This window comes from Ahaetulla prasina, chromosome 2, assembly GCF_028640845.1.
Source record: "Ahaetulla prasina isolate Xishuangbanna chromosome 2, ASM2864084v1, whole genome shotgun sequence".
In the NCBI taxonomy this organism is placed as follows: domain Eukaryota; kingdom Metazoa; phylum Chordata; class Lepidosauria; order Squamata; family Colubridae; genus Ahaetulla; species Ahaetulla prasina.
In genome coordinates this window covers 183033685-183135436 of record NC_080540.1, presented here as the reverse complement: position 1 = coordinate 183135436, position 101752 = coordinate 183033685, and the positions used below count along the sequence as shown (strand labels likewise).

The 101752-nt window shown below is 41.6% G+C and overlaps 3 protein-coding genes across 3 annotated transcripts; 2 read left to right on the top strand and 1 right to left on the bottom strand.

Annotated features, from left to right (window-relative positions):
* Positions 1-2131: 2131 nt before the first annotated feature.
* Positions 2132-23601, bottom strand: TMEM205 (transmembrane protein 205). Its single transcript, XM_058171580.1, has 4 exons — positions 23537-23601; positions 19860-19961; positions 19366-19529; positions 2132-3168 (listed from the first exon to the last, which is right to left on the bottom strand). The coding sequence occupies exons 2-4, from the start codon at positions 19957-19959 to the stop codon at positions 2866-2868; spliced, it is 567 nt and encodes a 188-aa protein (XP_058027563.1). The 5' UTR covers positions 19960-19961; positions 23537-23601; the 3' UTR covers positions 2132-2865.
* A 93-nt stretch (positions 23602-23694) lies between these two features.
* Positions 23695-41005, top strand: CCDC159 (coiled-coil domain containing 159). The gene is made up of 12 exons (XM_058172878.1): positions 23695-23772; positions 31648-31740; positions 32925-32949; positions 34184-34260; positions 34347-34428; positions 34917-35088; positions 35419-35486; positions 36884-36960; positions 38835-38923; positions 39474-39553; positions 40318-40437; positions 40874-41005. The coding sequence occupies exons 1-11, from the start codon at positions 23746-23748 to the stop codon at positions 40419-40421; spliced, it is 894 nt and encodes a 297-aa protein (XP_058028861.1). The 5' UTR covers positions 23695-23745; the 3' UTR covers positions 40422-40437; positions 40874-41005.
* A 577-nt stretch (positions 41006-41582) lies between these two features.
* On the top strand, positions 41583-94884 carry PLPPR2 (phospholipid phosphatase related 2). Its single transcript, XM_058172877.1, has 12 exons — positions 41583-41717; positions 52190-52365; positions 64451-64615; positions 67148-67208; positions 67848-67934; positions 70055-70243; positions 72297-72417; positions 72506-72762; positions 83696-83872; positions 86643-86780; positions 89529-89647; positions 92648-94884. The coding sequence occupies exons 5-12, from the start codon at positions 67869-67871 to the stop codon at positions 92751-92753; spliced, it is 1173 nt and encodes a 390-aa protein (XP_058028860.1). The 5' UTR covers positions 41583-41717; positions 52190-52365; positions 64451-64615; positions 67148-67208; positions 67848-67868; the 3' UTR covers positions 92754-94884.
* Positions 94885-101752: the final 6868 nt, after the last annotated feature.

Here is a 101752-nt window from a genome sequence, read left to right as displayed (position 1 = left end):
CGTATCTTTTCTTTTATGTACACTGAGAGCATATGCACCAAGACAAATTCCTTGTGTGTCCAATCACACTTGGCCAATAAAAATTCTATTCTATTCTATTCTATTCTATTCTATTCTATTCAAATGTGTTGAATGAGTAGAAGAATAACATGTACAAATAACGCAGCAGCTGAAATGCTGTAGTAAGAGGCATTTCTATGGAGCCTCTATTGTCTCCCATCTCTAATTCTGTAAGCCAGGAGGAGGATTTAACAGTGGCTTACACATCCCTGTCAGCTTTGTATAACACACAAAGCCATAACTGAGGAAGTAGATCTTCTAAACATGAGTATCAATTGTGATTAAGGTATGTTTCTCGACCCCAATGTAATCCATGACCTACAAGTCACACTGGCCTTAATTAAGCAATGGCTTAGCATACTGTGCAGACCGGCTTGGGCTAACTCAAGCTATACATGTACATATGGACATGGGCAGTTTTCCAGAAAGATAAAAAGGTTTTCCTCCCCTCTATACTAAAGGGGATTTACAGGTATTTTTTAAAAGAGATTTTAAAAAAGACCACAGAAGGCTTATTAAATGGAACATAGAAATCTATTAACCTGTACAATGATCAAAGGGTATCACTCTTTAGTACACAGCAATCTCATTTGATGAGACTAAGAACAACTTGTAGTAGTGTTAAAAGGAAGTAGCTGGGTAAAACCTGTGAAGTAAATATCACCAAGTCATAGCTTTGAATTAGTCTGTTAAGGTGAGTTTGCTATTTGATCATTGATTGAATGCACACACATTAAAAGGGAATGTGGCTTGTTTGGGTCATGCTTTAGCATGTTATGTCAACTTCACTAAATTACTGTTTTTAGCAAACCATGGTTTAGAGTTATACATGGAGCCAGCTGTGGCTTAAATTATGACCTTATTATGATGCTTAGATCAGAGCTTGTGGTTGAAATGGCCAATAAGGTGCCTTTAGGGATTCTGGATTATCACTCCAACCAGAACATCTAGGAATTAGGTAAATATATCTTCCTGTTCATATATCCAATATTGGTGTCAGGCTCCAAATAATGCATCCATTACAAATTGAACTCCAAGGCATTAATGTTGCATCTCTTTCTGGCAGAAGTGGTCAAATTTTGTATGTACTTGAGGATAGCAATGAAGACCTTCTCTAACAGCAAAAAATGCACTCACTTTCTCATGAAGCTTTCTTTATGTTGCCTAGATGGTGGAGTAGCACAGCGAGCTGAAACAGGATTGTATTCTCAGGTTCAGAAGTGCCCAAGATTTGGTATTCAGAGCAGAATTTTAAATATTCCCTAGGTTCACCTTACATTTAAATGGGCTATTCAGCAGGCTCATTACCCATTTGTCCTGGTTCACCTAATACTAGGTTTTTTTTAAAAAAATGTCTTGTTGCATTCAAAACAATAGCTCACAAAAGCTCTAGGTCCTAATTTATTGCTGATGGTGGGGGAAGCACAACACAAAGAGATGGCCCAAGTTATACATGACTGCCACCCATAGACCTTGTCGTCTTAATATTATAAAATAGCTTACATATAAAATCATGAAAGAAAACAAACCTTGGTTCTTGCAGCATACTAAATCAATATCATACAAACTATTTTAGTTTAATGTGTGAACTCAACAGCGGTGGTTCATGAATCATGGGTTATGTTTTAGCATGTTACAGCAATAGAATTTAGACCTATATACTGCTCCAGAGTGCTTTACAGCACACTCTGAGCAGTTTACAGCGTCAGCATATTGCCCCTAACAACCTGGGTCCTCATTTTATTGACCTCTGAAGGATGGAAGGCCAAGCCGGTTAGGATCAAACTCCTGGCAGTGGACAGAGTCAGCCTGCAATACCGCATTCTAACCATGGTATTATATGAAACCAGCCAACTGTTTTAGGAATAAACAATAGTGTAGCATGAACTAGAGTCACCCAGGTAACAGAAGAAATAGGGTAGTTACTGAAATGAGTGCAGCTCAATAGATTAAAACAGTTTATGAATCCAAAAATAGGAGTTGTGTCATTAATTTACTTGTCAACCTGAAAATCCCCGCTGGAAACTGGGAGAGACAAAGCGTCTAAATAAGCAACAGAAGCAGAGGGATATTAATCTACCAGAGTAGGTACATTTTTAATAGTAAACATTCTTTATTCCAAAAGCAAAGAATTTGTATATAAGAAGGCATTCTATATTTAAATTTTCTTTCATGATAGCAGAATCCTGTACCTTACCGCTAAAAGTGAATCCTATTAAGGTCTTATTCCTTGGGTATACAATTGATATTAAATGGTATTAGACTCTTGTTAACAATAGGCAGCCTACTGACAATGACAAATCATAAAACATTGTTACAAAAATCTAACTTAGCAAAACCCAAGTAATATTGCATCAAGATTTTAAAACAGAAATGACATTAATTTATGCAGATAATTTGCTCTAATTTAAATATCCCTACACAGTTATCGGACAATCCAATTTATACTTTGAGAGGGCAGTCTATATCTGGTTGTTTCTAGAGGAATGGAAACAGAACAAGGAGAGATTCAACCTGGAAATAAGGAGAAATTTTCTGACAGAACAATCAACCAATGGAACAGCTTGCCTTTGGAAGTTGTGGGAGCTTCATCACTTGAGACTTTCAAGAAGAGATTGGACTGCCATTTGTCAGAAATGGTGTAGGGTCTCCTACTTGGATGGGGTTGGACTAGATGACCTACAAGATCCTTTCCAACTCTGTTAATCTCCAAAGGATTGATTTCTGGTCATTTCCAAGCTCCCCCTCAGAGCAAAATCAACATTTTAGGAGAAACCATGGGAACCAGTTAGAGCAGTGGAGAGTTTACAGGCTCTCCAATTGTAAGGCAATGAACGCCAAGTTCACTCCGGTGCAGATAACACAAGCCAGATTGCAGAGAGAAGACAAGCCATGAAACTTAAAGAACTTCTGGCGCAGGTGCCGATATTTGCTGTCTTTCTCCTTCAGAAGTTGGTAAGCCTCTCGCTGACCTGAATTTCCCACTTCCTGTCCGAGCCCATGCTCCTTTTCAATCTCTTGCAACTTAAGCATGGTCTTGGTGGTGACTTGCGAGAACCAGGAGGCATTAGTGGCAACCAAAATGAGGCAAATAAAGAAGAGTGTGATCTGTAAGAAAGACACAAAATATCATGACCACTTCTGGATTCCAATTTACTATGTGGAATTTTCTTTTTATTTAAGTTCTGGAATTACATTCTTATTTCTAGGAAAAATGAAAGGGCAGTTGATGAACCTGATTTTCCTTATTTTTAAGAGTCAATTAGTTACATAGTCCAAAAAGAATTAATAAAAATGATGTGTATATTTTTAAATTAACTTCCCATCAATTTTCCTCCACAATTCTGTGAGGTAGGTTGCTGAAAGAATGTGATTGGCCTAAAGTTAGAATCAGCTTTCCACATTCATCATCATCATTTAACTTATGGGTTCCATAATCCCTTGCGGGGTGGATTCTGGGCAACTAAATGGAGCAAACAGAGTGTTTACTGGATGCCCTTCCTGTCGTCAATGTGGAGTTTTTTTCATCAAATAAATTCTCATTGTGCCCAGAGAGAAATTTCTGCCTCTACCTAGGATGGAACTCACAGCCTCCTGATTGTGAGGTGAGAGCTCCACCTCTAGGCCATTACACCATTCCAGTCAGCTTTCCACATTACACCCTATTTATTCTATATATATTAAAGGAACTAGTGCAATATGAATGCTAACTTTTCTATGCCTAGGATCAGGTCTAACTAAACAGTGCTTCAGAAATATTGCAAAATCTGCTGACGAGCAGAATTATACAGTTGTCAATCACTTGTGTTCTTGACATTTTGCTCAGTACACAGATTATTTCTCATGATCCAAAGAGATTGTGGTGAAAAATTAAGGGGAGGAACCGTAGGTTTTCAGCAGTGTTTCAACTAATTCTTTAAGAATATTATCAGATAACTATGTGATTCACACATTCTGCACATAACAGCTGTATGCTTTCTCCAAGATTTTTATTTTATTGCCTCAAAACAAGAAACTTTTGGAGAGCTAAATACAATGATTTTCTAGATAAAGTCTGCAAGGAGCAGAAGAAAATGATAGTATTGCGTACTATCTTTTCCAACCACTATGATCTTATCTTTTCGGTTTGTTTTGTTGATCTTGAGTACGATTAGCTGCCAATTAGGTGATTACATGACCACTCAAAACAGGTTTTTTCAGTGCTGAACAATATTCAGATGCTTCCCTGATATACTCATGTTTAACAAACAGGGAAGTAGAAATATACTGATCCTATTTTTACTGTGAGTGGTGAAAAAAAAAGAGAAATTCCCTGAGGATGGGCTCCAGCATGAGTCCAAAAGCTCAGAAGAGTAAACCTCTGGTCCAGTGGTGAAATCTGAAATGGTTTACTACAGGTTCGCTGGCTGTGTATGTGCGCTGCACGCACATGCACAGTGCACACCATGCACCAAATGCGAGGTATCCACGTGCAGTGCACACCAAAAGGTGGCATGTGGTAAGGAGAACAGTGCAAACTGGGGGTGGGGGTGATCAGCTGTGGCACGCAATCTTTTTTTTTCACTTTTAAAAGCATTTTTTTTTGGCTGAAGAGGTTGTAGAAAAAATGCTTTTAAAAGTAAAACAAAGGAGGCTTCCGGTGGCTTCGCTTCGCTCTGTGTGATTCTGTAGAGCTGTTTGGACAGCGTTAATCTGCTGTCAACAGCTTGCAAATCTCTACCCTTGGACAAAGAGGGGGAGGTGAGCATTCGGGCTGAAGTAGAGCCCCCAAGGAAAGCCCCAGGAAGATTTCTGGTGGTTTGTTGGGAACGCTCCTTCTATAGCTCGAAAAAAAGCTCCAGAATCCAGAATGCTTCTGCAAATGGCAGAACAAAACGCAGCGTCCATCTCCGTGACTGATGGATTACTGAAGGATTGCTAACACAGACAGAGCCGAAAACAGGGGTGCTGGCATTTGATTGTAAGATGATTTTAACTCCCTGACAGAGAAGGTATTCGTATTCAAGAGTGGAGATGATGAAAGATGGCGTTTTGTGTATTGAAAGTGAAAGCTAAGCTAAGCGAAAGCTAAGGAAATGTTTATTAAAATTGCTGGCGTGGAACCTTTAAGAAGAATATAACAAGATATTTTTTTTAAAAAATGGAATTTTTTTTTAAATCTCTTTTTTTTATTATCTTTTTCTTACAGTGTTTAAGAAGAAAAGCTTATTGAATTTTTTTTTCTTTTTTTCTTTTTTTCTCCTTCTTGGTATTACTTAGTTTTAAAATGGCCTTTAAGCAAAGAGATTTAACCACTTCTAAAATATTGGAAATTTCTTCACTTCAGATACAGAAATTGAAAGAAGATATTAAAGACAGTCTAAGGAATTTTTTACGGAGCTTATGGAGGCTCATCTTTCAGAAATAGATCAAAAATTTAATGAAATGGAGAAAAATTAAAGATATGGTGGAAGAACAGAGGAGGGAGATGAAAAAATTAAAGGAATCAATTACCCCATTATTGTTATCTAGTATTCAGACAGAAGAAAGACTGGATGAACTTAACCAAATTAATTTAGATTTGCAAAGGAAAATAGATGAAGTTCAAATTAATTTGAATTTAGAAAATAAAATAGATGATATTCAGGTTAAGGTAGATAAGGCAGATGAAGAAAAGGTTATATTACAATATAAATTAATGGAATATGCTATAAGGGTAAAGGGTTTAAGAGAATATAAAGAGGAAAATTTGAAAGAGATTTTTATTCAGGCCTTTGCTCAGATAGAGGGAGTGGAACCAGAAGATTTTGAAGTTAATATTGAAAAAATTTATCGTGTTAATTCTTGGTTGGCAAGGCAGAAGTGTTTACCGAGAGATGTGGTTATTTATTTTACAAATAAGAAGATTAGGTATGGAATTTTGCAAGCATTTTATAAAAATAAATTTCAAATATTAGGACAAGATATAATAATGATGAAGGAAATTCCTCCTAAAATGTTAAGAAAGAGAAAAGAATTTGCCTTTTTAGTGGATGAGCTTAAGAAACATCAGATATATTTTAGATGGGAGGTTCCAGCTGGTTTAACAGTGAATTATAAAGGAAGAAAGTATTTTCTCAATACAGTTTGTAAAGCACGAGATTTCTACACTAATGTATTAAAGATTGGGAACTCTTTATTAATAGATGTTAAGTTGAATGGTGAATAGATGGTAGAAAATGTAAGACAGAAGAAGGGAGGAGAATGTTTAATTCTATTATATATGATTATGATTAATTTTTGTAAATGATTTATTTTGGATATAAATGTGTAATTTTAGGGGTACTATTTGATATATTTCAGGTATAAAGGAATAGGAAGATGGAATATTGTTTAACTTTGGAGGATAGATAGTAAAATTTAGGAATTTGGATTAAATATTATATTTAAGAGATGGATGTAATGTTGTTATATGGCTAATTAGAATTTAATTGTTATAATAGATATATTTTGGATAAGTTATAGGTGTAATTTTAATAATGTTATTTGATATAAGCAAGGTAAAGTGAAGATTTTAATTATTATAATTGATATATTGGATATTTGTAATATTATTTGATGTATATAAATGTCAAAGATGTGAAAAGATGGACTATTGTTTACCCTTGAAGGTTGGACAGAAAAATTTAAGAAATTAAGTTGGAAATATGAACTATTTTGAGAGACTGCTTAAGGAAGAAAGACATTTTAGAAGAACCCTTGGTGAATATTGGAAGATGGAACGTTGTTTTGATATTGATTGATGAAGGTTGGATATTAAAACTATGTACTTTATTCAAGAACAAACACTAACTCAATCGGAAATTTCTGAGAACTCTAGGAGTGGAATGGTCTGATATATAATGGATTGGAAGAAATGTATTTTCTTTGTTTCTGGAAGGAGTTGAGGTTTTAAGGAGTGACTATGGATTATGATTTGTGTTATATTTTAATTTTTGTTGTTAGTTTTATACCCTGTATTCGGTTCTGGGAAGTCCTGGGGTGGGGAGGAAGGGAAGGAGAATGTTTAATTCTATTATATATGATTATGATTAATTTTGTAAATGATTTATTTTGGATATAAATGTGTAATTTTAGGGGTACTATTTGATATATTTCAGGTATAAAGGAATAGGAAGATGGAATATTGTTTAACTTTGGAGGATAGATAGTAAAATTTAGGAATTTGGATTAAATATTATATTTAAGAGATGGATGTAATGTTGTTATATGGCTAATTAGAATTTAATTGTTATAATAGATATATTTTGGATAAGTTATAGGTGTAATTTTAATAATGTTATTTGATATAAGCAAGGTAAAGTGAAGATTTTAATTATTACAATTGATATATTGGATATTTGTAATATTATTTGATGTATATAAATGTCAAAGATGTGAAAAGATGGACTATTGTTTACCCTTGAAGGTTGGACAGAAAAATTCAAGAAATTAAGTTGGAAATATGAACTATTTTGAGAGACTGCTTAAGGAAGAAAGACATTTTAGAAGAACCCTTGGTGAATATTGGAAGATGGAACGTTGTTTTGATATTGATTGATGAAGGTTGGATATTAAAACTATGTACTTTATTCAAGAACAAACACTAACTCAATCGGAAATTTCTGAGAACTCTAGGAGTGGAATGGTCTGATATATAATGGATTGGAAGAAATGTATTTTCTTTGTTTCTGGAAGGAGTTGAGGTTTTAAGGAGTGACTATGGATTATGATTTGTGTTATATTTTAATTTTGTTGTTAGTTTTATACCCTGTATTCGGTTCTGGGAAGTCCTGGGGTGGGGGAGGAAGGGAAGGGAGGGGAGGGGATGAGGGTAGAAAATGGATTGATGGTTAATGTACAAAGATGATTGAAGATGTATAATTAATGTAAGATCGGAGCTGCCTGGCTACCACTTCAGAATGACGGGAAAGAAGGAAGTAGAAGAGAGAAGGAGGTAGGAAAGAGAAGAGGAGGAAGAGGAAAGGAAGGAAGAGGGATAGAAGAGGGAGAAGAAAGGAGTAGGGAGGAAGGAGGAGAGGATGTAGATAAGAGAGGGGGAGGATGGTTGTGGAAAGTAGAAGAAGGTAGAGAAGGGAAGAGAGTTAAAGGAAGGGGGTGGTGACCGGGCAGGTCCGATTAATTGTATATGATGGTACATTAAATATGTTATTGGATATGAATGTTAAAATAAAACTTTTTTTAAAAAAAAAAAGTAAAACAAAGAGCCTCTGATGATCGTGTGGCTCAGCTGGGCATGGGTGGTGGTGGGGGGCAGGGATTTTTGCTACCGGTTCTCCAAACCACCTGCCACCACTGCTACGGGATCGGCCAATCCGGTCTGAATCGGGAGCATTTCACCCCTGCTATGGTCCCAATGACCAACCCAGATTGGATCATGAAAAAAATTGATTTAACATCCCATCACTCACTAAATACTTTTAAAGCCCCAGGCAATTATTCTGCTTCACGTCCCAGTCCCATGTATTTTCTTCTAAATCAAAAGTTCTACTTAGAGGAAAAGATATAAATAAAACTCGTATCTTTTGAGGCAGCAGTACAGTTGTACTTTGAAAGCCCCTGCCTTATCTGCCCTTAACAATTTCTCTCCAGGATTCAGATGTTGTGCTAGACAAGAATCTGGTTTGTTTGGTTTTAGATTAGCATGTTGCATGAACACAGCCACTGAAGCTGTAAATTTAGAGTTATGACTTAGTATGTATTATATGAATCCAGTTAATTGTGATTAATTCAGTAAATTGCTCAAATAGCATCACAGTCCCTTCAGTGTTCTCACTCTTGTTGCTCTTAGCATGACAGAGAAGGCTATTTTATAAGAAATGAAATCATTTATTTATTTATTGCATTCTATATTTTAAAAATGTGCCCAGAATGACTTAGGAAGATCTTGTAATGTGGTATATATTATCATGGGATCTCCTCTGCGTAGCAAAATTACACTAAACAAGAAATTACAGTAAGGCTGAAGCATTCACACTCAATTTTCCCAGAGGTGGGAATGGTGATGAAAAGAAAAAGCATTTCATGCTAAATATTATATCTTTCTGTAGTAAAATATTACAAAATGTATGTTAATTCAGTAGAGTTCTTAGTTAATTGATAAATTATAAAAAAGGGCCTTATGGCTTCTTAAAGACAAACAAATTTATTATAGCATATGCTCATTAAAGGCATATTTAAAGTACCACAAAATATTCTGCTGCAAAGGTTATACATAACTATCCACCTAACAAGAATTATTCATTAATTTATTATAAAACATTTTATACAAACTTTTGCTTTTCTTCTGAAATACAGCTGTGAAGGCTGGAAGCAAAGATGCAGGGAAGGAACAAATATGATAAGTTTTCTAAATACACCCTCTCTGTGTTGGAATATTCTAGAAGATTTATAAATGTTATACACTGGGGACAGGGAGAGTTACAGAAAGCAGAATTGCAATCCTAATCCAGTTTATTCAGAAGTCCGCTAAATACAAATATGGACCTATTCAGTTTGAGGTATTGTATTATCTCTGTTTATCCTTAATGAATGTCATTATCATTCTGCTTACCAAATTCTTAAACCAGGAAGGCTGCTAACAGTTCACCTCATAAGAATCTGGCCATGGACATTTGTAGATGTAAAGCATTCTGAAACTAAAATTGCTGCCCAGAGAAGCAAACATCAATGCCTTTCCCCCATCAACAGCTCTCATTTGTGTAGCTACAGAATTGAATGATAAGTAATTATGACTTTTCTGTATGTCTACTGGTATATGCCATTATGACTATATCTGAAGCAGTTGGTGCTGCAAAGGTCTTAGGAAGAACATGGAAGAATATACATGAAAAAGTATCAGAGCATTAAAATTATATAGAAAAAGTGGGATTAGTAGGCACTATTAAATAGAAGATAATGGAAGTCTGGAGCACTTCCTGGTTGGCTCCGTTGGCAATGGAGGTGATCTTTCTGGTCACCAACCTCTGGATCGTGTTGGACTGCTAAGACAGCGACAATCAGCTGTACAGCAGTTCGGAAATCCCTCTCTTCGGGAGAAGAAGCGGAGGTGAGCAAAAAGAAGCAGAGGTAGAGCTTCCCTAGAGCTCCTGGAAGATACCAGGGGGCTCGAAGGGTTAAGCCCCCTCAGAACTTCAAAGTGCTCCAGATCTGAGGCTTTTTTCCTGCTCCGGCAGACCTAATTGCCGCGACCAACTGCCGGGACCAATTTTAAACTTAAAGAAGATAATACCGGACTGAACAGAAACAGGAGAGCTCTAATTATAAAAGCAAGTAATCAATCAATTCCCTGTTATTTTTTTTTTAAGTTTTGGATTTGACTTTAAAGTGAAAATGGCGACTGTTCTTTAATGAGTTACGCAGTTGAAAACGAAAGTGTTACAATTCTCACTGTCTGCTGTTTATTGCTGAAGGCCAGTTGGAATTTTTTTTTTTTAAACATTGTAATGAGAAGGGAGAAGAGATACTGAGACTGATTCTTTAAAAAAAAAAGACTTAAAAGGTTTATACGTAATATTAGCTGGGACCAATTTTAACTTAAAGAAGATAATACCGGACTGAACAGAAACAGGAGAGCTCTAATTATAAAAGCAAGTAATCAATCAATTCCCTGTTATTTTTTTTTTTTTAAGTTTTGGATTTGACTTCAAAGTGAAAATGGCGATTGTTCTTTAATGAGCTACGCAGTTGAAAACGAAAGTGTTACAATTCTCACTGTCTGCTGTTTATTGCTGAAGGCCAGCTGGAAATTTTTTTTAAACATTGTAATGAGAAGGGAGAAGAGATACTGAGACTGATTTAAAAAAAAAAAAAAGACTTAAAAGGTTTATACGTAATATTAAGTTAAAGAGAAATTTTAAGAGATGGCAGCAAAACAATTATTTATTTTATTTATTTATTATTTATTTTATTTGATTTTTATACCGCCCTTCTCCCGAAGGACTCAGGGCGGTGTACAGGCATAATAAAACCGACAATACAATATATAAGTTTAAAATACGATTTAAAAAACTTATTTTAAATTAGCCCAATGATTAAAATTTCCCATACTAAAAACCCCGTTTAAAATAAATAAATTTAAACATTAAAATCCCAATTTAAGCCAGCCCCGCGCGGATAAAAAGATGAGTCTTGAGTTCGCGACGAAATGTCCGAAGGTCGGGTATTTGGCGTAAACCCGGGGGAAGCTCGTTCCAGAGTGTGGGAGCCCCCACAGAGAAGGCCCTTCCCCTGGGGGCCGCCAGCCGACATTGTTTGGCGGACGGCACCCTGAGAAGTCCCTCTCTATGGGAGCGTACGGGTCGGTGGGAGGCGTGTGGTAACAGCAGGCGGTCCCGTAAGTACCCAGGTCCTAAGCCATGGAGCGATTTAAAGGTCATAACCAACACCTTAAAGTGCACCCGGAAGGCCACAGGCAGCCAGTGCAGTCTGCGCAGGAGCGGTGTTACACTCTATAACCCGCGCAGCTGCATTCTGGACTAACTGAAGCCTCCGAGCGCACTTCAAGGGGAGCCCCATGTAGAGAGCATTACAGTAATCCAAGCGAGAGGTAACGAGTGCATGAGTGACTGTGCATAAGGCATCCCGATCAAGGAAGGGGCGCAACTGCCGAACCAGGCGAACCTGGTGGAAGGCCCTCCTGGAGACGGCCGTCAAATGGTCTTCAAACGACAGCCGATCATCCAGGAGGACACCCAAGTTGCGCACCCTATCCTTTGGGGCCAGTAACTCGCCTCCAACAGCCAGCCGCGGCTGCAGCTGACTGAATCGGGGTGCCGGCATCCACAGCCACTCCGTCTTGGAGGGATTAAGCTTGAGCCTGTTTCTCCCCATCCAGACCCGTATAGCTTCCAAACACCGGGACAGCACCGACAACTTCATTGGGGTGGTCCGGGTGGAAAAGTACAGCTGTGTCGCCAGCGCACTGCTGGTATCTCACCCCGAAACCACTGATGATCTCACCCAACGGCTTCATGTAGATGTTGAACAGCAGGGGCGAGAGAATCGACCCCTGTGGGACCCCACAAGTGAGGCCCCTCGCGGTCGACCTCTGCCCCCCTGTCAACACCGTCTGCAACCGGTCAGAGAGATAGGAGGAGAACCACCGATATACGGTGCCTCCCACTCCCAATCCCTCCAACCGGCGCAGCAGGATACCATGATCGATGGTATCGAACGCCGCTGAGAGGTCTAATAGAACCAGGGCAGAGGAATATCCCCTGTCCCTGGCCCTCCAGAGATCATCCACCAATGCGACCAAAGCTGTCTCCGTGCTGTATCCGGGTCGGAAGCCGGACTGGAACGGGTCTAGATAGACATCTTCATCCAGGTGTTGGGGCAGCTGTCGCTGCAGGCACTCTCTACAACCTTCGCAACAAAGCGAAGGTTGGAGACTGGACGATAATTACCCAAAATAGCTGGGTCCAAAGAGGGCTTCTTAAGGAGGGGTCTCACCACCGCCTCTTTCAAGGCGGCAGGGAAGACCCCGTCCAACAAAGAAGCGTTGATAATCCTCTGGAGCCAGCCTCGTGTCACCGCCTGAGTGGCCAGTACCAGCCAGGAAGGACACGGGTCCAGTAAACATGTCGTGCCGTGAAGCCTCCCCAACAACCTGTCCACGTCCTCGGGAGCCACAGGGTCAAACTCATCCCAAATGTGCTCAACAAGACGTGCCTCCTCTCCCTCGCTTGGATCATCCCAAATTCGGTCCAGACCGTCCCTCAGCTGAGCGATTTTATCGTATAGATAACCACTAAACTCCTCGGCTCGTCCCTGCAAAGGGTCATCCCGCACCTCCTGATGTAGGAGAGAGCGGGTCACCCGAAACAGGGCGGCCGGGCGGTTATCTGCCGACGCAATGAGGGTGGAGGCGAGGAGCCTCGCTTCCCTCATTGCCACTAGGTAGGTCCTAGAATAGGTCCCAACTAGTGTCCGATCAGCGAGCGACTGGACCTCCAGGTGCTCTCTAGGCGTCTTCTCCGGCGTTTCATCTCCCTCAGCCCTCGGAGAACCAAGGCCGGACGAGATCTATGCCGGGTCAGAGGCCGCAAAGGCGCGACACGGTCCAGGGCCCCGGCGCGGCCACTCCCAGGCCACGACCAGTTCCTCAGTCGTGCCGTGGGCCAGATCCTCAGGGAATGGCCCAAGCTCCGTCTGGAACCTCTCAGGGTCCATCAGGCGCCTGGGACGGAACCACCGTATAGGTTCCGTCTCCCTGCGGTGGTGAATGGCGGTTCGGAAGTCTAGGCGAAGGAGAAAATGATCCGACCATGACATTGGTTCTGTTACTAAATCGTCTAATACCAGATCATTTAACCACTGTCCAGAGATATAAATCAGATCCAGCATGCCTCCCCCCATGTGCGTAGGGCCATCATTTACTCGAATCAGGTCCAAGGCCGTCATGGAAGCCTGGAACTCCCGAGCTGCCGTCGATGACAAGCCAACTGATGGCAAGTTGAAATCCCCCATGACTATAAGTCTGGGGGTCTCAACCGCCACAGCAGCCAGTACCTCCAACAGTCAACTGTTACAAAAACCCCAGGAACATTAACACTGGGAGTCTCTCCAGCACATACAGCAGATACAAAATCACTAAATTTGGAAGCACTTCAGGATAATCTGAAAGAATTTATGAAAGAATCTCTTAACGATGCTATGAACTAGCAAACTTCCCAGATAGAGGATAAGTTTAAATTAATTACAGAAGAAATGTCAGAGATGAAAAAACAGATGTTAGAAATTCAAACTGGAAATAAAGAAGTTAAAGAAGGTTTGGTGTCAGCAGTACAGGGTCTGGCATCAAATGTGATTTTACTGGAGCAGGAAGTAGAAGAAATAAAGAAAGTTAATTTAAAATTGGAAAATAAGATTGAGGCAGTTCAATGTAAAATGGATAAAGTTGATGATGAAATTGTTTTGGTACAATATAGAGCTATGGAACTTGCTATACGAATCCGTGGACTGAAAGAATGTAAAAATGAGAATTTGAAGCAAATTTTTTCGGAGGCCTTTGCAGAGATTTTGGCAGTTCGGCCAGTAGATGTGGCTTTTTATATTGATAAAATTTATCGTGTGAATTCCTGGATAGCAAGACAAAGAAATCTTCCGAGAGACATTGTTATTTATTTTACTACTAGAACAGTGAGAAATGAGATTTTACAAGCTTCCTTTAAAGGAGACAAGATTCAAGCGGCTGGCCAAGATATTTTAATACTAAAGGAAATTCCCCCCAAAATGTTGAGAGGTAGGAAGGAGTTTGCTTTTTTGGTGAACGAGCTTAAAAAACGTCAGATTGAGTATAGATGGGACATCCCAACTGGTATAATAGTTTACTATGAAGGGAAAGCACATCGTCTTAATACAGTCAGTAAAGCACGAGAGTTTTATGCTTATGTGCTTAAAGCTGAAAGTCCACCATCTCCGGATGGTAGGAGAAAGGAAGGCGAAATTAAAGAAAAAGAAGTGATAGTAATGGAAGAAGATCTTTTACAAGTGTTGGATGTGTCTAAGATGGGATCAGAGATTTCAAAAGAGCCAAGGATGACAAGAGCGGCTGTCAAACATAAGGAACAAGAAGAAAAGGCTCAACAGGCTCAATCTGCTATTACCAAGACGGAAACAGTGGGAGGAGCAAGGCCCAAAGAAAGATATGATTTGCGGCTGGTGCTTCAAAAGTTTCCGATTGCTGATAATGGCAATTAGACTTTTATCTTGGAATGTTAATGGATTAAACTCACCACAAAAGAGAAGAAAGATATTTCATTATTTGAAGCAATTTAAAAATGACATTGTATGTTTACAAGAAACACATATTAGAACATTAGACCAGAAATATTTGATAAATTCAAAATTGGGAATACATTTTGTTGCATCTACTACAGAAAAGAAGAGTGGACTAGTTGTTTATATAAAGAGTAATTTATCTGCAACATTAATTGAGGCGGATAATCAAGGAAGATATATTGCTATTGAACTTTTACTGGAGGGGAGAAAAATACTTTTAATAGGAGTTTATGCACCAAATCAACAACAAGAAAAATTTTATAAGTTTTTACATAAAAGAATAATATCTTGGGATTATAAAACTTATATATTAATGGGTGATTGGAATGGAGTGATGGATACCCAGAAAGATAAAAGAAGTCTTAGAAATATTTCCAATCGTGTAAAACTGCCAAAGGCATTCTTTGATTTGATGGAAGATTTAGAATTGAGAGATGTATGGCGAGCATAATGAAAAGAGAGAGATTTTACATTTTTTTCTGACAGACATCAATCTTTTTCTAGAATCGATTTCATTTTAATTACTAATGATTTGTTTTTCAGAGTGAAGAAGACAAAAATTTGTTCTAGAACTTTGTCTGATCATAGCCCGGTATGGATTGAGTTAGATCGGGAAAAAGAGGCCAGGAGGTCATGGAGGATGAATGAGAACTTGTTTAAATATGAACAAAATGTAAATGAATGTAAAACTCTAATGAAGGAATTTTTTTCTTTGAACATGGATAAAGGGACACCTATAGAGATAGTTTGGGACACCAGCAAAGCTTATATGAGGGGAATTTTATTAGAGATGAATAATAAATATAGAAATAGACTGCACAAAAGGCGAAAAGAACTAGAAGAGGAAATTAAAAGGAAGGAGCAGTTATTGATATGTAATCCAGGAGATAGTAAAATAAAAGAGTCAATAAATATATTAAGAGGTCAATTTAATATGTTAATGGCAGATCAGGTGGCAACTAATTTACAATATGCAAAACATAATTTGTTTAATAATTCTAATAAACCTGGAAGGTGGTTAGCATATTTATTAAGAAAGAAACAGAAACGACGTATAATTGATAAAATAGAATATAGAGGTAAGGAAGTATATCAGCAAAATTTGATTAAAAAAGCTTTTTTAGATTATTATACTAAGTTATATTCTAGAGATGTGATTAATGATAAAGATATAGATAGATATTTACAGGACCACGGTATCTTAGAAATTACAGTAGATCAAAGGGAAGAGTTGAATCAATTAATTTCTTCAGAGGAAATAGTGTTTGCAATTAAGCAGCTTAAAGCGAATAAAGCACCAGGTACAGATGGCTTGACAACTACTTATTATAAAATTTACAAAATGAGATGATTGTACCACTTAAGGAGTTATTTAACAGAATACAAAGGGGAGGAGAAGCTCCTCCTTCATGGAGGACAGCTTTTATCTCATTAATACCTAAAGAAGATCGAGATGGTGTTAAACCAGAGAATTATAGGCCAATATCGCTTTTAAATACTGATTATAAGATATTTGCTAAGATACTAGCGAATAGATTGATGCCACTGATGAATCAATTAATTCATAATGACCAATCAGGATTTATTAAGGGGAGACAGATGAGATATAATATGAGACAAATTGTAAATTTACTTGAATATTTGGAAAGAAACAGCCAGGTTTCAGCAGCATTCCTCTTTTTGGATGCGAAAAAGCTTTTGATAGATTGGATTGGCAGTTTTTGTTTAAAGTAATAGAAAAAATGCAATTTGGGGATTATTTTATTCAAGCAATTAAGGCTATATATCAAAAGCAAACAGCTCAAATAATAGTAAATGGTGGATTAACAGAATCTTTCAAGATTGAGAAAGGGACTAGACAAGGATGTCCCTTGTCACCATTATTATTCATTCTAACTTTGGAAATATTATTGAGTAAGATACGTGGTTTAGATCGAATAAAAGGAATTAGAATTAAAAATCAAGATTATAAATTAAGAGCGTTTGCAGATGATTTGGTTGTTTCTTTATCTCAACCAATACATTCAGCTGTATATTTGATGGAGACAATTGATCAGTATAGTAAGGTATCTGGGTTTAAAGTGAATCAACAGAAGACAAAAATGATAATTAAAAATATGAATACACATCAGAGGGAAGAATTAGAAAGAATAACTGGATATGAAGTAGTTAAAAAGGTTAAATACTTAGGAGTATACATTACAGCATCGAATGTAAAATTATATAAAAATAATTATGAGGTATTGTGGGGAAAAGTAATTAAAGAAATGGAGAAATGGAAGAAGTTACAATTATCATTGTTGGGAAGAGTGGCAGCTATAAAAATGAATGTTTTGCCTAGATTTTTTTGTTTCAAATGATTCCAATATTGAAGAAAGATGCAAATTTACAAGAATGGCAAAAAGGGATTAATAATTTTGTATGGAAGGGTAAAAAACCGAGGATAAAGTTAAAAATAATGCAAGACGTTAGGGAAAGAGGGGGTTTAAAAATGCCTAACTTGAAATTGTACTATGATGCAGTTGTTTTAACTTTAATTTCTGATTGGATTAATTTAACAGAGGAAAGGATTTTGAATATAGAAGGTTATGGTTTGTTATATGGATGGCACGCATATGTAATATATGACAAGAAAATTGATAAGACATTTAAGAATAATATGGTCAGAAGTGCGCTGTTGAGGATTTGGAAAAATATCAATATAAGTTAGATGGAAAGATACCAATATGGACCATCCCCAGACATATGATAGAGAATATAAATATATTACAAAAAATGGAAGTTATCACTTACAAAGAGCTTTTGACTATGGAAAAAGGGGAATTACAGTTAAAATCTAGGGAGAAATTGAGGATGAAGGAAGAAATTATACATGGTTCCAGTATGGACAATTGCAATCTAGATGGAAAATAGATCAGAAAATTGGTATAAGGCAAAGTGATGATAATTTGGTAAAACAAATAAAAGATCAAGGTCAACAGCATATAAAGAGATTATATAATGTATTGGTTGAAATTGATTCAGAAATGGAGTTGGTTAAAGATTGTATGGTAAAATGGGCACAAAATTTTCAACAACCTATAATGTTAGAAACATGGGAAAAATTTGGGTGAGGAATGTTAAATTCACAAGCACAAAATTTAAGAGAAAATTTTATAAAATGTTTTATAGATGGCATTTAGATCCTAAAAACCTGTCATGTATGTATCCAAATGTGAAAGCAAAATGTTGGAGATGTGATTGTGAGGATGCTACCTATTATCATATAAGGTGGACTTGCAAAAAAGTTAAAGCCTTTTGGATTAAAAAATGGTGGATTATGCAGAACATTTTGAAAAAGAAGATCAAGTCTGTTCCACAGTTCTCTTTATTAGGAATAATTTCAGATTGCACTGTTATAGAGACAAAACTGATTCTGAATTTAATAACTGCTGCAAGACTATTGATTGCACAATATTGGAAGAAAGAAGACTTACCTACAATTGGAGAATGGATTAGTAAAGTATCAAATTTAGCAGAAATGGCAAAAATTTCTGCCTACTTGAAAGACTGTACACAAGAAAAATATATTTTGGAATGGAGGAAGTGGATTGATTATATTCAAAATAAGTATCAGATTAAAAAATATCAATTAGTTTTTGAGTGAAGTTAGGAATTGCTATGTATTAGTTTAAGAAAGAAGGGAATTGATAGTGTGATGGTGTGAAATGGAATATGTTTTATGTTATATTTTAGATTATGTTTGTTAGTTACAATACCCTGTATTCTGTTCTGGGAAGTCTCGGGGAATGAGGGGGAAGGGAAGACTATAAATTGATTGGTTGCCATTGTACAGGAATAATGGTAGAATTAAACAAGTTGGAATGGTGTAATGTCGGGACTGCTCGGCAAACACTCCCGAAGGAAAGGGTAAGGAAAGAGGAGTAAAGAAGGAAGAAAGTAGGTAGGCAGGTGGGTAGGGAGGAAAGAAGGAGGAGAAGAAAAGGATAGGAGGAGGAGAAGAAGGAGAAGATAGAGGGTTAGAAAGGATGGTAGTGAGAAGTGGGAAAGAGGAGGGGAAGTAGGAAAGCGAGGAGAAGGTGGTGGGGAAAGTTTAAGAAGGATGAGAAGGGAAGAAAGGATTAAAGGGGGGAGTGGCAGTCGAGCAGCCCTGATTGAGTATAATTTGAGTATAGGACTGATTGTTGGATAAGTGATTGTATTGTACACTGGTCAAATTGTGGGAATTATTATGGAAAATAAAAAAAATTTGCTCTAAAAAAAAGAAGAAGAAGATAATGGAAGTCTTTTAAGAGATCTAATTTGAACAGTGAAATTGCTAGGTCAATGCAGCCAAGAAAGTATTTTAAAAATAAGACAACCTCTTAATCTCAGATGCAATAGGAAATTTGAATGCTGATATGACAAGCTGAAGGCATTTTCAGAATGTGCCTATATACTTTCTGCCTGCACGCCTGCCCGAATGTAAAACTGCAAGGGTTTAGATAATTAATTGCTACTTACCTGAACAGTTTCTCTGGTGCTGAGAAGTTCCCGTGGATGGTATGCAGCAAATATGGCAAGATTAAGGAACGTGCAGCCAAGTAAGGTGTAGAAATAGAAGGGAAACAATTTGCTCTGTACAAGATCAAAGGTGTGCCGGCTCACAGTTCGGAAAAGAACAAAACCTAGAGAGGAAGGGATGGGTTACATGGGAAAACGCATCCTTTTCTTCAAGTAGTGGAAGAGAAGTTCAGATTTCTACATAAAAATTGGGCATTGGACTTTCATACGGCTAACTAAGAAAACAATAGAGCGATGTTGGCAGCAGTGACAGGAGCTGGAAGTCTAAAAGTGTTCAAGGGTATTGGATTCAGAAAAACCATATTAGAGGAAGGTATTGGCAAATTTGGAAAAGGATGTTTCTCTCCTTCCAACACATACTTCCTCTAACCCAGCCTCTGTCATACAGAAGAATAATATTCTAAATTAGCTCCCCTCCTGCCCTATAGACATACCTGCGATGAAGGTTACCCATATCTGCATTCCCCAGGCTGCAGAGAGGAGAAAAAGCTGGGTGATTCTGATAAGACCACTTGGCTCACCTTCCATCGGCATCTCTGAAGCAAGATACATAGGGAAGAAAAGGAGTGAGAAAAGGGAAGAACAAGGAGACATAGCCAAGGGTGGGTGATCTAAGCTCTGGTCTTAGCCATAATACTAAGTCTCTGAAAATTGCCCAAAATGTGTGATATGGTACCAACTATCCTGTGATGGAAAACATACCATAAATATGTTTACTTTTGTATAAACTCTGAATTGTATATGAATATATAAAGGACTTTTTAATAAAAGTACAGTAATTGTTTTACTATCTATTTTGATTAATTACTGCAAATTGTTTCAGTATGTTAAATCCTCAAACATGTACCAATGGTACTTCTGACAATGTTATCAAGATGTATCTTGTTTTGCTAATGGGCATATAAATCATGGGAATCAGCCATATTTTTGCTATATTGAATGTCTAAACATTAATCTCCCTTCCAAAGAACCTCCACTGCTAGATAGTTCAAAAGAGCAGCAGGCAGGCAGCGATAAGAGTTGGAAAGGCAAGCAAGCAGGCATGAGGTAGAAGTCACTTGCTAAACACTGCCTGTCACTCTGCTTAAAGCAGCAGCACCCTTAATTACCAAGAGACTAGATTAAATTTAATCTCCCCACACACCCTCTGATTGTAGACAAGGCTATCTTATTTCACACACTGAATTGGAGGCAGGAAAGGGCCATTATTTATTTATATCTATCTATCTATCTATCTATCTATCTATCTATCTATCTATCTATCTATCTATCTATCTATCTATCTATCTACCTACCTACCTACCTACCTACCTACCTACCTACCTACCTATCTATCCTGCCTGCCTGCCTGCCTGCCTGCCTGCCTGCCTGCCTGCCTATTTGTATGGACATCCATTTTACAAGAGAGTGACTCGGGTTGGTATTACACCACTTAAACAGAAAACCATTATATGTGTTTTCATAAATATAAGTGAAAATCATTATTAAAAACTATAAAAAACACACAAAATGAGATATCAGCCACAGTATGGGAGCCATTGTAAGATCTTCCTGGTCCCCTAGAATACCAAAGCCTGAAAGCATAGTTATAAGAGGGATGGTGCTAATCTCACTTGGGCGGGGGGGGGGGAGAAGATTCTGTAAGGCGGGTGCTGCAATGTGGTGAGCTTGCTCCAGCTCCTGTCCACCTAGCAGTCTGAAAGCATGCAAATGCAAGTAGATTAATAGATACCATTTTGATGGGAAGATTATAGCATTCTCAGTGCCTTTAGTGTATAGCCATGCTGGCCACATTATCATGAAAATTATCTTCAGACATCGCTGACTTCCTCAGTCAAGAAATGGAGATGAGCAGTGTCTTAGAGCTGGATACAACTGACCGGGAAATCTTTAACTTTTTACAAGAGAGAAGGCCTGCCTCCTGGGACCTACCAAATGTAAATTTCCTGACAGATGGGACTTGCAGCATGTCTTCCCCGTTAGGTCTGATGGGGTGGGCAGATGTAATTAGGGATGGGCAGTCCCTCAGATAATCTGGCCCCATGCCATATAGGGCTTTAAAGGTCAATATCAGCATCTTGAATTGTGGGCAACCAGAAGCAGACTGGCAACCAATATGTACATTTCTAGGCATACACATAACTGTCTGCAATTATGCTTTCTGCACAGATGAAACTTCCAGATACGTTTCAAGGACACATGACAGAAGTCCAAATAGGAGGTGACTAGGTCATAAGCGACTGTGAGCAGAGTCCCCCCTCGATCCAGGAATAAGTACAACTTGTGCTTTGCACACACAGATGTGCAAAGGCCTTCCTAGCCACAACTGCCATCTGCTCTTTGACTAAGAATTGTGAGTTAGGAGGGACCACAGTTTGCACACTGTTTCTGAAGCAGTGCCACCCCATCCCACACCAAAGATGGCATCGTCCTAAAATTGGAAGGCTCCAAAACTTTAAGTCACTCGGTCTTGTTAGGGTTCGGCTGAAGTCTGTTGTTCCCCATCAAGACTATCACAGCCTCCAGGTATCAGGATAAGACACCCACAGTATTGCTTAATTCTCCAGCAGCACAGATGTATAATTAGATATCATCTGTACTGATACCTCATCCACAGATGTATAATTTGGTGTCATCTGTACTGATGATACCTCATCCTCTGGCAACAGATGAGCTCACCCAGTGGTCTCATATAGATGTTGAATAGCAGAAAGAGCATAGAACCCCTGTGGCATCCCACATGGTTGGGGGCTGTTGGTCTCTTCCCCTACCATCAACTGGAATCAATCCTAGAGAAAGGAAGTAGAACAGCACAACACCGTGTCCTCCTATTGCTGAGCCAATCCAGAAGTTGAGGTATCAAAAGCTGCAGAGAGGTCATGTAGGGCAAGGATGGTTGCACAATTGCCACCCTGTTTTCAAAATGGAAATCATCCATTTTGAATTTTTAAAAATGAGGGGGGGGGGAGACTGTCTGTGCTTCAAGGTGAAATGCTCTTCTTCAACCGCTAGCTTTATTTCCCTAAGGTTTTAGGTATGTATGGCTACAGAGATTAGATTTCAACAACACACTAAACTGTGGCTAGGTTTATAAGCCATTTAATTTATTTTAGCCCAATATTTCCTGGCCTGAGCCTATATTGTTCATTTATGGTTCAGTATGTTTTGTGGATCCAGAAAACGTTAAGTATTTTGCCTTCCTGTTATCTGATTAATACTTTCTTGGTGGCATTCATGATTCTTTCTCAAAATCCCAAATGTTCCATCAGCCCCTAAGATAGAGGATGGCTGAGTTTTTAACATCCGTGGAATTAAACTAATTTTCAACCATACCTTGAATGGTAACATGAACACTGACTGCATATCTAAACTATGATTGCCTGTCGTGTTTACTATCCAAAGGAATTACTATGGACACATAGCAGAACTCTTCAAACAAGCATTGGTGAATGCCGCAGATTTTGAGGCGATTCACTTCCCAAAAACATTGCTCAGTACACGCTGCCTTGACATCTCTGCCCCCCAAAGGAGCCCGCCGTTTCGGGAGCAGTGCAGATTGGTCTCTTTGACAACACCACCCGGGGATTCCGGGGTCGCGTTTGCTGCACCATGCTAATGCCCGCTAATTTGCGACTCGGTCCTCCAGGCTCGAGGGAGGGGGAGAGGAATCAGGACAAGTCAATGGGAAGGGGACTAAACGTAAAGCAGCAGGAACGAAGCCAGCATCCCCGTTTTCCCACCAATTTCTCCTCCTTCCCGTTTCCGTCACCCTCCCGCAGACATATTTTGGCACAGACAAGCCGACAGGGCTCTTCTGGTCCAGGGCACTCGGGAAGGAAGGGGCAAAGTTCAAGGCAAACTCGGGAAGGGAAAAATCACTGAAATCGCAAAGCCGGAAAGGGAGAAAGGAGCTTTCGCAATGAACAAGAACCCAAAGGGACAACTCCATACACGAATCTTGCCCTGAACACAGCAGAAGACTGCAGGACTCAAATGCACTCTCCCACCCCCAGAAAAAGCAGCGTGAATGCTGCTCTCTTTCCCTGCGCTGCCCCGGAAAGAGCACCCAGGCCACGCTGCCCCAACCGCGATTTCCCCAGCAATCACCCACCTCTTCCGACTCTTCAGTGCAGCGCCTCCGTTAGTGGCTTTGCCCCCGTGCTTTAGCAAGTAGGCCCCGCCCTCTGCATTCAGAAGAGGAAGCGTCATGAAGGGAGGCGTGGCCATCGCTGACCACGCCCCTTTGTTTGCACATTGAATCGGCGCTAAACCCTCTTCCCCACTTTCTGGTTTGGGTCAGGAGACCATCAACAGAGCTGGATGATGGACGGGAAGATGGTCACAACGGTAAAGGCGTTGCGGGGTGGTGTAGGGGCAGATCCCAAGGGCAGGAATTCAAGAAGCTTCTTTAGCTCTACTAGAAAGATGGTGGGGAATGGAAGGATTTATACTCCTTGTGGACAGTAGGTGATTTGCATTCTTTTAGAGAGTTCTTGAGGCCACCTGGAAGTTTATCTGTGACCTCAGGGTCATCTGAGTAGTGCAAATGGATGTGGAGCCTTCTTGGAACTGCTTAAAGGACTCTGTTGTAGACTAGAGATAGATGATGCCATATCCCTCCCCCTCTGTTGAGAGAGGGTTGTCCAATTTTGACATAGATGACCTCTTTAACCCCTCTTTCAAACCAGAGATACTCTGTCTTCAAAAGAGTGACCTTTGTCTTTTAAATGCAGATGGACTGCTGAATCCAGTCCTGATGTGTTTGTTCTCCTATGTTGTGCCATGCGTTTATGAAGTGGTGGTTTCATTTCCCAATGTACAGATCTGCACATGGCTCACTGCATTGTATTGCACATTGCTCAGTTTCTCTCTTGGTGTTTTATCCTTCGGGTGGTCAAGTTTCTGCCTTAGTGTATTTTTGGGTTTGGTTTGTGCATATATGGCTGAAGATTCTCCTGAGCTTTTCCGATATGCCTGCAACGTATGGACAACGTTGCTTCGTTTATTGTTCTCGTCATTGTCTGTTATGGAGGAGCTCCTGTAGGGTCTTTTTTGAGATTTGATGAAATCCCACTTGGGATAGCCACACATTCTGAGGACTTCCTTGGTGTGTTTACATTCTTTTTCTTTCCCATCTTTGCTGGTAGTCAGGCCTTCAGCTGGTAGGCAGATCTGTACATTGGGGAAATGAAACAACCACTTCATAAACACATGGCACAACATAGGAGAACAATCACATCAGGACTAGATTCAGCAGTCCATCTGCATTTAAAAGACAAAGGCCACTCTTTTGAAGACAACAAAGTCCATATTTTGGCCAGAGAGCATCTCTGGTTTGAAAGAGGGGTTAAAGAGGCCATGTATGTCAAAATTGGACAGCCCTCTCTCAACTGAAGGGGAGGAATATGACATCATCTATCTCCAATCTACAACACAGTCCTTTCAACAGTTCCAGGAAGGCTCCACATCCATTTGCACTACTCAGAAGACCCTGATGACACAAATAAATCTCCAGGTGGCCTCAACTACTTTCTAAAAGAATTCAAATGTCTGCAAGAAGTATAAATCCTTCCATTCTTCACCATCCAGTCAGAGCTGAAGAAGCTTCTTGGATGAGAAGCGAAACCATCTTCAAAGAAAAAGACAAAGTTCAGTTGCCTCTTGAAAAAAGCACCTTTGGGTGTCCCCTTCTTAATTTGGAGAGATAAGGAAAAGCACTGGCATTTCAAATTCACAGGACTCGCTACTGGAGGATGGCTCCCAAGCTAATGCACAGGCTATACTCATACAAGACAATTCCTAAGATTTTGAATACCCTCAGTTGGGCCTCTCCCAATAGCACTATGATATTCCCATGCTGTGTTGTTAAATTTCACTTTTGGAATGATGAGTAGTGAACTTGGTAATACCTATATCATACCCTTGGATGGATACTAGCATTCTAGAAAGTATAATCTCAAGAGAGTGGATTTTATTAAATGGATAAAATTGATTTATACTTCCCAAAGACAATTGTAAATTGAGATAATTGTAGAATAGAATAGAATTTTTTATTGGCCAACTGTGATTGGACACACAAGGAATTTGTCTTGGTGCATATGCTCTCAGTACATAAAAGAAAAGATACCTTCATCAAGATACAACCCTTACAACACTTAATGATAGGCATAGGATACAAAATTAACACTATGTACAAATTTAATGATACAACACTTAATGATAGTCATAGACTAGAATTAAGCAATCAGGAAACAATATCAGTATAAATTGTAAGGATACAAGCATCAAAGTTACAATCATACAGTCATAAGTGGAAGGACATGGGTGATAGGAACGATGAGAAGATTAACAGTAGTGCAGATTTAGTAAATAGTTTGACAGTGTTGAGGGAATTATTTGTTTAGCAGAGTGATGGCATTTGGCAAAACTATTCTTGTGTCTAGTTGTTCTGGTATGCAGTGCTCTAGCAGTGGTTCTCAACCTTTATAGTGCTGCGACCCCTTTAATACAATTCCCCATGATGTGGTGACCCCTTTAATACAATTCCCCATGATGGGGCAACCCCCAACCGTAAAATTATTTTTGTTTTGAATTTATCGCGCTGAAGCCATATTGGCTAGCGATCTGAACTGCTTGCGATTGCCTTGAGGTCGGAGGCATTAAAGCGGAGACTCCTCCCCTATTAAGTTTATCGCGCCTGAAGCCAGATTAGGCTAGCGATTGGGAGTGATTGCAGCTGGCTTGAGAGGGAGACATCAGAGCAAAGATTTCTCTCCTTTTTAATTGATCATGCCTGAAGCCGAATTTGGCTAGCGATTTGAAGAGCCTGCAGCTGGCTTGTGAAGTCAACCACTGGAGCGCGATTCTTCAACTCGCAAGTATACTTCCCATATTTCCAATGGTCTTAGGCAACCTCTGGCAAATCGTCATTCGACCCCCAACAGGGTCCTGACCCACAGGTTGAGAACCGCTGCTCTATAGCGTCGTTTTGAGGGTAGGAGTTGAAACAGTTTAAGTACAGTATTGAATAGACACATAAGATGATGAAATAATTGCTGGAATGAGGATTAAAAGTGGAATATATAAATTAAGCATGTTTGCTGATATTTGATGACAATTTTGAAAAATTCTTTGGAAGAAATGGAATTACAGAAAAAATAAAGATTTTGGTGAATTGATTAGCTGGATTTAAAATTAATGAGAAAATGAAGATATTAATTAATATGAGGGTGGAAGAGCAAAACTACTGTTTTAATATTTAGAAAAAAGTAAAATACTTAATATTAATATGATTAACATGAATTGCATATTATTTCAGGCCTATAATCAAATTAAGAAGGATATATTAAGATGGCAAAAATTACAATTGTCATTGTTGGAAGGAATTTCTGTGATAAAAATGAATGCTACCTGGTTTGACTGTTTAAGCAAAACCAAAAAGTATCTAGGTTTGTATGGCAAGGGAATAAGACAAGTTAAATATAAAATGAGCTAAGATACAAAGAAACAATGAGAATTAGAACTGCCTGATTAGAAAGTGTATTTTGCAGTTTGCTGCTCAGTTTGAATGAAAGAGTGGGTGCTGCTGAGAAATAAGAAATTTTAGAGCTAGAGGAGCATGATCTGAGGTTGGATGGCACAATTTTCTATGGTAGAATAAAGTTAAGGTTAATGTAGATTCAAAAATCACTATATTATAGAAGTGCCATATTGAGAACATGGAATAAACCCAGATTGTGCCAAAAATGCCTTTATGGATTGCAGCATAAGAAGCATTTTATGTAAAAGGAATAGCCAGCAAAGAAGGATAGTTAGCATATAGGGAGCTATTAGAAAAAGAACATGGAGAATATAAGATGAAATCAACAGATCAGTTGACTGGATTTAACTTTTAATGGTTTTCATACGCACAGTTAAGAGAAATATTTAAGGTAGATAAGAGGACATTTGGAATTGAATAGCACAAGAGCAAATTTGAAATTGAATTATGTATAAATAATGAATATGTAATTGCTGAAATGTATAAACTTGTTGAAATTTGAAGAACAGGTGAAAGTACATGATAAGGATCAAAGATAAAGGGTCATTTTATCATGCCTGGTACACTTGTAAAATAGTTAGAAAATTCTGAGTTCATATACATATAATGATACAAAGAATTTTAAATATTAATATTCATAACTTTGTTGGGACTAATAGATAAACAGAAAAGAATTATGGAAGACTATTTTTATAAACACCATGATAAATGCTGTGAGACTATAATGGTATATGCACTCTGAACAATATTCAGAAAGACTCTGAAATACCCACAATGAAGGAATTTATTTATTTATTTATTTATTTATTGAATTTTTATACCGCCCTTCTCCCGAAGGACTCAGGGCGGTTCACAGCCAAGATAAAACAGCAATAATATACAAATAAAACAATATCTAAAAAACTTATTAGATGTAAGGCCAGATTAAAACATTTAAAACCATAAAACCCCATAAAATTTGTATCAAATATTAAAAGCTATTTAAAATTCCTATGCCAGTCCTGCGCGAATAAACAGATAAGTCTTCAGCTCGCGGCGGAAGGTCCGAAGGTCAGGCAGTTGACGAAGTCCAGGAGGAAGTTCATTCCAGAGGGTGGGAGCCCCCACAGAGAAGGCCCTTCCCCTGGGGGCCGCCAGCTGACATTGCTTGGCAGACAGCACCCTGAGAAGTCCCTCTCTGTGCGAGTGTACGGGTCGGTGGGAGGCATTCGGTAGCAGCAGGCGGTCCCGTAAGTACCCTGGCCCTAAGCCATGGAGTGCTTTAAAGGGAGTAACCAAAACCTTGAAGTACACCTGAAAGACCACAGGTAGCCAGTGCAGCCTGCACAGGAGTGGTGTTACATGGGAGCCACGTGCGGCTCCCTCTATCACCCGCACAGCTGCATTCTGAACCAACTGGAGCCTCCGGGTGCTCTTCAAGGGGAGCCCCATGTAGAGAGCATTGCAGTAATCCAAGGTAACAAGAGCATGAGTGACCGTGCATAGGGCATCCCGGTCAAGGAAGGGGCGCAACTGGCGAATCAGGCGAACCTGATAAAAAGCTCTCCTGGAGACGGTCGTCAAGTGATCTACATACGACAACTGCCCATCCAGGAGAACGCTCAAGTTGCGCACCCTCTCCACCGGGGCCAATGATTCGCCCCCAACAGTCAGCCGCGGCTGCAGCTGACTGTACCGGGGTGCTGACATCCACAGCCACTCCGTCTTGGAGGGATTGAGCTTGAGCCTGTTTCTCCCCATCCAGACCCGTACGGCTTCCAGGCACCGGGACAGTACTTCGATAGCTTCGTTGGGGTGGCCTGGGGTGGAGAAGTACAACTACGTATTGTCAGTGTACAGTTGGTACCTCACCCCAAAGCCACTGATGATCTCACCCAGTGGCTTCATATAGATGTTGAACAGGAGAGGCGAGAGAGTCGACCCCTGCGGCACCCCACACGTGAGGCGCCTTGCAGTCGATCTCTGCCCCCCTGCCAACACCGTTTGCAACCGGTCAGAGAGATAGGAGGAGAACCACCAATAAACGGTGCCTCCCACTCCCAAACTCCCCAGCTGGTGCAGCAGGATACCATGGTCGATGGTATCAAAAGCCGCTGAGAGGTCTAATAGGACCAGGGCAGAGGAACAACCCCTGTCCCTGGCCCTCCAGAGATCATCAACCAACACGACCAAAGTCGTCTCCATACTGTATCCGGGCCGAAAGCCGGACTGGAACGGGTCTAGCTAGACAGTTTCATCTAGGTATTGGGGTAATTGACGTGCCACCACACTCTCTACAACCTTCGCCACAAAGCAAAGGTTGGAGACCGGACGATAATTTCCCAAAACAGCTGGGTCCAGGGAAGGCTTCTTGAGGAGAGGTCTCACCACCGCCTCTTTCAAGGCAGCAGGGAAAACCCCTTCCAACAGAGAAGCATTGATAATCCCCCGGAGCCAGCCTCGTGTCACCTCCTGCATGGCCAGCACCAACCAGGAGGGGCACGGGTCCAGTAAACATGTGGTGGCATTCAACCTCCCCAACAACCTGTCCATGTCCTCGGGAGTCACAGGGTCAAATTCATCCCAAACAATCTCAACAAGACGAGTCTCCGACCTCTCACCTGGATCAACCCAATTTTGATCCAGTCCATCCTGAAGCTGAACAATTTTATCGTATAGATAACCACTAAACTCCTCGGCACGGCCCTGTAAGGGGTCTTCCCGCACCTCCTGTTGAAGGAGAGAGCGGGTCACCCGAAACAGGGCGGCCGGGCGGTTAACTGCCGACGCAATGAGGGAGGAAACGTAAAAACGCTTTGCTTCCCTCAATGCCACTAGGTAGGTCCTACTATAAGACCTAACTAGTGTCCGGTCAGCTTTGGAACGGCTGGATCTCCAGGCACTCTCTAGGCATCTTCTCCGACGTTTCATCTCCCTCAGCTCCTCAGGGAACCAATGATTGATGAAGATGAAAATTGAATGAAAATGAACAGAGATGGCAACATTTACTTGATTGATTAGAGAAAAGGCAATAACCACATTTATTAGTGACTGGAAGCATCTTATGGACTTTTTGCTGAAAAGAACTAGTGAGACTTTGTGGGTTTGATGACTAGAAAGGGTAGACTATGGAAAGAAGGAAATTATTTTGTAACCTTAGTGTGAGGATTGCTTCTCCTTCCAACTTAAGAAAGTAACTCTTGAAAAGTAGTATTTCCAAAGGAACCTCTTATTAAGCAGAAGTGACAGCAATGCACTCAAAGCAAGTCATTCAAAGTCTGAATACCCTTAGGCAAGACAAGTAGGATTAAAACAATAGAGACCCTTCCCTTCAGCCAGAATGCAGATTTTAGCCAATACACAAGTGTACAAGTTTTCTTTACCAGCTGCCCTGAGAACCGGATAAGCATGTATTCCCATCATTATCCTTTAAAATAAAACAACCCACATGGCTGTCATAAACATTCCTCAACATTAAAGAGGTCTCAGGGCACTTTGGCGCCAGGATATAGGTTGTAAAATATCTGTTGACACAGGCAATGCTAGTAAATTGAATTTAAGTCTCCCCCTTCTCCCAATTGAATTGCAGTATCACTTTTAGGGATCTGACTCAGAGAGAGGGGGGAAATATAAATGTAAGATCAGAAACTATTTCCTTATAAACTTTCCTTTTCTTGCCTTATTTTCCACTTTTTGCACCTTTTTCACATTCTTTTTTACTATTTATTTCAAAATGTGTATTGTTTTTATTCTCTTAAATTTTCTCCAATAAAAAATTATATATATGATCTCAGAGAGTCCATCCAATTGTGTATATCTTTCCAAGAGTAGTTAAACACAGAGAAAATTAAAAGGAAAATGCAATATGTAATTTAATAATGCATGTTTAAGTTCAACTAGGTTTAAAATAATTTTTTAAAGTGAAAACAAATTATTGTGCCCTACGTAATTATTCCTCTAAAATACTAAGTGAAATTCTTAACGGCAGAATGTACGTGACATATAGCCAGCTAATAAACAGAAGCTATGGGTTAAATATATTTTCATGTCATGTCAATAATTGAAGATCCTAATTTATTCAGACCAAGTCTACAGGGGCTATTGGGAAGGGATGGGCATTTACAGTATCGCCCCGTGATGGCGAACCTATGGCACGTGTGCCCAAAGTGGCACGCAAAGCCATGCTGCCCGGCACGCATGGCCTTGTCTGTTTGTCTTCCAGGTTTCTGGCATGCATGCGCGTGTGACGATCAGCTGTCCTTCGTGCATGCAGCAGTGCCAAAAACCAGTATGCGCATGCACACCAGCTAGCTGATTGTTGGGTGCGTGCTAGAACCCAGAAGTTTGGCTTTTCCAGAGCGCAGCTCCGACGAGTTGCACGTGCATGTGTGAAGTTTCTGTGCAACCTTTTCGGCACTCAGTGCCGAAAATAATCAGAAATAGGCTTGTAAAGGAAGTTGAAAGAAATAATTGAAACAAGCAAAGGAATAGAACCTCAACTCAAGATTCCTAGCCAAGTTTCCATTCTGATCTGAGGCATGATTATATTGTCCCTTTAAAGGAACAAGCACCTTGTGCTGATCTTCCAAAATAAAGGATTTGGAAGAAGGCTGGACTCCATTTTCAAGCCCCAGTTTCCTGTACTATTGCTCTCATATATTTGCTTCTGCTTCTAAATTAAAGTCTCTGTTTCTCTGTCTTAGAGGTCAACTATAATGACACTTGCCAAGAATGAACAGAATCACATCAACTCTCCTAACTGGTGCTTAGCTCAGGCAAGCAGCCCTGCATCAGCAGTAGGTATCTTGTTGGATTACAAGGATGTAGCAAGGAAATTGTGTTTGCATTTTGCTCAACATTCATTAGGGGTAAACACTTACTCCTTCAAGATAAAGCCTTCCAAATAGACAAGTAACCCATACATAGCTATGGCCAGGCCTCTGAGCGTACAGCCTCACTTATGTTATTGAAAACAAAATGATTTGAATTGTTTATCTTGTGGATTGCAATGGGGTGAGTTGGCAGCTTAAATATCCTGGAACCTAATTTGAAACCATTTAAAACTCAGATTACTCTTATTACAGCCCAAAATAAGTGTATTATTTTATAGCATGCATGCTTAAGAAGTATGCTAATGGTAGAGTCAAAATGAGGCCTCTGGTGGCTCAGCAGACTAAGTCTGTCTGTTATTAACACAGCTGCTTGCAATTACTGCAAGTTCAAATCCCACCAGGCCCAAGGTTGACTCAGCCTTCCATCCTTTATAAGGTAGGTAAAATGAGGACCCAGATTGTTGGGGGCAATAAAGTTGATTTTGTATATAATATACAAATGGATGAAGACTATTGCTTAACACATTGTAAGCCGCCCTGAGTCTTCGGAGAAGGGCGGGATATAAATTCAAATTTTAAAAAATGCAAAGGCAACTTTTCTTCTATGTAGAATCCAAATCGGCATTGCTAGCAAATGATGGCATATAGCATATTAGAAGAAGAGCATATGAAAGCAACTCTAATGTTATAGATGTACTTGTAGGGGACTATGATGGCTGGGGAATTCTGGGAATTGAAATCCACTTATCTTAAAATTCTTAAGGTTGAGAAATACTGGTAGCACTCTTTGCAGGTAAGAATTCAGCTGCAGCTCATGAAAGTTTATACCTTTTAATGGAATTTGTTAGTCAAAAAAGGTGTTAGCAGACTCCTGATTGTTTACCCTCTGACTTCTGAAATTGTGACAGAGGATGATCCAATTCTTTTGCAGGCAGAGCAATAAAGGAAACACTGATCTTAGTAAAAAAAGAAAAGAAAAGAAAGGTAATATTCTCAAACAGGCATGAATGAAAGAAGTATGGGTAAAGGAATACAAACTGACATTTTATGAGAAGGGGTTTTGTCGAAAGTAAGCAGTTTATGCCATAAGAGTTTTGGAGCGCTTGTTGTTTTATTTGGAACTGATTGATGGGAGTTTACTTTTCCAGGTGGAGTTGGCTGGGTTGCCACAAGGTAGGTGACATGGTCCTTTTTGAGCTTTTGCTAAATCTACCAATTTATTTATTTAAAATATTTATATTATAATTGAAATTAAGATGTCAGGGTCAAATGTCTCCTCTGAATGGTCATGAAGTAAACAGGGGGAAAACCCCCAGATATTGGACTTTTTCCTTAAAGTGAGTTTTTCTCCCCCTCTTTTCCTATCTCTCTCATTCTTTCTTCTCCTTCTCTTATTTTTCTGGTCCCTTTAACCAGAATGCAAAAGCACTGTACAGACATTTCTCTATTCTCTGGGTATCCCTGAACTTGTTCAGTCCTTGTTCAAGGTTTCTGTGACTATTCTCTCACTCCTGTCTAAGGTGATGCCTTCTTCTTGAATCCCCTCCCGTTTATTTTGAGCCAGTGTCCTTCAGGGGTGTTGGGTTAGAAGTCCAATTATTGTTGATGCTAGCAATGAGGATGGGAATAGCAATACAACCCATATGGAGAGCATCAGTTGGGGAAGTCTACTTTTGGTATTTCTTCTCTTGACTTTACAAACCATCCTTTTAGTTTCCATTATCATTTCTAAAACGAAGACATTCACATAAGTAGCCTTTTGGATCCTTTCCATTCTGTTCTCTTTTCTTATTCTTACACTCTGAGAATTCATCTTTCCAAACATGCCCCTTTTTGTTCTCTTTTGGTACTGGGCCCAGCCATTAATTCAGATACCCAATTTCTTCACTGCCCTCCTTGGATCTACTATCACCTGAATTCTTAATGTCTTCTCTTCTGTTACCAATCCACACTCACTAGAAAGGGATCCTTATTGCCCCTTAGAGATGAAGTAGATCCCAGTCTCTTCTTTTGCAGGTCAGGATTCTTCCTCAAAATACTTGAGCAATAATAACTGCTAAAGCAAAAAATTTCCAAGTAGTGTCTGGGATTAATTCTCCAAGTAGACATGAAGATGAAGCTCAGCATTTTTAGTTTTAAGAATTAAGGTTTGCTATTAATAACAGGCTTGCTTAAAAAAGAACTAGAGTGGCACTTAAGTTTTGTGACGTCTTTTCAATTTTCAGTATTTTTGCATAAATATGACCTAAAACGTGATCTATTCTTCACATAGGTCTTAAAACTAAAGAACCCAATTAAATAAATGAGTCAGAAACATTGAACTTGTTCATTTATTTATCGAAGAAAAAGATCTAAAGCTACATATTTGTGTGTAGCAAAAGAATGTGAATAATTGTCTCTCTTGTAGCTTCAATTCCAGAGTCCCAACTGGTACTGAAAAATGATGTGGAGCTTATCAGAGCTCAGCTCTATGCCCAAACAGAGGTATGTAGTTGGCATAAACCCAGAGATCTTGTCATCTTGGTATCACAATTGATGTTAACCCCATTTGTGCCAAATTTTCTTTCCAGGCTTTTCAAGCACTGAGCCATTCAATTACTTTGTTAGAGCAAGAGAGCAACTATCAGCAGGGTAGGATCAATGCACTGGAAGGTGAGAAATACGAATACCACTCTGTTTTGTGGATTTTCATGTCCCATTATATCAGGTTACATCCTGCTTTAAATCATTTAAGGGATTCCCTCTCCCTGCATTTAAATTTTTGCAGGGAAAGAGGATCTCTGGAGCATTAATCTATTAGGAATTTCTGTATGCAAAATTCCACAGAGACCTTGGTTTCTTATGAATTTTTGACTCTTCTGGTTATGAAAACATAGCAGATTCAAGACTGATAGGTTATAAGGCAGCTTGCAGAAGCAGAATTGGAGGGAGTTTAAAACATTTCCTAACATCTTCATTGTAGCTCACTCTAGAATAATTTTAAAGGTGTTATATCTTAGAATCCCTGGTCTGTTTTGAATGCCATTTCAAGAATTGTACAGGAGCATCTTCATAGAATTAGGACCGGTTAATCAAGACTGCAGAACACCATCCCTGTCTCTCCATTACTGAAGGACATATCATATCTTCCATCCTTCCAGAGGAAGTAAAATTTGCTGCCCACTTATCCCGTGGAGAGAAGTTTGATGATCTAATACAGAAAAAAATCCAAGAGCTTTGGAGAACCATGACCAAAGAAGTAGAAGGGCTTCAGAGTTCCATGGTCCAGAAACAAAGTTCAATGGAGAAACTATCTCAAGATGTCCTTGAGAGGTAGGAGAAAACTGAGTGGGCAGAAAAAGAAATGAACTCAGTGTTGTGGATTTTGGATAGGTAGAAAAATGGCTAAGATAGACTGGGTCTCCACAATCTTTATTATAATTTTCTTTCCACTGCTCTTGTGACTGAAGAAGTCTTGAGTAATAAACTGGTGCAGATGCTTATATTGCCAAAGGCTAGAGGACAGTAGTAGTGAGTTTTTATGTTTTTGTTTAATAATAATTAATAATTTTCTTAATAATAATTAATAATAATCCATTTTAGGATTTGAATTTCCAGGGCTACATTGTAAAGCTTCCTGTCCTGTTTCTTCTTCCTCGGCAGCAAAAAATTCCTTTGGGAAGAGTTGGAATCAGTTCAGGGTGAACTGCGGCGCATCCATCAAAAACTGAGTAAGTAGCTACTAGTGTTATTTTCTTGCAATATTTTGTTCATATTCACTTCCAATATGCAGTAGTTTCTTTTCTATCAGTATTTGCCCATTTTTCATACATTCAGTATTGCCATGGTTCTCCAAATCTTCTGAATCTTTCTCTGCAGAGGCTCTTAACCATCATCCAGTCAATTTGGAGGCAAATTCAGCTTCCTTTGTAAAAAGACAATGTCTCCTTCAAATTGAAGAACTCCTGAAGATGTCAGGATTCCAGATGCCCAATCTAGCCTAGAGCTCCAAACTTACCCAGAAAACTTCCACTTAAATACTACAGTGTTTCTCTGAAAATAAGACCCTGTCTTATATTTTTTTGAACCCTGAAATAAGCGTTATGCTTATTACCTTATTGCCATGCGCTCAAAAGCCCAATTGGGTTTATTATCAAGGGATGTCTTATTTTGGGAGAAACAGGGTAAGCAAGTTCAAACTTGATCAGTTTTTGAGTCAGGTCAATATTAGCCTCCTGAGTTTCTATCTCGATCATTTGATTTAACCCTCATTGAAGCACAGAGAAACGGGGGTGTCTCCCCGCTCGATTAGGGCTGGACAAATTCTATATGCATCCATGCTATTGTCAGCATTTAGCAACTCTTCTTCCTCCTGCTGAAAAGATTGGTCACCAACACATATCCTGGGAATTTTCTATCTTTGAGAAAAAAGGTTCTATAACCTTCCAAAACAGTAGCTCTATGGCTGAATAGCTTTATTAATTAGGAAGATTTTCCTTATTAATTCAGTATTTTAATGCTATTTAATCTCATGCTGCAGTACTTTTAATTTAATAGATATCTTACCCTTAATTGCTTATATGAGATCTGAAAAAAAACTATTTGGCCATTTCCCTACAACTGATTAGCAGCAACTTGTGGAGTCATTCAATAACTCAACTGATGTTCTGCCAAAATAAAAGTAATTGCAATATACTTTCTATCATCTTACCAATGTCTGAATAGCTAACCTCACCAGTGCATTAGTGATCAGTGTATCAGTACACTGATGATGTTATCTAGTTGGGTAATGAAACATCTGCAAGCAAACAACTATGCTCAGAAAACACCAAGGACTCCACATGTTAAGTGTCAAATATAGTCCCCTCTGTTCCCTTTTTTGGTGGTAAATAAGCCCTTTGTTATTGTTTTTGCTCCTTTATCTGCTAGGGAAGATATAAATAATGATGTGAGTATTGTCTACTGAAGGCAAGGTCTTAAAGGAAATGTTTGCAGCAGAGCCAGAGGCTAAGAGGAAGCCTTGTGTGCCTGGTGCTTCACAGAAGTTAGAAGAGAGAGTTTAAAAGATGATGATGGGAGTAATCCTAATTGGGATCCTGACTGGGAGTGTTCTTGGCTCTTATCTTAGAGGACCAGGAGGTCGATATCACTAGAAACCTTGTCAGCATTAAGAAAATGCAAGAGAATCAAATGAAGTGCACCAAGGTAAGTTCCTCCACACGGTTTCACTCTTGAGTTGGAATCCCCATGAGAAGAGCACTGTATCAGAAATTTTTTTCTAGGAGACATTATTAAATTGTACATACTCTTATCAGTTAAAACACTCAGCTCATTGCACTCTAAAATAAATCTCTCTTACCCACTTGCCCATAAGGTGGTGGTCTGACAGAATATATATTTTACAAAATTTCTACCGTGACTTTTGCCGTACAATAAGGTGGGATTCATCAGAAACAGGAGGCAGAAGGAGAGAAGAGCTTGGCAGTCCAGAGGGTTGTTTTCCTTCTGCCAATCCCACCTCCTGAATTCTAATCAGTTGTTGTGGAGGCAAGCAGCCAGGGGAGAAGTGGGTACAAGTGAGGTAATGATATATCAGAAAAATAAGACGAGGAAGAAAAAAGAACCTGTCTAAGAGAGGAGGAATAGCATTCACATGTACATAAAATAATCAAGTACCCAGGATTTCTAACGTGGGGAAGGTATTGGGGAGAATTAGAGAGTCAGTTTGGGGTAGTGAGGGACACAGTCTCCCATTTTCTGGCACGAGGCTAGAAAGTGGGAAAATTTGAGTTCTAGTTTTGCCTTGAACACAAAACCAGCCAGGTGACTATGGCCCCATTACCTTCTCTCAGCCCCAGAAAGTAGGCAATGGCAAAATGTTTTTGAAATCTTGCCAAGAGAATTGCAGGGATAGTCCAAGCAGCTGTCAGGAGTCAAGAGCAGACCTCAAAGCACAATAAATACTTTTTTTAAAAAATGTTTATTTAAAGCATTTCTATAGTTACCCATATCAAATTCCAGGCAGCTCCCAACCAACAATTATTTCAGGCTTACCCCAGCCCAGGTCCCTAGGAAAGAAAGACCCTCAACTCCATTTGGCTGAAGCTATTGGTTCTTTTACTAAGGTTAGGTGTTTACATTGAAAGAAAGCCTAGATCAGAGGTTCCTGTGCAAAACATTATATTTTTCTCTTCTCCCTGGCCCTCCCCACCCCACCAGTCCATCTTTATCCAACATAGTGCTGTTTAGGTGTTTTGAGAACAGCTTGGATGTTTGATGACTCTAGGTGGTGTTTTACATTTTTTTCCCCAGACTAGGTGTCCTAGAAGACTGGAATGTGCTAGTTTCTGTCAAGCTTGTCACCCCCCCTTCCCTCTCATCTCTATCCTCTACATTCCATTGTCCCCTCTTCCCCCCTAACAATTTGTAAGAGGATGCCAGCAAAGCATAGAAGCTGAAGGTCAGATCTCACTGCAGGACAACTCACTACAGGACGATTCAACAATTTAATTATTTAAAATAATTAGAAAATATTTTAATTTTTGTATTCACATTTTATTTTGTTCCTCCTTTGGCATCCTTTCTTTAATAATTCTATTCTACTATTTTTGATATTAGTGTAACTCTTGTCCCACGGTGAGTTGTCCTGTGGTGAGGTGGCCATGGCGAGTTGTCCCACAGAAAATTGGCTGTGGCGAGTTGGCTGTGGCAAGTTGTCCCATCCATTTAGCTACAGTAGCAAAAAAATTTGGAAAGTAAAACAATGGCAACACTTTAATTGGAGGTTGGATTTGGGCAAAGAGACCTGCTTCATGGAAAATGAGTAGAAGAGCAGTAAAGCATTTTTAGTGATCCTAAAGTTATGTTAGCCTACAGCATTGGAGGTCTGATTACACAACTCCCTGTCTCCTGTTGCATGGTCTTGTATAATCTATATACCCAAGCCTTGGATTTTGACTGATCTAGGTACTGTTTCAACAATTCATCCAGAGGTTTGTAGAAGAGAGCTCCCTCCTGGATATCCACCATAGGCTGTTTTGCATCCCGATCTATTTATTTGACATTTGATCTTTCTCAAGTTCCTGACCCAACTGAGGAGCAAAGTCCCGGATGGTGCCCTAGAAGAGAAAGATCATAAACCAGGGACTGAAGAGCTGAATGAAATCTGGTAAGAACAGCTCTTTGGGAGTTCTTGTTGGCTTTCTTCCTGTCTCAGATAGTGGAAGGATTTGTTTTTAAATTTGACATTTTTCCCTTCAGTGGACTTGGGTATCAGGCACCTTCTTTCATTTTATGGGATGTTGGAATAGGAATCTTTGGGGCTTGAATTTTCTGCACCAGGAAGGTAAAGCTTATAAAGCTGTACCACATCTTTCCTATAAGTAGATATAATAGACTAAAATTTGAGTCTAAGGAAATGCTTGTATTCCACACCAATCTATTATCTCTGGAATTAAAAGCATGTTTGAATCCATTATAAATAAAGGAAAAATAAATCTATATAATTGCTCCTATGTTATAAAGTATTTGTTTTGGATCTCCAAGTAAAATGTAAAATGTAAAATGAGATCACCAGGTGAGGGCTTCAGAGCTACATTTTCATCCTGCATAATTAATTTTTAATATTATCAAAAGATGTAAGGAAATATTGTTCCTGTCTCTTTCTTTCGGTAGCTGGTGAGCCACAAAGGGAATCATAAGATTTTCTTCTGATACAGGTCAGCTGTCAACACTTTACGTAACTCCATTATGAACAATAGCACATGGAGTGAGAAGAGGAATTCTTCAAGAATGAAAGGTGAGTAGGCCTAGTTACTCCACCTCTGAATAGAAGCATACAGGAATGGACCATAGGCATGCATGGAAAACCCAGACTAGGCCTGCTTCAAGGAGGCACTATCCTTCAAGGTTCAGGATAATCAGTGTGTTTTCTCAAACTTTTCGTCCCAGGTAATTAAGTACAAGCATTAAGGTCCCAAATAACTGGAAATTATAGGCAGCCCAATTTTATCACTTCTGAAGTTAATTTGGAGTGCAGGGTTGGGCTGTTTGAGGGTATCTACCAGGGAAAAACTAATATACATTATTTCTCTTAAATATTCTACTGGGGTGAATCTGTCAGCCCTTCAAGATAGTCCAGGCAGTAAACAAAACTATGAGTACTAATACTACTTTTTTGTAAGGTTACAGCAACAGAATTTTGTAAGTCTGAAGGTTCTCCCCTTTCCCCTGCCTTTACTTTCCAGAATAAAAGGGGGGTCCCTTCTGAGACATTTCCTCCATTCCAATCACTGCTTTGGACTCAGAATTCATTTATCAGAACATGATCTAGGTTGTGGCTCTTCCAAGATTATTCTGACATCCCATGGCAAAATCCCATATCAGTGGCAAGACTTCCTTGGTCTCAGCAGAGCACAGTGGGATAAAATGGAAAACTGTTATTCCTAATTTGTGTACCTCCTCATGGGACCTTTCTGAAAGCAAGAGACAATTTAGGATAAATAAATGAAGGTTAAGATGGCTCAACTCCTTCAGAAATCTCTCTCTGGGACCTTTTTACAGATCGAGGGAGCCGACAACAGCGAAAAACTAATTTGGTTGATTCCAATTTCTCTGACTCTGTCCTCCATCAGCACCGCCGCAGCAGCTCAGAGCACAGTTCCTAGAAGGGCAAGGTGCAAGGTGAGCCCCCTTTTTTTCCCTTGCTCCTCACATTCGAGAGCATGGCTACCCTGAAATTCCCAGCACAGATTACATAGAAGACCAAACAGAATTTTCTTTTAGAGTAGACTCACCCTTTTTCACCCTTTCTGTGTCAAAAGACACAGAAAAGACGTGACACTGTTAGCAGAAAGAGCAAGACATTTTTGGGTTTGGGAAGGGTGGGGTCAAAGTAAATAGTAATATTCATGCTAGCAGTCAAAAGAAATGATATCATGGCCAAAGGTCTTCATTTTGCTCCTGAATTTTGTGTTGCTATTCCTGGAGACAACAATAGTGGAGCAAGGCATTGTTCATTTGGTTTGTAAACTGCCCATCTCCAGTAGAGAAGCAAACAGACCCCCTCCCATTCATACATCTACCTGTATATAAGGCAAACTAATGGTTTCTTTCTTAGGTATGGAAGGAGAATCAAGATCCTAGAAAGGAGCTGGGTCATCTTTGGAGCTGAATTTTTGACAAAGCAGATAAAATTAAACCAAACTGCTTGGAAGAGACTTGGTTTGGTCATCACTGTGATAGAAAGCTGCCTTAGATTAAGTTGGCCCATTGATCTATCTAGATTAGTATTACCTACTTGAAATAACAGGCAGTGGATCTTCAGGTTTTCAGTCCAGAAACTTTCCTGGTTTCAGCAGGAGATACCAAAGGGATGGAAATAGAAAGCAAGCCAATAACAATGACTAGCCAATAACCTATAATTACAGTTTCTCATCTGCGGCTTACCTCTGCTCTGCACTTTATCTATTAAATACAGTTGTCACTGTTCTAATTAATTCACTCATAGAAATTAGAACTCAGAGGCAGGAAGATTCCTCAAAGAACAGTTTTATTGGGTAGATCATATTGGCACAACTGGTGAAAGCCAACTCTAAAAGTTCCCGTGGCTTTCACCTAATTAAAAGAAAATGTTTCCCCTTTACCCCCCAGATCACTGGTTAGGCTGTCCAATCCAGGAGCTGGACCGTTGGATGATTACTTCATCCCCTCCTCCGGCCAGCCATCTGTGGGAATATCCTTGGGTTCCCACAGGAAAGTTTTATTGTTTTGGCTGCAACCCAGTAGTGAAAATGCAGCCGGTTCTATCTGGCTTGGGTAAATTGGTAGCGCTGGCGGCGGGAGACTCTGCCCACCTGCCCGGATGTCATCATGTCCATTTTTTACCCTCTGCTCATGCGCAGCAGGCTCTGTGCATGTGTGGAAGAGGCGCTTGTGCTCACATCTGCGAATCGGTAGCAAAGGTAAGTGGATTTCACATCTGCTACAACCCCTATCTAAGTATTTCCCCCCTCCCTCTGTTGTGTGGCAACCCTGAAGCCTCCAGGATGGCCTCAGCCATGATCACTTCAGGATTGATAGTTGCTTCCTCTATGCGGGCAAGTTGTGAATTTTAGGCCTGAATGATTAAGCAGCTCGCTAAAGTCCCAGAAAAAGAAACAAAACTACTAATAATCAAGTAACCCTTTCTTCTAAGATATGTCTGCATAATATAGATTTAGCAATCCACTCTCTCATTTCTAAATTTTACATTCTAAGACTAGAAATTTGAAATAAAATAATTCTTTGCCAGTATCATGAGGTATCCTGCATCAGATTACATTGGCCTTGGAAGTCTTGTAAGTGATCCTTCCACGTTGGAAGATGCCCACTCCCTCATCCACTCATTCCACTGCTGCCATCTCCAAATTCATGGTCTTTGATGCCCACATTTAGGACACAAGGCCAAGGATTGCCTTCTTCCTTCCCTTGATTAGAGAGACATTACTTTTCTACTACTTTCCTAGTCCGTAGTGTTGGAAAATTACTGGGAATCAATTCCTGTGGAGAAATTGAAAATTAGGAAGGAATCTTTTAAAATGAAAAATCTTTTAAGAAGTGTTTTTATTTAAATTAATAAATTAAAATTCATAGCTTCCATAATTTACAAGATTCATAATTATTACTGCTATTATTCTTATTAATTAATGTATATATAAGTTTTACGGATAATCTTTCTGTGAAGGATTTTAATTTTATCCACATTTTTCAAGAAGATCATACTTTAGTACACAATTTTTTAACTGTTAAATTAATTAGGAAGTTCCTATTTCCAGTAGCTTTTAATTGCTAAAAGTAAAAATATAATAAGCTATACTATTGTAAATAATTTCACATTAACTCTTTTGAAAGTATATAAGAATCTCAATTCTGGAATGCAGTCTACTGATACAGGGGAATATTTATAGCTCAGGTTTGAAACGAGGGGTCTTTGGTGCTCTCTGAGCTTGCTTATTTTCTTTTAGACGTTTCATTACCCAAACTAGGTAACATTATCAGTACCAGTGCTTTCTTCCACACATTTATATTATCTGTTTTTTATAAAAGCCTTGGAAAGTAAAAACATTTGGCATATAGATCTAACTATAGATCTATAGTAAATTTTCTTTTTATATCCACAAATTTAGATATTGAACCTTCCCATATAAATGGAAGTTTCGATTGTGATATTTGATAATGTAATTTTTAAAACAGAATCTACCATGCTGCTTGATTTTTTAAAGAATCTTAATGTTTTAATATTAAAACAATTTTTCATTTTCCTTTGCCATAGCTTTAATGTTGTCTGCCATTTCAGTTTGAAGCACTTGTTTAGAAACCTTAATATTAGCACTTCATCTTAATTCACAAATTAAAGGAATAAAAAGATAAACTCTACAGGTAGTCCTCGACTTACGACTACAATTCAGCCCAAAATTTCTGTTGTTAAGTGAGGCATTTGTTAAGTTTTGCCCCATTTTAGGACCTTTTTTGCCTTAGTTTTTAAGTGAATCACTGCAGTAGATAAGTTAGTAACATGGTTGTTAAGTGAATCTGGCTTCCCCATTGACTTTGCTTGTCAGAAGGTCACAAAAGAGGATCACATGAGCTTGGGACACAGCAACAGTCATAAATATGAACCAGTTGCCAAGTGTCTGAATTTTGATCACATGATCATGGGATGCTGCAAAGGTCATAACTGAAAAATGGTCATAGGTTACTTTTTCCAATGCCGTTGTAACTGAATGGTCACTAAACAAACTGTTGTAAGTCGAGGGCTACCTGTATTTACTTTATTTGCAGAAGATATACTATTATATTTAATATAATATATAGTTAGTCCAGAATGCAGCTGCGCGGGTGATAGAGGGAGCTACGCGTAGCTCCCATGTAACACCGCTCCTGCGCAGACTGCACTGGCTACCTGTGGCCTTTCGAGTGCACTTTAAGGTGTTGGTTACGACCTTTAAAGCGCTCCATGGCTTAGGGCCTGGGTACTTACGGGACCGCCTGCTGTTACCACATGCCTCCCACCGACCCGTACGCTCTCACAGAGAGGGACTTCTCAGGGTGCCGTCCGCCAAACAATGTCGGCTGGCAGCCCCCAGGAAGGGCCTTCTCTGTGGGGCTCCACACTCTGGAACGAGCTTCCCCAGGTTTCGCCAAATACCTGACCTTGGACTTTCCATGAACTGAAGACACACCTTTTTATCCGCGCGGGGCTGGCTTAAATTGAATTTTAAATGTTAAATTTTATTAATTTTAAATGGGGTTTTTTAGTGTATGGTAAATTTTTAAATTTTCAGGCTAATTTAAATAAGTTTTTTAAATTCCGTTTTAATTGTATTTTGTATTGTTCGTTTTATTCTGCCTGTACACCGCCCTGAGTCCTTCGGGAGAAGGGCGGTATAAAAATCAAATAAATAAATAAATAAATAAATTAATTAATTAACTTTTTCACAAGTTCTAGTTATTTAGCAAAATACATTAGGATGGAATTGGAAGAATAAACTGAAATATCAGGCCTAACTGAGTTTTCAAAAGTTTTCCTAACTTCTCCAAATGATATCTAATATATTTAATATAACAACTTTATTCCAGTTTTTTAAAAAAAATGAAAAAATGGAATGATAAATTTTAAAATATTTGAACATTGAACTGCATTGTTCAACAGTTAACATTGAACAGTTAAAATGATAAGTCTTTCAAAATATTTTTTTTAAATTTAAAATGTAAAGTACTTCAAAATTGTGACCTGTGTTTGAAAATAGAATTTGTTTCACTGGAATATTCATTGTTAACAAGAAGTATGACTTCAATTCTAACTGGGAATTTTTGAAAGGCACCAGATTAAGGAAAGACCCATTAGTAAAGAGGAAATAATTAGTTTTACAGGATACTCTTCAAGAATACAATGCAAGTGGTGTATGTAGCTAGTGATTTACTGATTTGTGGTGATGATGTGGCTTTTTGGAGGAGCAGGCTTCCTAACCTTGATTATGTCCAAGGAATGTTACTGAATTATACTTTTATGCATAGACCCTATTCTCATTTGGAATAGCATTACTGTATGAAATTTATAGCATACTCATTTTTGCTATGTATTTTGGAGATCAGTAGCATCAGTAGCAATGAAAGCTGTTTCCCTGAGCACCAGTGATGGATTTCTATCGGTTCATGCGAACAGATAGGGATAATTTGGCCTGGGTTGCCGAACCTTTAGCGACAGCTGGCTGGCCACACTCCTGAACCTGTCGCCCGGTCGCTGCTCACTCGCACCCCCCCCCCGTCCCTCCTCACTTCTCGGGTGGCTTGCCTGCCTAAGCTGCCTTCCCACATGGTGCCTGCCCTGCGCCCCAACTGAGCTGCCTCCTCCTGCCTACAGGTAAGTTGTGCTTGCCCCACCCCTCCCCAGAATTTGCTGCGCCCCCCCCAGTCCCCACCAAGTTCGTGTGGCTGGCTAAGCCACCACAGCCCAGCATGGCTCCATTCCAGGCCATGCTGCCTGCAGCCTAGTTTGCTGTGGGCCACCCACTGTCCCCACCAGGCTCGTGGCCTTACCTTCCTCCCATGGCTGATGGCAGAGGGGAAGGCATGCCAGGGCCCATGAGGAACATTGCTATTAAGGAGGTGTTGTGTCTTGCCCGCCTTCAGAGCAGCCGGGGCCTTCTTACCTGCTCCCCAACACTGAGGAATGTATGCCTTCCGGGCCAAGTCCTGGCTCCATGCCCCACAAACTGCAGAAGGAGCATCTCCTGCCCCAGCCCTGACTCCATGCCCAGGCAAGCGGGCAGCTAGACCCCTCCCCTCCTCCACAGCAGGTGAGCCTGAGGAGGTTTACTCCCAAGAACAGCTGATTGGTGTGACCCTCGCATCAGAAGATTGGAGGCGGAGGCAACAGAGGAAGGAGGGCAGGCCTTAATGAGTGCTGAGTCATGGAGCCACACCCCATGGCCTATATAAAGGAGCTACTTTCTGGCAGTCTCTGAGTCAGGCAAAAGTCAAACTTATCTTGCTGAAGTCACTTACTGGTCTCCTGCCTGCTCTGAGGACTTTGCTAGGACTTTGGGCAGAGCTGCAGAGGCAAGCCTGATTCGGATTTCCCGGACCCAGCCGTCAGCGGAGGAGTGGGACACGACATCTTGCCTGACTCCTGACACATCTACAAGATGGATCTGCAACAGCTGGCGCTGATTGTGCAGCAGCTACAAACAGACAACCAGCAATTGCAACAGCAAGTCGCCCAGCTGACTGCTCAACTGGCTGCTGGGAATGCCCCAGCAGTACAACCTCCTCCTCCTCCTCCTCCTCAGCGCCACAGCCCGGTACGGTGCGGAGAAGTTCTCAGGGCGGATGGAGATGTTCCCGGCCTTCATGGCCCAGTGCCAGACCTACATGGCAATGCGGCGGGGACTTTCCAGATGACCGGGCCAGGGTGGCCGTGATGAACCTGTTGTCTGGCCAGGCTGCGCGGTGGGCCACGCCCTTGGTGCTCAGGGACAGCCCCTTGCTGGCGGACTACCAGGGGTTCTGGGGCAACTTCGCCTGATGTATGAAGACCCTGTGCGGGCCCAGGCGGCTGCCTGGCGCCTCGGAGAGATCCAACAAGGGCCCGCCCCTCCGGGAGTACATCGCGAATTCCGGTTGCTGTGCCATGATTCGGACTGGAGCGACACGGCACTAGCGGACGCGTTCAAGAGGGCCTTCGGAAGAGCTGCAGGGCGAGCTGGCTCGGGTGGGCGCCGCGGACCCTCGTTGACCTGGTGCCCCTCTGCCTGCGCCTCGACACCCGTCTCCAGCAACGCCCGTCCTGTCGCCGCCCGCAACCGTCAAAGACCGTCGCCCTCCCTCGACCCGTGCCGACCCGTCCGGGCCACCCGCGCCGTGGCTGCCGCCGAGAGCCCATGGAGTTAAGGCGGCCAGGCCTCGCCTGGCGGCCCAGGAGGCGGGCGGGCGCCAAGGGGCTGTGCTTGTACTGTGGGAGCCCGGCCATTTCGCGCCGCATGCCCCAGGAAGCGGCGGAACACGTCGCCCGTCCCGAATCCCGGCCTGGCCAGTCGGGAAGCAGGGCAGGCCCGGCAGAAACCCTAGGCGGGCACGGATAACCCGCCAGACATGGCGGCGTGGACCCTGGGCCCCTCGGCACCTGATTTTGGACACCGGGTGTGGGTGGGTGACCGGCGGAAGGATCGGCACACGCGCTGGTGGATTCAGGGGCCACCACGAACTTTATGGACGGGCCTTCGTGGACCATTTTGGTGTCCCCTTGGTTCCGGTAGACCCTCCGATGGCGTCGAGACCATCGGCGGGAGGAGCTGGTGGCGGACCCATTAACCGCCACGCAGCCCTTGCGCCTCGCCATCGGGGACCACGAGGAGGCGATTCGCTTCTACGTGACAGCGGACCTCCACTTCCCAGTGATCCTCGGACTGGCCTGGCTGCGGACGCACGACCCTCAGGTGGCCTGGTCGCGGGCGCCATCTCGTTCCCAGCCTGCAGTGTGTCGACCACATCCGCCACACCTGCGCCCGGCCAGGGCGTCTTCACCCGGCCGTCGCCGTGCCCCGGAGCTGCAGGACTTCGCTGGCGTCTTCAGCGAAAAGGCGGACCGCTTACCCCGCACCGGCCCTCGACTGCCCGTGGACCTGCAACCCGGCGCCCGCTGCCCACGGGCGCCTGTATTCCATGTCCGAGCCGAGTTGGCGCCCTCAGGGACTTTCTGGACAAAAATCTGGCCCGAGGTTCATCCGGCCTTCAAGTCCCTCTGTCGGCCCGGTCCTCTTCGTAAAAAGAAGGCGATTTGCGCCTGTGTTGCGACTACCGCCGGCTGAACGCCATCACGGTGCGGAATCGCTACCCCTGCCGCTCATCCGGGCTGATGGACCGGCTGCGGAGGCCTCCATCTTTACCAAGCTCGACCTCCGGGGCCTACAACCTGGTGCGGATGCGTGAAGGGGCGAGTGGAAGGCGGCGTTCGGCACCGATGCGGACACTACAGTACACGGTCATGCCGTTCGGGCTGACCAACGCCCCGCCGTCTTCCAACATTTTATGAGCGATGTGTTCCGGGACATGTTGGATCGGTTCGTGGTGATCTACCTGGACATCCTGGTCTACTCGGTCCAGGAAAGTCACCTCCAGCACCTCCGCCTGGTCCTGCAGCGCCTGCGGAGCACCAGCTCTCGCCAAGCTGGAGAAGTGTTTTCCTCCGGTCGTCCATTGAGTTCCTCGGGCACATCCTCTCACCCGAGGATCGCCATGGACCAGCGCAAGGTGGAGGCCCTGAGCAGCTGGGAAGCCCCGCGTCGGGTGAAGGATGTCCAGCGGCTGCTGGGCCGCCAGTACTATCGGACCTTCATCCCGGGCTTCGCCACGCTGGCGGCTCCGCTCACCCAGCTCCTTCAGAAGAAGGTCCCGTTCGGTGGGGTCCCCGCGGGAGGAAGCCTTCACGGCTCTCAGGAAGGCTTTCGTCACCGGGCCCATCCCAGGACATCCCGACCCGCACCGGCCTTTCGTGGTGGAGGCGGGCGCCTCCAACGTCGCCCTCGCGGCGGGGCTGCTCCAGGCCCGGCGGATGGCGGCACTCTTTTCCCTGCGCGTACTACTGGGAATCAATTCCTGTGGAGAAATTGAAAATTAGGAAGGAATCTTTTAAAATGAAAAATCTTTTAAGAAGTGTTTTTATTTAAATTAATAAATTAAAATTCATAGCTTCCATAATAATCTCTCCTTTCTCTGGATTATATTGCAAATGTGGTTGTCATGAGAGTCTCTTAATTTACAGCATCCAGTTTGAAGAATTTACCTAGTATTTTCATTATAAAATTACTGCAAAACACTGAGGAAATATTTGTGATTGTCTGTCTCAGTTGTGGTTTAAGACTTTTCTACTTGATCTGTTAATTATAGGATGGTTTATTTTATATAAGAAAAGATGGGGAACCAGGTTTTTTTTTAAAGTAAATTCTGCCAAACACATATGGCTTTTTCCTAGCAATCAAAATCTCTAGTACTACCATTACTCTTGTGACAGCTATAGAACAAGGTTGATTTTAAATTTGTTACAAATACATATACATAATTTGCCAGAATCAGCAAATGGCAAATTAACATTTGTTAATCCTCTGGAGCGGTTACATTAGCTGCCTTTGAAAATCTCAAAGCTTTGAACATATCAGACAAAAGTATTTTTAGAGGCAGTCAACTATCACGGATCCGCTGTTAGACCCCTTGCAATTTGCATACCGAGCAAATAGATCAACAGATGATGCTGTTCATATGGCTCTGCACTACATCCTACAACATCTTGAATCTCCAAAGACCTATGCAAGGGTCCTCTTTGTAGACTTTAGTTCAGCATTCAACACCATCATTCCAGACACTCTTCTAACTAAGCTAAACCAGCTACAGATACCTGAACAGACTTGTAAGTGGATCACAAGCTTCCTAACAAACAGGAAGCAGCAGGTGAAGCTAAGCAGAATCACATCAGATACCTGTACAATTAGCACAGGGTCCCCACAAGGCTGTGTGTTGTCCTCACTTCTCTCTGTATACCTATGACTGCATCTCTAACGATCCACCTGTTAAACTACTGAAGTTTGCAGATAACACAATAGTGATCGGTCTCATTCGAGACAATGATGAATCAGCATACAGATGGGAGGTTGAAGATCTAGCCTTGTGGTGCGACCGAAACAATCTGGAACTGAACACACTCAAAACTGTAGAAATGGTGGTGGACATGCTCACCAAGATGGCACACTTCATCCCGTGCAGCGGGCTGCCCACCGCCACCAAGACAGCCCGTCTCTTCTTGCAGCACGTCTTCCGCCTCCACGCTATTATTCTTATTAATTAATGTATATATAAGTTTTACGGATAATCTTTCTGTGAAGGATTTTAATTTTATCCACATTTTTCAAGAAGATCATACTTTAGTACACAATTTTTTAACTGTTAAATTAATTAGGAAGTTCCTATTTCCAGTAGCTTTTAATTGCTAAAAGTAAAAATATAATAAGCTATACTATTGTAAATAATTTCACATTAACTCTTTTGAAAGTATATAAGAATCTCAATTCTGGAATGCAGTCTACTGATACAGGGGAATATTTATAGCTCAGGTTTGAAACGAGGGGTCTTTGGTGCTCTCTGAGCTTGCTTATTTTCTTTTAGACGTTTCATTACCCAAACTAGGTAACATTATCAGTACCAGTGCTTTCTTCCACACATTTATATTATCTGTTTTTTATAAAAGCCTTGGAAAGTAAAAACATTTGGCATATAGATCTAACTATAGATCTATAGTAAATTTTCTTTTTATATCCACAAATTTAGATATTGAACCTTCCCATATAAATGGAAGTTTCGATTGTGATATTTGATAATGTAATTTTTAAAACAGAATCTACCATGCTGCTTGATTTTTTAAAGAATCTTAATGTTTTAATATTAAAACAATTTTTCATTTTCCTTTGCCATAGCTTTAATGTTGTCTGCCATTTCAGTTTGAAGCACTTGTTTAGAAACCTTAATATTAGCACTTCATCTTAATTCACAAATTAAAGGAATAAAAAGATAAACTCTACAGGTAGTCCTCGACTTACTACAATTCAGCCCAAAATTTCTGTTGTTAAGTGAGGCATTTGTTAAGTTTTGCCCCATTTTAGGACCTTTTTTGCCTTAGTTTTTAAGTGAATCACTGCAGTAGATAAGTTAGTAACATGGTTGTTAAGTGAATCTGGCTTCCCCATTGACTTTGCTTGTCAGAAGGTCACAAAAGAGGATCACATGAGCTTGGGACACAGCAACAGTCATAAATATGAACCAGTTGCCAAGTGTCTGAATTTTGATCACATGATCATGGGATGCTGCAAAGGTCATAACTGAAAAATGGTCATAGGTTACTTTTTCCAATGCCGTTGTAACTGAATGGTCACTAAACAAACTGTTGTAAGTCGAGGGCTACCTGTATTTACTTTATTTGCAGAAGATATACTATTATATTTAATATAATATATAGTTAGTCCAGAATGCAGCTGCGCGGGTGATAGAGGGAGCTACGCGTAGCTCCCATGTAACACCGCTCCTGCGCAGACTGCACTGGCTACCTGTGGCCTTTCGAGTGCACTTTAAGGTGTTGGTTACGACCTTTAAAGCGCTCCATGGCTTAGGGCCTGGGTACTACGGGACCGCCTGCTGTTACCACATGCCTCCCACCGACCCGTGCGCTCTCACAGAGAGGACTTCTCAGGTGCCGTCCGCCAAACAATGTCGGCTGGCGGCCCCCAGGGGAAGGGCCTTCTCTGTGGGGGCTCCCCCACTCTGGGACGAGCTTCCCCCCGGTTTACGCCAAATACCTGACCTTCGGACTTTCCATGAACTGAAGACACACCTTTTTATCCGCGTGGGGCTGGCTTAAATTGAATTTTAAATGTTAAATTTTATTAATTTTAAATGGGGTTTTTTAGTGTATGGTAAATTTTTTAAATTTTCAGGCTAATTTAAATAAGTTTTTTAAATTCCGCTTTAATTGTATTTTGTATTGTTCGTTTTATTCTGCCTGTACACCGCCCTGAGTCCTTCGGGAGAAGGGCGGTATAAAAATCAAATAAATAAATAAATAAATAAATAAATAAATAAATAAATTAACTTTTTCACAAGTTCTAGTTATTTAGCAAAATACATTAGGATGGAATTGGAAGAATAAACTGAAATATCAGGCCTAACTGAGTTTTCAAAAGTTTTCCTAACTTCTCCAAATGATATCTAATATATTTAATATAACAACTTTATTCCAGTTTTTTTAAAAAAAATGAAAAAATGGAATGATAAATTTTAAAATATTTGAACATTGAACTGCATTGTTCAACAGTTAACATTGAACAGTTAAAATGATAAGTCTTTCAAAATATTTTTTTAAAATTTAAAATGTAAAGTACTTCAAAATTGTGACCTGTGTTTGAAAATAGAATTTGTTTCACTGGAATATTCATTGTTAACAAGAAGTATGACTTCAATTCTAACTGGGAATTTTTGAAAGGCACCAGATTAAGGAAAGACCCATTAGTAAAGAGGAAATAGTTAGTTTTACAGGATACTCTTCAAGAATACAATGCAAGTGGTGTATGTAGCTAGTGATTTACTGATTTGTGGTGATGATGTGGCTTTTTGGAGGAGCAGGCTTCCTAACCTTGATTATGTCCAAGGAATGTTACTGAATTATACTTTTATGCATAGACCCTATTCTCATTTGGAATAGCATTACTGTATGAAATTTATAGCATACTCATTTTTGCTATGTATTTTGGAGATCAGTAGCATCCTCCTTAAAATCCTACTCCTGGCTTCTTCAGAAGGAAATGTTGTCCTCAGACTTCAAGCTAACCAAATCTTTTCTCATATGTATCTCTAGCCATGGTTTGCTGCGATCTTTTGAACTACCCTGTAATCTTCCAACACACACTCACTTGATTCATTCCAGCACCATAGGATAACTTCTAAGCACCATAGGATAACTTCTAAGAACTGCAAAATGAAAGCTGTTTCCCTGAGCACCAGTGATGGATTTCTATCGGTTCATGCGAACAGGTAGGGATAATTTGGCCTGGGTTGCCGAACCTTTAGCGACAGCTGGCTGGCCACACTCCTGAACCTGTCGCCCGGTCGCTGCTCACTCGCAACCCCACCCCCCCCCCGTCCCTCCTCACTTCTCCGGTGGCTTGCCTGCCTAAGCTGCCTTCCCACATGGTGCCTGCCCTGCGCCCCAACTGAGCTGCCTCCTCCTGCCTACAGGTAAGTTGTGCTTGCCCCACCCCTCCCCAGAATTTGCTGCGCCCCCCCCCCCAGTCCCCACCAAGTTCGTGTGGCTGGCTAAGCCACCACAGCCCAGCATGGCTCCATTCCAGGCCATGCTGCCTGCAGCCTAGTTTGCTGTGGGCCACCCACTGTCCCCACCAGGCTCGTGGCCTTACCTTCCTCCCATGGCTGATGGCAGAGGGGAAGGCATGCCAGGGCCCATGAGGAACATTGCTATTAAGGAGGACTGCTCTTTGGCCCCAGCCATGCATTTTCAAGCTCGAGCTATTGCAATAGCTTTTCACTCTAAACAGCCCGGGCTTGAAAACATATGGCTGGGCCGAGGAGCGGTCGTCCTTAACAATTTCCAAAACTGCTTCAAGCCCGGTTCCTTCAACCTGGCTGATTCTCTGTGCCTGGTTTCCAGATGGGTCCCCAAAGCGGGTAGAGAAAAGAAGCAGCTGCTGGTCAGATGGAGCGTTGTTCTCCAGCAACCTATTTTCTCTCTCCCCCCACCTGCTCTCTTGCTGGGGGAGCATCTTTCCAGCACAGCGCTTTGGGTCCTGTAAGTGTAAGTCCCATTTGGAAAGCCAGGCAGAGAGAAACAGGTTGAATCCTTTTTCTCTCTGGCGCAGCACTTTCTGGACTTACCACGACCAGCACAGTGCTGCGAAAAACTGTCTCCCAGCCAGAGAGTGGAGGAGGGAAAACAGGTTGCGGAGAACACATGGAGGCTCCATCATGTGTTCTCAGGTCAGCAGCTGCTGCTTCTGTCTCCTGCTACTCTTGCCTGAGAGAGAGTCTTTCTACTTTTGGGAGTCGGACTCCTGCAAGTCCCATCTGAAAAGCCTGTGCTTTCCCAGGGCCCCAAGGCTGCCTCCCACCTGGAGCTCCTCTTTTGGCCACTGCTGTTCCCCTCCCCACCTGCTGTGAGTGCTGCCACCTGGAGCTTCCATTTTGGCCATCCTCCAGTTTTGACCTTCTCCTCCCCATTCCCCTTGCTTTTCCATTTCTGTGCCCCGGATTCTGCTTCTTATACCTCCTCCTCCCCATTCTGTCCCCTCGCTTTTCCATTTCTGCACCCCAGATTCTCACTCTTACACCTTCACCTTTGTGCCCAACCCTCCCCTCGCTTCTCCACTTTTGCCTCTGTGCCCGGCACTGGCAACAGCTTTGCCTTTATGGAAGGAGGTAAGCCAATGCCCCTTGAAGCTGTGTTGGGATGGGTTGGGATCAGCTGTGGGATCCCAGTGCTGGCGGGCTGGACTGGGTGCTTGCCCACCACTGCCCAGGGCTCTGCAATGGAAGGCTTTGCTTTAGGGTACAGTGAGGGTGGCAGTGTGTGAAGCCTTGACCTAGTATGGCTTCCAACAGAGGGTGGCACAGGAGATACCCACCAGAGGCTCAAAAGCCAAAACCCTTCATTGGGATACCACACATGTTAAATCACTGACACCCAACATCTGATGGGCATCCTCTCCCATGAACCCCCATCCCCTTGGCCCCCAAAGTACACCATGCTCCAAGGCTTTGTGGAAAATGTCTGGAAGTCAGTGGAGGGGTGCTTTGGTCTCCTCCCAAAGGACAGCCCCATAAGGAGGCCCTAGGGATCTAACCAGCATTGCCTTTGAAAGCTAAACTTTGGATGGAAATTTCAGAAATTTTGAACTCTATTTCTGGGCTTCTTGGATGTTGGAGAAATGTTTGCTTTTGTCACATAATTATATTTATGCAATCCAATAATTTCCCCAAACTTAATAAAACACTAGTAAAGAATTGTAAATACATGTATTTTAAAGAAGCAATATTCTTGTTACATCTCCAATGGATTGCTATTTTGGTAATCCTTTTTATGTAACTGAGTCCAGTAAATTATAAATATTATTTTTGTTGTGTAAATCATAATGTGAGCCATTGAGATTCTTGCAATAGAAATTGAAATACTTAGAAACAGTGGTTTTAAACTGGAAAGAAAAGGCTGGAGAGAATCTCCTCCTAGTATAAATGCTCACAATTTAATCCCTATTTCAATTGTGGTATCTAGGATGTGTGGATAGGATATCACTGCGTGTTTGACAGCATTACCCATAAATATATAAAGATCAGAAGCCATACTTCACTAAGGCACTTAGCCTGTGCAGAGTTGGCCTGAATCTGCCTTAATGAAAGATTCTATCTAAAGATGAGTTGCTTTGTTTGTGTTATCAAGCTGATCTACCTAGATTGGAAGTTGCCCTCTGCTGTGGTAGAAAACTTAAAGGGATGCCAATAATTGCAAAGTTTCAAATAATCATTGTATCATTTCCAAAGCTAACAGGTTTCAGTGAGTCACTAATCTTTCAGATAAGCTAATCTTTCAGATAAGCCAGGAGCAGGATTCCCAAAATTTATATTTATAATTTTATTAGAAATTACACTAACACAGATAAAAGCATGAGGGAAGGCTGTCTCAACCAGCTAGCATCCTTACCACTCATAATTGGAAACAGGGATTCCCTTTCGAGAAGAGCCAGCCTCCCTCATGCAGGACCAGGGAGCTCTTCTTCCCTGCCACCTCCTTTTGTTCTCTGGAGATTGTCAAGGCAGAAGTTGGACTCAGAGGAAACTGCTTCCTGCAAACTTTCTCCTCCACGGTTCTACACACAGCAGCAACCTTTGCTGGGAGGATGCACCAGACAGGGAAATGCCAACAATGTCTGGGATTGGGAGAAGAACATCTTCTTTGGCATGCTGTTCACACACGCATGTGTGTGCGCGCACACACACACACACACACACACACATACCATTCCAAGTTTGGAGATTTTATCCACATTTGAGTTTACAAACTGCCAATCATGCTGGGCTAGAGGAGAAGGTGCTCACCTTCCTACGTGGATAAAAGTCACAAAATTTAGAATGTGTGTATATGTGTGCCCGCATGCACTAGGCTGTCAGGAGTTTGGGAAGGTGAGGAGCTTGTGGGGCACCTAATTGTCCCCACATCAAGTTAGCCGGTATGACTTGTTCCGTCCTGAGTCAGCCATGCCTAGTGAGTGGCATTAAGATGACCACACCCACCCAGTCACATGACCAGCAAGCCATGCCCACCAAGCAAGCCACACCCACAGAACTGGTAGTAAAAAATTTGAAACCCACCACAGCTGAGCCCTCCTAAGAACATTATTTTAACCTTTAGGTTATTCCTGCTTTAAAAATAGATTTTCTGCTCTGTTTGAAGCCTAGTTTGATTTTTCTACTTGGCCATTTTTCATGCTTCCATAATAATCTCTCCTTTCTCTGGATTATATTGCAAATGTGGTTGTCATGAGAGTCTCTTAATTTACAGCATCCAGTTTGAAGAATTTACCTAGTATTTTCATTATAAAATTACTGCAAAACACTGAGGAAATATTTGTGATTGTCTGTCTCAGTTGTGGTTTAAGACTTTTCTACTTGATCTGTTAATTATAGGATGGTTTATTTTATATAAGAAAAGATGGGGAACCAGGTTTTTTTTTAAAGTAAATTCTGCCAAACACATATGGCTTTTTCCTAGCAATCAAAATCTCTAGTACTACCATTACTCTTGTGACAGCTATAGAACAAGGTTGATTTTAAATTTGTTACAAATACATATACATAATTTGCCAGAATCAGCAAATGGCAAATTAACATTTGTTAATCCTCTGAGCGGTTACATTAGCTGCCTTTGAAAATCTCAAAGCTTTGAACATATCAGACAAAAGTATTTTTAGAGGCAGTCAACTATCACGGATCCGCTGTTAGACCCTTGCAATTTGCATACCGAACAAATAGATCAACAGATGATGCTGTTCATATGGCTCTGCACTACATCCTACAACATCTTGAATCTCCAAAGACCTATGCAAGAGGCCTCTTTGTAGACTTTAGTTCAGCATTCAACACCATCATTCCAGACACTCTTCTAACTAAGCTAAACCAGCTACAGATACCTGAACAGACTTGTAAGTGGATCACAAGCTTCCTAACAAACAGGAAGCAGCAGGTGAAGCTAAGCAGAATCACATCAGATACCTGTACAATTAGCACAGGGTCCCCACAAGGCTGTGTGTTGTCCTCACTTCTCTCTGTATACCTATGACTGCATCTCTAACGATCCACCTGTTAAACTACTGAAGTTTGCAGATAACACAATAGTCGGTCTCATTGAGACAATGATGAATCAACATACAGATGGGAGGTTGAAGATCTAGCCTTGTGGTGCGACCGAAACAATCTGGAACTGAACACACTCAAAACTGTAGAAATGGTGGTGGACTTTAGGAGAAACCCTTCCATACTTCCACCTCTCACAATACTAGACAACACAGATCAACAGTAGAGACCTTCAAATTTCTAGGTTCTACCATATCTCAAGATCTAAAATGGACAGCTAATATCAAAAACATCATCCAAAAAGCACAAAAAAGAATGTTCTTTCTGTGCCAACTCAAAGCTCAAACTTCCCAAGGAGCTGCTGATACAGTTCATGGCTCAGCTGTACACCTTCTCTCACGTACTCTAAATGTGAATCTGGGACAACCAGTAGATAATATCCAAACTCTCTCACTTAATTTGAGTTTCTTCAGAATGATTCCGTGTCAATGACTAGAAGTTAAGTCTGAGGTCAGGGAGAAAACCAAGCTGAGACTTCGGAGGGATGCCCTAATTAAATCATGAGCCTGGAGCCAAGCTTCAAAAGAAATCCAGTTATTTATTAGGAGCTTCATGTCGGCATGTTCCCAAGTGAAGCCAGCTCTGACCCTATGTAATTTACATCCCAATCATGACCCTGTTTTCCCTCCCCCCCCCAGGATGTGTCATCAATCACATTCATCAATGGAGAATTTCGCGGGTTATAGAGACCACTCCCCTCGCGCCGGCGCCACCCGTCGCTGTCGGCGGGGCGGGCGGAGATGCGAGGTGCACAGCATCTGCGACTCCCGCTGGCTGAAGGCGCTTCCAATACCTGGTTGCGTGGCAAAGTGCGGGACCGAGTTCACCTGGGTCAGCGCCTCCGGCGTCACGCCCGGACCTGGTGCGGGCCTTCCACGAGCAGAACCCGGCCCGACCGCATCCCGATCGTCAGCCCGGGGAAGGGCCCTGCGGTGAGGATAGTGTTGTGTCTTGCCGCCCTCAGAGCAGCGGGGCCTTCTTACCTGCTCCCCAACACTGAGGAATGTATGCCTCCGGTCCCAGTCCTGGCTCCATGCCCCACAAACTGCAGAAGGAGCATCTCCTGCCCCAGCCCTGACTCCATGCCCAGGCAAGCGGGCAGCTAGACCCCTCCCCTCCTCCACAGCAGGTGAGCCTGAGGAGGTTTACTCCCAAGAACAGCTGATTGGTGTGACCCTCGCATCAGAAGATTGGAGGCGGAGGCAACAGAGGAAGGAGGGCAGGCCTTAATGAGTGCTGAGTCATGGAGCCACACCCCATGGCCTATATAAAGGAGCTACTTTCTGGCAGTCTCTGAGTCAGGCAAAAGTCAAACTTATCTTGCTGAAGTCACTTACTGGTCTCCTGCCTGCTCTGAGGACTTTGCTAGGACTTTGGGCAGAGCTGCAGAGGCAAGCCTGATTCGGATTTCCCGGACCCAGCCGTCAGCGGAGGAGCGGGACACTACAGGAGGACTGCTCTTTGGCCCCAGCCATGCATTTTCAAGCCCGAGCTATTGCAATAGCTTTTCACTCTAAACAGCCCGGGCTTGAAAACATATGGCTGGGCCGAGGAGCGGTCGTCCTTAACAATTTCCAAAACTGCTTCAAGCCCGGTTCCTTCAACCTGGCTGATTCTCTGTGCCTGGTTTCCAGATGGGTCCCCAAAGCGGGTAGAGAAAAGAAGCAGCTGCTGGTCAGATGGAGCGTTGTTCTCCAGCAACCTATTTTCTCTCTCCCCCCACCTGCTCTCTTGCTGGGGGAGCATCTTTCCAGCACAGCGCTTTGGGTCCTGTAAGTGTAAGTCCCATTTGGAAAGCCAGGCAGAGAGAAACAGGTTGAATCCTTTTTCTCTCTGGCGCAGCACTTTCTGGACTTACCACGACCAGCACAGTGCTGCGAAAAACTGTCTCCCAGCCAGAGAGTGGAGGAGGGAAAACAGGTTGCCGGAGAACACATGGAGGGCTCCATCATGTGTTCTCCAGGTCAGCAGCTGCTGCTTCTGTCTCCTGCTACTCTTGCCTGAGAGAGAGAGTCTTTCTACTTTTTGGGAGTCGGACTCCTGCAAGTCCCATCTGAAAAGCCTGTGCTTTCCCAGGGCCCCAAGGGCTGCCTCCCCACCTGGAGCTCCTCTTTTGGCCACTGCTGTTCCCCCTCCCCCACCTGCTGTGAGTGCTGCCACCTGGAGCTTCCATTTTGGCCACAGCCATCCCCTCCAGTTTGCGGTGACCTTCTCCTCCCCATTCCCCCCTCGCTTTTCCATTTCTGTGCCCCGGATTCTGCTTCTTATACCTCCTCCTCCCCATTCTGTCCCCTCGCTTTTCCATTTCTGCACCCCAGATTCTCACTCTTACACCTTCACCTTTGTGCCCAACCCTCCCCTCGCTTCTCCACTTTTGCCTCTGTGCCCGGCACTGGCAACAGCTTTGCCTTTATGGAAGGAGGTAAGCCAATGCCCCCCTGACGAAGCTGTGTTGGGATGGGTTGGGATCAGCTGTGGGATCCCAGTGCTGGCGGGCTGGACTGGGTGCTTGCCCACCACTGCCCAGGGCTCTGGAATAGAAGGCTTTGCTTTAGGGTACAGTGAGGGTGGCAGTGTGTGGAAGCCTTCGGCCTAGTATGGCTTCCAACAGAGGGTGGCACAGGAGATACCCACCAGAGGCTCAAAAGCCAAAACCCTTCATTGGGATACCACACATGTTAAATCACTGACACCCAACATCTGATGGGCATCCTCTCCCATGAACCCCCATCCCCTTGGCCCCCAAAGTACACCATGCTCCAAGGCTTTGTGGAAAATGTCTGGAAGTCAGTGGAGGGGTGCTTTGGTCTCCTCCCAAAGGACAGCCCCATAAGGAGGCCCTAGGGATCTAACCAGCATTGCCTTTGAAAGCTAAACTTTGGATGGAAATTTCAGAAATTTTGAACTCTATTTCTGGGCTTCTTGGATGTTGGAGAGAAATTTTGTTTTTTGTCACATAATTATATTTATGCAATCCAATAATTTCCCCAAACTTAATAAAACACTAGTAAAGAATTGTAAATACATGTATTTTAAAGAAGCAATATTCTTGTTACATCTCCAATGGATTGCTATTTTGGTAATCCTTTTTATGTAACTGAGTCCAGTAAATTATAAATATTATTTTTGTTGTGTAAATCATAATGTGAGAGCCATTGAGATTCTTGCAATAGAAATTGAAATACTTAGAAACAGTGGTTTTAAACTGGAAAGAAAAGGCTGGAGAGAATCTCCTCCTAGTATAAATGCTCACAATTTAATCCCTATTTCAATTGTGGTATCTAGGATGTGTGGATAGGATATCACTGCGTGTTTGACAGCATTACCCATAAATATATAAAGATCAGAAGCCATACTTCACTAAGGCACTTAGCCTGTGCAGAGTTGGCCTGAATCTGCCTTAATGAAAGATTCTATCTAAAGATGAGTTGCTTTGTTTGTGTTATCAAGCTGATCTACCTAGATTGGAAGTTGCCCTCTGCTGTGGTAGAAAACTTAAAGGGATGCCAATAATTGCAAAGTTTCAAATAATCATTGTATCATTTCCAAAGCTAACAGGTTTCAGTGAGTCACTAATCTTTCAGATAAGCTAATCTTTCAGATAAGCCAGGAGCAGGATTCCCAAAATTTATATTTATAATTTTATTAGAAATTACACTAACACAGATAAAAGCATGAGGGAAGGCTGTCTCAACCAGCTAGCATCCTTACCACTCATAATTGGAAACAGGGATTCCCTTTCGAGAAGAGCCAGCCTCCCTCATGCAGGACCAGGGAGCTCTTCTTCCCTGCCACCTCCTTTTGTTCTCTGGAGATTGTCAAGGCAGAAGTTGGACTCAGAGGAAACTGCTTCCTGCAAACTTTCTCCTCCACGGTTCTACACACAGCAGCAACCTTTGCTGGGAGGATGCACCAGACAGGGAAATGCCAACAATGTCTGGGATTGGGAGAAGAACATCTTCTTTGGCATGCTGTTCACACACGCATGTGTGTGCGTGCACACACACACACACACACACACACACACACACACACACCATTCCAAGTTTGGAGATTTTATCCACATTTGAGTTACAAACTGCCAATCATGCTGGGCTAGAGGAGAAGGTGCTCACCTTCCTACGTGGATAAAAGTCACGAAATTTAGAATGTGTGTATATGTGTGCCCGCATGCACTAGGCTGTCAGGAGTTTGGGAAGGTGAGGAGCTTGTGGGGCACCTAATTGTCCCCACATCAAGTTAGCCGGTATGACTTGTTCCGTCCTGAGTCAGCCATGCCTAGTGAGTGGCATTAAGATGACCACACCCACCCAGTCACATGACCAGCAAGCCATGCCCACCAAGCAAGCCACACCCACAGAACTGGTAGTAAAAAATTTGAAACCCACCACAGCTGAGCCCTCCTAAGAACATTATTTTAACCTTTAGGTTATTCCTGCTTTAAAAATAGATTTTCTGCTCTGTTTGAAGCCTAGTTTGATTTTTCTACTTGGCCATTTTTCATGCTTCCATAATAATCTCTCCTTTCTCTGGATTATATTGCAAATGTGGTTGTCATGAGAGTCTCTTAATTTACAGCATCCAGTTTGAAGAATTTACCTAGTATTTTCATTATAAAATTACTGCAAAACACTGAGGAAATATTTGTGATTGTCTGTCTCAGTTGTGGTTTAAGACTTTTCTACTTGATCTGTTAATTATAGGATGGTTTATTTTATATAAGAAAAGATGGGGAACCAGGTTTTTTTTTAAAGTAAATTCTGCCAAACACATATGGCTTTTTCCTAGCAATCAAAATCTCTAGTACTACCATTACTCTTGTGACAGCTATAGAACAAGGTTGATTTTAAATTTGTTACAAATACATATACATAATTTGCCAGAATCAGCAAATGGCAAATTAACATTTGTTAATCCTCTGGAGCGGTTACATTAGCTGCCTTTGAAAATCTCAAAGCTTTGAACATATCAGACAAAAGTATTTTTAGAGGCAGTCAACTATCACGGATCCGCTGTTAGACCCCTTGCAATTTGCATACCGAGCAAATAGATCAACAGATGATGCTGTTCATATGGCTCTGCACTACATCCTACAACATCTTGAATCTCCAAAGACCTATGCAAGGGTCCTCTTTGTAGACTTTAGTTCAGCATTCAACACCATCATTCCAGACACTCTTCTAACTAAGCTAAACCAGCTACAGATACCTGAACAGACTTGTAAGTGGATCACAAGCTTCCTAACAAACAGGAAGCAGCAGGTGAAGCTAAGCAGAATCACATCAGATACCTGTACAATTAGCACAGGGTCCCCACAAGGCTGTGTGTTGTCCTCACTTCTCTCTGTATACCTATGACTGCATCTCTAACGATCCACCTGTTAAACTACTGAAGTTTGCAGATAACACAACAGTGATCGGTCTCATTCGAGACAATGATGAATCAGCATACAGATGGGAGGTTGAAGATCTAGCCTTGTGGTGCGACCGAAACAATCTGGAACTGAACACACTCAAAACTGTAGAAATGGTGGTGGACTTTAGGAGAAACCCTTCCATACTTCCACCTCTCACAATACTAGACAACACAGATCAACAGTAGAGACCTTCAAATTTCTAGGTTCTACCATATCTCAAGATCTAAAATGGACAGCTAATATCAAAAACATCATCCAAAAAGCACAAAAAAGAATGTTCTTTCTGTGCCAACTCAGAAAGCTCAAACTTCCCAAGGAGCTGCTGATACAGTTCATGGCTCAGCTGTACACCTTCTCTCACGTACTCTAAATGTGAATCTGGGACAACCAGTAGATAATATCCAAACTCTCTCACTTAATTTGAGTTTCTTCAGAATGATTCCGTGTCAATGACTAGAAGTTAAGTCTGAGGTCAGGGAGAAAACCAAGCTGAGACTTCGGAGGGATGCCCTAATTAAATCATGAGCCTGGAGCCAAGCTTCAAAAGAAATCCAGTTATTTATTAGGAGCTTCATGTCGGCATGTTCCCAAGTGAAGCCAGCTCTGACCCTATGTAATTTACATCCCAATCATGACCCTGTTTTCCCTCCCCCACCCCCAGGATGTGTCATCAATCACATTCGCCAACGGAGAATTTCGCGGGTTATAGAGACCACTCCCCTCTGGCCGCTGTAGGTAACCCTGGGATACAGCCTTGAGAGATAAGTCTGGAATGTGCATCTATCCTTGGCTGCCATGCCGTTTCATTCATCCCCCCCTTGCTTATGGCAACTCGAGAGCAGGCCAGGGATGCTTTGCGACTTGACACAAGCCTTATGGCATATACAGTATCTATTCAGAAGTCCATACCATGTGGTGCCTTCACTTTTCTTTTGGGTCTATAAAGCTGCCAACAGCTGTGCCAAGACAGGCACAGAGGCCAGGCAAGGGCTGTAAGGCTTACAATTTGGGGAGAGAAAAGTTGTCACTTTGATCCCTTCCACCCCTCAGTCTTGGCTTGGTTGCTGTAAGTGATTCCCTCACCATATTCCATGGACAGAAGGCACTTGGTTGTCATTGTTTTATCTCCAGCAATTTTACATGGGGTAAAATTGCTGGAGAATGGTAGAATTGTATAATTCCAGTATAATTGAAGTAAAACCGACCAAATAAGCACCCAACGGTTTTGATAACCAAGGCCACATTTTTCATGGGCAGGTGGGGGAGGGGACTGGGAGGCTGCAGAGTGAACAGGGTGCCTCACATGGGCAGTGGAGGAAACTTTCTGAGTTTCAAACTGAGTTGCGCTTGAATATTGGACCCAGATTGTTGGGGGCAATATACTGATTTTGTAAACTGCTCAGAGAGTGCTGTAAACACTATGGGATGTACGTCTGCTATTGTTTTTGCTATTTTAGGGCTTGTGCTGTAGTATTCGTGAATTTCCCCTTTGAGGGAGGTGCAAAGGGCTTGAGGGCCACAAAAAGGGCTTAGGAACCATCACTTGCTCTCCCCAGATGTAAAGGATAGCTTTTAAATGCCGTATGCTATTGGTGTTTTTAACAATACGATCCCCATATTTCCATTTCCCTCTGCAAAAAAGCAACCAAACTCTTGCTTTTACTGTCGCAAAAATAAATAGAGAGAAATACAGATGTTTGACATTGCACAAGGATCTTTCAAGCAATTTTATGAAGGATCTGATAAAATTGACAGAAAAAGGCAAGCCAGATTTCTTTCTTCTTACAATTATTTCAATAAGTTACTGTTATCTCTGAATTACATTTTCTGTAACTATTAATTCATGTTTTTCTGTATAATCTGACTGTGAGTTTGAAATGTGTGCACTCAATAATTGTTGTTAAAGCACATTTGGCAACAAATTTGGATTGTTAGTGCTTCATTTTTCCTGTAGTACTAATCATTGGTAGAAATATGAGGCCAGTTATATGAGTATATTACAGGGAAGCTCAGTTCAAACAAGCTGGCTTGTTTAGAATTGGAAGTGAAGCTTTGATTTATTGATTTTAGCTGAGCCTTCTTGATTGTGTGACTCTCACCCATCTGACCCAGAAGAGACACAGCCAGCATTTCATTGAATATCCCCTCTTGAAGCATTCTCCTTCTCTCTATCTCCTCCCTTTGTGTGTGTGTGCCCGCGTGTGTGCATTCATATGTATGTGTGGCACTCCTCTCTCTCTCTCCCTCATTCCAGCTGCTAATGCAAAATAACGTTTCATCCAGCAACCCAGGGTCTAATTACGATATTGGCGTGATCAGCGTGGATGCCTTGCTCCGTCTGGCAGACTGTTAAAATTGCTTGCCAAAGAGAAGGAGGAGGAGACAAGAACTGAGGTGGGCCGAGGAAGCCATGGCTGCTGCCTAAAAAGCCACTCCTACAGAGAGAAGGTGAGAGATGTAGCGGCTGGGCTGTGGGGGGATTTTCCTGCAGGGGATTTTCCTGGTAGCTTGCAATATCTGTCTAGGTTTTCCATTGCTGCTTCTCCATTCATATAAGCATTATTGCAGTTTTGACAACTGCAGTTCTCTCTCTCTGTGTGTGTGTGTGTGTATGTGCACGCGCGCATACATGTTTTAAAAGACTGTGTTGCTAAGCTACATTCTTAGAATGCTGAATGCATCATTTCACCGCACACACATGCCTACACATGTACACACTCTTGCTGTCCTGATTGCTATTTGCAGCAAAATGGTCACTGATGCCATTGGCAAAACCACGGAGGCAGAGAGTGCCACTTTTCTTCAGCTGGGCTCAGAGGGTTGATGAGTTGCCATGGATGTGGGTCACTTGCCAAAGGGCAGGCAGCCCATAGATCTTGCAGCTGGATTCTTACAACACTGGTTACAGTGCTAGAGTTGGACTAGCCCATGAGCAGCATGACTGTCTCTTGCAGGGCTCCAATCTGTGCTGGAGGAAGTGGCAATCATGCAAAGAGGAAGGGGGAGAAAGCAATCAGCCCCAACCCTCTTCTATACTGAGAGAAGAGAGTTTGAATCCCTGTGCATTTATGGGGACTCAGATTTTGGATGAGCTGGGTTTCTAATAGAGGAATCTGTTTTATACTCTCATTTATGTATAGTGATCATTATTCTCTGCTACAGGTTCTCATCCAAATTGTGCACTTATTTACACAAGAATCCTGATTCTCTGCTCAGAATAAATAGCATAAAGCAATATAAGATACAGTATTAACATGTACTAATGTTGTTTGAAGTTGAGTTTGTATGCTTCTTTCTAAGTAGGGCATTCAGATTTTCCAGTTCTTTGGCCAGAGAGGGATGTGCTGCAAAGAGAAGTAAGAAAGGAGCAGAGATTAGGAGAAACAGTGGGGGAATGTGACTAAGTAAAGACATATCTTTTTTCTTATTATATATGAAGATAGAGCAGTATTATTTTCTATTGCACTGACATTTGTACAAAAAAGCATAACTAAGTAATGTCTCTACAAATTGACTATAAAATTCCATTTTTATTTTTGCTACTTGAATGTGAGCAAATATTCACAGTATTTATTTTTAATTAATATTAACATGGTTGGATCAGTGATTATGTAACATCGTACTATGATGAAATTTGCATTAAAACATACTCCTGCTGGCGGGAAAAACAGTTGGAGCTTCTGTATTCCTAGGCATGCTTGTGTTTTTTAACAAGACCACAGTCTTAAGTGAATATGCCACACAATGCTTTATGGGTTTGGCTAGACCACTGAGTCTGGTAGATTTATTCCAGTTCCACTAAATTGGTCTGAAGAATGGGAAGCCACTGCAGTGACCACTGATGGGACAACACCTAGCCTTCTATTTATGATGGATTTGGTCAATCAATGTGTCTGCGGTGACTGTATTTTTCTGGGCTTCCTTTTGCAGCTAGAATTTAAACATATTCAAAAGTCTTGTAGCAAAACTTCCTCTTATAAAAGTTCCTCTTAGATTTCGTAAGGAGTTCAAATTCTCAGCCATGATAAAAGTTGCTCAGTTTTTTCTACAGACTGCAAAATGTCTGTTCTCTGCTTTGAACTATAAGATACTTATCATATTCTTGAGCTGAATCCTGCTTTGATTCCATTAATTCACAAAAATGGTCTTATTTCGGGATACACTTCCACACACTCTTCTCATAGCCAAAGTAAAATTCAGCACCTTCAGAGAGAGAAGTTTAAAATACCTACTTTAATTTGTCTTTTTCCCTGACTCCTCAGAATCAGATGCTGACTGGCTGGCTAGCTGGATCCTGGAACCTTTATGGTTTGGTTTTGTACATTAGATATTAAAATGCATATTCACTCAGAAGAAAACCCTGCATTGATCCATGCTCACAGTAACGTGCACAAGATTTCTACAATATAATTTTAGGAGAAGTAGAAATTTGAAGGCAGGAAGGTAGCTTTGAAAAATATACAGTCTATGTATTGCTTTTTCAAAATAGTATTTTAAAATATTCATTTCCCCCAATTTTACAGGTAATCTTCAATTTACAACAGTTTGTTTAATGACCGTTCGAAGTTACACCACCACTGAAAAGGGTGGCTTATGACCATTTTTCACTTACAACCATTGCAGCATCCCTATAGTCATGTGATTAAAATTCAGATGTTTGACTACTAGTTCATACTTATAATGGTTGCAGTGTCCCAGGGTCATGTGATCATCTTTTGTAATCGTCTGACAAGCAAAGTCAATGGGGAAGCCAGATTCACTTAACAACTGTGTTACTAACTTAAAAACTGCAAAGATTCACTTAACAAATCTGGTAGGAAAGATTGTAAAATGGGGTAAAATTGACTTAACAAATGTTTCCGTTAGCAACAGAAATGTGGGGCTTAGTTGTGGTCATAAGCTGAAAACTACTTGTATTATATATCACCATAATTTTTTTTAAAAAAACCTAAGAGGCATTATTATTTTGTTCTCTTGTAGATGCCATATCCTCCTTGAGTTGTTAGAACGACTTTATACTTTACACAAGGCACTTGACAAGGTAGGGTGAGTTTGCTAAACCTGAGCACCTGGACTCCAAAAGAGGAGATGTTTTGGTCAGGTAGTTTTCATATAGAATATCAAAGTTGTTGCTTGACCTTAAAGCAACTATTCTCAAACTGTAGGACTTCTGGGAGAAGGAGAAGAATGTCACAAGCAATTTGGAGTCACAGTTTTTTTTTAAAAAAACCTGAACAGGCATTTGGAGGCACAATGTCAGTTCTGTCAAAATGTTCTGTGGTCTTTGCTACTAATTTTCCTGTCAAAGGCCGAAGCGGGCAAATCCGTATTGTAACCACAAACACCTTTGATATTTAGATTAAAATGTAATCATTAAAAATTAACCATGGTATTTATTCCCTGCCCCAGCTTATTCCTAGGGAAGTAATTCTTGAGAGAGCATATATGTTCACTTATTGTTTTAGGGGGCTCAGGACACAATCCAGTTTGAACACACCTGCCTTAAAATATGAGTTCACATGAGTGTTTGGAAATATCGGGGGGGGGGGAATCCTGTAGGGAAGAGTTATGCTTGCCTAAAATAGAGTACAACTTCTTCTTGGGGTTTTCTTTAGCATGTACATAGCAGAGGGGTGTTAGAGGATTCCCCCTACCCTATAAATCATGTTATTTCTTGCAGACGTGTCCAGGTCTAATTGCTATGGCTGGTGGAAAGCAGGCACTTAAGAGAAGCATAACCATTATACCTTGTTTTGTATTTGTGGAGGTAAGAAAACCAGGGAATTTGACCAAGTTCCCTGTCTCTGTCTCCCTCCCTCCCTCCCTCCCTCTCCCCCCCCCCTCTCTCTCTCTCTCTCACACACACACACACACAGACTGCCATTCTCACAGTACTAGGAAGGAGTTATCCACACTCAAATGCTGCAGCCAGTTCAGTTTAGGGTTATAAGAGTAGTAGTGAGATAGAGGGATTTTGCATTTTGCAGGGATTGTTCTTTCAAGACTTGGAACCAAAGACCTTTTTCCTAGTGTTCCTGGAAGCTGCTCAGTAGAACTTGAACCACAGTTGCCCAATGCATCTGCTATATTACAAGAAAAGCTGCTTGGGTACTTCACAGCATTGCTTGGATGGATCTCTGTATATAGGCCAGCCCTGCTCTTCTTGGTAGATGACTAGTCTTCAGTATTCCATATTCCACATATGGAGGTCATTGTGGGTAGGATGGCCAGCATTAACAGATCAGGATTAGGAAAACCGGTGTCATTGTGAGAAGGGAGTGTACTGGTATCCTTAACTGTTTTACACCATCTAATCATCTGGTTGTTTGCAGTCCATATCTCATAGTTTTACTAGTGTGTCCCTCCTTTCTTTTAGTGGCCTAGAACAGGGGTCACTAACCTTTTGGAGCTCAGGGACCACTAAATTCATAATTTTAAATACCGGAGACCACTAATATCATCTGCCTAATGATGGGCGGGGCGGGGCTAGGTGGTCATATGACTGGGTGGGCATGGCTAACTCAATGTCACTCACGTTGAGGGTCACCCTGCCAACCTCTACTCACCCCTCCTCTCCCAGCCACTCCTCGCCTCCCCGCCTGGGCTCCTTAGGGCCCCAACAGGAAGCAGTTGTTGGAGCTAAGCAGCCACCAGGAGAAAGAGTTGGCAAAACAACTCAGTTCAAATTGGATCTGACTGAAAAGGAGGTTCAGCAAAAGCACCTCACTGAGAACTAGGAGCATAGGCTTTCCAAGCAGAGGGAAGACCTGCAGGAGTGCAAGGCCAGGCACCGGTGCCTGGAGGCTCAGTGGGCTGAGATGGTCAGCCAGTTCCAGGCCATGATACAGTCCCACTGGAACAAGGCCCTCTGGCTCTTCGCCACCAGCGGCACTTCCCTCCAGCGTTCACCCAAAGCCCCGCACCAGGAGGTCAAAGCAGACCCCAAGTCAGAATTTCTTCCCCCTTCCAACCCTTACAAAAAGACCCCGAAGGGGGAGACTCTCTGCAGCAACACAAACGTTCATTGCACATATCTGTCCCAGGGGGCCATAGTTTGAGGACCCCTGATTTAGGGCAATATTAAAAAGGCAAATAATTTTTTTGTGGATCACCAAAATTTTCTCATGGATCACCAGTGGTCCATGGACCACCAGTTGGTGACCATTGGCCTAGAATACTTCAGCTCTGTTATATGTTAAAGTAGTCAAGAATTTAGTTAGTCTATTGTTCTAGGGCTATATCTACTTACAAACAAGGGTGCAAATCTGAATATCTTCTCCTGAAATAGAACTGTTTTCAAAATTTTCTGTGTAAGTTTTCAGCAAAGCTAGAAAGGTCCTCAAATGTTTGTTGATTGGCTAGCCATTTGGAAAATGCATCTACTTATTTTTAGATATTTCCATGACATATTTTTAAAAATGAGGAAATGGGACATGGCCATTGTTTATAAATGCAAAATAGATTTATTTCCATCCCGTGAAGAGCATTTAGATGCTTCCTGTAAAGTGGATGGACAGAAGAAAACAGACATATATCTGAAACGTCTCCCCTGTCAAATGGAAGCCTACATTCAGTTCACTTCCTCTGGCTTCAGTCCCTGAGAATTGGCCTGGGATCATTTATGAGCTATGAATTGTAAAAAGGGGAATGTCTGGGAAAAGTAGGAAGGAATCAGGAGTGGAGGGATATAGGAGAGGAACACACAGCAGCCTTATTTTGGCGCAGGAAGCTGGGTTCCTCTCTTATTCCTCAACCTGGTATCTGAATAAGAAAAGATGCATAGAAATGTGCATGCGATAATGGTCAGGTGGCAACCATCTGTGATTCCAGAGATCTGAAAGGTCTCCTTGTCTCCCATCCTGATGTGCCATTCTGTTCTTTTTCCAGCTGGGGATCATGGCTGGCACAGTGGTGCTGGCTTACCACTTTGAGTATTCAGACACTTTTCCGGTGCACTTTCAAGGATTCTTCTGCTATGACAATACTTTGGCCAAACCCTATCCTGGGCCAGAGGACAGTAGCCGAGCACCTCCAGTCCTGGTCTACTCTCTTGTTACTGCTGTCCCCACCATCACGGTAAGAGATGCACAAGGGATCTGGGAAGAGAGAGAACCCTTCAAGCGGAAGGGTATTGTATTTTTTCCTATAACTATTGTATTTTACCCTACTTTTATTTAAAATTGTTTGTATGGGACTTTATTGAGGATATGTGTTTAAACTTTGTGCTTAGATATGACCTATAGGCTAATCAATAAAGCTATCTAACCTAATCCTCAAGAGGAAGGGCTGGTAAATGGAACTTGGGATACTTTGGCAATGATAACATAAACATGGCCTCCACTGTGGAGGTATTAATTTCCTTGAGCTGCTAGAGGGGAGAAGTATGAGGGCATCCAGTCATATTTGAAGCTCTGTTGGGAAATGGAGTGAGGATGTATTTGAGGGCTCACAAGACACGTCCAGTCCATTAGAATCATCTGAATGATTATATTCACATTATATTATATTCACATATTCTGTCTGCTCAGATGCTTTCATTGGTGTTGCCTCTCATATAGGTATTTTCAGAATGACCTATGTACCAACCCAAATTTGTTTCTGTAATGTTTTAATTGTTACACTTTTACCTGGCTTTTCCTTCAAATTGCTCAGGAGAAAGCACACAATTCTCTCCCCGTTTATTCTCATAAAACACGATGTATTAAGAGCAGTGCTAATTCAGATAATTCAACATATACCTGAACATGGATCTCTCCCATCCAATATTTTCACCAGTATGATGTGCAACATACCTGCTTTTTATTCCCCACCATCCTCTTCCTGTGTGGGAAAAAATGACCAGAAACTCCAATAAGGATGTCTGAGCCCAGCTTCACAAAAGAGACCCTATTCACTTCAGCTGTTATTATTCCAGTCAGGCTTGCCCCAGCTAGGTCCCTAGGAAAGAAAGACCCTCGACTCCATTTGATTGAAGTGATACGTTCTTTTATTAAGAATTAGTGGTTGCAGCGAAAGCAGGCTAGAACTGAGGTTTCCTCACAAAGCATTACAAAGTTTTCCTTTCTCCCCAGCCCTTCCTACATGACTGGTCCATCATTGTCCAATGGTGTTCTGTATAGGTATTTTGAGAACTGCTCGGATGTTTGGTGCCACTTGGTACAATTTGTATTCCTTCCCCAGGCTCCATGGCCTTGAACAGACTGGTTCTCACACCTCTGGCTTCTCTCAAACTTGTCACCACCACCACCCCTTTGGATCTTCTCTACCCTCTACATGACAATTGCCTGTTTCCTCTTCCCTATCCCCACCCTGGGCCCCCAACAATTTATGGCAGAATGCCAGCAAAGCGCTAAGCTGAAGAGGGTGGATCTGACTGGAGCACTCTCCCTTTTTTTTTTAATGAGGTCCTCAATGCATCACTTTGCTTCCCTAAATGACTTTAATCCATTGAATGGACTTTTCTCTATTGCATCTCCTTTCTCTATCCCTTTGCATGAGCTCTGCTTGCTCCGACAGCCCTTTCTACCCAGTGGGCATTGCTATACAGCTTTTATTTCATTAGCACTTGGGAATACCTTAGTGACCAAAGAGAAAATGGAAATAAAATTATGATTTGCTTTGAACTTAATTCCCACTGATGTAGTCCTATTGTGCTCTGAACTGCTACAGATACTATCTATGGTAGAATTACATTTTTTTCAAGAGTAATGTAAAAAACATGTGTTTCTATTCTGATCTAGGAGAATGCTTTTCAATCTGTTTTGCCAGCACTTCCCAAATTTAGGTTAACAAAACTAGAATTCATCACAGTTACAGATGTAAGGGGGGAAAGTGTCTATGTTTATTCTCATGGAAACACATACTCTGTTTTTCCCTCGGCTTGGGCTGGCCTCTCTCGGACCCTTGGGAGGCTAGAAAATAATGTCACTTCCTGTCAAAATCCCCCCCTCCCATGCTAAGTTTTAGCAGTACTTCACTTATGAGATGAAACATAAGGAATCTTGAAGGAGTCCTCCAGCCCTTTGCAAATGCCTTGGCCAGCCTTTTCCTTACAGAGCTTACTTTAAAGAACTGCTATTAAAGAGGAAGTACAATTTCTCATTCTGCTTCTTTCTCTCTCTCACCCCAGATACTTGTTGGAGAGCTGGCTGCCTTCTTCTTCCAACCCACAAGGCATAAGGAGAAAACCATTATCTCGGGCGAGTGCTGTTATTTCAATCCCCTTCTGCGCCGTATGATCCGCTTCCTGGGTAAGAGGAGAATGCCCCTCCTGCGTAGACCCAGCTGAGCCTCCAGGCTCTGCTCCACCTTCTCATTCCTGTCCTTTTCCTTTCATAGGTGTTTATTCCTTCGGCCTCTTCACTACCACCATCTTTGCCAATGCAGGCCAAGTGGTGACCGGCAACCAGACTCCCCATTTCCTGTCCGTGTGCCAACCAAACTACACTGTGCTGGGCTGCCAACCACCCCCAGGCACAATTTACATCACGGACAAAGCAGCCTGCACTGGCAATCCTCTCCTGGTCACTGCAGCCTGCAAGGCGTTCCCCTCCAAGGACGCTGCCCTCAGCGCCTATGCGGTGGCGTACACTGTGGTATGAAGTGGAAACTAGGTGACAGGACAGACAGAAAGATGGAGGGTGGAGGGCCCAGTTTTGAGGTTCTTCCAGTAATTTACCACCCAGTTCCATTCCCACGCCTCAACCTCCATTTGTATCAAATCCGGTGGGTAGAGGCCAGGCTTGACAATATAAACAGGTACAGAGGCGGTCAAGGTTTGGGAATGAACTCTTCCTTTGAGAAGTCTGAAGTGCCCTCTGGTGGGCACAGTTTGAAAGAAGCATTCACAGTATCTTTTCTCCAGGACAGGATTGGGAGAACTATTGTTTGTGACAAAGCGCTGCCTGCTGTGAGCAAAACTTATCCGTGGCAAGGGCACTTCAGGAAAAAGGATCGGCTTTGATTTCACTGTGTCCATTTTTCATTAGAAGGCAATAAAACCAAATAGGCCTCTTCATGTTATACTGGGGATGTTATACTAGCTTCTCCTCTTTCTCAGCCAGCTGAGTTCCTGTCTTTTGGCCCTTTGCTCCTCTGACACTGTCTGGGTGCTGCAAGTGTCACATGCCATTGACAGAACAAGTATTTTTAAAATCTGAAACACTGGATTAATAATCACATTGTCTACTACAACAACAACAACAAAGAATGCTTGGTGTATGCCACTGAAGATTATTTGAAAAAATAGACATTCTAATTAGATAACGATTTAATGCAACAGTCCTAGAAAGCTAGACACACTGCTTGTTTAGATGCAGTGTTTAGAAACCATAGTATATCAGTTTCTACAGCTGAATATGAGTACAGCATCTGTAAATCTATTTTAAGCAACTGATGCAGGTGGTGGAACTGGCACTAAACTCTTTCCCCCACACAGTTTCTTGGAGTAGTTATTCACTTTGGTTGTAATGCTTAATTACCACATCTGAAAGGTAGGATGGAGGGGAAAATGGTCCTTGACTCTGAACTTAGCAGTGTCAGCAGGGAACAAAAGTTCAAAGTAGGAGGTTTTGATGAGGATTTCTCTGGGAAAAGTGGAGAATTGTTGGGAAACAAGGAGGAGAAGGAGGTATCCTCTTTTGGTCATCTATGAGAGACTTTATATAAATCTGACCACCTGGACAAGTCTTTGCAGTTTTCTTGACAAGACTTTAACTGAACTGAATAGAATAGAATAGAATAGAATAGAATAGAATAGAATAGAATAGAATAGAATAGAATAGAATAGAGCTGGAAGGGACATTGGAGGTCTTTTAGTCAAACCCCCTACTCAAGCAGGAGACCCTGTACCATTTCAGACAAGTGATTGTCCAGTCTCTTCTTAAAAACCTCCAGTGATGAAGCACACAAAACTTCTGGAGGCAAGCTGTTCCACTGGTTAGTTGTCCTCACTGTTAGGAAGTTTCTCCTTAATTCCAGGTTGCTTCTCTCCTTGATTAGTTTCCATCCATTGTTTCTTGTCCTGCCCTCTGGTGCTTTGGAAAATAAGTTGACCCCCTCCTCTTTGTGGCAGTCTCTCAAATACTGGAATACTGCTATCATGTCCGCACCGTCTCCAGTCCTTCTTTTCTTTAGACTAGCCAAACCCAAATACTGCAACTGTTCTTCATATGTTTTAGTTTCTAGGCCTTTAATTATCTTAGTTGCTGTTCTTTGCACTTTTTCAAAAGTCTCAGCACCTGTTTTGTAGTGTGGTGACCAAAATTGGTTGCAGTATTTCAGGTGTAGCCTTACCTGGGCTTTATAATACTTCATGTGATTTTGATTCTATGCCTCGGTTTATACAACCAAGGATTATACTAGCTTTTTTTTTTACTTGTAACTTTGGTTTTTCCTGCCTAGGTGTAAAACCTTGCTTTTCTCCACATTAAATTTCATGTTGTTGGATAGGACCCATTGTTCAAGCCTGTCAAGATCTTTTGGAATCATGAGCTGTAGGATGTTGGCTATTCCTGCCAGCTTAGTGTCATCTGGAAGTTTGATGAGTTCCCCTTCTATTCCCTCATCCAAGTCACTTATGAAGATATTGAAGACTACTGGGCCTAAGACAGAGTCTTGTGGTACCCCACTGCTTACTTCCCTCCATATAGATGTAGTACCATTATGGACTACTAGTTGAGTACAGTTCATCAGCCAGTTACAAGCCCATTGGGGAACTACTGGAGGATTGGAAAAGAGCTGATGTGATTCCCATCTTCAAAAAAGAGAAAAAAATAGACCCAGAAAAATATAAATACGTGATGGCGAACCTATAGCACGCGTGCCCGAAGTGGCACATGGAGCCATGTTGCCTGGCACATGTGGCATTGGCTGTTCCTCTTCCGGGTTTTTAGTGCGCATGCACACATGACAATCAGCTGGCCTTTGTGCATGCGGCAGTGCCGGAAACTGGAAGAGCTGGTCAGTGAGCCGGGAATGGGGCTTCCTTGAACCAGAATTGGAGTGTCCAGAAAGACCAATGGGAATTCTCCCTTCTGCAGCGGCATTGGTTTCTGGGAAGAGTCTCCCTTGACTTCACCCACTGGAGGAGACAGTTCCACGCAGAGAAGAAGCCCAAGTTGGTTATTCTGGCCAAGATCCTCCCTCCCACTTTCTCCACTTCTCTCTCTCTGCAGAACTGTCTCTCCTCCTTCAGGTGAAGTCCCAAAGGACTCTGCCTGAAGACCGATGATGCTCAAGCAGAATTCTCATTGCTGCTGCCCCTTGTTCTGGCCCCTCCCATTTCAAAAGTCCGAGAGAAACACTTCCTTCCCCCAATGCAGATCTGCGGACTCCTCCTCTGGGGCTGAAAGCATCTGGCCAAACACACATGCACGTGAGCAAGTGCACCGTGAGCATGCAGGCCACCAGCTGATCAGTGCGTGCACATGTGCGGAAGTAACCAAAAGACTTTGTGGCTGGTGCGCATGCATGCCCCAGAAACCAGAAATACCTTATTTGGCACGTGCATGCCCCCTGCGCAGCTCCTCTTCCTGGCCACGGCCCTGATGAGCATGCACATGCATGTACAATGTGCTCCCTTGTCAGCACTTGGTGCCCCCCCGCACATGTGTTCCCTTTTCAGCACTCAGTGCTAAAAAGGTTCACCATCACTGCTATAGACCAATCAGCCTAACATCAATATTTGGGAAGACACTGGAAAAGATAATAAAAAAACAGATCTGCCAACATCTAGAAACGAGTAAAATAACAACTAGAAGTCAGCATGGGTTTGTTAAAAACAGATCATGCTGAACCAATTTTATTTCATTATTCAGTATAATCCCTAATTAGTAGACTAGAGAAATACTGTGGACATAATACACTTAGACTTCAGCAAGGCATTTGACAAAGTAGATCACAATGTACTTATTGGTAAGCTAGAAAAAAATGGGATAGATAGCATCACCACCATATGGATTTGTAACTGGCTGACAAACCATACTAAATGAGTAGTCCTTAATGGTATTACATCTACATGGAGGGAAGTAAGCAGTGGGGTACCACAAGGTTCTGTCTTAGGTCCAGTACTGTTCAATATCTTCATAAACGACATAGATGATGGAATAGAAGGGGAACTCACCAAATTTGTGGATGACACTAAGCTGACAGGAATAGCCAATACCCTAGATGATAAGCTCAAATTCCAGATGGATCTTGATAGACTTGAACACTGGGCCCTATCTAACAAAATGAAATTCAGTGTAGAGAAATGTAAAGTCTTATACTTAGGCACGGAAAAAACAAAAGTACACATATAGACTGGGTGAAACCAGGCTTAATAGCAGTAACTGTGAGAGGGATCGTGGAGTCTTAGTGGACAACCAATTAAATATGAGCCAACAGTGTGTGGCGGCAGCCAAAAATGCTAGTGCAATTGTAAATTGCATTAACAGAAGGATACAATCAAGATCAAGTGAAGTACTAATACCATTCCATAAAGCCTTAGTAAGATCACACCTATTGTACTGCTCCAGTTTTGCTCACCACACTCTAAAAAAAATGTTGAGACTCTAGAAAGAATGGAGAGAAGCGCAACCAAGATGATTAGGAGACTAGAGCAGTAGTGGCTTTCAAATCCTGGTGCTACTGGTTCGCTATTGGTAGCATGGGGGTGCGCATGCTCGCTTTCCGAGCTCAGGGCACTTCTGCACATGCACAGAGCGTTTTTGATGACGTCTGGGTGGAGCCTCCTACTGCTGCCACTACCGGTTCACCCGAACCAGTGAGAACCGGGAGCAACTGGGCTAGAGGCTAAAATATATGTTGAACAGTTGCAGGAACTGGGCATGGCTAGTCTAGTGAAGAGAAGGACCAGGGGATAAGGATAGCAGTCTTCCAATATTTGAGGGGCTGCCACAGAGAGGAGGCGGTCAAGCTATTTTCCAAAGTACCTGATGGCCAGACAAGGAATAATGGATGGAAACTGACCAAGGAGAGATTCAACATGGAAATTAGGAGAAATTTTCTGACAGTGAGAGCAATCAACCAATGGAACAACTTGCCTTCAGAAGTTGTGGGAGCTTCATCACTGGAGGCTTTCAGGCAGAGATTGGACTGCCATTTGTTGGAAATGGTGTTGACCCTCCTCCTTGGGCAGTGGGTTGGACTAGATGACCTACAAGGTCCCTTCCAACTCTGGTAATCTGTTAAATCTAGTGATAATGCTGTCTGTCCCACATTTTTCTAGCTTACCAAGAAGTAGGTTGTGTTCTACATTGTCAGATGCCTTGCTGAAGTCTGAATACTATATACTAAGTCCACAGCATTTCGCTGGTCTACAAATTTAATCACTTTGTCAAAGAATAAAATAAGATTGGTTTGGCATGATCTGTTTTTAACAAACCCATGCTGGCTTTTAGTTATAATTTTATCTGTATCTAGATGTTCGCAGATCTGTTTTCTAATTATCTTTTCCAGTATCTTCCTAGGTTAGGTATTGACGTCTGTAGTTTCCTGGGTCTGTGTCCCCACCCCCACCCCTTTTTTTAATGGGCACCACATCAGCTCTTTTCCAATCCTCAGATAATTCCTAGGATTTTTGAAAGATATGGTAGAATGCTTCTGCCAGCTCCTTCAGAACTCTGGGGTGTAATCCTGGTGCTTTATATTCATCAATATCTAATAATTTCTCTAACCATTTTCTTGCTTATTTTAATTTTTATTTCTAGTCTGTCTTTTACGGTTAGCTTTTTGGTAGATTGGGTTATAGTTTCTTTTTGCTTGAAGACTGATGCAAAGAATTAATTAAACAGTCCCAAAGGTTTCAAGAGGCAACTGGACTTTCTTTTTTTTTCTTTGAAGATGTTTCACTTCTTATCCAAGAAGCTTCTTCAGCTCTGACTGGATTGTTGAGAATGGAAGGATTTATACCCCTTGCAGACAGCTGGTCATTTGCATTCTTCTAAAGAGTCTTTGAGGCCACTTGGAGGTTTATCTGTGTCGTCAGGGTCGCCTGAGTAGTGCAAATGGGTGTGGAGCCTTGGAACTGTTGAAAGGACTGTGTTGTAGACTAGAGATAGATGATGTCATATCCCTCCCCCTCTATTGAGAGAGGGCTGTTCAATTTTGACATAGATGGCCTCTTTGACCCCACTTTCAAACCAGCTGTCTTCTTTGTCCAAAATGTGGACTTTGCTGTCTTCAAAAGAGTGGCCTTTATCTTTTAAATGCAGATGGACTGCTGAATCTAGTCCTGATGAGTTTGTTCTCCTTTGTCAGGGATGTCAAACTCAATTTCATTGAGGGCCACATCAGCATTATGGTTGCCCTCAAAGGGTCAGTTGCATGTAAGACTAGGATGACTCATAGCGGCCAGGTGGGCATGACTGGGTAAGCATGGCCGTGACTCAGTGGGAGTAACCAGTTGGGTATTTTTATTTTATTTATTTATTATTTTGATTTATATTTTTACAGCAAGGTAAAAAACAAGAATACAAAAATTAAAACATTATTAAAAAACTGATTCAATTTAGCTGGAAATAATTAAAACGCTAATAAAACTCTAATAAAAGTCCCCATTAAAACTGTTAGGCCAGCCCTGCACGATGGAACAAAAATGTCTTGAACTCGCGTCTTGAGCTTGCGTATGGGCGCTCACTGGGGGCAGGTGACTTGGGACTGTAGGGTTGGGATGGAACAAGTCTCACCGGCTAACTCTAACTCAACATAGGGGCAATTCGGTGCCCCATAAGCTCCTCGCCTCTCCAAACTGCTGGTAGCCAAGTGTGTGTGCGCGCATGTGCACACACACGCTGCATCCCAAGTTTGGCAACTTTTATCCACACAGGAAGGAGAGGATCTTCTCCCCAAGCCCAGGCATGATTGGCAGTTTGCAAGCTCAGATGTCAATAAAGCTTGGTGTATGTGTACACATGCGCACCTGTGTGGGCTTCCTGGGGTGGAGGAGAGCGGTGGGGCATTTCTCCTCATCAGCCAAACAAAAGAGCTATTCTTTTTACTCCCTACCTCCTTATATGATTGATTATCTAGTGGTTTTTGCTTGGAATTAGGTTCTAAAGGTCATGGAGATTGGCCCCTCTCCCCTGTCAATTTAGTTTAAAGCCCTTATGATAAGATGAGCCAGTCATTTTCTGAATATATTCGTTCCAGTTCTTGTGAGGTTCACTCCATCCTTTGCCAGTAGCCCTTCATGTAGGTAATGCAGACCATGGTCTAGGAAACTGAAGTTCTCTAGATGACACCAGTTTTTCAGCCAGTGGTTTGCTTCTAAAATCCTTTGCTCCCTCATTGGATGTTGGCCTTTTGTTAGAAATATAGATGAAAATACCACTTGAGCTCCTAATTCTTTAACTTTCTTCCCTAGCTGTTTGTTTTCTCTGTTATTGTTTTTAGATTCATTGTTATATCATTAGTCTCCACAATGGAGGAGAAGAAAGGGGTCCATGGGGTTGATTATTTTAGTAAGGTTCTCAATTATATCTTTGATTTTTGCTCTAGAGAGATAGCATATGTCCCTAGACCAGTGGTGCAATCTGAACCAGTTTACTATCAGTTTGCTGGCTGCGCACGCATGCACAATCCACACCATGCACCAAATGTGAGGTGCACCAAAAGGAGACATGGGGTAAGTAGAACAGCGCAGGTGGGGTGATCAGCTGTGTGTGCAATCTTTTTTTTTACTTTTAAAAGCATTTTTTAGAAATGCTTTTAAAGGTAAAAAAAGGCTCAGATGATCACGCAGCTCAGCTATGATTGTCAAAGCCTTTTTTTACTTTTAAAAGCATTTCTTTACAACCTATTCGGGCTAATAGGTTGTATAAAAATGCTTTTAAAAGGTAAAAAAAGGCTGTGATGATCGCGCAGCTCAGCTGTGATCATCAAAGCCCTTTTTTACTTTTAAAAGCATTTTTTAAAAGAAACAGCAAGTGGGCAAGCAGGTGACTGGGCGATTGGGAGGGGCATGGGGGGGGCAGGGATTTTTGCTACCGGCTCTCTGAACCACCCGCTGCCATCGCTACCGGATTGTCCGATCCGCTCCGAACCGGGAGCATTTCACCTCTGCCCTAGACTGACTTTTGGTCTGAAGATTATAGTTTCTGTTCCCCAAAGAATTGAATTTCCTATCACCAATATTCACCTTTTCCCCCCTAGGGACGTGTGGGATGCTGTTCTTCCTGCCACAGGAATGCTTGGTTGTGTCTCTTTTTTAGAAACTATTGATAAATGCTCTTTTGTGTGTGCCTGCGTATTTTCTTCCAGGGGAGGCTATGAAAGCAATTGTTCAGTTCCAGAGGGTCTTCACTGGAGTGGGCTAGGGTCGATAGTAGGGGTCTTGCTCTTGGTTGTTATTTTCTTTTAAGAGTGACATGTTTCCATCAGTCTTCCTCTTTAGGTTCATTTTGTTCCCTATTGTGTTTAATTTCAGTTTTCTTCTTTTTGTTCATATACAGGGTCATTTTTTAAAAAGCTGTTTGCTCCCAGTGTTTAACTTTAGTATAGTCTTCTTGTTTAGCTTGGGATTTCTTGCTTTGTTCATTGAGTTTCAGAGTGACTAGAGTTGTTTCTAGATTCTTTACTAGAAGAGACTAGACAGCCACTTGTCTGAAATAGTATAGGTTCTTCTACTTGAGCAAGGGGCTCGACTAGAAGACCTCCAAGGTCCCTTCCAGATTCTATTCTATTCTATTCTATTCTATTCTATTCTATTCTATTCTATTCTATTCTATTCTATTCTATTCTATTCTTCTAGTATTTAATATAATTTACATTTCATACATATATAGTTTGGGTCTTCTGTAGGCATACCTTAAAACCTATGACATATTTTGCAAGTTACTATAATGACAGTCTCTATTTCCATGATTTTTTGTTAACAAAATTAAAAAAATCTAAAATTAATATTTCCCTGTTGTGAAGTGTCAATTTACAATAGTCTACAAAAATACTTGACCCTTTGTTGAAAAAAATTCATCTTATCTTGCCTGTTTTAAAAATTTCTAAAGAATTAAAATAAGTAGCTGAAAAAATAAAGTGAAAAAGTGAAAAAAATTAAAAGTTGAAAAAAGACTTATTTAAAAAAGGAAAAAATACATTTAAAATTGACAAAGATTTAAAAATTGAAAATGGAATTTAAAATTAAATTAAAAAGAAATTTAAAAGTTGAAAAAGGTTAAAAATTGAAAAAGAATTTAAAAATTGGAAAAAATGAAAATTGAAAAGAAATTTTAAAAATTGATAGAAGAATTTGTTTTTTAAAAAAACTTCAGAAATTTTAAAAATTTAACGATTTACAAAATTTCTTGGCCCTTTATGAATTTGTTTTTTTGGTTGGAAATGTCAAGGCTTTTTTCTAGGAGATGCTTAACTCTTTATTTTATTTATTTGTTTATTTATTTATTTGTCATAACAATATAACAATATATATATACAAGCGTTGCATAAAGGGTTATATAATATATGAACGTGTATATGAGGAGAAACGAGGTACTAAAAACATATATATACATAGGGGAAGAAACAGTAGGACAGGAACGGTAGGCACGTTTGTGCTCTTATGCACGCCCCTTAGAGTCCTCTTAGGAAAGTGGTGAGGTCAACCGTGGACAGTTTTTGAGTAAAGCCTTTGGGGTTATGAGAAGAAACCACAAACCACAGAGTCAGGTAATGCATTCCAAGTATATACAATTCTGTTACAGAAATCGTGTTTTCTGCAATCTAAACTGGAGCGGTTGACATTGAGTTTAAATCTGTTGGTAGCTCTTGTGATATTGTTATTGAAACTAAAAAAGTCATTGACAGGAAGGACATTACAACGGATGATTTTATATGCTAAACCCAGATCTTGTCGAAGGCGACGAAGTTCCAAGTTTTCTAGACCCAAGATATCAAGTCTGGTGGAATAAGGTATTTTATTAGTTTCGGAGGAGTGGAGAATTCTTCTCGTAAAATACCTTTGGACACGCTCAACTGTGTTGATGTCAGATATATGGTATGGGTTCCAGACAGGAGAGCAGTAATCAAGAATTGGCCTAACAAATGTTTTATATGCTCTGGTCAGTAGCGTGGTGTTTTTTGAAAAGAAGCTACGTAAAATTAAGTTAACAACTCTTAGAGCCTTCTTAGCTATATAGTTGCAGTGGGCTTTGGAACTTAAATCGTTAGATATAAAAACTCCAAGGTCTTTGACAGGGTGGGGGTCATCTGCGAGGCAATGTCCATCAAGCATGTACTTTGTGATTGGGTTCTTTCTTCCAATATGCAAGACTGAGCATTTACTGGTTGAGATTTGTAGTCTTAACCCTTAACTCTTAACCCTCTACACTCTGGCTTGAAAGTTTATCCCTTTCCTCCCTGTCCACAAATGTTATGTATTTATCCTTTTACTCCCTGCCTTCTTGCCCTTTGGTTGCATGGCTACTACCGGGGTTTTCAGATACGATGTGCTGATCTGGGTGTTTTGTTTTTTTTATTTGAATTTATATCCCGCCCTTCTCCGAAGACTCAGGGCGGCTTACATTGTGTTAAGCAATAGTCTTCATCCATTTGTATATTATATACAAAGTCAACTTATTGCCCCCAACAATCTGGGTCCTCATTCTACCTACCTTATAAAGGATGGAAGGCTGAGTCAACCTTGGGCCTGCTGGGACTTGAACTTGCAGTAATTGCAAGCAGCTGTGTTAATAACAGACAGACTTAGTCTGCTGAGCCATCAGAGGCCCCTGGTGTTCTAAGTGTTAAGTGGTGTTCCACTCCACTTAATCACTGCTCAGTTACTGAGCTGTGCTGCTTTCAGCCACTGCTGGTCCACCATGCTGCCATACTTAGCTCTGCACCACTACTGCTTAGTTGATTTGCTACACTATTCTCAGCCGCTGCTGGTCTGCCACTGCTCTCAGTCAGGCACTCTACTCCTCTGCTACTTAGCTCTGCACAGCTGTTGCTCAGGGTCCAGCGTCCTGCTGTCAGCCACTGGTCTGTTGCCACCTAGTTCCATTTCACTGCTGCTCGGTGGCCCCCATTTGCAACTCACCACTCAGCTCAGCTGCCAGGCTGGGTTGCTGGCCTGCCTCTCCATCTCTCAGCGGGTCACCGGGCTGTCTTGCCATCTCTCAGATGGGTCACTAGACTGCCTCTTAGCTCGGACTCTGGGCTGCCTCACAGCTGGGTCACTTCTCAGTTGGACCACCTCAAACTGAGTTTTCAAAAGTAGTTTGCCTTTGCCTTTTTGAAAACTTCAAAAGTAGTTTGCCCTTGCCTCCTTTCTAGGGCTGAGGAAGAGGGATTGACCCAGGTCACTCAGCTGGCATCATGCCTCAGACAGGACTAGAACTCCCAGTTTTATCCTGATGCTTTAACCATTATACCAGATTGGGTGGTCTTCTGCCTGCCTTTTTTCCCTTATTTTAAAAAGAGTTGCACTTTGGTTATATATGCATGGTTATGCTGTGCAATATCTTGAGCACTTTTCAAGAAAAATAAAGGGCATGTCAGCTAACTCTCCTATGCTTTCTTCCATTTCCACAGATGTATGTCACACTGGTTTTTCAGCTGAAGGGCTCCCGCTTGGCCAAGCCATCCCTGTGCCTGGCACTCCTTGGCCCAGCATTCTTGGTGGGTGTGGTGCGTGTTGCCGAGTACCGGAACCATTGGTCTGATGTGCTGGCTGGGTTCCTCACTGGTGGGGCCATTGCCATCTTTCTGGTAAGTGTTCTGTATTTGGGGGCTACCTAACTGCTCAGTCTCTTCAAGGGAGAGAAAAGGGTGGGGCATTCAGCCATCATCAGGACTATTCTGGGAAGGAGAAGCCCCTCAAATATTGGAACACTGCTATCATGTCTCCCCTGGTCCTTCTCTTCACTAGACTAGCCATGCCCAGTTCCTGTAATCGTTCTTCATGTTTTAGTCTCCAATCCCCTAATCATCCTGATTGCTCTTTTCTGCACTTTTTCTAGAGTCTCAACATCTTTTTTATAGTGTGGTGACCAAAACTGGATGCAGTATTCTAGGTGTGGTCTTACTAAGGCTTTATAGAGTGGTATTAGTACTTCACATGAACTTGATTGTATCCCTCTGTTAATGCAGTTTAGGATTGCATTGGCTTTTTTGGTGGCAGCTGCACATTGTTGGCTCATATTTAATTGGTTTGCCACTAAGACTCCAAGATTACTCTCACAGTTACTGCTATTAAGCCTGGTTTCACCCAGTCTACATTTGTACTTTTGTTTTTTCTTGTCTAAGTGTAAGACTTTACATTTCTCTACAGTGAGTTTCATTTTGTTAGATAGGGTCCACTGTTCAAGTCTGTTAAGGTCCATCTGGATCTTGAGCCTATCTTCTACAATGTTAGCTATTCCTCCCAGCTTAGTATCATTTGGTAAATTCCCCTTCTATTCCCTCATCTAAGTCGTTTATGAAGATATTGAAGAGTACTGGGCCTAAGACGGAACCTTGTGGTACCCCATTGCTTACTTCCCTCCTTGTAGACGTAGACCCATTAAGGACTATTCATTGGGTACTGTTTGTCAGCCAGTTACAAATCCATCTTGTGGTGATGCTATCTATCCCACATTTTTCTAGCTTACCTAGAAGTAGGTTGTGGTCTACTTTGTCGAATGCCTTGCTGAAGTCTAAATATCACTGGTGTGTTTCTACCAGTTCGCCCCGGTTCGTGCGATCTGGTAGTCACAGTGGCAGGTGGCTCCGCCCACCAGCCCAGATCTTGTCAGGGACGCTCTGTGCATGCGCAGTTCTGCGCATGCACTAAAACGCTGTGTGTGAGTGCGCTCCCGATTCCAAATTGATAGCAAAGGTAAGTGGAACCCACTACTGCTAAGTATATTATGTCCACAGTATTTTGCTGGTCTACTAATTTAGTCATTATGCTGAAGAATGAAATAAGATTGGTTTGGCATGATCTGTTTTTAACAAACCCGTGCTGACTGCTAGTTATTACTTTACTCGTTTCTAGGTGTTGGCAGATCAGTTTTTTATTATCTTTTCCAGTATCTTCCCAGGTATTGATGTTAGGCTGATTGGTCTGTAGTTTCCTGGGTCTGTTTTTTCCCCTTTTTTGAGGATGGGAACCACATCAGCTTTTTTCCAGTCCTGTGGTAGTTCCTCAGTGCTTCAGGATTTTTGAAAGATATAGTGCAATGGGTCTGAGATGGCATCTGCCAGCTCTTTAGAACTCTGGGATGTACTCCATCAGGTCCCAGTGATTTGTAATTGTCAAGATCAAACAGGTGTTCTCTTACTTTTTTTTTTTGTTTATTTTAACTTTTATATAGTGGCAGTGCTGTTGGAGCTTTTTTACCAGGTTTTTCAGGGTAGAGCCCCCTTTTTAAATACCGTGTGTTATCAGGCAGTTTCTAAAACTATTCCTTTATCAGCACCAAAGGGCTAAAACTTAAAGGCCAGGCCAGTGATGCTATTCTAAGGGGAGGTTATCTTGGGGGGGGCATCTTACCTTATAAGATAATCTTTATCATCATTTTTATCCCTGTGGGCGCTCTGGCACACATTAAAAATGAAATTCTGTTGCCTGCTCTCAAAAGTGTATACATACATAACACGCATATAGATACGCTATATACATACATATGTATATACCTACACCCGAATATATAAATACATATAAATCTTAACCACTCTCCATCTTGAATACATAATACATTATTGCATTAGTTTGTGATGTGTTGATGACTGAGTTATAGTTTTCCCAAATGCATACATGAATGGGGCCATTTCTCATTTGACTGAAACTATCATTGTCCATTGGGTCACGATGGCTCTCTTCCTCTTCCTCCTCCTCTGTAGAAGAAAAAATATCTATCTTTTCCTCAAGAGGTGAGATGGGAACTGAGGACTCTATGCAGTCTTAAAAGCATGCACCTCTGCCTCAGAGGTGTATATATATTTCAAATAATTTTCTCTATTTTCTTTTCATATTTGTAAGCAATTTTATTTATATACATTTGTGCATAGTAAACAAACTGAAAATTTATTTACAGACGTCAGCATAATACAGTTTGGAGAAGTGGCTATTCTGGGTTGAGGTAACAGAACTGTAAATTAGCTTGGTTCCTACTAAAACACAAGATAACTTTTTACCCTCTTTTGTATGGCTGAGAGGTTCAACCAGTCACTTTCCTCTGCTCAGATGTACATCCTGCCCTCATTCCTTTTTGCATTTCAATAAAAGGGCAGCTCATGGTTCCTCTTTCATGCCCAGCTATTCACTCCATACTAGTGAATACCAAAGCTCATGCTCACAACAAGACAAATAGGCCAATGAAGAAAAATGGGGGATTGATCAAGAAGCAGTTGGCAAAAGGAAAGGGAAAGGCCAAATAAGAGACTGTGTTAATGGTTGCAAAACTCTGTTGAATGTTTCTTCTGATGCAGAGTACTATGTTGGCAGAAATCAGGAAAAGAGCCCTTTAATGCTGCTCTTCTTCTCTTTGTTGGATAGGTGACATGTGTGGTCAACAATTTCCAAAGCCCTGTATCCTCAGCCAAGGAAGTTCCTCCACCTGAAAATCTACCCAGTGTTCCAGTCTTGGGATTGCCCTGTGTTGACAGTTCCCTTAACAAATTAAGTGTGGCTCAGGTAAATGATATTCCTGATGCACCCCTGCATGTTTTCTCCTCTTCTTCGGTTTTCTCTTTAATCTAAAACACCTACCCACACATAAACACGCACAGCTAGCATCATATTTGAGGATGCATTAGGCAAAATGCCTTTTAGTGGGCTTCTTCTACCTCTTCGATGCGTTTACATGGCAATTTATGGGACAAGAAGAGGACAGGTTAGTCCAGCTGCCATTTAAATTTCCTGCTGTTCTCCTGAAATTCCTATTTTCAAACATATGGGGAATTTAAACTGGAGATTTAATCTAGCTGTTAGGCCTTGTGCCAGGCAGGGCAATCATGAATAGGAGGCTCAACTGAGATGCAGGCATCTGAGGTTGGGGTTGATCCTCTCCCAGCACACTTTCTTCTCTTCAGACACCAGAATCTTGTTTCCTGACTTACAAAGATGCAACACACAAAGCATTAGCATCAATGGATTTGCTTTCTCTCTGGGCTGGGGCTGAATTTGACAATTTTGCGGAACAGTTTTATAGTACGGTGGGGGTGAGGCTGAACACAGATAGATTATCAGTTTGAAAAGACTCCCTTTAGTATAAGTGAGGAATATTTCTAAATCCAGAACATCACTCACAAGCTCTCCTGGGTAACAAAGTAAAGGTGTCAACTTGGACGGGTGTGCGAAGCAAAATAGGATCTGAAGAGTGAATAGGAAAATCCTAGTTAATGCTCATGTGTGAACAGAAGACTCACTAAGACACACTAAATTATCACTCCATTGTATGGGATGAAGGACAAAGCTACTTAACGCTGTTCTTCCAGCCACCAGGGAGAGGATTATTTAAAACCCAGCTCTTTGGGAGCTTCTCCATCCCTATGTAGGAGATTTCTAGTAAACCCCACATGCTGTGGTTCAAGTATTATTTAGTACCATAGTGTTATTATACTAAATAATTAAATGAGGAACCAGAATGAAGGGGAATTTTGGTAGCTTCTGCCATCTCTTACAGAGAACTTAATCTTAGGTGAAGATACAATAGTAAGAAAAAATTGATGAAGCAAAATTTGCTCAATGAAAGTGTTGCTGGTAAAGCACTAAGATTTTAAGGGAGCAAATGTAAAACTCTTCCTGATTAGGCATCAGAAGTGAAAATGAGGGAGCATTAAGGGAACTCAAAGAGGGAAAAGCTAGAAAGTCAGGTGGCTCATGTTTGGATGCCCATCATAAGTTGCTAATGCAAACCAGGTGTTGGTGTCACATCACTGCACAGATCTCTGGGGAAAGACTGAGCAGCCATTGTTCCTCTGCAATGGGACCACTCTTTTGTCACAGGGACATATCTAAAACTTGATGAATCTCACTATTCCCAAATAAATGCCAACAGTCACACAGGAGGCTAGTCCTATGTTTTGAGCTTTAAAGTGGACAATCACATTAAGGATTGTAAGCTTTTAAATAACAACTCGGTGAATGAACAAAAATATGATTGCATGTGTTTTGGTATTTTCTTTTACAAGGCTCCCACTTAATTTTTGAGAGAAACTTTTGATTTCTAACATACTATCCAGAAGAGCTCTTGTAATCCGTGTGCTCTAGTGAATTCTGATCATCTGCCCTTATGGAGCATCTTAGGCTTCTTGCTTTTTTTCCATTCAGCTGTTCCTAAGTTCTGCCCCCTCCCCTTTGTGTGTGTGTGTGTGTGTGTGTGTGTGTGTGTGTGTGTGTGTGCGCGCGCGCTTTGGAGTCAGCCTTTTGATTCCTAACGATTGCCTTGGCAAGTAATTGCAATTTTCATGACAAGTTTTTTTCAGAAGTGGTTTGTTGTATAAATAATAAAACCATAGATCTGATAGGCTTTAGGAATACTCTGCTCAGTGCAAGATTCAATAGGACATCTCTGACCATGACCTCTGTTAGAAGACCTTTGCCCAATCTCAAGGCAACATAATTTTTTAAACTGTGGAGTTAGTGCTGAAATTGATGCATAGAGGGAATTGTTATTAGGAAATTAAGGAATAAGTGCAGGAAGAAAATAGCCTTTGGGCCCAGGTATTTTGTATTTATTCTGCTGAAAACAGTTAGCAGGATGAAAGAACATGAAGGATCAAAAGATCCCAGCAGCAGGGAGAGTCAGTTTCTGACAGAAGGAAGAGAAAGAGAAGACTGGGATGACCAAGATTTTATTAGCACAAAATACTGTGGAGCGATGCTCAGACTAGCCCTTCACACTAGGTTGTTCTTTAATTATCTCCAAAACCTTTTCCTACACATGCTGCTTTTCCCTGTCAAAGATGTTTAAGCCTTTGATCAGGCAACAAACTTCCATTAGCACTTTTGGGTTCAATCAGTGATAACTTTATGAAAATTGTCTGGAACTTTTTGATTCAATGTAGACTGATAGATCCTTTTCCTATAATGAATGCTCTCTCTCCCTCCCTCCCTCCCTCCCTCCCTCCCTCTCTTCCCCCCCCCCCTGTAAAATGATGAACTGATATACATGGTGGCTTTATGAAGCTTTTTACATAGAAGTTCTTGCTCTTCTATCTCTGAAAGCCTCATTCTCCCCAACTCCAAATATCCCAATGCTCTAATGTTTCTCCCTAAAGAAAACAAGTTCTCAACTTATTTTTTTTCCCTTTCTACTTAGGTGTGAATAGTAAATATTTAATGATGTTAATTTCTGTCTCATTCTCTCCCATTTAACCATGACTTCCCCCTCCACTGCCCTGCCCTGATGCTGCCCCCTTGGGTGGAGTGGGGCTGCAGCAGGTGAGGGAGACTCCAGAAGAGTTTTCTACACTACTCTCAAGAGGTCTGGAAAGGCAGCTAGCACGATCTCTACACTTGGCAGCACCTGGTACTGCAGCAATGACCCATCCCTATGAGTAAGTGCCTCTTCCCAGCACTGTCTATCTTGATCCCTTGCAAGGTATCCTTGGTTACTCTCAGGGGAGACTAAGTTGGCACAGAGGGCTGCCATAGGCATGGGGGGGCGGGAGGAGAAGGGAGGGATACTTCAGATTGGCATATGGTTGGACATCAGAAGCAGGCAAAAATTATAGAAGAATTGGAGCAGATATCCTAATGTTCGAGCAGAAACTTTGGCAGTTGCAGATACCAACTCCATTTAGACATAGGAAGGGAAATGGAGAGTGGTATAGAATATTCAAAATCAAAAAGAAACGTTTCACCTGGAAAAAGCATGACCTTTTTGAATTTATACGAGTCGCACTCGTATAAATTCGTTATAAAATAGCATTACTCAGTATTAATGTAGTGATGTGCTCTGACACATAATGTAGTGATGTGCTCTGACACACAGTGCAACCACAGTGCAACAGGATGATGTTATATATTGTTGGTGTCCTTCAGATATTTAGGGCAACTATTACTGCCGTGTGCTTAGAGCCTTTTGAGAAAAAGAGGTAGTTCTTTGGAAGGCTGTATGCTTTACATATGGAAGGTCGTACTAAACAACCTTTTTAGGGAAATATCAGAGAGCTATTGATGTGACATGCCTATACTGCGTGCACAATTATTAGGCAACTGGGTATTTTTACCATATCGTGATTTTTATGCATATTTTCCACCTCCAAGATGTATAAACTTGAATGCTTATTGGATGTAAGCATATCAGGTTATGTGTTTTTGTGTGATCAGGGAAGATGTGGCCTAAGGTGATCAACACCCTATATTCGTGATGGTGAACCTATGGCACGCGTGACAGAAGTGGCATGCAGAGCCCTCTCTCTGGGCACGGGTTCCGGCACGCACATGGGCACTGGCCAGCTGGTTTTCATGCACGCAGGAGCACCAGAAACTGGAAGAGCAGCTCCCTGGCACACATGCATGGGCCGGGAAGCTGAGCTTCCGGTTTCCGCCATATGCATGCACGCCGGAAACCAGAATCTCAGCTTCCTGGCATGCCTGCCAGGGAACTGCTTTTCCAGTTTCCGGTGCTCCCCTGCATGTGCGTGCACAGTCCTGTTTCTGCACTGGGTGCCGAAAAGATTCACCAACAGTGCTCTATATCAAGGTGGCATAATTATTAGGCAGGCAAAAAGGGCCCCCAAAAAAGAGATTTAACTGACTCTGAAAAGTCAGAAATGCAGAGGAATGCAGCCCTCTTGAAATTGCTAAGATATCGGGACGTGATCACAGAGCTATCAAACATTTTGTTGCAAATACAGTATAATACTTTCCTTTTCTTGAGGTTTTGACCTGAGTTTATGCATAAGAAACAGCTAGTTACAATGTAGAATGAAAATGGGATGAATTAAAATTTTCCCTTGAAGTAGTATAATATAAAAGTTTTCTGTGTAGTTTTATTGCCCATTTAAGTTGTCCCAGCCTCTTTAATACGATAAGAAAATATTGTGTCTTGTTAGAAGCAATGATTCCTGATTTTCCTGATATGTAGTTGAGCCAGATTGCAACTTGACATATCCCAAAAGTTTTTAGATAGTTTCCAGTTTATGCCTACTACTACAGTATTTCATTTAATGCATATTACAGCATTAAGAGAATTGGTTCCAGAAATGCAAACCTATCAGAGATCTCCTTGTTTGAATAGCAATGTATTGTCCTCTGCTCTTTTTCTGTGGTTATTTAATTCATTTTAGAGTTTATCATTTTGTTTTACTGTTTTACCTCTGGTATGAACTGTCAGAGAGCTTTGCCAATTGTGCAGAACAGAAATGAAGTTTGTAGCTATAAATGAAATGTTGAAATGTTGATGAAGGAGGCACTCTTCCCTGAGAAAATGCTGGGTGTGATGAACCGCATACAGCAAGAACTCTGGCAACAATTCATACATTCTGTGATTCTATACAGTCCACTTGGCACCACTTTCCTTCCCCAGATTAAAGATGTCTTCTTGCTCTGGCCACATCATCCTTTCCCCTTAACCCTTTAAGGCAGAGGGGACACCATAGAAGCCGGAGTGCCTGCCATTCTTCAGCATTTGGTTTAAGCACTGGAAACCTACACAGAAGACAGGGCAGGACAGGAGATCAACATCCCTTCCTCTCCACCCACCCATCTGCCCACTCACTCCACTACCAGAAGGTCCCTCTCTGTGTTCAACCACCAACCTGAAACATTTTATGGCTCATCAATGACAGATTGGACCCTTGTAAACAGGCACACATTTCAGAGGAATCCACTGGTTTCAATGTATTTGTGTGAGTAGTTCTGTGCAAAATATCCTAGCTATTGCTACTAGGTATGGAGATTCTGAGATGATAATGACTTGTGCCTGCTGGGAAAATTTGCACTGACAGCTTAATTTCCACATTTAGGTTGCAGTCCTGTGCACATTTTCAGGGGCATAAGTCCCACTGAACAAAATGGAACTTGCTTCTGAATAAACACACATAGGATTGTGATGTAAGTCTTTGCTTTCTGTGTTGCTGTGCTGTTCTGCTCACTGGTTTTGTTTACACCAGGATACCCTTTTCCATTGTTCAAGTCTTTTTTTAAGTGAGATATGTGGTTAAATGATATAAGAAGAGACAAGAGAAGAGAACCTGATAATTCAAACTCATCAGCAAAAAGCCTTGCCCGTGTATTGAAAAGTTAAATACCTTGGCTTGCAGTCATGATTACTAAATATCTGCTCTTTTAAAACACACACACGGAACCATAAACATAAAAAGAGAATATTTTAAAGTTGGTTGATATTTGATTTTGCCTAAGAAGTTAAAGATGGAAAAAGGTGACAGTTGGCTTTCCCCTGTTTGCTGGGACTCAGCTGAAGGCTTTGCTGAAGAATTCTAAAGCTTGAGTTCGGATACTCTGTAATTTTGATCTGTAGAGTTTGTTCCTGCATTTTAAGTCCATTCTGACTTACTCATTCCCTTCTCCCTTCCCTTCCTCTATTCCAGAATCACGGAGCTGTGTTCACAGAGGCCACCTGAGTCTCAACTTTGTCTCTTCCCCTCCACCCCAGATGTCCTCATTCCTTCCCGGTCGGTCACAAGTGAAGTCTGACCTAAGAAAGCAGTCCTGATATGGAGCTAGATCTTGGGGGTGGGGGGGTGGGCTCTAACCTCATACTCTCCATTTCCCAACCGATTTCTTGGACTTTCCTGGAATCAGGTTTGTTAGTTGTCATAACATAGTTCTGGTTCTATGATGTGAGTGTGCAGCATAGATTGGGGAGGGAAAATAAGGGTAAAAATAAAACCACATCACTTTTTCAGTTGGTCTGATGCCATTCACCAGTTCTGTTACTAACTAAACATCTTCTCTAAGAATGAACTCTTGGGATTTTGATCACAGCTTGCTTTGACAAGGTTCTTTTGGGAATTTAGAATCTTTGGAATCTGATAAGGCATTCTTTCCTTTACTGCTGGTTCTTTAAGAAAAAAGTTAGGTGCCGTTTCCAAAAAAATTGCTCCATCTTGGGAAATAACTCTGTGAGTCTGAAGAAGGTGCATTTGACCAAGAGAGGTGGTTTTGATGGCGGAGTTTTAATAAGAGAAGTTTAATATTACATTTGCAAATTAAGGACTTGAATAGTCAGAAAAATTATTAATCATTATGGTAGCTAATACTATATTTGAAGACCAGAAATCAAGCCAATAAGACATTACTCAAAATCTTAGGGCTGTTCGCTATAGGCAGTTTTGACAACTTCTTGATTGAGCTATAATCAAACTTTATTATGAAAGTAAATAATCTGGTCTCAAGATATGGCCTTTGATGAAGAACTTTGGAAGGATCTTGGTCCACGGCTTTGAGACGTTAGAAATACTAGATTATGGTCCAGATCCATGCTCAGCTTCATGTGATAATTTCATAGCAAAGGTTGGCTGAAGAAAAGTAAATTACACGTGATCCACAACACTTTCTTCTGAGCTTAGTGATCAGAAACAAGCAGTAACATTCCAGCTCAAATGGATTCTCCCTAGAGTCAATTATTGCTGCTTTCCAGGGTGTTATCCTAGAGTATTTCTGGAGCTCAATGTGAAAACATTTTAAACATACAGTTTCATCAACTCTGAGCCTTGATCATTTGTTCCCAGTAGACAAACCCTAGTTGAATCTGGAGCCATTTGCATGCTGAGGGAGGGGGGAAGCTTTCAACAGAGCTGAGTTCCTATTCCATTGTTATCTTAGGGATATGTTTTCATTGCAAGAGAAATAGATGTCAATCTTATTCCACTGTAGTTACTTCCAATGAGTAGAGATTTTCAAAACTACTACCAACCAATGCCATATAGGAAGCCATGACTTATGGCTAACCTTTTTCTAGATTAAATTCACAATGTGGATTCCTCACAATTGCAGCTTCACTTTCTTGACTCACCCACTATGCTCAATAATAGTTGTTGCAGCTGCTTGGCAGATGATCATTATGCCACCCAGTTCTGTCCAAGGAGATGATAATATCTCCCATGTCCTCCAAAGAACAATTGGAGATCCCTTATATTTCCATTACTCCATCAGTGAAATCCAACTTTATTGAGCATTATTTCCATTTTAAAGATGGGAATTGTAGTCCAGTACATCTGGAGGGTTCTAGATTAGGAAAGGCTGCCTTTTTCTCACTTTCCCTGCTACTCTTCTTGGTGCTAATTGTTATTGTCTCTGCTACACAGTTGCTGGTCAGCTGCATGGCACCTTCTGGGTGTAGCACAGGGATGGGTGGGCAGTTGCTTGGAAAAATTGGCAGAGTGCACTGCCCCCACTGTGCTCAGTGAAGAATTTCCCACATCTTTCCAAAATCTATTTTAATAAATTTCTGTTTTAACAATCTGTCTTGCTTCACAGTGTCCTTCATTTGAGGAAAAGTTCTAGTAAATGGCACAAACAAAATGAAGAAATGTTAATGTGAAATCAGATAAAAGCATCTAATCCCAAATGAGACCATGTTATTTTCAGGCTAAGTGATATTCTGTAATAAATGAAATCTATTAAGCATGTTATTTTTTTACGTACAACTGTGGAATTAGTTCCAAATCCTTGTATAGGTATGAGTTTCCTAGATAGTCAGAGGCAAGTTTCTTTCTCAGTGGCTCTGTTCTCATGGTGACCTGAAAACACCATTGCTATCTTCAGGGCTGGCAACAGATTTGAGAAACGTCTAATTGAAGTGTCTATAATAGGGGTAGTCAACCTTTTTATACCTACCGCCCATTTTTGTATCTCTGTTAGTAGTAAAATTTTCTAATCGCCCACTGGTTCCACAATAATGGTGATTTATAAGTGTATTGTTGTCTGCACATGTGTCTCGCGCATCGTGGATTGGGTTTGGGGGGCGCCAACTACCAGCTCTGCTTGTCTGTTACAGCTGGGTGGTGTGGGGAGAGATGCACGAGCTATTCTGGGACGAGACTCTTTTGTTTGCGGTCGCACTATAGTGCCATCTAGTTTCACTTACGTAACACGAACTAAATGTATGCCCGGGTGATACAAATTGTATATTTTCAGAAATTTAAATTGTCACGGGGAATTTTATGAAAACCTAATGAAAATATTTTTAAATAATGCTATGAATTTTTTTTTTAAAGTCAATTAAATTTTTTTTAAAAGGACAGTGCTTCAGTATCAGACAAAACCCCTACCACCCACCATGAAAGCTGGAACGCCCACTAGTGGGTGGTAGGGACCAGGTTGACTACCACTGGTCTGTAAGAACATCAGCAGTGTCCTGAATTGGAATCCCTGGCTCATCTAATCCAGTAGTCTGTTCTCACAGTGGCCAACCACTGCACAGGAAACCTACTAATCTTCCAGCAGGTGGCTTTCAGAGGAAGTCACTGCCATCAAGGCTAATAGCCACCGATCCTCATGACTTTCATGAACTGATTTAATCCTATTTTGAAGCCAGAGAAAGCAGTAGCCATCACCACCTCTTGTAGCCCCCCCGCCTGCAACAAACCAAATGTCTACCTTGTCCCCACATCTACACAACAGTACCATTACAGACCCCAGTGAGTATACATACAAGATTATGCCTACCGTATATAGATAGTTCTCTGTCAAGGATGGCAGTTGGAACTGAAATAGCTATAGCTAAACAACATGGTTATAAAGTGTGACATTATTGACTGCACCATTTAGCAACAGCAATTCTGGCATTCCTGCTTGCCATAGTTAAGTGAATCATTGTGGGTCCTTAAACAAGGATATTATGTAGTCACCATTTGCAACCTCCTACCAGCTTACCCATTGACTTTGCTTACCTGCTAAGAGCCTCTCTAGCCACGGCTGTGTTCAATCTCTTAGCAGGGACGTAGCTGTGTGATCTTGTCCAGGATTGCAAACTAAGCAGTATTGGCCTGAAGACGTACTTGGACGAGAGACTCACAGGGAACGTCAATACATAGTTTGGATTAGGGAAGCAAACGATTCCTGGAAGAAGGAGGCAATAGCAGACCATTTCCATGCTATTATCAGGGAAACAGCCTTAAGATGTCCATATTTATTTATTTAATAAATTTATATGGCCACCCAACTCATACATGACTATGGGCTGCTAACAAAATAAGAACAAACTGAAAAACAGCTAGTGTTAAAACATAAGACAGCATAGAATAGCAGCTGAGAATAATCAGAAACACCATATAATCAATATAACCAGACACTAAGCCCACCCCTACTATCAAGGCTCCAGGCTTGACAGCAAAGCCCAGTTTTTAATGCCATATGAAAGGCCAGCAAGGTCAGGGCAAGTCTCATCTTGGATGTTGAGGGAATGAAATTCCAAAGGGCAGGTGCCATAGCAGGAATATGCAGTTAGTGCCAGGAATCTGCTGATCTATGGCTAGTATAGGCATGTCACTGGTCTGGGTATGTGCAGACCTGAGAAATGGCAATAATGATTGATTGTGAGTACTTTTCATGTCCATTTTAGTAAGGCAGTTTCCTGGACCAGCACAGATAAATTCTTTGTGTGTGTGTGTCTGTACATGCATATATGTACATGTACAATTATGAAGAGTTTTATAATAGTCACATTCCTTATTTATTGTAAGTGATTATATGCTGCTTAATCAAATGAAACTAAGTGGTTTATAAAAGCTATATAACAACAACAAACATCAAAAATACACACATATCATAATAAATTCTAGGAATAATAAACAAAATAAACAGCACCCACACTGTAATGATATGTGGAAATACCTTGGAAGATAGGAAGAAGAGCCGCATACTAGGTTATGATCAAATAAAAGGCAGCTGAGTCCACAGAAAGACTAGGGGAGTGACAAATGTCTCAGAAGGGACCCTCTCTAGTTTCTTGGACTATCAATACGAAAGGGAAGAGAGATAATTTCAGACTTGCAAGTTTCTGTTAAAGTAACCTTACAATAAAGTTAGCGTTAGAACTTCTGGGTGTGCTACTTGTCTGGACTATTCGCAAAGCATTCAGATCTCAGGTGGATACTCATTGTTTCTTCAATCCCAAAATAACCACTTAAAAAAACTACTCAGATTTAGTTAGGTTTCTGAATGTTAACAAGGATGCTGACCTCCACCTAGACAACTTCATAGTTTGTTATCTTCTCCTTGAATTGCACCCAGAAACAAATTGGCAACTAGTACAGCTCCTGAAGTAGTGGTATTATGTGATAATGTTGAAACATTCCTGTTACTATACATATACCAGTAATTGTATTTTGTACCAAGTAATCTTCAAGGACAGACCCCTGTAGAGCAAATTACAGTAATCTAATCTAGAAATCACAAGAAGATAACTGAGGAACAGCTTTAATGGGTGCTCCAGTCAAAGCTGAGCAAATGTTCATCAGGCCACAGCTTCTACCTAATTTGACCCAGAAAGAATCCAGAAGAATCTTCACATTGCATAATGTTAGACTCCAACATTACACCCTCCCCTGCCCCAAGTTAATGAGAACCTCAAAGTTCTGTTTTGGAGCCAGTACTCTTTAACAAGTTCATAAATGATCTAGATGAGGCAATGTTCATCAAATTTATCAGTGTTTGTTGCAAAGTCAAATCCAGAAAGCACACACAGGCAGACTGATGCAGCAGAATTCATTAACTTCTTTATATACATAATAATATATGATGATAAATGTACAATACCAATACAGATTCAACGTAGTAGCAGTTACAAGCAAAACACACAGCCAGCAGTACAGCAGAGATGCAAGTCCAAGTCCAAACTGGTTTATTTATTTTTTATTTATTTATTAATTAAACTTTTATACCGCCCTTCTCCCGAAGGACTCAGGGCGGTGTACAGCCAAGATAAAAAGCAATAAATATACAAAGTTAAAAATCAATTTAAAAAACTTATTCAATGGTGGCCAAATTAAAACCGTCAAATTGACAAACCTAAAATACCCCATATAAAATTACAGAAGATTTAAAAATTTAAAATTAAAATTTAGAAATTTAAAAAATGAAGTTTCAGCTTCATTTCTCAGCAAAGCACAGAGCTGAGCCATGCCCAGCCTCCAAACTGTTTCAGCTCCCATTGGCTGATTTAGTTGCTATGCCTATTCATTGGCTGACCTTGTTATCATGTTTCTGCTAGTTCATGAATAATCTGACACTCGTCCCTTCATGACTGGAAGAAACATAAATCCAATTAACTTAATATTCTTCCCATGGTGCACTCCACCCAATGGCTCGGTCATTATGTCAGCCAGATTGTCTCCTGAAGAACAGTGAAGCAAGCTAATCAATTTACATTTTATGGCTTCCCTGACATTACAATATTTAATGTACACATGCTTGCTTCTATTCTTTACTCTGTCACCTGTTGCCATTTTAATGCAGGCAGCATTATCTTCATACACCGATACAGCTTCATTTACCCTTCCATTTAAATCCTGTAACAGCTGTACATACCAGGTTACCTCTGAACAGAATTCAGACAAAGCAATAAATTCTGCCTCCGCAGTAGAAATGGTGACAGTTGTTTGCTTCCTGGACTTCCAACCAATTAAAGCCCCTCCAAACAATACCACAATCCCAGAATTGGACTTTCTGGTTTTTTACATCATTTGCATAATCACTATCAACATAGCATTTCAATTTTAATTCTTCAGAGACCTGTATTTGAAGAACCAAACTCACAGTTCTCTTCAAATACCCAAGACCCGCAATTGCATTGGTGCAGCAGTAAAGCGACTCAAAATGCTTACTGCACAAGCTATGTCTGGTCTGGACTACTGTGACAGATATAACAGGCTCCCTATTGCTGACTGATACATCTCTTGATCACAGGCTTCACTTTCGTCCTCACCCAAACTGTTATGAAAATCTGTACTGACTTCTGGTAATGCTGTCAGGGCAATGCAGAGGGAAAAAAACAAGCTCCGTTCTTTGACTCTATTTATTTCATGCTTGGGGACCCTTTGAAGGTGTGTTGAAGGCTTGGAGAGCTACACAAAGCAGAGGGGAAGCCCGGGGGTCAGTGAGGTGGTGTGCAACCACCCACTGGAATGAGGGAAACCCCTTTAACCCGGTGTGAATGTGTCATCTCATTTTGACATGGCCGACCCGAGGAATTGGAAGAGGAAACTTAATCAGCAGACTGTGCCCATTTTTACTGGTGAGGGATTCCCAGATGCATAGCAGTTGGAACTGTCAAAGTGAGTAAAAACAAAAGTATTTGGCAAAATACAAGAGAGCTCCAGCAGGAAACTAGCGGTGACTTAAAGAGATGAGCCGTGACTAAGTGAAAGTAACTGCTGAGAGGGGAATCAGGTGAAATAGAAAGGAAGACCCGAAGCTGACTGTAAAGGGGGAGTGAGAGCAAGTGAGTGTAAGATAACAGAGGAAGAGGAAGAGGAAGAGGAAGAAAAAAAAAGAAGAACCTATACTTCAAAAATTAACTAGAAAAAAGGGGTTGGTGAAAGACGATCAAAGGGAGAAGGAGATTGGGCAACCAGGGAAAGTTCAAGAAGCAGGGGAAAAAATCTGGAGGAGTAGAAGATTTGATGGAGTTGTGAATAAACGAACTGAAACGGTGTTCAGTTGAGGAAAACTGGGATATATAATGAAAAAGTGAAAGTGGAGCGGCAGAAACAACTAGGACTCAAATGAGAAGACAGTGAAAGGGTGAATAATAATAATAATAATAATAATAATAATAATAATAATAATAATAATAATAATAATAATAATAATATTTTAATTTGTATACCGCCCTTCTCCCGAAGGACTCAGGGTGGTGAACAGCCAAATAAAAACAACAATCAAATACACACAATACAGATAAAACATTAGCTAAAAAACTTATTCAAATTTGGCCCAAATTTAAAATACATTTGAAATCTTAAAAAAGTAATTAAAATTAAAAACCCATAAAAACATCTAAAAATCTTTGCCAGTCCCACGCGGAAAAATAGGTAGGTCTTGAGCTTGCGGTGAAAGGTCCGAAGGTCAGGAAGTTGTCAAAGTCCAGGGGGAAGTTCGTTCCATAGGGTAGGAGCCCCCACAGAGAAGGCCCTTCCCCTGGGGGCCGCCAGCCGACATTGCTTGGCTGACAGCACCCTAAGAAGTCCCTCTCTGTGAGAGCGCATGGGTCGGTGGGAGGCAAACGGTGGCAGTAGGCAGTCCCGTAAGTAACCCGGTCCTAAGCCATGGAGCGCTTTAAAGGTGGTAACCAATACCTTGAAGTGCACCCAGAAGACCACAGGCAGCCAGTGCAGCTTGCGCAGGATTGGTGTTATATGGGAGCTCCGAACAGCTCCCTCCGAACAGCTCCCTCTATCATCCGCGCAGCTGCATTCTGGACTAACTGGAATCTCCGGGTGCTCCTCAAGGGGAGCCCCATGTAGAGAGCATTGCAGTAGTCCAGGCGAGAGGTAACAAGAGCATGAGTGACTGTGCATAAGGAATCCCGGTCCAGAAAGGGGTGCAACTGGCGGATCAGGCGTACCTGATAAAAAGCTCTCCTGGAGACGGTTAGGGTTAGGGTTAGGTTAAATGTTCTCCGAAAGACAACCGTCCATCCAAGAGAACACCCAAGTTGCGCACCCTCTCCATCGGGGCCAATGACTCGCCCCCGACAGTCAGTCATGGTTGCAGCTGACTGTACCAGGATGCCAGCGTCCACAGCCACTCCATCTTGGAGGGGTTGAGTTTGAGCCTGTTTCTCCCCATCCAGACCCGTACGGCTTCCAGACACCGGGATAGCACTTTGACAGCTTCGTTGGGGTGGCCTGGGGTGGAGAAGTACAGCTGCGTATCATCAGCGTACAGTTGGTAACTCACCCCAAAGCCACTGATGATCTCACCCAGTGGCTTCATATAGATGTTGAACAGGAGAGGCAAGAGGATCGACCCCTGTGGCACCCCATACATGAGGTGCCTCATAGTCGATCTCTGCCCTCCTGCCAACACCATCTGCGACTGGTCAGAGAGATAGGAGGAGAACCACCGAAAAACGGTGCCTCCCACTCCCAAACTCCAGCCGGCACAGCAGGATACCATGGTCGATGGTATCAAAAGCCGCTGAGAGATCTAACAGGACCAGGGCAGAGGAATAACCCCTGTCCCGAGCCCTCCAGAAATCATCAACCAACGCGACCAAAGCTGTCTCCGTGCTGTATGCAGGCCGATAACCAGACTGGAACGGGTCTAGATAGACTGTTTCATCCAGGAACTGGGGTAGCTGGCGTGCCACCACACTCTCTACAACCTTCACCACAAAGCGAAGATTGGAGATAGGACGGTAATTACCTAAAATGGCTGGGTCCAGGGAAGGCTTCTTGAGGAGGGGTCTCACCACCGCCTCTTTCAAGGCGAAGAGAAGAAAGGAACTGTGAAAACTGAGAAATCCAGATATAAAAGAGCATCGGGAAATTTTAAAAGTTAAAATAGAGGGCATCTTTTGAGTGAAATAGCAAATAGGCTATTATATTGTTATACTATAGTCTGTAATTCTAGAAATTCTGATAATAGGATATTTTCTGATAGTGATGTTCTGATATTGTAATTATAATCTTTGCAGTAAAGTCGTATTTATAAGTATACAATGAAATATTGATATAGATAGTAAT

Bases quoted from the DNA above. Each gene is read 5' to 3' on its own strand.
- TMEM205 (XM_058171580.1), bottom strand. From the start codon at position 19,959: ATGCCGATGGAAGGTGAGCCAAGTGGTCTTATCAGAATCACCCAGCTT. The intron at 19,530-19,859 runs GTATGTCTATAG...CTTCCTCTCTAG, and splicing joins ATGGGTAACCTTCATCGCAG to GTTTTGTTCTTTTCCGAACT. The intron at 3,169-19,365 runs GTAAGTAGCAAT...TCTTTCTTACAG, and splicing joins GCACCAGAGAAACTGTTCAG to ATCACACTCTTCTTTATTTG.
- CCDC159 (XM_058172878.1), top strand. From the start codon at position 23,746: ATGATGGACGGGAAGATGGTCACAACG. The intron at 35,487-36,883 runs GTAAGTAGCTAC...CTCTTATCTTAG, and splicing joins GCGCATCCATCAAAAACTGA to AGGACCAGGAGGTCGATATC. The intron at 39,554-40,317 runs GTGAGTAGGCCT...ACCTTTTTACAG, and splicing joins GAATTCTTCAAGAATGAAAG to ATCGAGGGAGCCGACAACAG.
- PLPPR2 (XM_058172877.1), top strand. From the start codon at position 67,869: ATGGCTGGTGGAAAGCAGGCACTTAAGAGAAGCATAACCATTATACCT. The intron at 72,418-72,505 runs GTAAGAGGAGAA...TTCCTTTCATAG, and splicing joins CCGTATGATCCGCTTCCTGG to GTGTTTATTCCTTCGGCCTC. The intron at 72,763-83,695 runs GTATGAAGTGGA...CCATTTCCACAG, and splicing joins ATGCGGTGGCGTACACTGTG to ATGTATGTCACACTGGTTTT.